The following is a 131,686-nucleotide window of genomic DNA, read 5'->3' as shown; positions in this document are numbered from 1 at the left end:
ACTAATCTGAGCATAGGCAATTTATCTTGCAATCATATTATTCATTGTTAATCTGGTATTGTGTCGGATTATATATATTGCTGACCGGAAGTGACCAACACAAACCGGAAGTAATCCCAGCAAACCGAAAGTAGACCTTGCTAATGTAAACAAGTGAATGTCAAAACTCAATAGCGAGTAAAGCCTATGATTGCTCATGATTACTTTCCCTTTTTATGTAGATAACTTTTATGTTGCAGTAGACTTAGTCAGCGAACATGTTTTATATTCTGTTTTAATTACCAGTTTCAGTTCAAACTTTTAGAGAGCTTTACAGCTGGTACATTTGTATGACGAACTATATTCCCAGGTTGTGTTTACTTCTCACTGCTAACCATTAGGTATTATTTGCTAATTTCCCCCCTATTTTCACAACTGTAACTATGTCATAAGAATTAAACACAATACATTTTCCCTTAACATAAGCTTTAATAATGTAGTTCAATTTTATATGATTGTAACTCTGTATTGATAGGATGGCTATTGTATCTGTATATCAATATTAATTATAATGTGTTTTGTTATTGAGATGTATTGTGTAGTATAAAAATTTCACTATGTACTTGGACACCAACAAATAAAGTACACGATTATCTTAACAGCTGTCTTTGATCCATATTTCCAGATTTCACAATTACAAGAAAAGAAAAAGAAATTCACGAAAACTTCGTGAAATATCACCCTATACTGAAGAAAGTAATTTGTAAATCTGTGGCTCTAAAATTCTCAATAATTTTTCGTTTTATCAATGCAATTTTCATTTTAGTTTATTGAAATCATTTTTGTTCCGTAAATGAGATTCCCTTTTCGACATATTGGCTCTGGTCAGGCCGGACAGTAGAAGAACAGCATATATTTTGTAGTGAACGGGCACAGGTAAATAGCAAATGGAAAGTTTCATGGTTCAATAAACAAACACAAAAGCCAACGCCTTAACAGTAAATTTATCATGGCATTTCTGATAGGAGGGATGGGAAAGAGGATAAAAAATGGCTTGCCGCCAAGGTGTGAAAGTTCACTGCCCTGGGGCTTAAAGCGTGTCCAGGACACAGGTATCAGATTCTTTACTACTGTAATCCATGAGGATTATCAGTCTACATATACAAACAACAATAAGACGCATCAATAAATAGAAACACAAACACACCTCCTAACATACCCTAATACATACAAAACCTACCATATAACACGCATGCGCACACACTCAAATACCGGCCGGTTGAAGCATATACAAGCATGACAAGCAAAAATATATAGTTCTATGTTACAGTCGTGTCACTAATTAACAACATATTGAATAATACCAACGATATCATAGCATATATGATATTTTTTGTACAAATTGACTTGCATTTACTGATAGTTTTTTATCAAAATTATAAACATACCTTTCATTTTACTATTATTTGGTCTCGTGTAAAAATACGATGAAATAAATTAGTCTTAATTTTATTACCTGAACACTATTACGGATAATTAAATAATGACATTCATTTCCACCACAGTACACAAAGGGCTCGTCTGTCTTGCCGTTGGATCTCGACCTATCTTCCTGTTTCCACTGGAAATTTGATATTTACAGTTTTAAATTTACATATTATCTTCCTTTGAAATGTGAGTTGTGCACAGATGATGGCAATATTATGAGAAAATAATTTCTCTGCGTCCTTGGGACAGGATATATATAGACATTGTACATGATGAATTGTCAGTTTGGAGTATCTTATTGGAGATACTCAGTATCTCCCTTCATGTTTGTATATACGCACAACTGTGTGTGAACTTGACTGTATGTTCATAAACGTGGGATATGAAATAAATGTCGAATGAGAAGATATTCTTTGTAACCTTGCACAGTACAACAATTGTCATGACGGCCATTACCTAAGGACCATTTCGTCCACTAGTTATTGACACGGAACTGGTTATACAAATTAGTTATAGAAACATGGATATTGACCGAGAAACAACTGAAAAACAAACAGACAACAAAGCATTAGCCGCGACTTGTACGTTATCACTTCTGTAAACTTTTTTCTTTCCAAGAATCTAATTGAATAGCTCTTATATCTAATATCGTGTTATATGGACGTCTCGTCCTACCTCTTTTCCCGAAAGTCAAGAATGGATGTCTTTATTATAATCATGTCAGCATCGTACACTCCCGTTAAAATGCTTGTACATGTAAGTATCAACGTCAACATAGTATATACATTGAACATTTCTTCAACAATGCTCACATGATTCGTCTTTATTGTTTTCTTTACTGTAAGTGAATCGGTCCGTATATATTCACACCAATGGTAACACATGTCAGTCTTATACTGTACATATGCCTTTGAAATTGCATTGTATATGTACGAACGGAATGTATAAAGTGATAAACTTATAGATCAATAAATGAAGAAAAAAATTAAAAACATAATCGAGACATTAAATAAACTCCAGTGATTGTTGATATTCACATTCTGTGAACTATGTTTCGGTTATAGCTTTGTCCCTTTGTGGAAATGTCGTTTATATCTTATTATTAATTTCGTCCATTACATAGAAAATCCTTTATTTTGATGGAATAAATTAGCTTTGATTAAAAAAACCAGTATAATAATTTACCATCTATTTACAGCAGTCCGTCTATACTTGATAGTCAGAGGCAAACGTTTGCAGATTTATACATAATATTGCTTTAATTCCGCATTGAAGTTGTGAAAATAATCGTTTTGTTAAAAATTTGGTAAGACTGAAGGAGATTCGTGTGTAAGTTTCAGTTAGAAAATATACACAGATTTTCATCTAAAGATTAAAGAAATATGTTTGTAACGAAAAAATTTTCAAATTACTTATCAGAGACATACATTGTGAAATTTTATCTATAAAATATATATATTAATATTTTTCCTGAAATGCCTATAGTAAAAAATCGTTCATCTGGAGCGAGAAATCCACGTATTCCCGACGCGGTATATACTCAATAGCTACATATGTTTGTCTTCAAAATAGGAACTCATTTCATCTGATTAAAATTGTAAAAAAGAAAAAACTGCATGTTGCACTTTAGATATAACATACACAAGTATGTGTCGACAGCTTATATCACAGATTTGGTGTATCGAACGGCCGATACACCACGGTCTGTACATTTTTATGGGGCTGTTGTGGCAGAGTTAAACTTGTTTAGTCACAGATGTGGGCTACCCTTACCGAGGCATTTCAGACAAATAACAATATATATGAAACGAATTAATTGTGGTGTTCGCATTTTATTGAACAATATGAAGTTTTTTTCTGATAGTGGATTGATATAGCCAAACGTTCAGTGTACACTCTGGGATATTTACAAATTAGTTGTCACTACAGTTTCCAGTTTTACTCGATAGTATTTAGTTTCTCAGCTTCATTAATATTAGTGAAATCTTTTTGGTAAGTGAAAGATATTGTATTTTATACATAATGTAATGGAATAACAAGAACTTCATCTTCTGTCTTAACCTGCAGAAATTACCTCATACCTATCTGTTTCTAGTTGGTCACGAAAATCACGACGATCGCTGACCATGACTTAAGAACAGCTTGCACAAACTGTGTTTGTTGAAATGCCAAGAACGTAATATAAAGTTCAAGATCTTCCACTTTTTTTGCAAGAACGGTTATCAGTGAAAAGTATCAGTGTGGCATCACCGTCGGAAATAGCGGTCATTGTGTCTTGAGTTCACAGTGTTTGCAAGCCGTGCCATTTCCGTACTACAAGTGGAAACTAATTAGCTTATCACGCCAGGATTAGTTCACGTTTATATGGCAGTTGCTTACGTACCTCGATGTATAATAAGCAGCATGAATGGTGTTGAAGATTTAGCTTGACATGTTGCCTTTCGTTTCCACTCTAGACAAATAATTTAACCAGCATGAAATATCAGACCTACGTTTCTAAAACTAGCATAATCAAACGACCACCGCTACGGATTGCTCCACCCCCACTGAGGGGGATGCAGATTGCCCCCTCACGTTGCCAGAGCACTGACTTTGGTTGGTGAGACGATACCCGGCCACGGGAGGAGTCGTGGAGACGGAAAACCTGTCAGTCAATCAACCAACCAAATCAGGCTTACGTAATAGACACGCATAGATATCGTCATTGAGCCGTTTGCTATAGCCTTAGTCGAGGGTTTATTGTGCTAGGCTTTTCATTAGATAAGCTACTGGACAGGATACATTTCAGGTGAGCACCTTACAATGATTCTGTAATTAATTTCGTTTTACCAGGAGCGTATTATACCTTGTTCTTTCCTGGTCTTAAAAAGTATGTTTGAAATTTGCATTATATGTGCTGGTGTACCATGCTTTCGTGAGATATGTGCGTGCACTATTGATTTACTTCATAGGTCAGGGAAATGCTTTAACATTTATAATCGTTATCAAAGTGCATGATGTTGCGCATCAACAAAATTGAAATTACAAGCATTATACACTACGTTGCAGACGTCTTTCACAAAGAAATAACGTTTGGCAAAAAATATTTTAAAACTTTTTGACGGTGAAAATAACAAGTTCATATATGTATTTAGTTTGTTTGTGACCTATCATATCACAGCATTTGCACTGAAAATATCGATTATCCGGAAAGCAATATAGATTCCAGGAACGACAACTCTGGTATAGATAGTCTTATATAGTGACAAGAACTCCCTCTGTACTGTACTGTAGCTATCCTACTGAATTTGTATTTAATCAATAGTATTCCATGTGCTTTATTCACTTCATGTTCGATCATTTGAAGATTTGTGTTTTAGTTGTGAAACTAAATCATCCGGTTGTTCAATGTTAGTTCGAACACACGTATACGGCTGGTATATTTATATTGGCATAAACGAAAGGCGTGAACTCTTGGTGAATAACACGCAATATTTCATCGAGTTGGACATAAACTTGAGGTATTTTTTCAAAAGAGTGCATCAGGACTTGAAAAAATATCATTTTCTATCCAACTCGATGATAAATAGCCTAATATTCATCCGGAAGCTAGGAGTATTATCTATATCCCATTCAAAAGCTGTTTATAATGCTGTGTAACAACGCTGTCTAATCAATTAAGACAGGATGTTCTACCTGGATGTTACAATAACAACAACAACCATTGGAGTATAATAACCAAGTTTAAATCTTATCACGGAAACTTACATAATGGCGTCTCTCGTTTGTATTCCATTAGCCATTATACAAATGATATAAATATGCTAAAGATTTTACAAGATAGGCCACCCAAGAATTTGTGAAAACATAAGTTTAGTTATCGTCTTATATCTCTCATAGAGTGGTTGATTTTAAGTGATGAAGGTTATAAAGACAACACACGTTGAAAAGTTGGATTGCTAAACTTGTGATGAAAAGTCAAAACCTTTTGAGATTGTTGCCCTCTGTGTATTACATATTTCATATAAAAGAAGAGCCAATATATGGACAAAATCTAATATCAAATTTCCGAGATTAGACACAATTATGAAATGAACAGCAATCCTGATTATGTGTTTGTTGATGTTCAAAGCAGGGTCTTTGGTTTCTGCCTTAGTGACGTATGTTTTAGTACAGATGGAATGTCTTGTCGATTCTTTACTATCTCGTACACTGTATATCTCGATGCAATACGTTTCATTTTCTCGTGAAAATGACAAGTTTTTGCTATTTTCGCGGTACCATCTGATAGAATGAACGAAGTATGGCCGGAAGATCCGAGTGTCGACATGAAGATAACTGGGTGATTCAGTTTATGAGCATTGTTACGTGGCTATACTGAGCCTAAGTGCAAATATGCTCCAGTGTTATAGCCTAAAGGCTGATCCGATGATAAAGCTAGCTAACAGCTTTCTCCTATAAAGTTTAACACACGTTTTGTGATATAGATCACTCAAACGGTTATTATTCTGTAAGACCATACGATTAGGCCCGACACTCGCATTAACTTTTACCAAGTAGTTTCAAATTCAGTCCGGGGCTTAAGGTGTGCTTTCTAATGAAGTCTGACATAATAACATGTAAACCGATCAGTCGTTCAAAGGACATATATTTAGTGGTGATGAGAAGGCATAATCATCTCTTACAGATTTGATAATGTTGATATATATATATGAATCATTCGTGTCTCGTAAGTCAAAAACTGGCTGGAAATTTTAAATGTGATAAGCCAACCGGTATTAAGTATCTATATAATTACAGTATTTAAAATGTCACCGTATACATTCCCGCTTATTGAAGATTAAAAAAATTCAGTGGTTAGATTTACATGTAGCTTGTACAGATGGTCTCTAATACTTTTTTTTAAAATTTCAATCCATAACGTCTATAATGTGCTATCAAACCCGCTTGAAATCTGCTTTTTAATTAAAAAAACCCCGCCAGCAGGGATCTTTAACTTGCCACACACAGGTGTTCTGTATATCATTGATATTTACTGTAGATCTACGCACAAGTCACACAAACACAGGTTTTCTCTGTATCAGTTGGTAACTAAATTAAGATAAATTGGCAGGAATGCATGATTTTTGTGGTTGGACAAGGTCGAGTCTAACCTATAACAAGAGGCCAAACGGCTTAAACGATCTTCTGTGTGAATTCTCAAATGGAAACTATCGGAATAATGATTACAGAAGTTTTACCTTAAGACTCATCCATTCATGAAGAGTAATTGATTCTTCCATATTTGGGTATTGAGAAGGTGTTTGAAATTTCAGTCAATTCGACATTTTTTGGCCTCGCCCCTCGAACCCATTGGGTTGTGGAACCATGGGAGGTTTCTGCCAATTTCCATTGAAACCGATTAATTCAAAATGTAAAACGTTTACGAACACATGACGGACGCCGGACGACGCCGGACAAAATGGTATAGCAGAAGATCACCACAAGACTTTGTCTCAGGTGATATAAAAATCTGGTCATAGATCGAAATTTTCTTGTTTAAAATTCTGATTTTTTGTAAATGCTTCTGATTCTGGTGAAACACGGAGCAGAGGGATTGTAATGGATTTTCAATATCGTATATTTTGGCAAGTAAACCTTATACATTGTCTCTGTGTTGTCAGACCACCTACTTTACTCAAGATGTACTCATACCTGTTGTTATATAGTTGCTATGGTCATTAGCATTAAAATGACCTATTATTATATAAATACTTATTTAATTTTAAAAAATATATATAGAGACATCATTTTAGTTTATTAGAATTGATTAGGATTTCAAATGGACGCAATCTTACAGCCTCTATGACCATACCAAAACGTTTCAAATATTAGAATTACGATGTACATCACTTCAGGTGCAAAATTTTAAGCAATTAATTGTTCATTAATACTATTATAATTTTTTACAATGTTCATCTAACAAGATTTCAAATTGTTTTAGAGTATAATATTAACATCGAAATGAGGTAAACCGTTTCAGTTATCTACTGCTCGGAAACAAAGTGTTTTCTCCCATCTCCATCTAGACGGCAACACTCTTTATAACCTTTCAATGGACATCGCCGTGTCCTCTCATTGCTATTCATATCGAAAATACTTCTGATGACCCTTTTATCGTATATCGTTTTTATAATTTAAGATTTTTATTTTAAATAGTTTTCAGCAATTGGTTCTTGATAACGACGTGACAGATAGAATAACCGTTTAATTTGTATCACGGATTTATTTTTCACAGTTCATTGAGAATTCTTCAAAATCATCTTTTAAGTAGAGGCTACACTGTCAATTTATCAAAAGAGGTTTCATGATGATGAATGTCCTCACAAGGACAATTCGGCTCCTTAAATCAGTCTCATTCTAATTTCGACCCATTCCTATTTTTAACTTTATCATTATGAACTATTTTGTTTTACGTAAATTCAAACTTTTAATTCAAAACTTCCTAAAGAAACATGAAGAGAACTGTTTCGTTTTCTGTGCACAAAACTCTATCGGAGGTGAATGCCACGACTATATTATTGTTAAAACGAATCTGTCTTTAATTTACGACAAACATTTGTATGAAGTTATTGTTAGCCCTAACTACATCAAAACGAGAGGAATATTTACAATACATAATGCTGTTTTATTAAGTTTATTCTCGGATCTATTATGATATTCAATAGAAGAATCTATTTTCTATCAGAACTTTTCAAATACTACACAAATTGATGTAGTATTTTGTATCTTTTCCGCTTTTTGTCACACACTTATACATGTGGCGTAAGGACTGATCTCTCGTTACACAACTATACGTGTGGTATCGGTGAAAATATTTGACCAATAATTCTCTCCTGCACCTATACGCTCGTCGTTTCACAATTTTCTTAATTATTCGAAAGAGTTCAGATCTATTTCTCGTTGTCACATATCAGACATGTTAATTATGAATACTTATTGTTTTTTACCTCTGACCTTACGACCTATTTTTTAAAACAATAATGTTATATATTATACCGAGAATACAACTCTGTTAATTCACATTTTACACTTTCCCCAACTTAATTTGCCTTATCATAATGGTTACCCGAAGAACGTGACGCCTTTACTCTTTCTACTATGTACAATATGATCATTTAAAAACAGGTGAATTTAGTAACATAGATTATAAACAGCTGCCTTATCGGTGGTAGTATACTATAACACCCATGTGATGATTTACCCATACATATCCAAAACCAAATAAAGATAATTAAATTTGAATTAACCCCGTAACATTAAATATAATGTATTTTTACTTCGTCAAAAATATTACGTACGATTTAAGATATATAGAATTTCCAGTTATGAATTTAGATTATTATATTACTATCCTAAATTTCCTGCAATATGAACTAATTTTTCTTGTTATTTCATTCATACGATTGGACGTAGTTTTCATTTAACATCAAAAATGTACATGTAGTGTTTCAATTCTAATTGACTTTGATAATCCATGTATTTCGTCCCTATAGCATACACCGCTGCCAACATACGTGTCAAGAAGATGAAGTATTGTGCTAATTTTCAAACTCATACAGTTACATGTAGATATAAATATGTCATGTTTTCTAGTTTGGTTCAAGAGCACATGGTGTACCAATAAACAAGAAACCACAACTTAGATCTTTACATGTCCATATCTCATTACGGCACTCGGTTCCTCCCTTTTGGAAAGCAACAAGTTTATGTTACATTAAGTTTCCATTTTCGGAAATCTTTCTAAAATATTCATTAGATCTTGTAATCCCTGAACAGTTTCTGAAAATGATAAAATATCTCTTTTTTTTTGTAAAATAAACTTTTGTCAATAAATTAATTCTGCGTATAATGTGAACATAAAAATTCTTAATTGTTAACATAAAAATTAATTTCACTCTGATAGAGACGGATGATATGGAAAAGTGACCCAAATTGTAACCTTTGCTTATTAACAATTGAATTTATTGAGTTTTTTCTTGGATTCCTAATTTAGAATTAGGATGTAAGGTAGTCATTACATCAGTTGTATTTATTCCGGGAGGAAATCCGACCTGGGCTTGAGAGATCAACTCAGATATTATGTCATACGGTTCACTCAAACAGATATATCAAGATTCAAGTTACTTATTTTCGCTCAGACACACTTAAATGTGAAACAAGAGGTTATAATATGTTCAGTATACAATAAACATAGTGGTTTACAATAATATATACCTACATGTATGTACATATTTATAAACATCAACATTGTGTACATTGTATACGTGCGGATTTTAAACAGATTCTTAATCTTATTTATTTATTTGTCTATCTATTTATTCCTAATTTATCTAATTTTTTTTTCAAAACTGCTAAAATGAAATATAGCAGTGACATTGCATACAGAAACCATTCTTTTCACCTTAGTTGTATTTGTACAATAATACTTTATATTCGTAGTTTTTGGTTCGTGTTTACACATAAACAGTGATATTCATCACCAATGCCTTCTGATCATTAAGTACAAATTATATCTTAATGAAGAATACCACTCAATGGTCTAGTCTCAAATGGCTAACGTAAATTGCTTACAAATATTTTCGCAGTAATTTTTATCTTTTCTATAAATAGGTTTTGAAAGATAATGTTCCATTTGAAACTTTATTTCAAAACGTAAATACGTTTGTCACCATTTTTGCATAAAATAGTCGCCGTGTAATTTTTCATACTTAATTTTGATTTCTTTGTACTAATCATACAGATTTGCTAAAAATTTCATGAATAACATAAACCAGTGTTAGTTAAACATAATTTCATATATTCAGTTCACATGTAATATAATATTCTTATGAGTTTAATTACATAATATGATAATTATACATCATCTACAGAATGGGTATATATGGTATTTAGTTGACGATTATAATATATGATATGAGAGAGGCATTCGGCCTTCATTATCAACAGCTGCATTATAGGTGGTAGTATACTATTACACTCATGTGATGATTTACCCATACATATCCAAAACTAAGTAAAAATAATTCAATTTGAATAAGATTAGTCCCGTAACATTAGATATAGTATATTACTACTTCGTCAAAAAATTAAATACTATTTAAGATATATAGAATATATAGTTATGAATTAAAATTGATATTTTACTATCCTAAATTTTCTGTGATATGAACCTCTGTTTGTAATTTCATATGGAAAACGACATAGTTCAAAACATGTGTACGGTTGGACGTAGTTTTTATTTAACATGTACATGTAGCGTTTCAATTCTAATTGACTTTGATAATCCCTGTATCTCGTACCTATAGCATACACCACATCAAGAAGATGAAGTATTGTGTTAATTTTCAAACTCATACAGTTACATGTAGATATAAATGTGTCATGTTTTCTAGTTTGTTTCAAGAGCACATGGTGTACCAATAAACACGAAACCACAACTTAGATATTTACATGTCCATTTCTCATTACGGCACTCGGTTCCTCCCCTTTTGAAAGCAACAACTTCATGTTACATTAAGTTTCCATTTTCGGAAACCTTTCTTAAATATTCATTAGATCTTGTAATCCCTGAACAGTTTCTGAAAATGATAAAATATCTGTTTACTTTTTATAAAATAAACTTCTGTCAATAAATTAAATCTGCGAATAATGTGAACATAAAAATTCTTAATTGTTAACATAAAAATGAATTTCACTCTGATAGAGACGGATATTATGGAAAAGTGACCCAAATTTTTACCTTTGGTTAGAAACAGTTTTTTCTTTGATTTCTAATTTAAAATTAGGATGTAAGGCAGTCATTACATCAGTTGTATTCATTCCGGGAGGAAATCCAAACAGGGCTTGACAGATCAACTCGGATATTAGGTCATACGGTTCACTCAAACAGATATATCAAGATTTAAGTTTCTTATTTTCGCTCAGACATACTTAAATGTGAAACAAGAGCTCATAATATGTTCAGTATACAATAAACATAGTGGCTTACAATAATATATACCTATATACATATTTATAAACATCAACATTGTGTGTTCATGTACATTATATACGTGTGGATTTTAAACAGATTCTTAATTTTATTTATTTTTTTGTCTGTTTACTCCTATTTTATCTATTTTTTTAAACTGCTAAAATGAAACATAACAGTGACATTGCATACAGAATCCATTCTTTTCACCTTAGTTGTATTTGTACAGTAATACTGTATATTCGTAGTTGTTGATTCCTGTTAACACATAAACAGTGATATTCATCACCAATGCCTTCTGATCATTAAGTACAAATTATATCTTAATGAAGAATACCACTCAATGGTCTAGTCTCAGATGGCTATCGTTAGTTACTTGCAAGTATTTTCGCAATAAATTTGAATCTTTTCTATAGGTTTTCAAAAGATAGTGTTCCATTTGAAACTTTATTTCAAAACGTCAATACGTTTGTCACCATTTTTGTGTAAACTAATCGACGTGTAAATTTTTATACTAATTTTTCATTTCTCTATACTTATACAAATTTGCTAAAATTCCATCAATAACATAGACCAGTATTAGTTAAACATAATTTTATATATTCAGTCCACACGTAATATGATATTCTTATGAGTTTAATTACATAATATGATAATTATACATCACCTACAGAATGGGTATATATGGCATTTAGTTGACGCTTCTAATATATGATATAAAAGAGGCATTCGGCCTTCATTATCAACAGCTGCATTATAGGTGGTAGTATACTATTACACTCATGTGATGATTTACTCATACATATCAAAAAACCAAGTAAAAATAATTCAATTTGAATAAGATTAGCCCCGTTACGTTAAAGATATTGAATTTCTACTTCGTCAAAAATAGTACGTACGATTTAAGATATATAGAATTACCAGTTATGAATTTAAATTAATATCATACTGTCCTAAATTTCCTGTAATATGAACTAAGTTTTAATAATTTTATATAGAAAACGGCATAGTTCAAAACGGCACTCGGTTCCTCCCTTTCGGAAAGCAACAAGTTCATGTTACATTAAGTTTTCATTTTCGGAAATCTTTCCAAAATATTAATAAGATCTTGTAATCTCTTGACAGTTTCTGAAAATAGTAAGATATCTGCTTACATTTTATGAAGTAAGCTTCTGCGAATAATGTGAACATAAAAATTCTAAATCGTTAACATAAAAATGAATTTAACTCTGATAGAGACGGATGATATGGAAAAGTGACCCAAATTTTTACCTTTGCTTAGAAACAATTGAATATGTAAGTTTCTTTTCTTTCTTGGATTCCTTATTTAGAATTAGGATGTAAGGCAGTCATTACATCAGTTGTATTTATTCCGGGATGGAATCCGAACTGAGTATACATTTTTCTTATACCATCTAATTTTTGGATGTACAAATAAATTTATTTGTCTGTTTGCAAATAACTGTAATGTGCCTTAGAACGCATTCATATGCTGTCGAGTATTGATCAGCCAAGCGGAACTGCATCTCTCTTAGTACACCTAAAGTTTACTAGCTGATACGCTTTTGAATAAATTCAGAATTTTATTATCATTTCTATTTCTATCGTGCTATATAATTCCACTCATAATTGAAACATACCCGGTGAGAAACGCCATATAAAAACAGTTAAACATGGATATCGTTTTCAAGTTAAATATTTATTGTATGTGAGAATTAAAATTCAACGCACACGTGAAGGACTTTACTTTCCGTTATCAAGATATACTTGTCTTCTTTGTATTTTCTCAGATTGACTAACAGAACTAAGTGTTGCACGTATTGCCATATCTTTTTCTGTTCAGCTTTTCAGTAATATAATTACCATACTGGATAACGATATTTTTCTGATTAGAAATGGAACAAATTTTGTAAAAGCAAATATACGCATAATATAAACACAATCTACGTAATCAGAAGTTGTTTTATCTACAACAATAAAAGCTAGAGGATGCAAAAAGCCTTTGTACCGGATGCGAAACGTCGTGGATCGAACGGTGCTGGTAGTAAAAAGGAGTTGGTGCGAACTGGGTCGGGTAGGAAACGTCAGGGTGTCCTCGGCCCCTCATCGGCTACCAAGCTTATCGCTATACCTCTTACTGATAGAGTGAGACGAAGGACAATAACTCTGGGAGATCAGAATGTGTATCGTGCACGCGCCTGCCTACACATATCGAGGGTGGTTGGGTGGCGCAGTGGTAACGCACTCGCCTTTCACCTCGCCGTCCGGTGTTTGACTCCTAGAACGGATGTGAAAAGACAAAGGTCACCTGCCAGACCACGTGGGTTTTCCCCGATTACTCTGGTTTCCTCTCACAATAAGACCCCTCGCGCGCTTACATCCGGGTCAACAAGAGTGATTAGTATAAGTTGAAAAAAAACTTGTTTCTTAATTGTTGTGAAATAAATAAAGTTTGATTTTTTTTTAAATGAGGCCCCAACTCTCTATTGTAGGAAATCGATACGAGGAGCAAGGAATTTAGTCATGTGTCTAATGTCTAAGAGTAATGGTGTTTCATTACACATTTTGACAAGATAATAGCGCCAAGACTTTCCCTATTTATTATGACGTGTAAATTATCCTAAGACTCATAGATATGCTTCGTAAACACCAATGCAATCAATTTTAATAAATGATAAATCTATAGTCACAAGTCTCACACTCCGTAAACTTATTACGCCATCTTCTGCCAATACACAAGCATACATGTGCTCATGGCTTCTCTGTTGCGTTATCCAACGTGAATAGGAATAAAATGAAAACCTGACATTTCTTAACAACTATGTTATAAATGGTAACCTTAAGTTATCGACATGATATTCCACACAAGCCACTGTCTTAGCTGATCGGTATTTTCCTGTCTCTCTGATTTTGAATGATGTCGATGTGGATAGTTAGCATTAATAATTAATATATATATATACAGTTATAATTCTATATTTCATAAATAAATCGTCGAATACTTCCCTCTGTCAGTTGTGCCTACCAAATGATTCCGACAACCAATTAATTCCTCAAAAAGGGTCGAAATGGACGCACTCCCCACTTAGCACCTTTCAGTTTTGAAGAAAAAAAAACCTTATTTTTTCCGGATTTTTACGGTAACAAAATAAACCGTCGATAATATGTTTTAATGTCACAAAGTTGACAATGAAATACTTCTTCTAATCAAACAATATATATACAAGATGCGATGCCTTCACAACTCTCTGAACATTAATAGTCTTATTATCACAATAAAATACCATTATAATTCACAAAAATACACTGCTAATAGTCAAGGTGAAATTGCCATGGAAAATTTCAAAAAGAAATGGAAAAAATGGGAGAAAGTGTGTAATTTGTGATTTCAAGAAAAATATATTGACCCACTAATGAAGTGAATTTTTTTTTTTTTTTTGTATTTTAATTATTATGCCATCCCCCCCATCTCTCTCTCTCTCTCTCTCTCTTTCTCGCTTTCTCTCTCTCTATCTTTTTCTCTCTGTGGGTGTTTGTTTGTTGGTGAGTGTGTGTGTGTGTGTGTGTGTGTGTGTGTAAGAGAGTGGGTGTGTGTGTGTAAGGGGGCGTGGGTTGGTGTGTATGTTTATATATATACTGCGGATGAATTTTTATTCCGATGCACGAATTATATAATGGTCATGGCAATTATGAATAGTGGTGAGAGGAAGTGTGTGTCATGTTTTCTTGTGTATGTTTGTATTTATGTGAAAATTTCCAAAAATAAACAAATACAAAAAAATATGTTTTAATGTTGTTCTGGGTTCAATATCCTGAGCCAATGTCAGTGGAAATCTCTTTTGAATTTTAAAAAGAGATTAAAACTTGTTTCCGTGAATTGTACATCTTGCAAAAAATTGATAGAAAATGTATTCACAATTTCAAATGTGGCCTATTTAGTTATCGTCTTTGAAAAAGACCTTTGAGTTTTTGTATTAACCTCCAGTTTCCGTATTTTACAATGCATTTAAAACGTGTTTACTAAATTGTAAACCATTAGCTCATTCAGGCATTAAGATATTATCATCATACAGATTGATAAACATTTTAAGGATATTCCAATAGTATCATCTAAGTTAGGTACTGTTTCGAGGCATCCAATATTATTAACTGTAAAGAACTGTAAGACATAAAGATCAGTGACCAATAGAAATGGCGATAGACTTTCCCCTTGTTTTACCCCCATACAGTCGAACGGATTCGATCTTAACACAGATTTTATTGTTTCGGCATATTTTATAATCGCGTCTGTTTTTTTTTCTTCTGTTTTTTTAATCATATTTTAATTGGATCAAATAAATAAAATGGTTACCGGGCACAAGTTTTCCAACCTATATCAAGCCCTCGCCAAAAAAGATACACAACCCCTAAATGTATACACAAGATAACACGAATCTATACATAAGATAAATTATTTTTTCCTGGAAAAATAGGTATGGTAGGGATGGGGTGCAAAGAAATAAGGAAATGTATGTGGAGCGGGAAGTGAAGGTCCCTTCATATTAATTTTTTGAAGAGTAGTACCGAAACTTTCTGCAGTACCGATTGAGACGATTGTCTAATGATCGCCTATTTAGCACATACTTCAATTTTCGTAAAACACTTACCTGTTTCGACACATTTTTAAAAATATTTTCAGCATGGCGACTCCATTTGCAGCTTTCATTTGATATGACTTCCAGGTGCTTATGATTTTCTACAAATGTAACATCGACATTATTAAACTTAATCTCAACTACATGATCATTCTCAAAATTGGAAACAAGTAACGCCTCTGTCTTAATACGATAAAACGTAACGAACCACTTATCTGCCGAAAGTCTAACTTTATCTAGATCATTATTGATCGATGTTTCAATGGTTTCAGGAGAGATATCTGAGCGAAGTAAGGAGGTGTCATCTGCACATAATTAACATAAACTTACAAGGTTATCAGCAATATAATGGGTATAAATAAAAGAGGAACTAATACCGAGCCTTGAGGGACACCGCCATTAGTAGATTTAACTGTCTATTACAAATGTAATTATCTAACCAATCAAAGAAGTTATCCGAAATACTATAGTTTGCCAGTTTTCAGTCCCTTGTGTCACACACGATCGAACGCATTTGATATATACCGTGAACATTTTGCTGTAAAAGGTCAAGAAAGTGCAAACATTGTAGTTTATTTCGTTTCCTAAATGTTGTAATTGATCTACTTTAATGTCTTACTTCCACTACTATGGCCTGTCAGCCTTTCAGCGGACGGTTTATCTGAAAGGTACACCTTTGTCTCAGCAGCGATCGCCTCGATATGAGTAGCCCAAATCTGTGACATCACATCAGTCCAACGCTGTCAAAACAGCCTTACGGCAATATATTGAACTAACCACCATGTGTGCGTCTTTTTAACTACTTACGTGATATTTTCCGTTCGTAACCTACGAGTGTAAACATGTAAACATTGAACTACTTTATATTATCCAACTGGTCTCTAGAAAAAGTGATCGGCCCATTGTTTATACAACACCAACCGATCAAAATTAAGTCAAAGTCACAAAATTAACAACAAATACGACAGTACCACAATATGCTTGTGTCGAGCAGCAACGCAAGTATTTTAAACTCCGGTTTCTAAATTTAGAAACAATGATAATTGGTTTGTACATGGACGTATAATACGGAGGGATCAAAATACTGCCTATATCTCTGTGGCGAAGAAATTTGAGCTAACCAGCCCTGCTGTTTTCATGTACATTTTTTTCACCAAAAGTACATAACTAATCTTTTTTGCAAATAAGCAGTGGTAAAGTTGATTGTACTAAACTTTTGTGACAAATGATTTGTGTGAACTTTTGATATTTGTGTAAAAATAAAACACCATGTTTAAGCTATATTTACAACTGAAATGCCATACCTTTAATTGATACCACTTTTTGTCCACGCTTAGTATTTTTTCCGATTGACCTATTTCACTTTTGTAATGCATTACGATTATTCATTGGCGTAACTTTTGTTACGAAAAGGAAACTTCCTTTTAATTGTCCTACAAAAATGGTTCTGGTTATGCTGGCCAGTGCTAAGTCTACTCGGACTACGACATCGAGACACAGGTAGATAAGCTTTTCATAACATCTGCATGACTCAGTGAAGAAACACAAAAGCTTACGTCAGAGATTGAGCCTAGTCTCTCATTCCCTTGTGGTGGTGATGTGTTATTTATCACACTGTTTTGGACATCATGAAAGCAGCCATGTTTTGACAGTGGATATAGCCAGTTCCTGAGTTACCTGTGTTGTTCTCCCACCTTGTTTACCTGTATTCTCACGTATTAACTGGACCATACTCTCAAATAGAGTGTATTCACATCAACTGTAAATTTAGCACATTTCTTTGATTTTAAACTGGGTTTTCACATATTACATACCGTTTTCATCAGCTAGATCTATAGTAAATAGCAAGGTGAAATTGACAACGATGTTAGAAAATACTGTAGAAAGTGATGTTTAGTGATTACTTTTGGAGAAAAATCCCTTAAATTTCCCTTTGTTAATACCGCTACTTTGTTATACAATATGTTCATATACATATTTATTGATTTTAATACGTATATATCTAAAAAGTGTTATACATATTCTCTCTCATTATTGAGTAAAGCCTATTGCGTCATAACTTAAAAATGTTATTTTATGCATTATATGCTTATCACAGTATAATTCATTAATTTGGTATCCTATAAAATAATTACAGGTTTTAAATTAAGTGATTTTGATGTATTCTAATTAAATAGTAGTTGGAATCTGGTAAACATTTTTATATCAAAATGCCCAAATAAGGAAGAATGGCTATTAAAATGTACTATAATTTACAGAGTATGTAATGGTTAATGGTTAAATGCAATAACGACAACTCTTTTGTCTCCCAGTGTTTGGTACACATACAAACGTACGTGGTCATAAACTTTTCATTTTATCGATTTATCGCTTTATCATAACCTAAATGGTATGAGCAACAGTAGATTTCCCTTTGGTCAGGTTGACCGACAGACATCAGTTACACGGTGACCGTTACACGGTGACCGTGTGTATTATGTGTGGTGGTGTGTGTGTATGTATGTGTGTATAAGCGTTAGGCACGAGCCCAACAACTACAGTAAAGATGCATACTGCTGCAGCACAGACTACTCGACTCAGAGTGCATAATATTGAGGATGTGTAATGTTTACAATCCGTCTCAACTCAGGCCTTTGCTTCAGCCATGATATGATCGGCTGACCATCATGAAGTCGGTTGTTACTGACCACGAAGGTAGGTTCACGTTGATAGATTAGCATGCTCATTTCGGATGATGGAGTGAGGGTGTGTCTTACTTTCCTGCTAAAAGCAAGGGGGAGGGGAAGGAGGAGGGGAATGTAGTAAATGTGACATTGGAAGTCACGACAGCTTTAAAATGGCGTTGTACAGATGGGGTTGACGGGCGTGGTGTTAGGTGGTCACGTTCAGGACATCACTACAGCTTTGAAGGGGAGGGATAAGACGGTCGATATATTACAACAACTATCAATAAGGCTTGGCGGTCTTTGAGTGGATAAGAAAATGTCATTTCCCTTTCGGTCACACGAGAATGTGCCTGTCCTTGAGCTGTGCTGTTGTTTATATACACGGATTAGGAATCAACCGAATAAAGAATGTACCATGTTCTGTTATACCAGGGACATATATAACACATATATATGTCTCTGGTTATACAAAACTGAAGGTTACGTTGTAATGATGATATTGCAAAGGACCGATCTACAAATTTTAATATGTTTGGCAAATATTTTGCATATGAGATTCCAATTAGTGACAGTACATTGCACATGCACAAATGAAGTCTTCCGTTTCGTACTCGGAACGAGGCCGTAACTATGAATACGATCGCCATACGTAATCTAGGATGATTTTAATAAAAAAAATTTTGTGGTTTACTAAATATTTTTATACAAAGAAATTTCCATACTTGCATGCATTCTGTCTCTTCTTCACTTTGGCTGGAGGCTAAGTTTGCACTGGGTAGGGTTCAGAGGTCAAATGACGTGATATGCAGCTATGGAGGGGTTTCTCGCTGTTGGTGAACGATTTTTTTTACTGTATATAACGGTATTTCAGAAAAATATTAATATATCGTTCTGTAGATAAAAATTCCATGTTATATGTCTCTGATAATGAAATTTAACATTTCTCCGTTACAAATATTTATATATATATATATTTAATTTTCAACAAAACGTTTATTTTGACAACTTCAAAGGGAAATAAAAGCAATATTATGTATAAATCTTTAAATGTATGCCTCTGACTACCAAGTATAGTAACTTTCCAACACATTTATATAACTTTTATAAACTTGAATTAGAAATTAGTTGTGTCATTTCTTAGGAGAAAATGGCACATAACTTTTCACGAAAATATTTATTATGATTATAACAAAGACATCCATTCTTGACTTTCGGGAATTTTAAGGAGGTTGGACGAGAAAATATTTTTAGAACCGATTAAATACAAGTCACAGATAATTGCTTTGTTGTTTGTTTGCTTTGTTTTTCAATTGTTTCTCAGTCAATATCAATGTTTCTATAACTAATTTGTACAGTCAGTACCGTGTCAATAACTAGTGGACGAAATGATCCTTTGGTAATGGCCGTCATGACAGCTGTTGTACTGTGCAAGGTTATACAGAACATCTTCTCATTCGAAATTTGTACCATATCCCACTTTAATGAAGATATAGTGAAGTGTACACATACATATGTGCAGAGATACTGAGTGACTGAAGTCAAGATATTCTAAATTGACAATTCATTATATACCATAGCTATTTACATCCCCTACCATGAACATATAATATAGCCATCATCTGTGCACAGTCCATATTTCAGACGTTTGTCTACGCCAACGCAAGATGGCCCATCATCAGTAAGTTTTTCCCCCGTGTCCTAGATATAGGAACTAATTGCTATACGCCCCAGGCAGTTCACTTTCACACCTCGGCGATTGGGCCTTTTGCTTATCTTCGCTCCCCATTTGCCTATCAGAAATGACATGATGATGAATGTTCAATCGTAAATTTACTAGCAAGGGGTATTACATATGGTTATTTCCAAATTTCATTATTGCTACATTGTTTCAATTGCTTAAATAAACCACGAATTCATTGAAAATGAATTCAAGATTTGCTCTGTACTATGTATTTATTTGTATTGAATAGAAGCATTGCCAAAGTAGAGACATTTTTACTGCTGTAGTTAATTAATGTCTAATTATTGTTCTCATCTTCCTTGGTGTAATGGGTTACTTTAAGATATAGTTAGCGGTAGATGTTGTTGATCCCTTTCAATCCGAATTTTTAATCAAGTGTTTTCAGTTGTTATTCTTCAAATTGTAATTGCTTCAGTAATAACTAATTGTTCTGTTCAAATGTATTTTTTAAATTCTAGATCTTCCCGTAGTTTTATTTGTTTTAACCAAATCCAGGAGTGTCTTTTTATCTATGACACTGACCAAATCAGATGATTTCTTCGTATATTGACTGTAGTAATGTGTGAAATCACATAGGACATCGAGTCAGACGATGAGACATTTGCCCAGAAAAAGATGGCTATAGTTCACACCTGTCGAAGGTAAACTATAGGGGCTCTCAGTTGGGGTTTTACTGGCATGTCCTGCTAAATAACTGACCATATGCACTCATATAATAAAGTGTTTGTTTTCATTTAACAGATATTATTGAAGTGAATTGTAAAACTCTTATTTTTATACTCATGTATATATATATCATTGAAGGTGGCTATTTTTTGTTTGTGACTTTTAACATGGATATTTATGCTATTACGAGTTCAAACTCGAAATAAGTCTGACGTGTTAAGTACCGTACAATTACGGACTAGTAGATCTGTAATCTCCATTTATGCTACACAACAAACCTATATAACAATGGCTGTACGAGTCTCCGATTAAAACGATACCTACTAAGTTGGATAAAATCACTCATCCATGACTTAGTGACGAATCGGTAGGCGCGTACGTAACCAATGATATCACGTAGAAATAGCTGTACATGAATTCGAGTTGGAATAGTCAGGTGTGCGTTGTCAACTCTGTGTATATATTGGTAAAGCATATGAGAGATGTATAATATATACATATATTATACGTGCCTGAGCATAGTCAGCCTAGGGTCCTGGATATAAGCAGTTGCTTATCCATCTATATCTAAGCCGAATAAAAAATCCAGATTCTTAGTATTACAAAATGATGCTTTTGATTCACGAAATGTAAGTCAGGTGTTAGGATGTAATGCCATCCAGTAGGGTATTCTTGTACGTGAAAGTGTTAAAATTATCAAAGAAAAAGCTGTGAACATTAACGTGTATTTTGCAAGGAAAACCGATGGAAATCGCATTAGTAGCACAAAGCTTGAATAACTTTGAAGGTTGCCGGCTGATGAGAAAAGAACAATGAATGAATACGAGAATAGGGATTGGTTTAAAGCCGACGTGCAGACTTATTCTATGTTCTACGTCATATGTTGGTATAAGTTCACGAGGTGTGGAAATTTTAGCTAATTTTTAGCATTTTGTAGCTAAAACAAGAAAATACTATTATGTCATAATGCAAACCCAAATTAAAAAGAAAGTAGGGCAAAATATGAACAAAAGAGATATTTAGTCGGAGATTTATAAAAAAAGTACAAGGATAATAAGACCAAGTGTTCCGGTAGAGTAAACGTCTTCTACTTCACAGACAATACCCACCCTTTAAATCTTGGCCAATCCAAGTAAGTAATGTCACGTTCTCAAATGAGAACAAGACATTCAATAATGGAACTAAGAGACAAACTAAAGACAAATAAAACAAGTCCAGCTTCATATCGCACAAAGAAATAGGATACATCTTAATGAAACCAATATGACGACCGTTACATTTCCCCATTATTTTCATCAACCTGAATCATTTGAAACCCCGTGTTACCAGTTTGTCCATCAGTTGACAACTTCTTGCACGAAAATTGTGATAACGGGATTGGGTCCTTGAATATCAAATCAAACATGTAAACACCATGAGTTGATGATGCACGGTTGTAGCTATCCATAAAACGGAAAATTCACGGAAAGGGAATTTGAATAATCAGGCTTATCATATCGCTTGATGGAAAACTGGTGTATCTTTGATTTCCAATTCTGGTGGGTGTACACGATGGACCTGGTCAATAAATTTCTCGTTATTTAAAGACGAGGCGATCAGTATATATGAAAGTGAAAATTAAGCGACTTTGCAAGGTCTTGTGATATGCGTTCTTTGACAAATTCAGTCTCGTATGAAAACAAAAGCAAGTTAGCCAACAGAGGGGCATAATTAGTTCCCACAGTATGCCAATAGCCTGTAGGGAGATCTAACCACCAAACTCGACGAAAATGTCAACCAGAAACTCGAGCATTTTTATGAATTCGTCCTCCGAACAACATATTCAACATATATATGATCAATATATTTGGACGTATTTTTCAAGAAATACGATTCAGTATAGGTCACAGCCATATATTTGTACCGCCGTTCACCTTTCTTGAGAAAGAAAGCCCTCGCAACTAGAGAACTAAGGTGTTCTTTCAGTTTAGAATGGGTTATGTTGGTGTATAGAGTGAAAAAGTCTAATGTTCTTATCGAAGAAATGTTTTCAGAAAAGGGCGTTGACGATTAGCCAAAAGCTCTTTGCAGTTCTGTGAAATCTATGCAGGATAATATCAATATACATGTATATGAAAAAAAAAAAAATCATGAAAACAATTATGAAATGAAAATAGGCATGAACGAATTCGAGCATCCCATAATCTGTAGTTGTCTTCAATTAACTTTATCTGGCATACATACCGGTCAAATAAGACTCGTAATATAGATAAAGTGCCATCTGAATAATTCTATAAGATAAAGAAAGGACTGTGTATTAATATACCAGCGAAGGGATGCCTTCGCATTCCCTGTCTATTCTAGAGAGATAAAACGACGGAAGCGATTTATCAAAAAAAAAAAAAAAACGAATCTGAAGCTGAACAGAAAATGTGTAATAATTTTGTCGAGTATTTGATCTACTCTATGATTTTCTGTCTGTTATTATGATGACATATGTACGAAAATTCTCATTGCAATTAATACATATGACATTGTACAGGCAAATATCATTTCTTTTGATGTGAAGATGAAACGTCTATATTTAACATAACAGGAACATTTATGAATTACGTCCTGTCCTATTTTGTCAATAAATTATTTCATTTCTAGATATTTGAATTAAATTTTTTTTTTCAACTAATAGCTTCAATTCGTTTATTTATTATCATTCGGCCCTGAGAGATCAAAACGATGCAATACTAAAGGTAAAAAGCTCAGTTACACCGAAACAGCTGCGGCAAAACACCATTAAGCTGAAGCCAATATAGCAATCATTGTTGTGACGCAGTAGTCTGTGAATGCCGAACTTGGTTATTCGTTAAATTAAAGGCATTAATGTAGAAATGAAAAAGAATTCAAATGAACTGAACATGCCGATCAATATATGGTTTGAAACACATGCTATCAAAAGTGTTGAAAAATAAAATAATGTTCCTCCAATTAGGATAGATACACGTATGGGAAATGTTTGTAATCTATCTGTCTGTTTTGCGGTTTAAAGTCATCAAAACTTTAGACATTTGGAATGAAATTTGTTAAGATATCACCTTTTCAAATATTGTGGTTAAACTCCATAATTGCTCCAATACCTATTGCTTTCAAGAACCTAAAAAGCGTCGTCAAACGTTCCAGAACGTCACTGTTATAGCGTTCTCGGTCCCCATCAGCTGTCAAGCTTATCGCTCTACCGTATGACAAAGTGAAACGAAGGGCAGTAACTCTGGGAGATTAGAATGCGTGTATAGGAGACATTTACGATCTGTTTGTATGAATGAATTATACGTTTGGTGGGTTCTTGTAAACTTTATTTTATTTCATTTTTTCTCTTTACAATGTACATAGTTGCATCAAATAACAATTGAAATTGGATTTGGAAACAAGTTTGACAACTTATATTAATCCATCTCCAGTTAGAAGAGACGCATGCGGAATTGAGGACGTAGGCTGTTATTATAAGATACTATGTGAGAAAGAATAAATCAATATGCTATCTTATAGATAAAGAACAAAAAGAAAATAAAAAGGGGGGGGGGGGGGGGGTTGCTCAGTTATACCTCAAGTACAGAATTTACTATGAAAACACAGTAAAGACCGACCCAGACATGAATGTATTGGAGAAAAGAGACATCATTCAAATCTTTTGGAGTTAAGGATATAATCCTGAGTACATGAAAAAATTAATGCATTTTCGTCATATGACAGCTCGTCATCACCGAATAGTAACAGTTTAGTAGTTATTGGACGATTTATTGTAGAAAAGGAACGTAAACGAAATCGAGAGAAAAGACGGCAATGTAACAGATAATGATCATTAGTCTCCTCGTTTTCCATACATGAACATAAAGGACTATCAATAAGATTTCTACGGTATAAGTAAAATTTTAAAGAGCTACATTCCATTCTTAATCTAGAATGGTGAATCTGACCCATCCTGCTTCCGATATAGTAGAACAGTGGAACTTTATGTGAATAATCAAAGAGGTGATTTTTCTGTTTGAAAATCGATGGGTCATTTTTTATTTGGTCTGGCAAAGAGTTCCAGAGTACAATAACAGAAGGAAGAAATGATTTACTATATAAATTAGTACGACAGGAAATTGGGCGAAAGTTCCTGCCAACTCGGGAATTATGGTCGTGAATATGATTGTTTCGTTGTGGAAGAATATTCTGTAAGTATTGCGGAGCGAGACGGTGCACCATTTTATGAAAACAAATAATTTTGTGATATTTACGTCTTTGTTCGAATGAAAGAGAAACACATAGTTTGAAGACTTTTGCGATCTAAAGTAAACTTAAATTTCCGCAAGATGTTAGTTTTGGAAGATAACTTGGATTTTATGTAATTAAAGTGTTCGTTCCAACCTCCATTCCCTGACAGATACAGACCAAGATGTGGGTTATCGTTCCGTGAACTGACAGGGTCATTTTTCAGGTTGAATGTCTTACTGGTGACTTTTTCATTAAACAACATACGGGAGTCCCCTCACATGCTACCCACAGCAATACGTGTAAAGTGTTTTAGTGTATTCGATTAATCAGCTTCCTGAGAAACACCAACTGCCATGTGTTGGATGTGTCGGTCCACTCACCTGAAATCTTCACCTGGGGCTAAGTAGGCTAGCGTTCTACCGGACTGACCTAAAATGTCTGGCTGGTCGGCATATATAGATATCGCTCCTCTGTAAGTAGGAACAGACTGGACAGCATCAATGTAGAAGAACACGCGCAGCAAACAAAATCAGACCTGCACTTGACATAGGCAATACAAAATTACACTTAAACTACACGTACTCTTCATTTTGGATTATCTGTAATATCGGTCCACTGCATGTTAATGGTATGAAATTCGTTTTCTTCTTATAGCATCACTCCTTGCAATATATATTACTTAAGGAAGAGGTCAGAAAAGAAGAAGGAAAATGTTGCCATTGGTAACCTGTCGCACGCACCTGTTTCCGTGTGACGGAATTCAAACGATTCTCTATCCAGTGAGGCGATCGCCACAGAAAGTCTAAATGTAATCATGATTGCATGACTTTTCTGACCTCAGCATTGAAATGGCGGGAAAACAAGTTTATCATAGCTAAAAAGAATTCTTTGGTACGACGAACTCTTTTTGCAAACGTTGTCATTTAAACTCTTCGAATTTTTGTATTTTATCATACCCAAATATTGCTTTTCCATCACCAGATATGGTAATATTCAGTTTTTGTTGAATGTAAGTATATATCACTCATACTCATCTACACGTACTTTTCATCGATGCGTTCTCACAAAGGCTTGAAAAAGATCAAATCTAGTTTGTCGGACGTAACTTTAAAGCATCTGCAATATAGCGCATTTGTTCACAGTGTTGTTTTTGGAGCCACCGGTCATAATACCGTCTGATAGCAGGGAGTCTTTTTATATGGCTGCTTAATATTATGGTTTTGTACTCATTGTATTTGTAATATCTGTTTTAGTTTTCGTTTATCGCTCTTAATTAAAAAAAAAAAAAAATATGTATGAAGTTCTTCATCATTGTTTTTGTATGTGTCACCAACATAATTGTCGATGCGTTCCCTTCCCAGTATCTCAAAATTGAGCATATTGTTGAACCAACCAGTACTGAGCAGACTTGTTCGTGTCTATTCTTAATTGTTTACATTTATACAGCGACTGTGGATGTCGCAATCGATCGGGGTTGGTATGTAATGAGGGATAAAGTGTATTGTAATTATCTTGTCCCGTCTCATTTAACAAAGCCTGTGTTTCTGCACGAACATAGATATCAGTCCGTGATTTCTACGTCAGATATTTCCTTCAAATATTTTCCTACATTGAAATCAAGCATATTAAAGGCCAAATTGTCGTCTGTCACCTCTTCGACCAATTCTTGTATCGCTGCTGTAACAATAGTTCATCACTAAATGTACGTTAGCTAATGGTTTGAAGGTGTCGAGAATTTTCCCGTTTACTGTTTTTTCCAACAGTAACATAATCGCCTTTTATGAAATGTCTGGTTGTCGCCATCGCAGCTAAGCTGTTCGTTTAGGTTTGTCGTGTGTATATGTGTAGAAAGCAATGATTCAATCGCTTCGGTGTATTTAATCACTTAAATGTAGTTGGTGCTTCTGACGTAATATCGTGTGCGAGTTGCTTTTTCCTACCAAAAATAAAAAAACCGGAAAGTGTTTGTGTCACACCTATATGACATGTCACGCATGACAGCGTCATGGCTTACTGCCTACTGCCAATTCTTCGCTTTAGTTTGAATATTCACAATACCATGACAGACATGCGCAGTGTCATGTTTTGTCACGCACGTGTAACAGTTTTGGCGATAAAAAATGAAACAAACAAAGTCAAGTTAATTTGTTTTTGCCGCCTGTTTACTAACCTGAATACCAGTGAGAAAGAGGGTTGTAATAATTCTAATGATACCTATTAACACAAAAGTTATTTTCAGTCAAGTGGATGTGATCATTTGTGACTGATGAAAAACAATCGATTCCAATACGTACAAAACATTATAGAAACGCTTCTCTTGGACGTTCACAGGAAAGGCAACATACAGGAGTTTTTCCAATCGTCATACAGGTTTGTCGGAACTTAAACTCATTAGATTTATCAAAATATTTCGCTCATCTTAACGCTTAATTCTTCGTTATTTGTTATTCTGTGCAGATCCTTTTCATAATTTAACATATTTGTGTAATACGTCGCACTATCTTGTAAATGACCTATTAGTACTGTACTAGAGCAAACAGCAGATATAAATAGGCATTTAAGAATTCAGTCTATAATGATAATGTACATTATGATGCAATTATAAGCGGACATGTATGTTTTTTATGTTTGAATTTTCACAGTAATTGAATCATCACTTATATATTTACCACAAATATCAATAAGAAAACTAGTCGCACAGTAGCGATAACAGAATAACAATACAGGCTTTCATATCTTACTGGCTGGGGTTTAAGTTGGAGTAGATAGTTAAAACGATAATTCAGAATAGAAATGGTGTTTAATTGGATTTTATTGTAAAGGAGACAATGTCACAGTTTAATTAAAGTATAGTATTGTTTAAAAGATATTTATAAAAAAAATCACATAACTAAATATACAGATAGTTGAATACTGAAGATCCGTTCACATGGCGAGATTTTAACATTTACAACATTTTTGCATACATGCAATTTCTCCAGTCACGACTGATTTTGCTATCATTTTTTTTTTGTGAAAGCAAACAATTATACAAAGGCTGCAATAATCCAACAAAAATATTATTTGACAGCTGAAGTAAAAAGTATATATATTCACTGAAGATCTGTCTCTTGATAACTCAGACGGGAATATTTGACAACTTACAATGTCGTCCCGAATCTTTCACATATTCCATTTACCCTTTGTCATGTCGTCTACATGAAAGCCATCGTCCTCTTCAACAACGCCCCTTTCCCCTCTCCCCCACTTATCCCTATAACTTTTCTTACGGATCTCAGAACAACTGAGTTGGCAATAACTGAACATGCGAATACTTTTACACTTTTAAGACCCGCACTCGGATAATAAGAAATTGATATCACATCTGCATAGATTTTAGAATTTATTTCAGATTTACTACGGATGCTCATATAATATTTAGCAATTATATTTTTGCATACGTGAGTAAATATTACATATATGCAAATATTCTCATGTGCATGTTTGGTAATATAAACGGGACCTAATTATATCAGAATATTACATTGCATCAGGGGCGCAAAAATGTCTAATTTGAGTGTAAATATTCCTTCTTAGGGTGTGAACAGATATAAAATGATCATTCCTTCAGGCATTTGGAATATCTATTGTTGTATGCTGCTAAATGAGTTAAACAAGTGGGAGTGTGAAACATCATTTTACTATCAATGTCACAGTGTGTTAGTTAATATGACTAGTTGATTGGTATGAACAAATGAATGAAATAATACGTGTTGCTTGTAGATGGATTGCCTTCAAGACGTCGTATTATTCACGGTACATTTCACCCATATCATGCTTACATCTTTTAAATGTAGTACATATAATTAAAACGAACTTTCTGTCAAGTCCCTATTTTGCATTCATTGTTATTGTCTAAGTAATAGTCTTACAGATTACCAGAGTCATCGCCGAGCAGATACTTAAATATATACCAATTTATATTCATGAATGACACGCGGGTGCTTTTTTTGGAGTCGGAAATGGATAAAAAAGTATTTACCTGTTTGAAAACACATATCTATATAAATCCTACAGTAAGCTTTGTTGCTGTGTCAAATTATGAACAGACATTAAAAATAAAAAAAAATTCAAAAAATCAATCTTTTTGGATGACACTATTCAATGGATTCAGTGGATTGTTTTTTATCCACAAATAAGATAAGGAAAACGGAATATTGCTCACTGTATCGACTTTTAGGTTTAATATCTCCTGCCTGTGTAACATTGTATATGAGAAATACGATAAGATATTGCACCTGCTAAACTACATTTAGATGTCGTATATATCGTCATTTATCGCATTTTAAGTACAGAATATTAGATTACATACTTAGTTTTCTCGCAGTATGTGCAGCGCTAATTCATGTACTGTCGTAAATTTTAAAAGAAATATGCGTTAAGTATGTGTACATTAAGGTAGGGCATAACGTAAACAGGTAGACAATGACACCACGTTTAACGTACTAAAAAGTCACTTGGGAGTATTTCACATGAAATAACAAATCAGTGCAGTTAGGGCATAAACACAGTATGGGTGGTATTTAAATTTGAAAGCATTGATAAACAGTGTGTTCCAGATTTGAACCATCCAACCGCACTGATTCGTGTCAAGTCTGAAAAACCACCCTTTACAGTTTTCCGTGTATGTAGTATAAACAAATTTCTGTCCATTAAAACGAATGTTCAAGGTTTGCTTCAGGTTGGTTTAGCGCTGTTTTCAATTCGAGATTTCTTTCCTTTTCTCCTTTTCTTCTGGTACGATATGTAATAAATTTCTTGTGAATGATAAGAAATTAGAATGAACAATGGCAGGTGTTTTTGTTTACTGTTAAAATATGTAGAATTGTTTAATTTACTGCTATTATAACAATTAGATGACCGTCAAGCCCATGGGGCCTTTTGTTATTATTTAGAAAGAATTGCCCAGTACTCCATGGCATTTTGTTTATTTTAATCACCATTAAAAATTTACAAACGTGTGTAAAATTTTACAATGCATATTTAAATTTCCAAATAACCCAACCATATATATTGCCTTGGGAGGGTTATCATTTCAGTTCTGAATTTTGAAGTATGTGGAATACTATTATAAAATATTACTAAACAAATACTCTTGCCACTTTGTAAAATGTTAATCACAGTGCCGTTGAAGTCATATTTTACAACTTTTTATTTTTACTACATTTTATTTTGTCAGCTTCAGCCAGATTACTTTTATTTTAATTTTTCGCAAGAAACATGTACGTAGAAATCACGTCTGATCTGAATACAACTCGACGAATTAGATAGATTGATCACATGGGGACATTGTACAAGAAATTTGCCGAAAAATATGTCATTTAAATTCCAAACCATCCCGACTGAATATTCCAGTCTCCATATTTATGTTTGCTATCATTACTGGGATCAGAGAATATTCTTTTCAGGTGTATTTTTAAAAACATGTTTACATATCAAACACTTTCTTTTTAATGCAGGAACAGTTTTGGAAAAATAACGTCCTAGTTCCGACATTGTTAAAATGTCGTCTTCTAGACACGTGCAAACTATAACCTAATTACCTGACAGCTGCTGCTACGTCTGACATTCTAGTGAGAAAGATTAAATGCTATATTTCATAATTCAATGATTTTATATATATATATATGTGGTGTAATAAAATATTGACGCTCCATTAAAACAGAATAGGTAAATAAAACACACTGTAGACACATAAAAATTAACAAATACATTGAAAATATTTATAGTCAGAGAAATCGAATATATTATGTAGATGAAAAAAGGTAGAAAATATTCGAAACTATTTCACAGATGCAATTGTAGATAAAACAAATGAAATGAAATATTTGGTAAGTAAACACACTGGTTTTCTGTCAGTTGTGTTTATCGACCGGTAATCTTAGAAGACCAAGAACACACTTCGGTGTAACAAAGTCATAAAGAAAGGAGTCCGCCACATTTCAGGAAGTTGAGTGAGAAGGGTTCAGAGATCAGCTTTTTCATTTTTAAATTCTTTTTACTGTTTTCCCGGAGTTCAACATTTATTTTTATAGATATCAAATCCACATTTGTAGATTGATAAAGTAAAGTAGCTATATCGCAACCATGGTGCAGACAGATAAAATATAGTAGATATACCATAAATATTTTGTAGACAGATAAAATATAGTAGATATACCATACATATTTTGTAGACAGATAAAATATAGTAGATAAACTATAACTATTTTGTAGACAGATAAAGTAGAGTAGATATACCATAACTATTTTGTAGACAGATAAAATATAGTAGATAAACCATAACTATTTTGTAGACAGATAAAATATAGTAGATAAACCATAAATATTTTGTAGACAGATAAAATAGAGTAGATATACCATAACTATTTTGTAGACAGATGAAATATAGTGGATATACAAAAAATATTTTGTATACAGATAAAATATAGTAGATAAACCATAAATATTTTGTAGACAGATAAAATATAGTAGATAAACCATAACTATTTTGTAGACAGATAAAATATAGTAGATAAACCATAACTATTTTGTAGACAGATAAAATATAGTAGATAAACCATAACTATTTTGTACCGCAGATAAATTAGAAATATTTGGTGGATGCATTGGAAATAATAGATACATCAAACGTATTTTGTACAAGATCAGGAAAACATTTTTCATTTATTTTTTTAAGTAAACCATGTTTTCTTGTCACTTATATGGCGACCAGTAGTCTCAGTATAATAAGAACATGTATCGGTGTATAAAAAATCATAAAGATTAGGAACCTGCCTTAGGTATTCAGTATGAGTACAATGCAGTCGTTTTCTTTACCATGATTTCTCGAGCGATACCCGAGGTCGGGCAACCTCGATAGTGTTTTGCTGAAAAAAAGCTATAACCTGTACTTTACTGAAGTATAAAATTCTCAGTAATTTATTTCAACATAAAACTTCCATTACTTTTTTGCTTCTTTCTCGTTATCTACACTTAAATGTGTTGATATGTGAACGGAAATTTTTTTTTTTTACAAAATGTTATTCATAAGAAACATAATATTGCAGCTCACGTACTTTAGGTATGATTTTTCGATGCTATCGCATTAGTTTGTACATACTGTCAATATGACATTTCAATGAGTGCACGTTTTAGCCCGCAAATCGAAACATGAAATCCCCGCGAGTTTACACTAACATTACATTTCGTCATCTTTGTTCATCATTGTCATGATAATTCCCTTTCAAAATCAGCCAATATTATTACCACCAGCTTTTGTATTTTTTCAATGTTTTTCATCTCCACACGGTTTTACATTGAAACTGATATAAAATCGCAGTAATCAAGTTAAGATGGCGATTGGAATTAACTCGAAGACTGTTTACAACCCCTTAGTTTCTTCATCACTCCGGTTATTTCTATAAATTTGTATTGTTATGGGTTTTGTTGTATTTTCATCTAATATACTTGTAACATAATCATCATATGTATAAATGCTGTAGTTTCGATACAAACGCTGTAAGACAGCGACTTCGTTAAGTTCAGGTTCCCTAGAACTCTCTTTAATTTAAACGTGTGTACATTAAATTTGCTCTTAGTAAGGTACCTGTCTCTATTTTTGTAAGAGAAATAACATTTTGTTGATAGATAGATAGATAGATAGATGGATGAAGAAATAGTCATACAAAATATGACAGATAGATTAAAATAGCAGATAAATAGAAAACATGTGAAAAAAATAAATAAATGGATAATATTTTGTAAATAGAAAAAAAAATAACAGATAAATCGATCATATTTAATAAATTTATACATAATAGCAGATAAATCGAAAATATTTAGTACATAGATACATTATAACAGATAAATAAAAAATATTCAGCAAACAGATACATAATAGCTTAAAATCGAAAATATCTAGTAAATATATACATAACAGCATAAAAATAGAAAACGTATTTAGTAAATATATACATTATAGCAGAAAAATCGAAAATATTAAGTAAATGGATACATAACAGCAGGAAAATAGAAAAATATTTAGTAAATATATACATTATAGCAGAAAAATCGAATATATTTAGTAAATATATACATTATAGCAGAAAAATCGAATATATTTAGTAAATATATACATTATAGCAGATAAATCGATTATATTTAGTAAATAGATACATAATAGGAGATACTGAATATAAAACAGTATTTTGTAAAAAGATATACCGTGTTTCATGTCACTTTTGTTTGGCGATCGGTAATCACTTGACTGAGAACATACTACGGTGTATAATAGTCATTTAGAAAGGAACATTTGATGTATTCAGGGCGAGAAGTGTTAAGTCAGCCCGATTAACACGAATACTCGTGCGATACCCGAGGTCGCACAATTTCAATAGTGTTATGGATCTCAAAAACCATGAAAAAAGTTATAACCTGCACTTTACTGAAATATAAAATTCTCAGTAATTTATATCAACATAAAACTCCCATTACTTTTTTGCTTCTTTCTTGTTATCTACATTTAAATTTGTTGATATGTGAACGGAAAAATTTTCTACAAAATGTTATTCATAAGAAACATAATATTGCAGCTCACGTACGTCAGGTATGTGTTTGCGATGCTATCACATTAATTTGTATACTTTCCATTTGACATTTCCCTGAGTGCATATTTTTGATTGTCGTGGTCTTTAAGTTCCGAACTCGCTCAGTTATGCTTGAGGTTTTGCGATAATGTCAAAAAGTCTTCCTAAAGGTTACGAAATTCATTTAAAATTGCATACTTTACCCAATAATACACCTCAGTGCGCTTGAGCATTTATAGAAATGGAACGGAAATTCGATGATTTTTCAGTTTTCAAAGTTACAACCTACAAAATCGATTTGACAAATTATTGCAACCCACAAATTTCGTCTGTTAGGGCGTCCGTCTGTAAACAATCCTTGTTAACGATGTATTCTTTGGACGTTTTAAATGGATCTTCTCAAATTTCATTTTGGATAGCACTTGGTCACTAGTTGTGCCCTTTTATTTTTGGGATAAGAAAAAAATGGCCGACAGGCGGCTATTTTTAATTTTTACAAAGAGAGTTATTAACGTCTCTTGAGAAATGCTTGATGAAACTTTTTTTTAAAATGTTGTTCCCCTAGCTACCTATTGGTGCCCTTTTTATTTCGAGACTAATCAGAAAGACAAAATGTCCTTCAGACTTACATCTTTGATTAGGCAATTATTATCACTATTTCTTATATAATTAAAAGCAAGAACAGAGGAAAACATAGAAAAGAAGTGAAAATATCTATATATTTAAGAAAACTAAAAAATCAATAATGAGCACTAAAAACCCTTTGGTAGTGTATTAGTTCGAAACCAGTCTTCATATCAACTAAACCACCAATTAGCTGTGTTGTGCGACTTTGATTTGAGGAAGGTTGATTAAAGCCCAACCTTCTGCGCTTCGTTTCGCATGATGTGATAATGTTTTGTCAACAACTTGATTGATATCAAAAATACATATTGCACACATGAGTCCATGCACATAGTACGTATTAACCGATGGATTATGTTATAAAATAAAACTGTAAGATCATGCAACTGTTCCGGAAGGGAGAACGTCTTCTGCTTCATTGACGGCAATCGTCATGTAAATCTTGATTATTTTGTTAGCAATTATTCGTTAATATATTTCAGGTGTGGACAGTGAAGTCATTACGGACCGGTTCATGACTGTGCTAGACGACAGAGAAACCATCCTGCTTTGTGACCCAATTGTCATAGTATATCACGTGATTTTGTGAATTATCATCAATTTTACTTAAACCCTGAATATTTCCAACGAACGTGTATCACATTACGGTAATCGATAGGACGACAATGGCACCCACAGTCCTGCTATTTCATCTATCACTTGTGTTGACTGTTTGTGAAGTCACTGTGTCGGCAGCACCATCAGATGATGATGACCCTGGCTTCGAGGATATATTTCAAACGAATAACAAAACTTATGAGAATTTCCCGATACAATTCCAGCACCCTTTACCAACATGGCTTCGTGGAATATTGGTAAGTTTACATTTATGTATCAATACATTTCCCAATCGCGACAAATAAAACAAACTATCTGTTGATTTTCAAGAACAAAATTACTGCACCGAAGAAAGCATGTTTGAATAGAAGGACTGTATGTTACGGTGCAGTGACATCGCTAATGAAACAACGGTAGATCAATTTGATATTCTACAAAACACAACAAGAAAATACCAACAAGTCCAAATCAAAATAAATTTAATAAAACCAGGGCAAGGTATGAGTATGAGAAAGTTTCACACTTAGACTTTTGAAAAAAGTACTAGGAGAATAAGACCAGGTGACAGGTGTTCCAGAAAACTGTCTTCTGCTTCATCACACCCGCCATGTAAAGTTTGGTCAATCCAAGTATGTAATGATACATTCTCAAATGAGAAAAAGTATACAGCTACAAACGGAACTAACAGGCAAACTATCGAGCTTCAAACACATACAGCTTCATATCGCACAAAGAAATAACATATTTTTCAATGTGATCGCTACGGTAAAGATTCCCGTAATTCCCATAAATAACGAGTTTTCCCGTCAGTTTAGTGGATAATGGAACATCGAATCATTTGCGATATGTAAACACCATAGGTTGGGGATGTAGATATATTGCTATCCAGAAATGGAAAATTCACAATAGGGAAATTGAAATCATCACGCTTACCAAACTAATACCATCATTTTCTAAGCTTTTCCCTTTTCATTGAATTTTATCGAATCGGTCACTTCTGATGAATTATTGGTACAATGTTATACAATACATATACATCCATATGGATGGATGAATGTACCGGTGTGTTTGGTTACATAAAATTGATACTGGTTGCTGTATATGGTATTTCTTTCACGCCGGTTAGCTACTTTTCAATAGCTTTCCAGCCATTAATTTATTGATAACGTCTGAAACATAACTGATGAGAAATATAATGTAAACCAACAAGGGGTTTGGATGACTGTTTAAACTACTACTCTGTCGTTAATTATTTACATTAATTGTGCATTTTATTTTCGGCGAGTACGTGAAGTGCCATCCCGGTCAAATTTCATAGTGTCAGTCAGTCAAAATGCCTTGACGGTTTATTACACACGTGGTATAAATGCTTCTTTATACAACAGTTGTTGTTGAAACAGTTGCCCCAACAGGTTGATGGTTCCCCCTGTTGTGGCAGATATTTCCTTTCTTAACTCTATCATATCCTGGTACTCTATCCGTGTGAAGTGATGCTATGAGTTGATTCGATGCATATTGTTTAAGACTGCGGTGTATATTCTGTTGTGATTTCACGCTTTTCCATTACGTATATGTGAAAGGAAGACATTAAAACACAGAGTGAAACGTTTGAGCTTTGAACATGTGTGCAGTGAAAATCTTATTTTTTTTAGCTTATCACGTCAAAAATGGTCAATATTTTACTTTCAGGTCAGGAATGGTCCAGGGCAATTAGAAATGGGTAGACGAAAATACCAGAGCTATTTTGACGGATACGCAAAACTTCACAGTTGGACTTTTCCTGGAAACGGATCTGCATTTTTTTCTGCAAAAATGATTAAGTCGAAATCCTACCTGACGTCCATCGAGAAGTGTGACATTGAACCATATATGACGTTAGGGGTGGTCAGTCCTTCTTACACATTTATGGAAAAAATGCAATGCATAAGGAATAATGTTGATGATATGAACGTTAACGTTTTTAACTACATTAACAGAACGGTGGCCATTAGTGACTTATGGTTTGCTTATGAATTTGATCTTCACACCTTAGATACCATAAGACCTTTGATTCCACCAATGCCTTCCTCGAAAAACTTTTATTCTGTAAAAGGGGCTACAATGTCCTCTGCTCATCCAGTTCCGGAGTACGGAACGTCATCAAGGATTGAGTTCATGACAATTCCTAGTTTTTACCCAGGTACCAAACACCGTATGGCCGTGGTTCGAATCACAACCTTAGACAGCACAGAAATGGTGGCTGAGTGGGAGACGGACCAGCTTCACTATATGCATTCGTTCTCTGTCACTCCTAACTACGTTATCCTGTTCGCGGCTCCGTACACTATCAGTATTATGAAAATGATGCAGACTTGCTCAGTAGAGGGTGGAATGGTTTGGGATGGAAACGCCAACACTACTATATATGTTGTAGAGATAAAGACAGGAAGGGTACATACATTACAGACAGAGACAGTCTTCGTTATTCATCACATCAACGCTTTCGAAACGCCAGATGGTAAAATTGTAATGGATCTTCCAACTCAAATAAATCCATTTGCTTTTGACTATTTTGACTTTTCATATCTTTTCAATAAAACAGCTCGAATGGATATTCTGTCGACACCAGTCCTCAAGCGATACACAATTGACCTTCGCACAAAGACTGTGTCAAAAACAGTCTTTGAAAATGGACCAAAAGCTCCATGCGCCGGCGCACTGGAAATGCCAGTTATCAACGAAAACTATCGTCATATAAAGTATTGTTACATCTACGGTCAAGTGATCAACTACAACGGGAAGGGTTTCAGTCACTTCGCTCTTGTCAAGAAGGATGTCTGCAACAATAAAGGAGACTTGATGTATGCCGTGCCCCACCACTACTTTACAGAACCCTGGTTCATCCCCACACCCGGGGGCAACTCGGAAGACGACGGTGTGCTGATGACATCAGCTTATGACGGCGATGCGAAGCAGAGCTATCTTGCCATAATTGACCCGAAAACGATGACATTGAGAAGTCGCGCCAATTTACCTACAACTGTTCCGTTCAATTTTCACGGACGTTTCTTCGACATCAATTGACAGTTCTCTCGTAATGAAACATATGAATAGAAATCTGTCCCCTTCTTGTCTTAGTGACATGTGTGGTTGATTGTAGGTTTTTGTAAACATATTGTTTCAGAGCAGAATTTGTACAAGTAAGTCGCAAAAAATTGTTTACTTTTTATGTACGCCGTTATAAAACTGTTAATATGTTATTTATACGGCAGCCTCTTTGATCTCTGCTTATGATGTGATAATCACGAATTCATTTCTTTGTTGCCATTTTGACCATACGTGGACTTTTTAACGGATGGAAATCACTTATTTTATTCCACTACCGATTGCCATATTGCTATGATTGCTTCTTCTGATGTCATTTTATACATAGATATATTTACATATATTGCTTTTACATTTTGTATGCGTCTGAATTGTCTAAAATCGTTTCAGCAATTGGTATTATATCTTGCCTTTGTACGGTGGCGTCCATGTAGATAAGATATATGGGATGGTGTTGATGGTAGTAGTTTTTTTTTCTGATTTGTAGATTTGTAGTGTTTTTATTGAGGAAGTATTTGGTAGAAGTGAAGAATCTTTTTGTTTTGACAATTCTTGTTTCTAAATATTGTCCGATATTTCGCAAATCAAAATATTGAGAACAATTCGTGGAGAAAGCAGCAGTCGTGATAGAATTTATTTGTCGATATAAATGGCTAGTTATTTAGTTAGTAAGTTATTAGTTAGTTAGCTAGTTAGTTATTAGTTTGTTTTGTTTTGGTATACTTTTGATAATTCTTAAGCTTTTATTGTGTGGTTATATAATGTAACAGTGCGTTTTTGTTAAATGTGAACGGAGATTTGCAAATAAAAGTATATAAATTTTCCTAGAGAGCTCCTTTTTATTATAGCAAGACGTAAATTTGCGTATTTTATTAATTCCGCCTGATAAAGAATCTGTTTTATCTGTGAGTAGAGACCAAGGGAAGAGTCTGTCGTGTCCTGATGTAGAAGAGTCAGTCGTGTCCTTGGGTAAAGACATGAGTAAAAGGCTGATGTAGAAGAGTCACTCCTGTCCTTGGGTAAAGACCGGGGTAACAGGCTGATGTAGAAGAGTCAGTCGTGTCCTTGGGTAAGGACCGAGGTAACAGGCTGATGTAGAAGAGTCTGACGTGTCCTTGGGTAAAGTCCGGAGTAACAGGCTGATGTAGAAGAGTCTGACGTGTCCTTGGGTAAAGACCGCAGTAACAGACTGATGTAGAAGAGTCTGACGTATCCTTGGGTTAAGACCGTAGTAACAGACTGATGTAGAAGGGTCTGACATATCCTTAGATAAGGACCGGAGTAACAGGCTGATGTAGAAGAGTCTGACGTGTCCTTGGGTAAAGGCCGAGGTAACCGATTGATGTAGAAGAGTCTGACGTGTCCTTGGGTAAAGTCCGGAGTAAAAGACTGATGTAGAAGGGTCTGACATATCCTTAGACTGATGATGTAGAAGAGTCTGACGTGTCCTTGGGTAAAGGCCGAGGTAACCGACTGATGTAGAAGGGTCTGACGTGTCCTTGGGTAAAGTCCGGAGTAAAAGACTGATGTAGAAGGGTCTGACATATCCTTAGATAAGGACCGGAGTAAAAGACTGATGTAGAAGAGTCTGACGTGTCCTTGGGTAAAGGCCGAGGTAACCGACTGATGTAGAAGGGTCTGACGTGTCCTTGGGTAAAGTCCGGAGTAACAGACTGATGTAGAAGGGTCTGACGTGTCCTTGGGTAAGGACCGGAGTAACAGACTGATGTAGAAGAGTCTGACGTGTCCTTGGGTAAAGACCGAGGTAACAGACTGATGTAGAAGAGTCTGACGTGTCCTTGGGTAAGGACCGGAGTAACAGACTGATGTAGAAGAGTCTGACGTGTCCTTGGGTAAGGACCTTTTTTTTTTTTTGCTATTCGATTGAATTTTTTTAAATTCCAAAGTCATAACCTAAAAAAGATTATTAATAAACAGGCTTGCTATATTGATTGATTGAAAGCATCCAATAAAACTCTATCAGTAATTGTAAACATGCTCAGAGAAAGGATGAAGTGCTTGAGAGCAGCATTGAGGAAGTAGAGCAGTACGGGAGATGTCGTTTCCTTGGATTCATTATCGTGATTATGACTGGTAATGAAACCATCAACACCAAATATTCGCCATATTTATATCTATATCGGTGGACATTTGGGAAGATAATATTTTATTGTCCCACGTCATGCATCCTATATATATATATGGAAAGCCTTTGATCGTGTTTGCACAAGGGATTAGCGGTGAAACCTAGCAAGTTATGGTAGAAGTGGGAAACTCTTAAATTGACTGGTCAATTATATAAGTGAAACAGCAAAATTTGATGTGGGATAATAAATCTGTTGAAACTGTTAATGCCGGTGTTCCTACAGGTCACTGTATTATGCCCTTTATTACCTATCCTATATATCCGTTAATCTCCGGAGCCTCTCAAAACTATTTATAGATTAAATGTCTGTGTCCTATTCTGATCCTTCTCCTTTCTTATTCAAACTCATTAATAATGATTTAGAAAGATTCAAGACAGGACGAGAAGATGATTAGTAAAATTCAGTCACTACTTATTCATAACTCTGAAAAAGACTATTTCATAAATATCGAGACAAAAATTGTAAATGGGCAAAATCTTATTGGAAATATTTGTAAAAAGGTTAAAAATCAATGTCATGCGCAAGCAGAAATACTTGTTAAATCGACAGACATTATATAGAACATATAAATCTTATTCTATTGTCCATTGAAACTGGACAAAGCATATCATATTCAGCCTTGCAAATTTCCGTTTGAAACGTAAGATATATATATGTTCCTTTCTACAATCTAATTTGTGACAGAAAACATCTTGCACGACAAGCTAAAAAACGGGTGTAGAACTCTAAATCAAGATTTCATTCATGATAATAAGTTTAATTACGAAATTGGCCTGTGTGGCACCCCGTTGGAGATGCTTGTTTTTTTTTTTTTTTTTTTTTGTCTGTAACAATTATGCTGGTCAGCGTATCACTTGTGTCGGGAGCTTTATGATTTCGTCCCGTTGGACCTGCACCTTCTGCTATTTGGAAATCATGAATTGTTTAAACAAGATAATGAAGTTATTTGCCAATCCACCTAAAAGTACATTTTGTATATTAAAGACACAGATTTTGATTCTTCTCTACTATATCACATATCATCCCTCCTGAGTTCCACATATTTTCCTTTCTTCTATCATAAGACAGATTGATGGAATGAATTTTAAGTAATGCATACATTACATTGATTATAGTCTTTCCTGGACCAGCAAGGACATGGAGAAAAACAACACTGACATGTGATATGATTTGATGAGTTAGAATGTTAAGCACTGTGATTAGTGTTCACATTTAACAATGGTGTCTGCCGCCTGAGTCGGATTAAACTATATGTAATTCATATGTGCTTTGCTTTCTTCTCCCCTCCCCTATGTTTACTTACCAGTCACGGTATATATTTGTGTATTTGTACTATATATATATATGCCGTAATATATATATAAGTCTCTGTCAATATTGATTTATATTGTTACATATTTGTAGCGACGCGTGGGTCACTTCGTGTCGTTTTTCGGAATTTAGTACAACCCTGTCCGAGGAAGCGAGGAACTCTGGGAGAAAAAGTGACGTCACAGCCTCTTCCTTTGGAGGCCAAGATACGATAGGTCGGTATTGAAATTCAGGCAGGGTAATCTGTTAGATTTTTGTGTTGTCAGCGCCCATCTCTTCCCTAAAATGTTATAAAATGGTTTACTAAACATCAGTTGCCACCTACAACCCGATAGGTTTGATTTCCGACCGTGTAATTTGGTATATTTTTCGATTTATGCAGACTTAAGTTTTGGCGGGAACCTCGTGTCGTGATTGAGGGGAACGTTCGCTAGCTGTTGAAATTTTGTTAAATAGTGGATAATTCGAGAATTGGTATTCTCGGGGAGTAGTTTTCTCTCGTTCGGTGAGGCTAATTTTGTGTGCCCCCCTCGCCAAGACGAACGTAGGAGAAGGCGGTAGTGTTGAGTTGGACTTTGTAAATTTGGAGTCGGTCACGTGGCGGAGATTTGTCCGTTCGGCGAGGTTTGAGACTCGCTCCGAGGAACGGTGTCAGATTCCGTGGGCCGAGAGTTAATTTAGCTAGAGAATTTCGACAACCACGACATTGGTTCCTGCCTGGTAGTTAGTTTAGGTAAAAGTTTGTTTATTTCAGGTGGCTTCTGTACATTGTTATGGTTAATTTAAAACACTCACTGAGCCGGTTAAATGTCTTTCATGCTAAACTTTACTCTTGTAAAATATATAATAAATTGTTGAATCTGTTTAATTCTTCTCGTCATTATTGCCAGTACTTGGTCGAAATTTGTTAGTGAAATCTGCAAGCGAAAGCGGCAGTCGAACCCATTGGGCACTTTTATTATTGTAACTACAGAGGTGACGTCCGCGGGGCGGCCACTAGCGGGTCGCGAGACGTCGTTCGTTACATATTATTGGGAAAGGGCTTACTAAAAGTTTGGTAACTTTTGCCTAAGCCCATTGAATACATTTGATGTAAGTAAAATATTTTTTAATCATATTGAATCAATATTTGATATAGTTTAATAAAACTTTCACTGGAAACATCAGTTTGATATGAGAAGAACGACAACTCGCAATCCAAGCAAAACCGTTGCAGAGAAACGATGTGATGGAAAGCAAAGTCTTGAAGCTCGGGTCATGTTTACAACTCATTTTTTGCAGTAAATTGGGTAGACTTTGTTTTTCATGTGAGGGAAGTAGGTATTGAATTGGATTTTACCTAACAATTAGGTTCTCAGCTAGGGGAGACGAACTTTTATCTGCCAGGTATTAGGGTAGATGATTGTAAAAAAAGACACGCAAGAAATTCAAACTTTTTTTCAGTACTTGTAGAATAAGATACAGCATCATACAGTTGTTTTGTTCTTCTTCATTGTATGACACGTCAGTGATTTCAGTGATCTAAATTGTTGAAACTTGTGATATGAATGCGAAAGATTCAAATTGATTCAAATAAATGTCAGAAACCAGATGAATAGTAACACTAATACTAAAATCAAAGTACTGAAAGTACTGAAAGGCTAAACGTAATGAAAAATGTTCACAAATAACCGCAAAGCTATATTACTTTCCCCATACTCCTACACTTTGGAATGCAAAAATTACTAAAATAAGAGAACCAGAGGCTATTTTTCTTAATCTTAAGCGATTTTATATCTTCTTTAATTCTTATTTCAAATTTGACGACAATAATGTGAACAAATCAAAATAGGTTAAAAAAAAATAAAATAACAAAATACACACAACCATATATTTAGCGTCAACAAGCCAAATGATAAATAGCTCTATGATGAAGTTGACGAAATAAAACCTTTGAAATACCCAAGATGTTGCAATTACTATCCTATCAATATGAGGATTTAGACAAATCGAAAGGACTTTGTACCTACTTCTTTATTTTGAATGTATTGCAAAGTAATAGTCCTTACTTATTATAATTATATTTGTAGTTGAGGAAAGTAAATAAGGTGTACACAGCATTTCAGATAGATAAAAGTGTAAGTAATTACATTAAATGTATTTACATGCCTATCTTCCTTGAAGTATCATGGTTAGACTTTTCTTCCAGTAATTATGTCTATAATAATTATGTCGGGTGTGCGCGTGGGACGAACAGTCCAATTCGGTGACGTCTACTGAGGTAAAGTGATGTTATATATAAAGACGATCTTGCCACAGCGACAAGGATTAAAACAAAATTGATGTTCTGTTTGTAAGTTTTGTTTGTTTATAAGTGCTGTTAGTTGACAATTCAAACCAAGCCCCCAGACTAGCTTCTTATCAGTTCGCACGTACAGTGTTCTGTATGCTTACGTCATGTCGAGAATTCTGTAAAATATATTGTTCAAAATTTATCAATAGTTTAACCACACTGTGCTTCTTTTTTTTAAAATATATAGTAATTGTATTGTTATTAAAAAAATAAACTAATTTTGGATGCTTTTAAAATAGCGATTTGAAAGATCGCGGCATTATTATTGCCGCTAGAGGGCTGTAACTCTTTTCGATATTTCAGCCGATGAGAAGGCCAGGATCGGTAAATTTTGTCTGAAAGACCGTCGCAATAGTCTATACTTGAGTGAGTACATCCTTACGTCCTTAAACAATTCTTGTTATTGCTACTTCTAGAGAAGCAGTGGAAATGTATAATTTCCTCTTTCATATGCAGGTTCCCCCTCAGTCCGTTGTGCCTAGTCAGTTTTGTTTGTTATCAGTTATCAGTCTTTCTGTGGAAGTACAAAATGGATCATTTTAAAATTTCATATGTAGGTTTCTGTTAGTGCTTAATTATGCTCGTTTGATTTTGTTACTGACCAGAAAAAAAGTGGCCTATCGGTAGCGGTCGTGGATTTTCGCAATTAAAGTTTAGTTCTCGATAAAGTATTAAATTGATCTTTGTCTAATTTCATATGTAGATTTCCTTGCTCTATAGTTGTGCCCTTTTGATTTTGGAATTGATCAGTAAAACCGAAACGGCCGACAAGCGGCCATCTTGGATTTAAGAGTTAAAGTTTATTGTCGCTATTTCATGAGAAATATGTTCAAATTCTTTATAACTAAAGTAAATACAGATGAGGGAAAACGAAAATATCCATTTTTAAAGGTAAAGTCAAGATTAAACAATGGTGGGCGCCAAGATAGCTCTGGGATCAGTATATTTTAGTATTCAATCATAGTGTACACAACAAAACAACGCGTATTAAAGGTGAAAAGAACGTCGATGACATGTTCATTTGTAGAATGACACCATTGTGACCTTGTAATAAGATGACTAGTTTACACTGGGATGATATGTAACGATATATTCTTATCAGGTACATTGATGGTCCTGTACACAGGTTACATATGTTAACTATACGAGACACTGAGATACCGTCGAAACAACACGTCTGGTGAGTGCTTCTATCATTGTCACTTCCTGCTGAACACGTTCCTGTTATAAACCAGCTGATTGTTCATAATACATTATAAGCAGACATGTGACGTACAGTTTTTGTACATTTCCTGTTAGTAGAGGTTGTATTATTTAAGTCCTGATCACGTTATAACCATAAGCTTGTTATTGCGGATATAGAGAAGATATATATCGCATACATATTTTTGCACTACATATTAAATCATACACATAGAATTTCAATTATTTAGCAATTTATGCAATTGTGTCATTGTTGTCACTTATGTCACTATAAATATAACAACATCGTGAGAGACAGCAAATACAATAACGAAATGTACAACCGTAATGAAAATACACCTGAACTTCATTTTAAACAGATAGTTGATAAAGAACGACAGCATGACGTCGGAGTCGTTGGAACTGCCGAACATAGACGTGTCAAATATACGCACAGACCGAGTAGCATTGTCTAAAAGCTTGGTTGATGCACTCGAGAACGTAGGATTTCTGACGGTAGATAACGTTAAAGGACTCGATTTCGACATTCTTCTCAAGGCTTGTAAGTGGTTTTTCAGTCGGCCATATGAAAAGAAGAAACTGTTACTGCGTAAGCAATGGGCTCCAGAAAATAGCAACATGTTCCGTGGCTATTTCCCTGTGATCGAAGGAGAACCAAGCAGAAAAGAAGGATTTGAATTTGGACCTGTGTACCCGGAATTTGACAGGAAAACGACACCTGCGCCATGGATTTACGAGGAGAACGTTTGGCCTGAAGAAGATGGCACTTTGGAGTTCAAAGCCGAGCTGACGAAAGCATTTGACATTATGCACAATACCGCCATGGAGATCTTGCGATTGACTGCACTTGGAATAGGAATTGACGAGAACGCATTTATTGGTCTATTTGATGACAAACCTTTAACTACGTTCCGCATGATTCACTACCCCACTTGGGAAAAAACACCCCCGGAAGTGTGTCTGCTGGACAACGGCAAAGTGATCACAACACCGGAACACACAGACACGGGATTCATGACCTTGCTTGCGACCTTTGGTTATAGCGGTTTGGAAGTTATGACAACAGATGGACATTGGGTAGCAGTTGCTCCGCGCACCAATAGCCTTGTCATGAACATTGGTGACGTATTTTCACGCATGCTTGGAGGTCGATTCCGCGCAACGCGTCACAGAGTAGTAGACATTGGTGAGGACAGATTTTCCTTTCCATTCTTTCTTGAGCCATCCTTTAATGCCGATATCGGTTTGAATTTCTTGACAAAATATACCGGAAGTGGCCCCGAACACGTACCAGAATTGTATGGACCGTGGGTATTTCACCAGTACAAATATGTTAAGAAGCATTTCGAGTACAGGGTATTACCGGATGTTTAATACTGACTAAGTGGTACAACATACCACAACATACCACAATAGGACTCAATATAAATATATATAAACGTTTAATTGTACATTTCTCAGTTTCATTTGTTCATAATTTTCTAGATTGTGAGGTTAACGTCGTATCAGTCTTAACATTTAACGGTGGTAACAAGGCGGACGACTGGACGGCGCGAGTAACGGAACGGACGTCCCGGCAATGTGGGTAAAAGGACGGACGCCTGGTTGTGTAAATTTGACGTAATGGAGTGTCGTTGATAGAATTTTATGCGTCAAACCGTCAAAAGGCGTGTACAACAAAAACGCCATATACCTTAGTAAAATGTTTGTGTCACAGATGTTTGAACTGTGATTAATGTAAATACTGAATTGGTTTTAAATATTGTACAACTTACAGAGTTCAAACAACAGTTAAAACAGAAAAATGTAACAGTTACACGGATAAAATAGCATTAATTGAAATAATGTTTATGTAGCTGAATATTTGTAATATGCATCAAATATTCATTTTATCACAAAAAAATTATATTGTTAATACAACGACGCTTTGGACTATTGAACTGTCGCATTGTGATAAGATGACGTTGGCGGTAAAATGATTAAACCAATCATTATGATAACAACAAACCGAGTGGAACTTTTATGAAATATGTTGTCCACAATCTATGAACGACTATGTGGAAAATATGTACCTGTATCAAGTTTTCCAATAACATGAAGAAAATACAAAGGGCCTATTTTCGAAGGTCATATAATGGAAAAGCCACCATGACATAACAACTTTTAGGTTAACTGAACCTTTTGCCCGTCATTGTCTTTCGTTGATTTATCGCATTTTTATCTTCTTCTCAAGAACCGCTGTGTAGATTGAAACCAAACGTGGTCACCACCACCAATACCGTAAGGGACAAAAGTTCTCCGTCCTTTTGGGTTTACGGCGTGGGTCAGATGCAGTGAAAACATGTTATTTTATATATCTTCTCTCTTGGGAGACACATCATTTGTATAGTGGTACTTCATAATGTCGAAGAGTACCTCGAGCAAAAAAGCCAAATTGATGGTCTCCCGGTGCACCATTTAGCCTCAAGGGATGGAGGATTCTTTTCAACGTTTTGTATGGCCATTATTATTTATTGAAAATTTTATCCAATCCTTTTGATGTTTGATGGCTATAAACTACGCCTCATTGAACTAAACATTTTTATTACTTCTACAGTATTTAGTAGAAATTCTACCAATAGATAAGTATCTCTTGTAGTCTGGGTACGGGTCATCATGGGTCAAGGCTGAGGCTGGGAGTGGCTATTGCAATGAAGAATACACAGCGCCCTATTGGTTCAATGTGGGATTTTTTATGAATGAAAGTAGTAGTTCCAAAATTTGTCGCTAGATGCCGTCATGGTTCAAATGATACTCACATGGTAAAGGTAATAGTACTGAACACAATCTCTAAAGATAGGGTTTTTTGAGTACATGTACATCTTTGCCATAGAAGATTACACAAAATCCTCGAGAACTCCATACCTTTGACTACGTACTCATTGATTTTAGATTAGATTACAGATAAACATACATTAAATGTATATATACATAAAGTCGATTTAGAAATAATGGCGAGGGTGTTCAACTGGCCTAAACAAGAAATAATGACGAGGGTGTTCAACTGGGCTAAACAAGAAATAATGACGAGGGTGTTCAACTGGGCTAAACAAGAAATAATGACGAGGGTGTTCAACTGGCCTAAACAAGAAATAATTACGAGGGTGTTCAACTGGCTTAAACAAGAAATAATGACAAGGGTGTTCAACTGGCCTAAACATACTTGACAATCCTTTAATTCATTTATATTTTGCATGTTTTGCTAGCTTTTCTGTTGGATCTATGTGAAGGTGTTTAAGTGTTATTAGCTTGTTTATTTTTTAATTGTATCGATTTCCGTGTTTAGTGTTCCTTTTTCTTTATCTTACTATATAATCGCGCCACGCAAAATAAAATCTCTCGAACGTCCTTAAATGATAATTCTTCAAAGGTCAACACGACCCAAAGTCATCCTTAACTTAACGTTACGACTGTATAGACCGATGGATCATAAATGAGCTACACAGCAATATTTATCGCGAAACTTGTCAGGGTTTTTTCTCTACTTTCTGGCTGTAATGAGATTCACTTTATTGGTGAGATTAAAATGAAAAATCTTGACGAGTTTCATAAATACTCATTTTATGACAAATAATTTCTGTTATTAAAACGAAACGCATGTCCCCGTTCCTGTCGTCCATTTTTGATAATATCTAAAGATAGTTAACAGAAATAATTTGCAACAAAAAACTTGCATTCATGAAATTCGTTTATGTTTTGTTATTGAAGACAAAAAATGTATCAAAACACAGGAAGACTACCGTTATATGCAAATAACGTTACAAATAAATGTCTCCTTTCCTTACCGTTACTATTATAGATGAAGATCACTAACACATCCACTGGCATCACCCCAATATCAATTACTCCGTGCTATTAGGTCATTGTTGACGTCACGAGACAATTTGCTGACCCGACGTTTTTAAATTTAAAGTCAGAATCAGAACCATGAAGTGGTAGTGTCAGGTTTCAAGCCTTCCGAAGTTGCAGCATCAGAAGTTTCACACCATTGGCGCTTGTTCTAAGTAGTTGACTACTTCACTTTCATCGCATCAATATCAAAACGTGCAACAAGGAAATAAATAGCAAAGCTAATGATAGACCTGTTACATGTCAAATGTGTGTTTACCTACGTGTGGACATAATGCAATTATAGGCAATTAACAACATTCAGGAATTTTGTTAAAAGACACTTATGCCCCGAAGATATACACATAATATATTAGACAGTGCTATCGTTCATCAAGTCCTCTGCGTCCATTAGATTAAACTTAACTAAAATAATACCTGGCGTACGTACACATACGTGTATATATATATACATATATATATATCTGTAAGTGGAAATACTATGATAGATGGTGTGATGTTATGCACACAGGAACGCCTCGTTGTTCTTATGTATACATGTATGTAAAAACAAAATATCTTTACTATCGCGGAAACTTATATTGATGAAACAATGCATGATTCCGTTTCTACAGTAACATGACGTCATTTAACGATGAATCTTACTGATGTCGACATTTTAGGTTCATTGACACCACCTTTGTGATAACAAGTTCCTTGTATGTGGTCTCTGGGAGTAAAGTTCGGAGATCGCGGGATTAAAAATAACTACATGTGATAACTGATTGAGTAGTTTATCAACTGATACCGCGGAAATTACATCAGACCTACATACAAGTGTACGAGTTAGTGACACTTTTGTTGTTGTTGCTGCTGTGGTCTCTGATCTGACCCCTGAACTACGAGAACAACGTGGCTGTATAACGGAGTATATGACTTTTTACAACCACGTCAATCGTAACATTCGGGAGATCGTAAGGATCTGTGATCAGTTGGTACAGAGAGGAAGTTGTTGGCGGTGTCCCGGGGGGTGTGTGAGGCAGTGGCGGTGGCGGTGGCGGTGCCGGGGAGGGGTGAAGCGGTGTCCCGTGGAGGGGCGTGACGGTGTCCAGTAGAGGGGCGTCGCGGTGTACTGTTGCCTAGTGGAGGGGTGTTGTGGGGATATGTCGGACGTACACACTATTTGTATACAGGATGACTAAGCAGGTACGCCTTATTCAATCGGTTTCTTTTCTCTAACTTAATGACCTTTTGTCAACTTTGCTGTTGGCATCAGGAATAATGATGTGATGTGATTAGCATAACAAGATATAGCTCGTAGATAATTTAATAACAATACATGTATTTACTACGACATTGATCATCACAACAGGTGAAGCAGGACCTACCACACTCAAAATATACTTAATTAAGGACATGAACACAACACACACGTGAAGCAGTACATCAAACTCAAAATATACTTAATTAAGGACATCAACACAACACACACGTGAAGCAGTACATCAAACTCAAAACATACTTAATTAAGGACATCAACACAACACACACGTGAAGCAGTACATCAAACTCAAAACATACTTAATTAAGGAAGCAAACACAATACACACGTGAAGCAGTACATCAAACTCAAAACATACTTAATTAAGGAAGCAAACACAATACACACGTGAAGCAGGACATCAAACTCAAAATATATTTAATTAAGGACATCAACACAACACACACGTGAAGCAGGACATCAAACTCAAAATATACTTAATTAAGGACATCAACACACACGTGAAGCAGGACATCAAACACAAATTATACTTAATCAAGGACATCAACACAACATACACGTGAAGCAGAACATCAAACTCAAAACATACTTAATTAAGGACATCAACACAACACACACGTGAAGCAGGACATCAAACTCAAAATATACTTAATTAAGGACATCAACACACACGTGAAGCAGGACATCAAACTCAAAATATACTTAATTAAGGACATCAACACAACACACACGTGAAGCAGGACATCAAACTCAAAATATACTTAATTAAGGACATCAACACAACACACACGCGAAGCAGGACATCAAACACAAATTATACTTAATTAAGGACATCAACACAACTCACACGTGAAACAGGACATCAAACACAAATTATACTTAATCAAGGACATCAACACAACACACACGTGAAGCAGTACATCAAACTCAAAATATACTTAATTAAGGACATCAACACACACGTGAAACAGGACATCAAACTCAAAATATCCTTAAATAAGGACGTCAACACAACACACACGTGAAGCAGGACATCAAACTCAAAACATACTTAATTAAGGACATCAACACACACACGTGAAACAGGACATCAAACTCAAAATATACTTAATTAAGGACATCAACACAACACACACGTGAAGCAGGACATCAAACTCAAAATATACTTAATTAAGGACATCAACACAACACACACGTGAAGCAGGACATCAAACTCAAAATATACTTAATTAAGGACATCAACACAACACACACGAAGCAGGACATCAACACAACACATACTTAATTAAGGACATCAACACACACGTGAAACAGGACATCAAACTCAAAATATCCTTAAATAAGGACGTCAACACAACACACGCGTGAAGCAGGACATCAAACTCAAAACATACTTAATTAAGGACATCAACACACACACGTGAAACAGGACATCAAACTCAAAATATACTTAATTAAGGACAACAACACAACACACACGTGAAGCAGGACATCAAGCTCAAAATATACTTAATTAAGGACATCAACACAACACACACGTGAAGCAGGACATCAAACTCAAAATATACTTAATTAAGGACATCAACACACACGTGAAGCAGGACATCAAACACAAATTATACATGGTCAAAATATCAAAATATTCATGATACATGATCAACATAACACACACGTGAAGAAGAGCATTGATACAACACACGTAAGATCCAGGACATCAAAATATGAACAGGTGAAACACAGGGCATCAACGCAACACGCGCAACAATCACAAGAACTCTCACTATAATTTGTACTTACGACCAATAGCTTTACGAAATTTATCGTGTTACTTTTTTTTATTTGCACGATGAGTGGGACACGGTACCAACAGAAAATTGATATCTGGAAAATGGAGGTGTTCAGAAATGTCAGCCTTAGCGGGGAATTGTCTCCCGAGCTCTACGAAATCATGCAGCAAAATACGTGCACGAATGTTTCTGTGACGTCAGCAGATATTTCTGGATTCACCGAGGTGAAATGTAAAAGCACATGTGACTATTTATTTATTGTGGACGTATTATGGTCAGACGGAAGAACAATGTGTGTGAAAAGAACTTACAAAAGCTTTTTAAATTTTCGTAGAGTTTTGGTGGATTACTTTCAGAAAGAAGACAACAGTCAGGGACCTGTATTTATACCAAAGTTACAAGGTAGGGAACAGTCAGGGACCTGTATTTATACCAAAGTTACAAGGTAGGGAACAGTCAGGGACCTGTATTTATACCAAAGTTACAAGGTAGGGAACAGTCAGGGACCTGTATTTATACCAAAGTTACAAGGTAGGGAACAGTCAGGGACCTGTATTTATACCAAAGTTGCAAGGTAGGGAACAGTCAGGGACCTGTATTTATACCAAAGTTACGTAGGGAACAGTCAGGGACCTGTATTTATAACAAAGTTACAAGGTAGGGAACAGTCAGGGACCTGTATTTATACCAAAGTTACAAGGTAGAGAACAGTCAGGGACCTGTATTTATACCAAAGTTACAAGGTAGGGAACAGTCAGGGACCTGTATTTATACCAAAGTTACAAGGTAGGGAACCGCCAAGTTTACTGCTTGAAGGATTTTATCTGAATTAATCAGTAAAAACAGTGCCAGTGGTTTAAGAGAATAAACCATTGATGAAAACTGGTTTTAAAGTCGCTAAAAGGGTCACTGAATGTTTTATAACTGGTATGGCCAGCTGACGAGTTTGTGGTCAATGGGTCTTCCCCAAAGACGTGAGCTCAATGGTTAGAACACCACCCATATCAAAGTCGAGAACCTAGTGGTAACTAATTAGTCAGTCATATCAAAGGCGAGAGTTCGTTGTAAATGCAACACTGGTATACATAATTCGCAAGCTGACAAGGATGCAATGACCTTGATCGCGGACTTTAGCAAGACTTAGGTGCCGGGTTCGTTGTGAACTATCACTCGAGGCAATGGTGGACATTGTCCCCATCACGACTATCCTACAAACCCACACTCATGTCAGTATCACAATGTAAATACTAGAAGCTTCTTGTAATGATATGTACTTTTGTATACATGTATAATGCCCTGTCTTTATCACCATAGAGCACAGAAAAAATATCAACTTGAGGCCATATAGGTGATGTCTAATTAAGTGTAGTGAATTTAACATATGATTACCTAACTAGAAAAAGTTACGTTAACATGTCTGACATACTCTTATACCTTCCTGGCTCGATTACTTGACGTCTGATTACATAACTTACACACAGGATAATTCTACCTCTCTTCTTCATATGTTTATTACATATCCGTCGTATTTGTTTAGATGCATTACATTTTCCCTGATGTTATTCAATATCTCTCTGATGGAACTCAATACTTTCAGGGTTAAAAATATTTCGGCGATATACACGAGACCTCGCAGAAGAAAGAGAAGTGGAGCTCCAGAAATTTGTCAAAAACTTGCTCAGTGGAAATCCTCTGGTAATATAAACTTATTGGTACTCAACGGAAACCCTCTGATTTTATAGACTTCCTAATGTTATGTCGTTGTATATACCTCGCATGGTGAGGACTTAAAGTGGTATCATAAAACTAGCATTTTTTTTGGAAGGGACTTTAAAGGTTACTATGTATACCTCGCCTGGAGGGGATGTTATGGGTTATCATATACCTCGCCTGGAGGGGACTTTAAGGGTTACCGTAAACCTCATCTGGAGGGGATGTTATGGGTTACCTTAAACCTCTCCTGGTTGGGACTTTAAAGGTTACCATATACCTCTCCTGGTGGAGACTTTAAGGGTTACCATATAACTCGCCTGGAGGGGACTTTACGGGTTACCATATACCTCTCCTGGTGGGGACTTTACGGATTACCATATACCTCGCCTGTTGGGGATTATAAGGGTTACCATAAACTTTGCCTGGTGGGGACTATGAGGATTGATTTAGATCTTGCCTGGTGGGGACATTAAGGGTTGTTTCGAACGTCACCAATTTAAACTTCGGGGCTTGTTTCATACATCGTCTAACGGGAACTTTACGGGTTACTACACAAATAGCTCTCCTGTTGGGAACTTTTACAGGGGGTTGCTTTATACCTTGTCCGTTGAGGACTTTTTTAAAGATTGCTTTTTCATTTAGGAATTTACAGTGTGGTAACCTTCTATCTTTTTTCTGTATTAAAGGTATCCTCTACTATCCCTGTGCTAGACTTTTTTGAACCTACCGCATCAGACCCCATCCCCTACAGAGGTAGTCCAGATGGTGATAATAGTGACGAGGATCCATTCTCTGAAGATGTATTCAGTCAAAAGTGGATGACAAAGAAAAACTAATCAAATAAAAATACATGAACTGCTTATTGTTTACAACACACTAATAATAATGTGGTGTGCTTTAGATTCCAGAAGAACCAGACATCACAGAACTTGATAATTATAATTACATTTTGATTGTGGCAAATCAGACATTCTAGAAACACTTGTCACACATACATGAAGCCACATAACATTGTTTCCATACACTTACTCTAAATGCCTCACATACTTGATTTTAATCAACATTTCAGTTTCTTTGTTAGATACAAGAAAACTCTGTAATGAGTTGGAAGATAAGGAAGATATACAGCCACCATTTGTTTCCGATTCAAATGGGGGTGGGGGTGGAGTGGGGTGGGGTGGGGTGGGGTGGGGTTGGGGGTTGGGGGTGGGGGAGAGAGAGTAAGTTTTCAGATATGATAAGGAGAAAGTGGGTTAGTTATGTGAAGCTAGAGAGTGAAACACACCAGTCAACAAAGCCATGCTTCGGGTTTGAATCAAACCAACAAGTCGATACATCTCATACATGTATATGTAGGTCATTGATTTTACAATGGAAATAAAGTTGACTCCAAATGGAGGTCAGTGAAAAGGTTCTTGTTTAAAATATTATTAAAACTGTCCATTGATGTATATATAACTATTTGGATACATCTCTTCTCTCCAGAGATGTCCTTGCACAGAAATGAAAATAGATTCAATTCTGTGCTGCTACTGATTAAGTTAGATATGTGCAGACATTCATGTTGTCAGTCAGATTTCTAAACAGAATCGTGTAAAAACATGTACTTTTTCTATGTTATTATATTTCTAAGAAATATAACTGGTAGGACAGATTGATCCATTTAGCGGCATTGTTTCATCTAAAAGACCAGGCTCACATCCGGAAAAGTGGCTAATACAAATGGAGACTAGCTGTTTCATGATCCATACAGACTGAAGTCTGTTTTTAAAAAAATGGTGGAAATCAATTCCATGTAATGTACACCAATATGACATCCATACAAAATCCAAGATGGCAGCTAGGCTGGTGCTTTGATTTCCAGATCAAGGATTAAACTGCAGCATTTAGTATCACTTAGCATCATCAGGTACATCAAAGTCTGAAAGAAAATGTCTTTTTTAAACCACTCACATTTATGTCCGTGGAAGGCTGAAATATGCCCCTTAAACTGATCATAATCACAGGTTCCACATTGTTTTCCTGTGATTTTGCAATCTCCTGTTTATGGCATGTGTGAACCCACTAGAATGAAATAAAAACACTTCCCAAAAACGTGGTATGTGCATATTTATTCACAGTTTCATTTTTTTTATTCCATCTTTAAACAATCTACACTTCAGCAGCAATAGCATATAAAAAATTGAAAACAACAATAAAATAATGTTAATAATCAGCATACCATAACAATCTTAGCACTTAATAGAACAGCTGCAAAATGAGGGCAAATAAGCTCTAATCAAAATACCAGGATATCAAGACTGTGTTAATCTCCTAAACAAGGATTTATAGTAATCTACTTCATGTAACTGGCACTCCAATGTTCTGTTATTTGGCTTTCCAACAGTCTTTCATATGATGAAGACTACACAGGTATTTAACAAAGTCTGTGACACATGACCTCCCTTAGTTATTGGGACTAAATTACATGAGATGTCAGGTTTTCATTCAATACTGCCACAGTCATCACAAAAAATTGAGGTGTTACAGTTCCATGGAATTTCCAAGTCACTAGGATAGAAAAGGACATCAATTTTAAAGAAAAATGTATTCTTGATGCAGTTAATATTACCCTGGAAAAAGGATGTTGATGACAGTTAATTAAACATTGGAAAAAAATTGTACAGTTGTTGATGCAGTTAATTTTACACGGGAAAAATGTTGTACAGTTGTATATGACAATCAATTTTACCTTGAAAAAGGCTGTCGATGACAGTCAATTTTACCCTGGAAAAAGGTTGTCGATGACAGTCAATTTTACCCTGGAAAATGGTTGTCGATGACAGTCAATTTTACCCTGGAAAAAGGTTGTCGATGACAGTCAATTTTACCCTGGAATAATGTTGTACAGTTGTATATGATAGTTAATTTTATCATGGAAAAATGTTGCTGATGACATATAAACTTTATTCTGGAAAATGTTAACAGTAGTTAACCACTCAAAAATAACCACATTCAACTACCTGGTATAGTAACCATACAAAGGAGTACACAGGAGGAGTATATATGATGACAGAATTAAAAGTAATAGAGAAAGAAGAAGTAATGAATTAAAAACTTCAGAAAAGTCATATATAGACCTAGTGGATTTTGCAATGAGCATTAGAAACCGGGTCAGCACAAGGTACATTTTCAGTAGGTATAACAATGAGGCTATCAGAAAACAATTTACAAAAAGACATTGGATTGAAACATCAAATGAAATCAGTGTGTGAGAACTCTCATAAAAATTTCCATGACTTTAAATTAATCTACCTGTGAATTCTGCGATAACGTAAAGAGAAGATCTTATTGACCGGAGTTATTCTGGTAACCGTCATGGTCATCCCCAGGTAAATACATAATCTTTACAATACATTACATATTGTATTAAAAGTTGTTGAAGATATTTTTTAAAAAACATTTGACCCCTTCAACATTGAAAATAGGCCAAGGACATTATTTAAACATTAAAAAGCCTTCAATCTTGGCATACTGCTCGCTAAATATAATTTTGGTTTTGAGAATTTGTAATTTATGCCAAAAAAGTTTGATGCGATATGGATAGACAGACTGCAGACACTGTGCCAGGAAATAAGCTCACATGCCTTTCAGGCAGGCCAGTTAAAAAGGAACCAGTAAGAATATTCTACATAAATGTCACCCTTGCCACCTAAGGATGGAATGTCTAAAAGTACAAGATGTACTAAGCACTTGAATGAGTCTAACCATTTCAAATGAAACGGACACTTTAATTTGATGAAAGTGAAACATCATTACAGATAGAATTGGTAAAGTGTGGCTAAAAATCTAAAATCCTTACAGGAATACTAACTACATCTATGACTGGTGAAATTCAGTATAACATCTCTCCAATGAAATTCAAAATACTTAAACAATTAACAATAAGAAGTTCTGAACACTTAAACCATCAACAAGAGCGTGTTGACTGGTGACTAGTAAAACTTACTCAGGTACAAATCCCTTTCTCTCTTCTTATAGGTATTTTTCCACAAGTTGACATTTCAATTCACCTTCTATTCATCAATAATTCACATTTTATCTGTTATCCACATTCTTTACAAATAAATGTTCTTTTTACCTCCCTTTCATCATCAATTCACATTTTATACATATGACTGTTCTCTTTACCTCCCCTTTCAGCAATGATTCATCTTTTGCCTCCCTTTCATCAATTATTCACATTCTATACAAATAACTGTTCTCTTTACCTCCCCTTTCAGCAAAAATTCACATTCTATACAAATTACTGTTCTCTTTACCTCCCCTTTCAGCAATAATTCACATAGTATTCAATTATAGTTCACTTTCTTCCATTTCATTAAACATAAACATTCACATGTCATACAACTGACCATTCTTTTCACTTCCCTCTAACCAATGGTTCATATTCAATGAAGTTGATTGTTGTCTCCCTTTAATTTAACACCTGGTCTTCATCAATGGTCCACCAATGATTACACTACAAGTGACTATTCTGTTAACCTCCCTCCAATCTATGGATAACATTTCAACAAACCATTGATTGTTCTTTTTGCCTCCCTCCTTCAACATGATTATTTATATCATTGGTGGTGAGAGAATTGCTGCCTTCCCCAGATTTTCCACCATCTAGCGCCGTAAACGACATGTTGGAAGTGGGCTCATCGCCGTTATCATCACTGGTGATGCTGGCATTGTCACTATTTACATCAACATCTAGGAAACTCTGCATGTCTGCCAGCTGGCTGGAATCCTGGAGAAAGAAAGGCAGTATTTTTCGTACTGAATACATGGTTTAATACATCTCCCATTCAACACTAAACTCTGGACAATAGATTTCTCTGACATTCCCTCACAAAGTAACAACTCCAAACTGAATGCCGGTCAAAGATTGCAAATGTTTTTGCATATGTATAAATTGACCTATGATACACTGTCTATAGGTAAACAATGATGACCTATGATACACTGTTTATAGGTAAACAAGATGACCTAGGATACACTGTTTATAAGTAAACAGTGATGACCTAGGATACACTGTTTATAGGTAAACAATGATGACCTAGGATACACTGTCTATAGGTAAACAAGATGACCTAGGATACACTGTTTATAAGTAAACAATGATGACCTAGAATACACTGTTTATAGGTAAACAGTGATGACCTAGGATACACTGTTTATAGGTAAACAATGATGACCTAGGATACACTGTTTATAGGTAAACAATGATGACCTAGGATACACTGTCTATAGGTAAACAATAATGACCTAGGATACACTGTCTATAAGTAAACAATGATGACCTATGATACACTGTCTATAGGTAAACAATGATGACCTAGGATACACTGTTTATAAGTAACAAGATGACCTAGGATACACTGTCTATAGGTAAACAAGATGACCTAGGATACACTGTCTATAGGTAAACAATGATGACCTAGGATACACTGTCTATAAGTAAACAATGATGACCTACGATACACTGTTTATAAGTAAACAAGATGACCTATGATACACTGTTTATAAGTAAACAATGATGACCTAGGATACACTGTCTATAGGTAAACAAGATGACCTAGGATACACTGTTTATAGGTAAACAATGATGACCTAGGATACACTGTCTATAAGTAAACAATGATGACCTAGGATACACTGTTTATAGGTAAACAATGATGACCTAGGATACACTGTCTATAGGTAAACAAGATGACCTAGGATACACTGTTTATAAGTAAACAATGATGACCTAGGATACACTGTCTATAGGTAAACAAGATGACCTAGGATACACTGTTTATAAGTAAACAGTGATGACCTAGGATACACTGTTTATAGGTAAACAATGATGACCTAGGATACACTGTCTATAGGTAAACAATGATGACCTATGATACACTGTCTATAGGTAAACAAGATGACCTAGGATACACTGTTTATAAGTAAACAGTGATGACCTAGGATACACTGTTTATAGGTAAACAATGATGACCTAGGATACACTGTCTATAGGTAAACAATGATGACCTATGATACACTGTTTATAAGTAAACAATGATGACCTAGGATACACTGTCTATAGGTAAACAATGATGACCTAGGATACACTGTCTATAGGTAAACAAGATGACCTAGGATACACTGTTTATAAGTAAACAATGATGACCTAGGATACACTGTCTATAAGTAAACAATGATGACCTAGGATACACTGTCTATAGGTAAACAATGATGACCTAGGATACACTGTTTATAGGTAAACAATGATGACCTAGGATACACTGTTTATAGGTAAACAATGATGACCTAGGATACACTGTTTATAGGTAAACAATGATGACCTAGGATACACTGTTTATAATTAAACAATGATGACCTAGAATACACTGTTTATAAGTAAACAATGATGACCTAGGATACACTGTTTATAGGTAAACAATGATGACCTAGGATACACTGTTTATAAGTAAACAATGATGACCTAGGATACACTGTTTATAAGTAAACAATGATGACCTAGGATACACTGTTTATAAGTAAACAATGATGACCTAGGATACACTGTTTATAAGTAAACAATGATGACCTAGCATACACTGTTTATAAGTAAACAATGATGACCTAGGATACACTGTCTATAAGTAAACAATGATGACCTAGGATACACTGTTTATAGGTAAACAATGATGAACTAGGACACACTGTTTATAAGTAAACAATGATGACCTAGGACACACTGTTTATAAGTAAACATTTATGACCTAGGACACACTATGTATATCTACACAGAAATATTTACCTGTGCAAAATGAACCCTCATGTGTTCTTTTATTTGGCACTTCCTGACAAATGACTTGCCACACACAGGACAGAGGAATGGTTTTCCCCCAGGGTAGGGACGGATGTGGCTCTGACGGTTCTCCTTCCCTGTAACATATAACACCAATGATACAAAAATATTTCACATGGGAGATAACTCTTACAAAAACAATCCAAATTAACTTGCATCTCAAATGAACATTTTTACACTATTGTGGCTTTATGATATTTGTAAACAAACCATACACTAAGATCATAAATGCAAAGCAATGAAACTTCCTAATTAGATTTTCTCACAAGCACATAATCAGAACCCACCACAGTAATCAAATTACTGGCTTGAAAATGCACTTTATTTGTACCAGAAATCTATGGATTTACTGCCCTGTTTTGACGTTTCACGAGTAGCTGAGACCTGTAAGTGTACTTCCCTGTTCCAAAAGTACCTGAGATTTATGAATGTACTTCCTTTTTCTGATGTTTCACCAGTACTAAATATCTATGAATGTACTGCACTGTTCTGATGTCTCACTAGTGAGGGAGTTTCTATCAGTCTATTGGTGTGTTCTGACTTACCTAGTCTATGTATCCGGAGATGACTCTGTAAGCTACTTAATGAAGGCAACTCTTTGTCACACTCTGGGCACCGGTAGGTTTGTTTGTCAAGTTCCGAGTGACAGAAGTGGCTCTGTAATGCCCCCATACTGTGGAATACCTCAGCACATACATTACATTTAAAGTTGTTTTCATTGTGTTCATGGATCTTCCTATGGTTGATCAAACTTACACTGCTAGTAAATGTTTTGTTACAGTCAGTGCAAGTCAGATCAGAAGAGACTGGTGTCAAGGATATAGAATTTTCCCCAACTGTGTGCATGAATGCGTGATTCTCCAGCTCTGCACTAAAGAAGAACTTCTGACTGCATTGGCTACATCCATAGCGTCGGGCACCTGGTCCATGCTCTATGGCATGGTTTTGAATCTCCATTGAGCTAGCAAATATCTTACAACACACACTGCACCTGAATTCTGAGTTCCTGTAGGTGTGGTCTATTAGGTGGCACTGTAACTTGGCTGGTGACTCGAATGTTCGTGAGCAGAGTTTACAATCATGGACATTTCCCTCAGTCATCATGTGTGTAGCTACATGTAGCTGAATTTCATACTCACTACTGAATGATTCCTGACATTTTATACACTGGTAACTTTTTTTATGTGTGCCAATATGTGTGTCAAGCTCCCCATTGGAGGGAAAACTTGCTCCACATTCAGAACACACATACTCTGAATGTTCTCCATGGTAACAAGGTTTACATACATAGTATGTGCGACCACTGCTGTTCATCTTTGACACTAAATTTTCTTTGGAGTTGAATGTTTTGAGACAGACACAACATGTGTAAAAGCTGGACTTGACCTGGAAATGATGTTTACCATGCATTTGCAGCTCCACCATGGACGCAAGTGTCTGCCGGCATATGAGACACTGCATGAAGGTACCTTGGAAGCCATGCTCCTGTGTGTGCACATAAAACTGGTCCTCGTTTTTCAGGGGGATCTTACAAAGTACACAACTGTTGCCCTGGACAATCTTGCAATGGGTGAGTTTGTGTTCAGCTAGGATACTGGATGTAGGGAACACCTGGTCACAGATGTTACATTTCTGGCTGCCATTGTTCTGGTGAATCTTCATGTGTTTGTCCAGATCACCTCTACTCTTGAATGTCTGACTGCAGTACATACAGGCTAGACTAAGCTTTTCACTGATGACAACAACAGGCAAAGACATGGATTTGGAGGTGACAGGGGAATGACTAACAGCAGGAGGCATTGACGTGTCTGCCTGGAGTCGTTCCTGTAAAGTCATGGCAGCAGAAGTGATGGATGCCAGCGAAGCCATGGAAGACGTAGGAGCCAAAGATGCTGAAGAGACAACAGAAGTCACAGGCTTTCTGACTGGGTGATGATCTGACTCGGGTTTCATGATTGTAACTTGGTCTGGACTGACGGAGGCGCTAGATGTACTAGACTTTTTAGCGGAGAGGCCGTGATCTACAGCTTTGTGTGCTTGTAATAATGCCTGCTGCTCAAACTTCATATCACAGATGTTACAAGTGTGCAGCAGCTCCGAGCTCTTCCAGATCCCTGGTCCATTAAGGTTCTTTGGGGAGTACCTAGGGCTTGGGTGGGGAGGTGTTCGGTCGTTGTAGCTTGGTGTATCAACATCTCGCTCTACCTTGATTTTTACAGGGGACATTTGTGGAGGTGGAGGAATTGCTTTGTCTGTGGGGTTTCCATGCATACACTGCATGTGTTTGTCGAGGAGGTACTCAACATGGAAGGACTCATCACACATAGGACACCTGAAGGGTTTGTTGTGGGTGGTCAGATGACACTGGAGATCCATTTCAGATGAGAAACTCTCTTTACAGAACAGACACCTGAAACAGTAAGCCAATTGAGGTAATTGAGACACAATACCAACATTTCTGCCAAATAAAATACAACCTGTAAAATCATGATGATCAGAATGAGAGCATTATTATTTCTAAACTTTGTATAGGTATAAATAAAACTTATAAGAAAATGAATGAGCTTTTGTTGAATAAGTTTATAAGTTATAAAATTGGATTCTGGGTAACTCACCTGTATGGTTTAGCAACATGCAGATGGTTCACCCTGACATGAACCTGCCACTCCATCTCAGACCTGAACACTGAATCACATTTCGTGCATTTGTATAACTTACACTCGTTACTATGCTTGATGGCAAAGTGCACCTGTACATTCACTTTGGAGTCGAAGATTTCCTTACACAGTGAGCATCTACAAAAGATCAATATCATGTTCTATTAAAACCATGTACTCAGACATATAAATATCTACAAAAGATCTATACTGTGTTCTATTAAAACCATGTACTCAGACATATAAATATCTACAAAAGATCTATACTGTGTTCTATTAAAACCATGTACTCAGACATATAAATATCTACAAAAGATCTATACTGTGTTCTATTAAAACCATGTACTTAGACATATAAATATCTACAAAAGATCTATACTGTGTTCTATTAAAACCATGTACTTAGACATATAAATATCTACAAAAGATCTATACTGTGTTCTATTAAAACCATGTACTCAGACATATAAATATCTACAAAAGATCTATACTGTGTTCTATCAAAACCATGTACTCAGACATATAAATATCTACAAAAGATCTATACTATGTACACAAATGTAACACTCAAGACTTAATTCCATGTAAGAGTTATCTTTCTTGAATTGTACTTGACAAATGTAAGCTGAGCTCAGAATGCAGAAATTATTGGTTAATTTTGGCCATGATTTTGGGGTTTGTTAAATTCTGTTACATATACAAACAGTACTACCACTGATATGGCACTGCTCAAATATGTCCTGATACCTGTTTTTAATCAGATGAATTTACTTGTTACATATGAGTGAGAAATTTAATGAGGTGACCATGTGGTACTTGTGATGTCAAAGTGTGGCTTTGTCTGACTGTCTTATATGTAAACAGTAGTGTAGAAGGCAGACACTTTTCATCTGTTCCCTCTTTTTAAAGACACCATTGATTGACAATGAAATATTTTACTTCAATTAAACACAAAGCAAACCTGAGCATATAAAACAGTGGGAATGAAATGAAACTGCAAAAAACTTACATCTAAAGATTGTAAATTTGCCATATCACAGACTTAAAACTAGATGCAGATGATACGTGTACTCAGTTCCATACATAGGTATGTAAACAAGAGAATTATATGGATATCCATGATTTATTGATAAAAAATATGAATCCCTGTGAAAATTCGGCCGTAAAAGCATATAAACGTAATGATTGGCAGGATTTTGAGAGTTGAATTTCCTGTGCTTTTGATACCAATGTTTATTACATGCTTTGACTGGTGGTACGAAAATGTTATGATACCTAATATTAACATACACAAGTCCATATTCTGAAATCTACCGATACATGGAATTTTCAGAGTATAAAGAAAGGATAGTTAATACACGAAATGATCTGCAAGGCATTGTAAAAAAAACTGTATTATAGGTATATACTCCTTAATATATTTGTGGTAGATGTATGTTTGGAATGTGGAATTTAAACATCAATATATACAAGATATCCCAGAGGAATCTTGGCGCCCACCATTTGAGGATCTGTTTTCAGTTCTTGAAGATTTTTTTTTGTTTGTTACAGGTGTTGTAAATGTTCATGAACTGGTCTTCATTGAATGATGGCACAAGATATTTTTATCAAGCACCTATTAGCAAATATCATTTGAAAAAGATCCCAAAGTATTATTAGATAGCAGTCAGTTACAGGTGGATAATGGACAATATGCTTGTGCTGTATTACTGTCGACATCCAAGATGGCTGCCTGTGGGCCACCTTGATTTCAAATCAGTCCAAAAAAGGTACAATGCACAACTAGGGACCAAGGGAAACCAATATCTATGAAATATCAGAAGGATCCATCCTGGACTTCCTCAGATATAGCAGTAACATCTTGATTTCGGATCAGTCCAAAAAGGTATAATGCACAACTTGGAACCAAAGGGAACCTGCATATGAAATTTGAGAAAGATCCATCCAGTACTTTCCAAGAAATAGCGGTAACAAACTTTTACATCCAAAATCCAAGATGGCCACCTCTCCACTACTTTCCAAGAAATAGCGGTAAAAAACTTTTACATTCAAAATCCAAGATGGCCACCTGTCTGCCATCTTGAATTGGAATCAAAAAAGGTACAATGCACAACTAGGGACTAAGGGGAAACTGCATATGAAATTTGAGAAAGATCCATCCAGTACTTTCCAAGAAATAGCAGTAACAAACTTTTACTTCCAAAATCCAAGATGGTTGCCTGTCGGCCATCTTGAATTCGAATCAGTCCAAAAAAGGTACAATGCACAATTAGGGACCAAGGGGAAACTGCATATGAAATTTGAGGAAGATCCATCTAGTACTTTCTCAGAAATAGCGGTAACAAACTTTTACTTCCAAAATCCAAGATGGCCACCTGTCGGCCATCTTGAATTCGAATCAGTCCAAAAAAGGTACAATGCACAACTAGGGACCAAGGGGAAACTGCATATGAAATTTGAGAAAGATCCATCAAGTACTTTTCCAGAAATAGCGGTAACAGACTTTTACTTCCAAAATCCAAGATGGCTGCCTGTCGGCCATCTTGAATTCGAATCAGTTCAAAAAAAGTACAATGCACAACTAGGGACCAAGGGGAACCTGCATATGAAATTTGAGAAAGATCTATCCAGTACTTTTCCAGAAATAGTGGTAACAAGAATTGTTTATGGACGGACGGATGGGCGGACGACGGACCACAGACGCAGGGAGATTTGAATAACCCACCATCTATTTGAATAGATGGTGGGCTAAAAATCCTTGAATGTAAACTCAGATAGGTTACAACATTTACTTATTAAACGCATACTGAATCAGTGATCCATCAATAAGTGTTAATAGATTTACTAAGGAATTAAAAACATGAAACTGCTGGAACTCTTCTTTAAAAAAATATGAGGTAATGCTTTAGAACAAATACAGGATAATAATACATTGAACATCAAACTCCTAAGTCTAAAGTCTTAACCATAGTTACAAAATAAATTAAGAATTCTAAGTACACAGTATTTAGTTGCTTTACATGTATTGCTTACATCAAAGAAAAAATGAAATCAGACTGAAACATCACCACTGGTGTGAAGAGAAAATTTTAAATCTAAAGCATGGAAACATGCACTATTGAATATTTTTTTTAGAATCTGGCTGTTTTCCTGCCAACTTGTCAGTAATTATTGTATCTAGGTGTTATTACAGACCTAAACAATTACACCTAATAAGTTGGAAATTGTTTACTCAATAAACAGCTTTCAGATGTCTGTACTAAACAAGATATTCTTCCTGATGCACTGTTTGGTTTCAGTCCTGGTTTAAGCAAGCTAGATATTATTTTCTGAAAACTTTGTAAAAATAAGCATATACTGTTGTTTCGTCGATTTTCCTGAAGCCTTGAATTTGTCCTTACTTTAGTTAATGTTCAGATGCAAGAAGTTTTTTTGTTCAAGTCGCAGTGCGTCCATCTGCCATGGTCTGACAGACAGATGGATGGAATAAAGATGATAGACCATGGAAGACAGATGCACTGCAACTTCAACAAAAACACTTCTTGCCTACATACGTCATTATGTAATCAATACACTTTTTATGATGGTAAAACTTAAAAACGATTTTGAACATGTGTAAATGAATGTAGATGTGGTATGTGTAGGTATGTCTTATTAGGTAAACAGTATCTCTCTGTTACCGTCATATATAACCTGATCTCATTTTACTCTCAAAGTATTCTTATTCACTAGATTAAGCTAAAGGATCAGGACATGCTTGACACTAGGGCCCGTATTCATGAAAGCGTTCTCATGCTCAAGCATAGATTTTGTACTCAAGATAACTTTTTCATAATTCACCTAAATCATACCAGGGTATCAGATTACATACAGTAATACATCATTTAAGATTGAAGTATGGAATTATGAAAAAATCATAGCCAAAACATATTAATCTTGAAGTTTCAAGGTATTTGCCTTTTTTCATGTTATTGTACACAGTTTTGATGTGGGAGTAAGAGTTAAGTCCTACATTTCCTAAGAGTTTTGATGAGTATATATCAAAACAATTGACTCTATTACCTCACAAACAATAAGCTTACTTAATTAGTAGTGCACATAAACAAAAAGCCTGATAGGTGAGTTACGGACACAAACAATAAGCCTGCTGTATTACCTCATAAGCAAACATTGTATGAAGTTTCAATCAAATCCATCAAACCATTCTGAAATTATCATTTGGAATCCAAAATTTGACAGAAAACATCCATTTTTAGCAACAGTGACCTTTGTAGTTGACCCTTCGGTTCCCAACTCAATCCCACTCTTTTACCCGATAACCTAATATTAAATGAAGTTTCATTCAAATCCATCTAACTTCTCTAAAGTTATTGTCTGGAAACCAACATTTGGACAGACATACAGACAGATGGACGGACAGGCAGATGGAGATAAACACTTTAGTCCCCTTTGGTTTCACCCATAGGAAACTAATAAGCCTGCTTAATAAGTGGTTTGACACAAACAAAAAGCCTGGTTGAGTAGTGGTGGGTGAAATAATAAGAAACAATAATTAGTGATGTACCTGTACAGGTGATGAGCGTGTATGTCCATCAGGTGTTTCTGGAGCTCATCCGGTTTGGAGAAGAACTTGACACAGCTGGTACAGCCATACTCTGTGGTCATACTGAGGTAGTGTGTGGAGCTATGCTTCTCCAGTTGGTCCTCAGTAGAGAACTGCTGCTTACATAGTTTACAGCAGTATGGTCCACCTGCACTACTTTCCAGGTGGAGCTTGATGTGAGCCTGGAAATTCTTCCTGTCATGGAATGTGGCATTACAATGGTCACAAGTTACCTGATCCTGGTAAGGCGATGATGTGGGCATCTGGTCTTTATGTGGCTCAGGAGCTGAGGTGAAGTTCAGATGCATGTTGATACCTCGTCTATTGAATGACTTGTCGTTGTCCCGTTTGTGGTGGTATCCTCCTTCAGAACCAGGAGTCACCAGTGAGGAACGGCGCTTGTTGCTGGTGTTAGAGTGAGACTTGGTGTCGGAATACTTAGGTTCTGACTTTGGTGAAGAGTGATGCATCATGGCCATGTGATCCTGAAGGGCACCTGCTGACTGGAATGCCATGGAACACATGATGCAATAAAGGGGATCGCGAGACTCACTTCTCTCCCTACGCTCGTAGTAGTGGATAAGCTTCTTGTGCTGTTGGAGGTTCTCTATGCTGGAAAACTGACGAGAGCAGTGAGTGCAGGGGTACTTGATGTCCATGCAGGGCTGGTTCTGGTGTACTGCTCGCATGTGTTCATGTAGGCTGTACAGGTTCTGGTAGGGAGCATTACAATAGTTGCATGTGTAAACTTCTGTGGGCTTTACAGAGTGTACACTTTGCATGTGTATCTCAAGGATCTCTAGGGAATCGTAATCACTACTAAAACAATATGGACATACCAGCATCTCACTAACCAAGGGCTGCCCTCCTAAGGAGTGGGTGAGGCTGGCTGTGGCCCCTGTGGTGGAGCCTGAGAGGTTGTGTTCATCAGTAGGGATACGATCAACTGTCAGTAAGTCATGGGTGGCCATGTGATGGACTAGGTCATCAGTGTTTAAGCATGACTTCTGACATATAGGACAGTTGGTGAGCTGGTCAGCAATGTGCATCTGTTCCACATGAAGCTTGAGGGCATCCTGACTGGGACACACGTCCCCACAGTAGGGACAGTGGACGGAGGACTTGCCTGGGGCAATCTCCTCACGGTGTATCAGCATGTGATTGTGAAGCTCGGCAAGGGAAGGAAAAACATCCTTACATTGTTGACACTGCAAGTCAGAGCTTGACTCAGCATTCTTCTTATGGATCATTACATGAGAGGTCAAGCCTGCTGCTGTTTGATATCCACGGTTACAGATCGTACATTGAAATGGTTTCCCATTTTCGTGGGTTTTCAGATGGCTCTTCAAATGATCACTCCTAAAATGCAACAAAAAATTTATAACAAAGAAATATATATACGCCTCTACCAAAGAATTCAGGATCTATTGTATTCAAAATAATACTAACCAAAATAATATGAATGAAGTAATGATAAATAAATTAAAGTTTCATTGAGATGGCTGGGAAGTTGAAAGAAATCTATAGACTAGACTTTAATTTTGCAAAGAACAAAGAACAATAACTTTTGAAATATCGTTGAATCAGAATGCTGTCCGTAAGAAAGCAATCTCATGCTGTGCTATTGAAGACTACCAAATTTCAAAGAAATTGGTTTAAATGTAAAGGAAAGGAGATATCTGGACAAGATAAAAGTTTTTAAAAAAAAACCCAAAACAAAAACAAACCCAAAAAACAAAAACAAAAGGCAGTAGTAACTTATGGGTCATTGCATGAAAACTGACTTTTTATTATTGCATATATATTAAGTGTATCACCTCATGAACAATGACAGTTGGATTTGGCTGAAATATGCACATAAATAGATTGACTAACAATTAGAAAAAAGGAAATTCTTTTCTGTTAATCAGCAGTCTGGATATATAAATTTTTGCATCATATATGATAAAATATGCAAACAAAACACAGTTACTTGTAAACCAAAACGGTTTCTTACCTGAATTGGTTGGTTATTATGTTATTCATTTAATGATTATGAATTGACTTAGAGTTATGAAATACAATTTGCTACGCCCCAAAACAAAGTCTTGTGCTGAAAAAAACAGAATTTCACTGACTATGTCATTATTGTTGTTGTCATTTCCGCCACCATCAAGTGTTTGTCTTACAAAATAAACTGCTTCATTTTCAATTCTATCCTGTGATGTTATATTTGAGAGGGGTTTCGGAACTAAAGAAGTGGTCAGGCTTGACATTGGACATCGACTGTGAATATCTGGATAGCATAGAAACATAACTGGAAGTGTATAAAACACACAATAAAAAAAGATTAAAAGTTTTTACCATATGTCCCTTTAAAATTCTTGTTTGAATAAAAATGTTTAAAATGTCATAATTATTATGCTTACCAGATTTTAAAGAAATCTGCTGAAAACTGGAAATTTCGAAAAAATATTACCTTTATGAAAACAATAAAGTGCAATACCTCTTCGAAATAGTCAAATTAAACTGCTGTTCATGAAAACACAACTTCATGTCATGATATCATGCCTACCAAGTTTGAAAAAGATTGGTTAAAAACTGTGCGAAGAGATATTCCACACAAATAAGAGTTATTGGCAGATGCATAGAAATACAACTTAAATAAAACAATTTCAAGAAATAAAATCACTGACTATTATATCATGTACTACTACTAAAAAAGACAACAAGGGTTACTGTTAAATGATTGCCTTCCGTTTGTAGGACTTGACTGTGAATACATGTATCTGTTACACAATGACATTCCGATTTATATCTGATATTCATGCTCTGATTACTAAGCCTATTTGAGCAAAAATTACCTCGCAAATGCTGAGTCACACTGAGAGCACTTATATTTCTTGTCTCCTGTGTGTAGCTTCACGTGACGATCGCGGCTCCGTTTGTGTCGGAATAAACGGCTGCAGAATGCACACTTAAATGGCAGCTGGTCACTGTGTACCTGCAAATTAGAACCATATTCTAAAGATGGTCCTCAGACAGACACTGGCTCAAAACGGACATAATACAGACACAGACAAGAGATATTACGTCTGGCGGACACAGACAAGAGAAGGACATCATACAGACTTGAGACAGACAGACATACAGACAGACAAGAGATGGACTGTATAGACACAGGCTCCAGATGGACATCATACAGACATGAATAACAGATGGACATCATACAGATGCAGATTAGAGACAGACATCATAAGGAGAGGATGAACATCATACAGACACAGACAAGAGACGAACATCATATACAGACTAGAGATGGACATCATACAGACACAGACTTGAGACAGGCAGACATACAGACAGACAAGAGATGGACATCATAAGACCACAGACTGGAGACGGACATCATAAGAACACAGACTGGAGACGGACATCATACACAGACTAGAGATGGACATCATAAGACCACAGACTAGAAGACGGACATCATAAGAACACAGACTGGAGACGGACATCATAAGAACACAGACTGGAGACGGACATCATAAGAACACAGACTGGAGACGGACATCATAAGAACACAGACTGGAGACGGACATCATATGGACACTGACTAGAGATGAACATCATACAGACTCAGACTTGAGACAGGCAGACATACAGACAGACAAGAGATGGACATCATACACAGACTAGAGACGGACATCATAAGACCACAGACTGGAGACGGACATCATAAGAACACAGACTGGAGACGGACATCATACACAGACTAGAGATGGACATCATAAGACCACAGACTAGAGACGGACATCATAAGAACACAGACTGGAGACGGACATCATAAGAACACAGACTGGAGACGGACATCATAAGAACACAGACTGGAGACGGACATCATAAGAACACAGACTGGAGACGGACATCATATGGACACTGACTAGAGATGGACATCATAAGAACACAGACTGGAGACAGGCAGACATACAGACAGACAAGAGATGGACATCATAAGACCACAGACTAGAGACGGACATCATAAGAACACAGACTGGAGACGGACATCATAAGAACACAGACTGGAGACGGACATCATATGGACACTGACTAGAGATGGACATCATACAGACACAGACTTGAGACAGGCAGACATACAGACAGACAAGAGATGGACATCATAAGACCACAGACTAGAGAGGGACATCATAAGAACACAGACTGGAGACGGACATCATATGGACACTGACTAGAGATGGACATCATAAGGCACTGTCCCTCCAATCCCAGGTGGCCAAGACCCACTGTTTATACAAAACTGATTATTATTCCAACAGAAGGAGTAGAATTTTTTTTGCTTTATTTCCCCTATTGGGCCCCGTCCCTCCCACCACAGGGGGCAGAGACGTAATGTTTATACAAAATTGATTCTTTCCCCAACAATGCTTTAGACTAAATTATGATTTTAAAGAAATTGCTCAATTTCCTAATTGGGCCTGAGCCCTCCTGCCCCTTGTGACCGAGACCCATTGTTTATATAAAAAAAATGATTATCATTCCTACAGGAGGAATATGATTTTTTGAAAAAGTACTAAATTTCCCTATTGGGCCCCGTCCGGATTAGGGACAAGACCTACCATTTAGACAAAATATATTCCGCTTCCCCTAAGGATGCTTCTGACAAAATTTGGTCAAAATCTGCTCAGTTATTTATGACTAGTAGCGATTTGTAGAAAAAGTTGATTGATGGGAGGATGGCTGGAAGGATGATATATGCCACAGTATTCCAATAGCTCACTTGGCCCCTCAGGGTCAGGTAAAACATTGATAATCTTTGTGTAAGTTGCCAAAGTACATTTCAAAATGTGATGTTCATGACATAACAAATTATGATCACTCTTGATGCTGTTTTTAAGAAAAAATGTGTTCGATGTTTAGTAAATCGGACCTAGTGAAATTGTAGATCATTTATCTGAGGAAAGTCTGTAACACTACATCCTAAATAACTGCTGGCAAATGATATGATTCTGAATCTTCTGAAACTTAAGATGATTCTAAAACATTTTTAACATATTTAACTGCAGTGGCATTATAAATGAGAAAGCTTTATAGCTCTCTATCCCGAGTCCTCTTGGTATATCTGGATTTGAGAAGAAGATTCCTAAATTAATTAAACATATTTGATCCATGACCTTGAAAATAAGCCATTCTAAAAGGAATCTTCCTATATTGCATTCCATGCCAGGTACCTACTGGCCAAATATCAGTGTCCTGAATCTTTTGACATTTGACATCAAGATTCCCAAATGTTGCTGTGAAAATTTTGACCCCTGTGACATTGAAAATAGGTCAAGGACATTTTTCAAGAGGGAACTTAATAGCACTCCATCCAAGGTATCTATTGGTGAAGCATCTGAATCTTGAGAAGGAGATTATTAAAGTTTTTTACCTGTATGATTCCTATAACCTTGAAGATCTTTCTCATAAGAAAAATTAACTGAACTCCATCCCAAGTACCTCCTGGCCAAATATAAGCCCTCTACTGATCATAGTTTTCTAAAAGCTAAAAGTTGATGGACAAATGACTGATCCGCCATAATACCATAAGTAAGCTCACTAGCACTTCCAACCATATGAGCTAAAAACTGTAAAGATAGTGTTTTTAATTTCAGGCAGTTTCAAATTTTCTGAAGCTTTAAGTTTCCTATGAAGTCAATATATCTCTGAAAGTTAGTGTCTGCTCTTTGGGGACAACAAGCTAGGTAGTTCCTGTTATTAGAGATTAAGTTCAGACAGGTGCAAGTACAAAAAGCCACACAGTGAATGCTTTGTGCATAGAACTATGGTTGGCAGACATATAAAGTTGTAGGTTCTAGGAGCTTGGCAGACATCTAAAGTTGTAGATTCTAGGAGCTTAAGTACCAGTGACATTGCTACCCCGATCTGTAGTGGTGCTTCGTCAGTAATAACATTGATGGTTACAGCCTTATTTGTAGTTCCTTCATATTGAACTGGGGAGTACTTAGGGGCTTGGGACAAAAGCTGAGGAGGTGTGTCGCACATTACAGCTCCCAGTATCATAATAACTACTGTATAATGCCATTACTATATGGCACCTGTGATCTTACCATGTAAAACACAGCCAATCACAAAGTAGAATATCACAAAGGTCAAAGTAAAGGTCATGTCTAAAACCTATTGATTTATGGCAGTAAAGGATTACAGTTGTAATATATTCTGTAGAACACAGATCTTATAGATTTTAAAATTCTCTATCTAATATCTGTATTACAAAATCTTTACCACATAATTTCTGTATAAGACATCAAGTTTGTATATTTGTTTATTGGGTTAATCGTCCCATGAACAGCCAAGCTCATTTTGAGTTTGGATCTCCTAGAAGCAGCTGGTGGCTACCTCACTGAACAACATGCAGAAGGCCAATCTCATGACATTCAGACCAATTAGTGTTAAGTGTTTTGCACAACAACCACAACAACACAGATTGGTGTTTCTCAACTTCCTTAAAAACACAAAATGCCATCGGTAGTCTTCTAAGGTTAAGTATGCCAACCCTTTAACTGACTAAGCTATCACAGTCCCACCAAAATATAACCTACCCCAGGTGTCAATCAAACCAAAAACCTTTAGAATGCTCTGTTTAGTGCAATTAAGAAACGTGTATCTTTATTAACAAATTATTATGAAATTTGAAAAAAATGACATATGAAATAGAACAAAAGAGAAAGTAGCAGAAAGAATTCCACATTCAAGCTTGTTTAAAACAATAACTTTTATATATTCAAGTTTCATTTGTTTTAAACTACTTTCTATATTGTTCTATTTATAGTGTCAAAGTTACATCTATTTCTTAACTTCTTAACCACCTAAACTGCAATTTAACTAACTACTTCAATGTAAATGACAGCTCTGATAAAGCAACACCAAACATGCGAAATTGGTCAACCGCCTTTATGTAGCGAATAAATACAAGAATTGGCTGTAGTGTGTTGAGGTTGTATTTCACCATATCTTATTCACTGCATAAAATGCTCCTGCATACCTACGGTATCCTCACTGACAGCTAGGGATCTCAAAGGAAATGTTGGTTCCATAATTCACATTTTATAAACAAATTGGTATGAAATCATAAATTGATGATAAAAGCATTCCCACTATCATCTGAAATGATGATAACATGTTTAAAATTATTAACTTGCTATTTAAATTTGTAGCCTTTACCTGTTCATGTATTTTCAGATAACTGAGCTTTGGGAAGGCTTTCTCACAGAACTGACAGCCATAAGGATTAACATCAGACACGCCAACCCCTGAGGGGACTTGCTCAGGGGTCATGTTCTCTGAGGCTGGTGACAGAGGGCAATCGAGGGCAGAGAGTGGACTGTCCCCTAATGACTCGGAGGACAGAGGGGACTCTGGTGGGCCCATGTTGACAGCCAGATTGTCGATTGTCCATGGATGATTCTCTCCCTCGTACTCTGAAACAACAAATTAAGAGACTTTTGATCACATGAATCAGAATAAGATACTTTCCCACAGGTTTTAATGTTATTTTGTGGTGCCATTTTCAATTCATTACATAACATCATTGTCTATATTATGACATTAGAATCAATTTCTGATTGGCACACTCTATGAAAAATACTCCAACATATATTTCATTGATAATATATATATATCCAAAAGTACCATAAGGGCAATTTCACAGGAAAATAGGCACACAATATGATATATCATTTCACTAACTTATCACTAAATTACTTTATTTAGAGTCCGCTACATTTTTTATCCTTTTCAAATTTTTTCATAGTTAAACATAAAATATCTTCACCAGGTCGTGATGAAGCTTCATCATCACAGGCAGACCTAGTCAACCAATAAATGAAGGAACCAATTTACCAATTATGTGTTAGTATGTTGTTACTGAATTTGTTACATTGTATTTATAATAAATGTGTAGATCAAATTTACAGCATTACAGAAAAAATAGTATCACTGTAACAAGTGTTACTGATGACAGATAACATGTGCTAACATAAATCGGATTATTGTGACCTTATCTATATAAACAAGAGGGCCAAATCATTTTACTCTTGATGTTTTTCTAAACAATGACTGTGCAAACATTTGCATTCTGGTGGGTGTTACCTTGTGAACAGGAAAGATCTGCATTCAAATGTGAGTTTTACCTATTGATCATATTTGGATTTATCTTATATTCTTTTCATTATTCATCCTTGGATAATTACATCACAGGGATAGAGACAAGGTAATTACTATACTCATTAGTTCAAGAAAAAAAACCCAATGTACTCAGAGACATTTCAAGTTTTAGAAATTTGTCAGTTTTTTAAACCATTAGTTGATAATGAATCTCTGCACATCAGGTGTTACGACCCACTTAACCTTCTAAGGAAACATTTTGATTTGATCTGCTACCACAGAGTGCTGTCATCAAACAAATTTGGGATGTACATGATAAACAGTCAGAAAATAAAACAAACCTGACACAACTTTAAGGGTAATTAACTATCCCATCAAACCAACACAAGTAATGTTTGTCATTTGAATCAGAAAATAAAATGTTATTGCTTCTTCATACTATAAAACACACAATTATGTAATGATTGATGTCTAATTTCTTACATTATCATAACACAATTACACTATTTTTTGCATCATCAACACCACTATTAAAACACTTTCATGGTTTAAAATCAAAAACTTTTATCATTTTTACCATAAAATATCAGTCAGACAAGCAAAACAAGAGGCCCAAGGGCAGAAACAGTCGCCTTGGTGAACTCACAAACCGAAACAATAGGAATAAATGTGTAGTAGAGAAAAAAGAATATGAGAAATGCTATTTGTACAGGGACTATAGATCTCACTTTTACCAAGGTCATGAAATTTATGATTTTGGTAAACCCCTAGAGACCCTTCCATCCATAAACAGCATTTGATTCTACCAAATCTGGGTAGTGAGGAGAAGAATTTTGAAATTTCAGTCAATTCAATCCTTTTTGGCCATGCCTATCAACCCCTGAGGATTAATTACTAAATAAATGTAAATTTTACCCCCTCCCCAGGGGAAAATGTGAGACCCTGGGGTCATTGAAATTATAATTTTGGTAAAGCACCTTAAAACCTTTCCATCAATGAACAGTATTTGATTCTACCAGACATGAATATTGAGAAGCTTTTTGAAATTTCAGACAATTTCAGACCTTTTTTGGCCATGCCCTTCAGGCACCCTGGGAGATGGGGACAAAATTCTTTACAATTTTGGTTTACTTTATTAAAAGCAGTTCAGGGGTGTTCCAGAAGTTGAAAATGTACAAAATGTTTATGGAGGAATGATGCCAAACAAAAGGGGATCACAATAAGTTACCATGAGACTACGTCCACTAGACATAATATTACTTACTGGATATAAATTCCAAACACTAAACATAATATTACTTACTGGATATTAATTCCAAACACTAAACATAATATTACTTACTGGATATTAATTCCAAACACTAATAATATTACATAATATTTTCAAACACTTAATATTACTGGATATTAATTCCAAACACTAGTCATAATATTACTTACTGGATATTAATTTTCAAACACTAAACATAATATTACTTACTGGATATTAATTTTCAAACACTGAACATAATATTACTTAATGAATATAAATTCCAAACACTGAACATAACATTATTTATTTGATATTAATTTCAAACACTAAACATAATATTACTAACTTGATATTCATTTATGAACACAAACATAATACTAATTGCTGAATGAATACGGATTACAAACATCATATACAACGCACCCTAAGAATGAAACAAGATGAAAACAGTTTACATCAGTGAAAAAGATTGACTTTTTTCAAACATTCTTTATCAGAGAATAAGAACCTACAAATAAAATGTCTTTCAAGAGGTTGAGCACAATTAAACACAACTATTAATCTTATAAACAAATGGTGCCTGTAACGTCCTTGATGATTTCACCTTCTAAAATTCTCCAACCTGCCATTTTATAGTCACCTCCAACCATAAAGTAAAATTATGGCATGCAGAATTTCAAGCCCTTTTCGACATTTAAAACCCAAGGTGTTTCTATGAACGAAAGTGCCCCATAAGGTTTTACATAGAAGTCAGTTAAGACCTCTTCAACGTTGGTAATGACATAATCGAATAGTTACGATTGCCTAGGGTCTGCTCAGTGTCATATTCAAACTAGCTGTTCTTGGGTTGAGGAGTACTGTATATCTTTTCTGAAAGACTAAAACTTCCTTTTTCAATGTAGCTAGAGAAGAAATAAAGTTCAGGGAATGACACCTTTCAAGGATAGGAAACAGCAGACTAGAATCAGTCTTCCAATTGGCTGACTACATCATCTCCATTTATAATGAGTAATGATGCAAATGGAGAGGGTATCCTTATTGTCTATTGTTGCTGGTAACAGACTTCATTAACAGTATCCAAATCAAATAATGCTTTATTGTCATCTAGAAAATTTACAACGAAACAGAGCATTAAAAGTACTGATTTTGGCACAAAATCTGGCGTAGTGGATGCTTAGTCATTAATTTGGTGATTAGAACAAAAAGTGTTCTCAAATACAGGTGTTGGGTTAGGAATCGGGTCAAGTTCAGGTGTTAAGAGTAAGCTAAAAGCTTGAGGTCAGAATCCCAAGGTAAGATAGGTTGGTTCAGAGGCCAGATTAAAGGATTCTGAGCATTTTGAGGTACAAGTGAAAGGGTTCACAGGTCAGGGTTCAGAAAGCAGATTTATGGCTTCAGGTCAATTTGGTAAGATTGAAGAGTTCAAAGGTCAAGTTAACAGATTCCGAGCTAAGACCAGTTAGGTTTAAGCATTCTTAGGTCAGATGGATTTTTTTAAGCAGGTAGGTCAAAGAATTCCGAAATATTTTAAAGGATTCCAATTTCAAATAATTCTGAGGTTATCTCTAAAATGTTTCGAGGTCAAGTCTAAGAATTCAGAGACCAGGTTAGAATTCAAAGATGAGATGAAAGGATTAAGCCAGGTTTGGAAGCTTAAACAAACCATTGCTATCTATTCCTATGTCAAAGCCAACAATACTTTTTGGTTTATTTTGAGGACAAAATCTACACAATTTTATTCTTTATTCTGCTGTCAAAGCCAACGGAAGTTGCTTGTTTGCTCTGACACCACAGGTTACAAAATTGTTTATTATACTGTCAGGTTTATCATTTCTTCTGAGGTAAAAAACTATCAAAGATTTATTTCTTATTCTGATGTCAAAGCCAGCCCATTTAAATTTGGTTTAGAAGCTAAAACAAATCATTGTTTTCTCTGATGTCACAGTCAACACAAGTATACCGTTTATTCTGACATCAAATTCAATTTGGGATTATTGTTTATTTTGAGGTCAATGTTATTTCAGGTTCGTTGTTTTTTCCAATACCAAACCTTGTTTGCTGGGTTTCTTGCCCCCTTGATATGGGATCTCATTGCAGTAAATACTGGCTCCTTCAGGAAATAACATATGAGTGGCTCATCACATGCCATCCAGAGCAATAAGGACAAAGTGGTTTGCCCAAGGACACATCCATTACAGTGTAGATCAGCTAGTTTCTCAGCTGCCTAAGAAACACAAACTGTCATCCTTTATGAGTTGGAAGCTTGAGACTATGCACCTTGGATCTTCTATAGAACTTACAAAGGCCAATGCTCTACCAACTGAGCTAACATGGACCCTAATGTCACTCTACTGACATAGGTAACATGGACCCTAATGTCCCCCTGCCGCCTGAGCTATCATGGACCCTAATGTCACCCTGCTGACTGAGGTAACAAGGACCCTAATGTCACTCTACTGACTGAGCTACCATGGACCCTAATGTCACCCTGCCGACTGAGGTAACATGGACCCTAATGTCACTATACTGACATAGGTAACATGGACCCTAATGTCCCCCTACACTTTGTACCCGCAGGTAACTTCATATATTGATACCATACCAGTGTATATATCAAAATATAATTTAAAAGAATATTAAATCTATATATCAGTTAATTAAGTGTTTTTGAGTGCCCTTAAATACGGATATGGTCATAAAACAGGCAATATTGTTGACACATTGATACATTTAATGACACTTTACCATTTTATAAACACATATTTTTTAAAATGTACAGACAATGATACATTTGAAAACCATAAGAAAAAATCTCAGAAATATGTCTATTACATATCGGTGTGATTTTGTATTTCAGTACGACGACATTCTGTATCTGATAAATGATGGTAGTGGTGATTAAATAGAAAACAAATTAATTAAAAACAGAGAATCTCCGACTTCATCAAGAAATTGTGTATCATGTCAGCCGGGCAGAGACACGGGAGTCTACTTGAGGCTGTGCCTTACCTAACAACATCTTGTAAAGAACATTGTGTCCCTGAGGTCATGAGCTTGCTGGAAACTTTGAGCTTCAACAAACATTATGGATTCATGTCGCAACCAGCACACATAAATTTAAAAGCAAGATACGGCCTCATAAAATTTGAAAATTTAATATTATATAAGCAAGCATGGCAAGCGATGCAGGCTCCTGGCAAGTCGTGCAGGAGAATCAGTGCCATGGTGACTGTGTACTGCACCCCAGGACTATATCAATAATAAAAGAGAATTGTGCATCATCACGGTCCTCTGGGGCCAAATGCAATACCAAGACAGAGCTCTGATCAAGTAGTACTGTCTCTGAGAGAATATCATTCTTTGATTGATTTCGCTGCCAAGTAAAGCCCAGTGCCCATAATTATTTCCCCTTGTCCCTTGAGAAATATGAAATAGCTAGCTGAAATTATGGTATCCTGAAAGCCTATCTCCCCATGGACAGCCAGGATGTATTTTGTTCCAGCCTGCTATAGATTGTCAGTGTGTGCGTGTAGTTTTGTAATGAGGGGTACTGGTTGGGGAGTTAGGTATATACAAGTTATATATGTCCTCCACCAAGCAAGACTAGTTAATATAATTGTGTTCATAATATCAACTGTGTGAAAACTCCAGGTACCTCGCTCCATGTAACCAAGACTCATATTGTTAATCACAAAATTCATTGAAACAGAACAAAAAATATCACACACAAACATAGGAATAAAGATATTTTGTGTGATTTTCCAAGTCATTCATTACCATGTCTCTCAATCATAGCCCCTATGTCTTAAACTCCCTGAGTCAAGAGAACCACAGAGGTAGGCAGTCTAAAATATACTGGTAACCTTGGAAGAAAAACAACAAGATTCATGTGTTGTTTTTTTTTTTAATCTTGTCTAAGATTTAATGTATTATTTGTGAAAGGAAAGAAGCAAACTGGTAGCATTCCCCAAGGACAGAACTCATCTTTAATTCACTACCATCTTTTTAAATTACACCTCAAACAAATAGAGTTATTTCCCTTACAATGTTTCTGAGCTGTGAATAGGAAGCACCTGTTTAACAGCGTGAAACAATGATGATATTACAAAAACACAACCTTGATGATGAAACACCAAGCTGTAAGTTCTTGCTCAGCTAGTAAGACCCATTTCCAAGATTAATTTTGTTATCAAATTAAATGTTTCTACTTTTTAAATTGACATCTAAATTCAAAACTAGTACAAAATTGTAAGATTGGAAAATAAGCAGAAGCCATTTTAACCAGAACAAAATTTGTTTATACTAAGTCATTCGTATACTTTAAAAAAAAATGAAGCAGCTTAAATCTGTCTAGTTAAAAGCACTGGTAAACATTTTGATACAGTGATGTGTATTGATTAGTGCAGGGGCCCCCTGGGACGAGCACAATACCACCACGAGATATCAACCCATGGTACTCCCTGACAGAGCCAGCCTAGCTACCAGGAATATCACACTATGATTGATTTCTCAGGGAAATATAAAGCTCTGTGCCCACATCATTTGCAAGCATCCTCAGGGAAATATGAAATAGTTGGCAGAAATTATAGCATCCTGCAAGCCATTGTCCCCAGGGATTCCTAGCTTGTATTTTTATGATGCTTTAATTATGTTGTATGTTTTACTTCATTCCAGTGATTATACATGGTACAGATATCACATATATATATATATAGTTCTACACAGTTCAAGTTCCTCCAAATACACAAGCTACATATATATTAACCATACATACAGGAGACATATGCTATACACATTTATATAAAATATCATACTTACACAATACACACATCATATATATGTATTATACATAAAATCTACACATATATATATATATATATTTGCAGTTGAAACTCGTTGTCTCGAAAGAAAAATTCTGTTTGACTTGAAATAATTTCCAAGTCCCCATTTTTCCTTTCTTTATCATTATAATTTAGTTCGGATCACTCAAATTTCATTGAGTTGAAGTTTTCTTAGAGTTGAAGTGATTTTCAGTCCCTTCAATTGTAAAGCAAGGAAAAAGTCATTTATCATCTCGAAATTAATTTTTGTTTAATCATCAGCACATCTTCTGGAGATATAGGTAAATACATACACAGAGTGCAGAACACTTGGCTAATCATGGTATATCAGTGTTCCATTGTACACACAACACTGGTAACTGACAATTAATTACCAGTTTAATTATCCATTTAAAAGTTGGTTTCTTCACTATCACTAAATGTCACTATCCTGTAGTAGTGACTTACCTGTACAAGTGGTGCATTTACATAAGACATGAAAACAGCTAGCTTGGTTGCATGCATCTTCAGGGACGAAAAAAATAAAACCGTCAAACCAGTACAAACTTTTTGACGAAATCTGATCTCCACAACTCCAACAGAGAAACTATTTTTTGTACTTATTAACTAAAGGATGGGGTACTTTGATAGATTTAGTGCTTGGACAACGCAGTTGCTAAAAGTATTTTTTCATAGATATAATCTGTATCTGTGTGTGATTTATTAAGTCTGGACTAGTGCTTATATAATGTTTTCTATTACAGGTTAAAAACTTTCCAGTGTTGCCTTTTTCATGTTTATTCATTTGTAATAGAGTCATGTTTATATCATCTGTAGCTTCATACATCCCTTCTTGTAGCTTATCAAAAGCAAATTTTAGTTTTATTTAACTGTTTTGTAAAATATATGATCTATTTGTGCTTTGTCAGTAAGGGGAGTGTACAAAGAATGAAGAAAGTACAAATGTAGTTGATTGGTATTGTTATTACATGTTTTGTTCTTTGGATGAATAAACAATGAAAGGAAAAAGTAGAAATATATTTTTTTCTGTTTATTTACTGCCACTTCAAATAACAGATTAAATTATGTTGTCTGTACCACGATGTACCGTGCTATTGCAGCCCTACTTCATTCAACCATAATCAACATCAGCAAAATGATATTGTCAACCTTATTTGGACACTTTGTTTGAGTAAAAAATTTCCACTGTCCCTTGACTTTAGAGATAACGAGTTTTGCCTGACACTTAACTCTTGTGCTTGCAATCAATTTTTTAGAAAATTTAAATCCAGACAGTGTATATCAAAGAGCACACAATAAAAATGTTGAATTTCTTACAAGAAGGATTACATGTATGTATTCATAATACTTAACTCATTCAATCATTTATTTAACATATTCAGTCATTTCTACTTTGTGGTGACAGACTTTGTATGGATCCTTAAAATTCCAGGCCTTGTTGACCTTTCTTACTGAAACAAGATGCCTAATGGGTCTGAATCCCTCACCTGTTCTGCAGCTTAACACAGAGGAGATTTTCTGTTTGTTATATCAATTTCTACAAACTTAAGAAAAGAAAACATCGTAAGTACATAAAACATTTGACCTCTGTGACTTTGAGAGTGGGTCAAGGTTGTTCATTTAAACAAACTTGGTAACACTTCATGCCAGCATGCTACAAGCTCTATATCAGCACCCTCTAACCCTTGTGGTTATTGAGAAGTTGTTTTTAAAGATGATAACTTTGACCAATGTGACCTTAAAAGTGGGTCAAAGCAATTTATGTTATGAAACCTGGTAACCTTTCATCCAAGCATGCTACAGAACCAATATCAGTACCATGTGCATTTTGGTAAATGAGTAGAAGTGGTAAGAGATCTACACATTTAACCCCTGTGTTTGTAAAAGTTGGTCAAGTTCAATCCTTTGATGAAATATGGTAGCATTTCATCCTAGTATGTTATAACAACAACATCAACACCCTTGTTTGGTTTTTGAGAAAAAATGTTGGAATATTTAAACACATTTAGCCCCTGTGACCTTGAGAATCCGTGTTCAGGTGATGCTGACTACTTAAGAAGTTGATTACACAATGAACCTACATTGTTTATACACCTGCACAACTTCATGAGATGAATACGGTAAAAAAGCAAAACATCAATTTGACTAAAATGAAAAAAAAATCTGTTTTAAAAATCTTCAGGATTATAATCACATTGTTGTGACTACTGCAATGGAAAGGATGGTTTAAATGCCAGAGATAAAATTTAGTGTTATTTTGTAGAGAATGATATCGGTCTCCACTGTTTGATCCCCCAGTATGGCTAGTAGCCTGTGAGGAGCAGGGCCATGGCAGTAGACTAGTCCTTTGTGGAAGGTTCGTGTGCAATCACAGTACAATTGAGGTAGCCCGGCTGGAGTTCAATGGTGACACACAGCTTGGCCCATTAATGCCCTCGCTCTTGACTGCCTCCCCTCTGCCAGCCATTTCCACACAGCGGGACAGACTTCCTGCCCCTAGTAATTAAAATCCTGACTTCACTAGTGAGACTAGAACACAATATATTGAACCTCTTGTTGTGTGTCATGGGAATAGTGTGATATTTCATATATAACCTGTCTTTTCCCCTCTGTTATCTTCCTTCACACTACGGGTGTTATTTCTTCTGTGATACAACATCAATAGACTCAATACAACAGTATACATCTTAAAACAAGATCTTCAAATAAAATTTGTTGTTATATTCAAAAGGACAATATAAAACACAAATAAATATGCTGTAAGTTTAAGTGTAACCATTACACATTAGAATTAACCCACTTAGTCACATAAATCCATCAATGTGTAAGGAGTATCATCCAAGTTTGTGGTGTTACAAGTGTGTTGTGTATGATCCACATGTGTGGTAAATCATCATTATGTGTGTGGTATAACATACAGGTGTGCGGTGTATCATCCAGAAATGTGGTATATCATACAGGTGTGTGGTATATCATACAGGTATGTGGTGTATCATACAGGTGTAATATATCATCCAGGTGTGTGGTATATCATACAGGTGTGTAATATATCATACAGGTGTGTGGTATATCATACAGTTGTGTAATATATCATCCAGGTGTGTGGTATATCATACAGGGTGTGTGGTATATCATACAGGTGTGTGGTATATCATACAGGTGTGTAATATATCATCCAGGTGTGTGGTATATCATCCAGGTGTGTAATATATCATACAGGTGTGTGGTATATCATACAGGTGTGTAATATATCATACAGGTGTGTGGTATATCATACAGGTGTGTAATATATCATCCAGGTGTGTGGTATATCATACAGGTGTGTAATATATCATCCAGGTGTGTGGTATATCATACAGGTGTGTGGTGTATGATAATATACATTGAGGTGTGTGGTATATCTCTCTGATGAGGACAGGTGTGTGGTATATCATACATCTCTCTATGAGGACAGGTGTGTAATATATCATACAGGTGTGTGTAATATATCATCCAGGTGTGTGGTGTATCATACAGGTGTGTAATATATCATCCAGGTGTGTGGTATATCATACAGGTGTGTGGTGATCATACAGGTGTGTAATATATCATCCAGGTGTGTGGTATAACAAACAGGTGTGTAATATATCATCCAGGTAGGGTATATCATACAGGTGTGTAATATATCATGAGGTGTGTGGTATATCATACAGGTGTGTCATATATCATCAAGGGATGTGGAGTATCATACAGGTGTGTAATATATCATACAGGTGTGTGGTATATCATGACAGGTGTGTGGTATATCATACAGGTGTGTAATATATCATGGTATGTCTCTCATACAGGTGTGTAATATATCATCCAGGTGTGTGGTATATCATACAGGTGTGTAATATATCATCCAGGTGTGTGGTATATCATACAGGTGTGTGGTGTATCATCCAGGAATGTGGTTATCATACAGGTGTGTGGTATATCATACAGGTGTTTAGTATATCACTCAGGTGTGTGGTATATCATACAGGTGTATGGTGTATCTGCAGGTGTGTGTAAAATCCTACAGGTTTGTGGTATATCATACAGATGTGGCATATATCATACAGGTGTGTGGTATAGGTGTGTGGTATACCACCCAGGTGTGTGGTATATCACCAAGGTGTGTGTAGTAACATACTGGTGTGTGGTATATCATACAGGTGTGTGGTGTGTCATCCAGGTGTGTGGTATATCATACAGATGTGTGGTGTATCATACGTGTGTGGTGTATCATCCAGGTGTATGGTGTGTGGTATATCATACAGGTGTGTTGTATACCATACAGATGTGTGGTATATCATACAGGTATGTGGTGTATCATACAGGTGTGTAATATATCATCCAGGTGTGTGGTATATCATACAGGTGTGTGGTATACCATACAGGTGTGTAATAATATCATCCAGGTATGTGGTATATCATACAGGTGTAATATATCATCATCCAGGTGTGTGGTATATCATACAGGTGTGTAATAAATCATACAGGTGTGTGGTATATCATACAGTTGTGTAATATATCATCCAGGTGTGTGGTATATCATACAGATGTGTGGTATATCATACAGGATTGTGGTGTATCATACAGGTGTGTAATATATCATCCAGGTGTGCGGTGTATCATCCAGGAATGTGGTATATCATACGGGTGTGTGTGGTATATCATACAGGTGTGTAATATATCATCCAGTTGTGTGGCATATCATACAGGTGTGTGGTATATCATACAGGTGTGTAATATATCATCCAGATGTGTGGTATATCATACAGGTATGTGGTGTATCATACAGGTGTGTAATATATCATCCAGGTGTGTGGTATATCATACAGGTGTGTGGTATATCATATAGGTGTGTAATATATCATCCAGGTGTGTGGTGTATCATACAGGTGTGTAATATATCATCCAGATGTGTGGTATATCATACAGGTATGTGGTGTATCATACAGGTGTGTAATATATCATCCAGGTGTGTGGTATATCATACAGGTGTGTGGTATATCATACAGGTGTGTAATATATCATCCAGGTGTGTGGTGTATCATACAGGTGTGTAATATATCATCCAGGTACGTGGTATATCATACAGGTGTGTAATATATCATACAGGTGTGTGGTATATCATACAGGTGTGTAATATATCATCCAGGTGTGTGGTATATCATACAGGTGTGTGGTATATCATACAGGTGTGTAATATATCATCCAGGTGTGTGGTATATCATACAGGTGTGTGGTATATCATACAGGTATGTGGTATATCATACAGGTGTGTGATATATCATACAGGTGTGTAATATATCATAAAGGTATGTGGTGTATCATACAGGTGTGTAATATATCATACAGGTGTGTGGTATATCATACAGGTGTGTAATATATCATCCAGGTGTGTGGTATATCATACAGGTGTGTGGTGTATCATCCAGGAATGTGGTTATCATACAGGTGTGTGGTATATCATACAGGTGTTTAGTATATCACTCAGGTGTGTGGTATATCATACAGGTGTATGGTGTATCTGCAGGTGTGTGTAAAATCCTACAGGTTTGTGGTATATCATACAGATGTGGCATATATCATACAGGTGTGTGGTATAGGTGTGTGGTATACCACCCAGGTGTGTGGTATATCACCAAGGTGTGTGTAGTAACATACAGGTGTGTGGTATATCATACAGGTGTGTGGTGTGTCATCCAGGTGTGTGGTATATCATACAGGTGTGTGGTATATCATACAGATGTGTGGTGTATCATACGTGTGTGGTGTATCATCCAGGTGTATGGTATATCATACAGGTGTGTTGTATACCATACAGGTGTGTGGTATATCATACAGGTGTGTGGTATATCATACAGATGTGTGGTGTATCATACGTGTGTGGTGTATCAGACAGGTGTGTGGTATATCATACAGGTGTGTAATTGTGTAATATATCATCCAGGTATGTGGTATATCATACAGGTGTGTGGTATATCATACAGGTATGTGGTGTATCATACAGGTTTGTAATATATCATTCAGGTATGTGGTATATCATACAGGTGTGTGGTATATCATCCAGGTGTGTGGTATATCATACAGGTGTGTAATATATCATACAGGTGTGTAATATATCATCCAGGTGTGTGGTATATCATACAGGTGTGTGGTGTATCATCCAGGAATGTGGTTATCATACAGGTGTGTGGTATATCATACAGGTGTTTAGTATATCACTCAGATGTGTGGTATATCATACAGGTGTGTGGTGTATCTGCAGGTGTGTGTAAAATCATACAGGTTTGTGGTATATCATACAGATGTGGCATATATCATACAGGTGTGTGGTATAGGTGTGTGGTATATCACCAAGGTGTGTGTAGTAACATACAGGTGTGTGGTATATCATACAGGTGTGTGGTGTGTCATCCAGGTGTGTGGTATATCATACAGGTGTGTGGTATATCATCCAGGTGTGTGGTATATCATACAGATGTGTGGTGTATCATACATGTGTGTGGTGTATCATACAGGTGTATGGTGTGTCATCCAGATGTGTTGTATACCATACAGGTGTGTGGTATATCATACAGGTGTGTTGTATACCATACAGATGTGTGGTATATCATACAGGTGTGTGGTGTATCATCCGGGTGTGATGTATGATTCTACAAGGCAAAGTGGTGAAAAATAATCATATAAGTATTTCTATCAATTTGACTGATGTGACCTTAATATGGGTCAAGGTAATTTATTTTGCAATCTTAGTTGGGTTTCTTCCCTGAAACCTATCAGATCAAGATTCTAACAATTTTGGTTAATAAGAAGAAATCATTCAAGTGTTTTGCCAATATAATCCCTGTAACCTTGTATATTGATAAAGGCAATTTCTTTTCATAAACTTTGTCAGACTTAATTCCTGAAAAATATCAATTAGATATGGCTTTAGGCCATTCAATTAATCAGAAGTAGTATAGTGTTTTTTTCAGTGAATTCTTGAGACCTTAAGAAGGACAAAAGTAATTTTATTCACTTTATTAACCTGACTGGGCTTTATTCCAGAGAATAACATATCATGATCCTACACCATAAGATTTAGAAGAAGTCTTTCAATAAAAGTTAAATCAAAGGACAGATGGAAGGAGTGAGAAGGAAAGACAGACAGGAAATGGATATCATGCTATGACAGATAGGCTCACTTGGTCACTTGACCCAGATGAGCAAAAGATGACAATTTATGCATTATTAAAGACAAGGAGGAGCCAGGTACTTAGGTGATGATTCACTGTTAATTGGAGGTTATAGATGAGCTGAAACTTATATCTGACTGCATATATGTGTTATTTACCAGAAAGGAGAAGGGTAAGCAAATATCAAATGAAATTCTTTTCTAGATTCCTTTGTACTTATGCACTAAATCAATTTTGAACTTTGCAGTCTAACTTTCTATTTGATCGAACGTAAATAATTTTACAACCCTTTCATAAATGTTCAACTTTATTCAACACTGACTCTGCTGCCTTTCTCTACCTCTATTAAAACTGTCATTGCTACAACTAAACAATTTCATAATGGATAATGCAAGCTGTAGGCTTTTTCCCAGTATCACCATCAGCAGCAGCCAGTCTCCCCTTTCCTGTTAATGGCTCCCAGTGGGACCTTAAGCTGCCTGCATACAGGCAGAGTCCCATGGGGGTCCTGACAAGGCCCAGTATTGATCCAGTCACTTCAGTATCCCTTTGGGAGGGGGCACTTAAATTACAGAGAACCTCTAGGGGCGGAGAAGCACTCACTCTAGCAGTGGGTGTAAGATTGGGACCAGGTTACCATCTCTAATGCACTGGTACTAATGTTACACAGAACAAATACAGCCAGAAGTGGTGAAGGCTCAAAAAGCCCAGTCTAGACTGACATACCAGGGAGCTTTGAGCATCAATACACTTCAGTACCTTCTAATGGGATAGTCTAACCTCATTTGTAATAATTATTGAAATCTAAAGCTGTGTAACTCATTTTCTTTACCTATTTTTACATTTATTTCCATATATCTATCAATCAATAATCTTAGTCAATACATCTTGATTTATTCAAACAATTTGAAATTAAAACAATGAGCAGTTATTCTTTCTTCTTTTCTTGACAGTTGCCATGGTGATAACATTGTTTATGTGGGGAAGTAGGACTCCAGTAAAGAGCACAATGTTGTCCTAAAGAACATGTTTGAGAGTGTTGTCTTTACAAAGACATTTTCACCTGAGTGTTTCAGTCTCTCATATGGGTTATACCACAGTGTGAAGTTGTTTCATCATTTATAGTATATTGTACACACAATATACATTATTCACATGCCAAGTCATTGGGGTAGGTAGAGACCTTGGTTCTAAAGGCCTTGTGGAAATGTCAAATTTTCTATTTAAAAAATCATCATTATTGATGCATTGTGGAACTATTACATGATCAATAAGTCACTAAAGTGTTACAAAACTTAACTAGAGTTATTTAAATCATTCTTACTATAGATCAATAAACATGAATTCATTAGACACATCCTCTATTATCATCTCAAACCTAAAGTTACTTTGTCCCAATGTTCTCACTCCATTGGCCCTACTACATTTCCTAATCCTCCAATTCAGCATTTATGACCGATCCCCACCCCCCACCCTAACACACACATAAAACTTCTGCTCTTTCCCTCCCTTACCAAACTTCTCATTCCAGAATCTTTCCATGTCTGATGTCAACACCAGTTCTACTGCAGTTCTCTGCTGAAGTTCCCACCGGGCTGTTACCAGGGTAACATATGGACTGGTCACAGGTATATTACTACTTGTTTTAATGTTTTATGTCCCTATGTAATGATTTTATTGAGGTATCAGTTTGTCGAAAAATCAAAATAAAATCAAGTCATTCTTAACTTTTGAATCAATTAAATTAATAAAAAAAAGAAAATGCTGCATATATAAAAGGTATGAAGGAAGTTGGCAGAATGGTTTACCAGAAGCAGATTCTGGCATGTTCCACAATAATTGGCTGCTACCTGCTGTTTCTGTAATGATCAGACAGGGAGGAGGTTTAATTTCAGTTTTGCCAATAATGTTCAGGAAAACCTAGTCCTCCACTGAGATTTCTCCTACTCGAGTTTTTACACTGTAGGGATATGGGGCCAGTATTCAGCTCCCAAGTCTAATCCATCAGTATAATACATTCTAATTTGAAAAATTCTATCTCCAGCTATTTGGTATCCCTGATGGGGTTTATACAGCATTCACTCATGATGAGACGAGCTAACCCCAGGGGAGCTTTATTATACTGATGCCATCTTCTATTGTAAAATTAATCTTGCTAGAAATTATACAGGGACCTCAACTCTGGCTTATGTAGGAAGCCAGCAGGCCCATGGTGAATTGTGAAAGTGAAATTTGACAGGTTCTATTTCCACTAAGGCAGACTATGTCTAGATTTAATCTATAGAGATTTCCTCTACTTACAGAAATGTGTTGGAGCTGCAATTGTTGACTACAAAATCATACAACTGCATACTAGAACCGCTTTAATCCCAACTTGTAGGTTTTATCTAAATGTGAGCAAAAATATTGTTAATAAATCAATTCACAAATGTTTAATGCAAAATGATTTTCAGCAAGATTGGAAAAGCATGTCAGATAAAATGTATTTATAACATATGTAGTTGTGTAACTGGTGTTAAAAAAAACCTGGTCAAGACATTAGAAAGAACAAGAGATCCCAGAGGGATCTTGGTGCCCATCAGTGTTTGATCTTTGCACTTTTTTCCCTTCTTTCCTGTTTTTACTCTTACAATTATATAAATTTCTCTTAGGAAATAGTGATAATAATCTTAACTGCCAAATCCAAGATGGTTGCCTGTCAGCCATTTTTACCTTTTTTATCAGTTTTAAAATCAAATGGGCGCAACTAGGGACCAAAGAGAACCAGCATATGAAATTTAATAAAGATTTATCCAGTATTTCTAAAAAAACATAGTGATAACAAACTTTCATTGTCAAAATCCCAGATGGCCTTGTGTCATCCATTTTGCTTTTTTTTTTATCAATCTTAAAATGAAAGAGGCACAAACAGGCACCAAGGTGAACTTACTTATGAAATCTGAGAAAGATACATCAAGTGTGTCTCAAGAAATGCCAACAATAAACTCTCAAAGTAAAAATCCAAGATGGTTGCCTGTCAGCCATTTTGTTTTAATATTCAGTCACAAAATGAAATGGGCACAACTGGGGACAAAGGGAACCAATACATAAAATTCAAGAAAAATCCTTCCATAACTTCTCAAGATATTGGGATAACAAGAATTGCTTATGGATGGAAAGACAAACTACATAACTGTCCCCCTTAAAAAATTCTTGCAGAATTGCCATCTCCATCAATGGTTCATGCAAAATTGTCACTCAATCACAGATTCATGCACAACTGTCACTCTATCAAAGGTCCATACAGAACTTTCATCTCTATCATTGGTTCATACACCAGTGTCACCTCTACCAAAGATACATACAGAATTGTCACATCTATCAACGATTCATACAGAATTGTGCCTCTACCAAAGATACATACAGAATTGTCACCTCTATCAAAGATACATACAGAATTGTCACCTCTATCAGATTCATACAGAATTGTCACCTCTATCAAAGATACATACAGAATTGTGCCTCTATCAAAGATACATACAGAATTGTCATCTCTATCAAAGATACATACAGAATTGTCACCTCTATCAAAGATACATACAGAATTGTCACCTCTATCAAAGATACATACAGAATTGTCACCTCTATCAAAGATACATACAGAATTGTCACCTCTATCAAAGATACATACAGAATTGTCACCTCTAGCAAAGATACATACAGATATGTCACCTCTATCAAAGATACATACAGAATTGTCACCTCTATCAAAGATACATACAGAATTGTCACCTCTATCAAAGATACATACAGAATTGTCACCTCTATCAAAGATTCATACAGAAATGTCACCTCTATCAAAGATACATACAGATATGTCACCTCTATCAAAGATACATACAGAATTGTCACCTCTATCAAAGATACATACAGAATTGTCACCTCTATCAAAGATACATACAGAATTGTCACCTCTATCAAAGATACATACAGAATTGTCACCTCTATCAAAGATACATACAGAATTGTCACCTCTATCAAAGATACATACAGAATTGTCACCTCTATCAAAGATACATACAGATATGTCACCTCTACCAAAGATACATACAGAATTGTCACCTCTATCAAAGATACATACAGAATTGTGCCTCTATCAAAGATACATACAGAATTGTCACCTCTATCAAAGATACATACAGAATTGTCACCTCTACCAAAGATACATACAGAATTGTCACCTCTATCAAAGATACATACAGAATTGTCACCTCTACCAAAGATACATACAGAAATGTCACCTCTATCAAAGATACATACAGAATTGTCACCTCTATCAAAGATACATACAGAATTGTCACCTCTATCAACGATTCATACAGAATTGTCACCTCTATCAAAGATACATACAGAATTGTCACCTCTACCAAAGATACATACAGAATTGTCACCTCTACCAAAGATACATACAGAATTGTGCCTCTATCAAAGATACATACAGAATTGTCACCTCTACCAAAGATACATACAGAATTGTGCCTCTATCAAAGATACATACAGAATTGTGCCTCTATCAAAGATACATACAGAATTGTCACCTCTATCAAAGATACATATAGAATTGTCACCTCTACCAAAGATACATACAGAAATGTCACCTCTATCAACGATTCATACAGAATTGTCACCTCTATCAAAGATACATACAGAATTGTCCCTCTATCAAAGATACATACAGAATTGTCACCTCTATCATAGATACATACAGAATTGTCACCTCTATCAAAGATACATACAGAATTGTCACCTCTATCAAAGATACAAACAGAATTGTCACCTCTATCAAAGATACATACAGATATGTCACCTCTACCAAAGATACATACAGAATTGTCACCTCTATCAAAGATACATACAGAATTGTGCCTCTATCAAAGATACATACAGAATTGTCACCTCTATCAAAGATACATACAGAATTGTCACCTCTATCAAAGATACATACAGAATTGTCACCTCTATCAAAGATACATACAGAATTGTCACCTCTATCAAAGATACATACAGATATGTCACCTCTACCAAAGATACATACAGAATTGTCACCTCTATCAAAGATACATACAGAATTGTGCCTCTATCAAAGATACATACAGAATTGTCACCTCTATCAAAGATACATACAGAATTGTCACCTCTACCAAAGATACATACAGAATTGTCACCTCTATCAAAGATACATACAGAATTGTCACCTCTACCAAAGATACATACAGAAATGTCACCTCTATCAAAGATACATACAGAATTGTCACCTCTATCAAAGATACATACAGAATTGTCACCTCTATCAACGATTCATACAGAATTGTCACCTCTATCAAAGATACATACAGAATTGTCACCTCTACCAAAGATACATACAGAATTGTCACCTCTACCAAAGATACATACAGAATTGTGCCTCTATCAAAGATACATACAGAATTGTCACCTCTACCAAAGATACATACAGAATTGTGCCTCTATCAAAGATACATACAGAATTGTGCCTCTATCAAAGATACATACAGAATTGTCACCTCTATCAAAGATACATATAGAATTGTCACCTCTACCAAAGATACATACAGAAATGTCACCTCTATCAACGATTCATACAGAATTGTCACCTCTATCAAAGATACATACAGAATTGTCCCTCTATCAAAGATACATACAGAATTGTCACCTCTATCATAGATACATACAGAATTGTCACCTCTATCAAAGATACATACAGAATTGTCACCTCTATCAAAGATACAAACAGAATTGTCACCTCTATCAAAGATACATACAGAATTGTGCCTCTATCAAAGATACATACAGAATTGTCACCTCTATCAAAGATACATACAGAATTGTCACCTCTATCAAAGATACATACAGATATGTCACCTCTATCAAAGATACATACAGAATTGTCACCTCTATCAAAGATACATACAGAATTGTCACCTCTATCAAAGATACATACAGATATGTCACCTCTAGCAAAGATACATACAGAATTGTCACCTCTAGCAAAGATACATACAGAAATGTCACCTCTATCAAAGATACATACAGAATTGTCACCTCTATCAAAGGTTCAGATAATTTATTTTAATTAAACAATACACAGCCAAGTTGATATTTCCAGTACTTATTAACTTAAGAGCCAAGAAGATTAAGACAAGAAGAAAATGTATCAGAAAAAAACCCAAATTGAGGTTTACTATTGCTTCTGTTTGATAATATAAATAGATTTCATCAACATATTGACAACAGACATTTGAATAAGATTTAAATCACTTAACATTCTTGAAACCTAACAATATCTTTATTAACAAAGATCTTGCCCAATTATCAGATTTCTTGCTGATGACATTTCAAAAATAAACTAGCAACTCTAAGGCTGTCTGGCCGCCTAGATCTGGTATGGTGGTGTGGTTGTAGAGCTGTGTAGCTGCTGTGGTGTGGCCCCCTGCCAGTATTTACCCCACCTTTACCTATTGTTAGGCGATGGCCTCCTAGCAACTGGGGACTGCCACAGAGCCACTCAAAGCCACCTCTAAACTTCAGCAATAGCAGGGACCCCTGACTGGCGGCTCCTCTGGCAGTCAGTAATTATTAACTTGTCTTGGCTCAGTAGGGCCTCCCTGGCTGTCTATCACCAAAGCATGATATGAAATGGATCCCCTGGGGAGGGCTTCAAAACACAAGTGTTCAGAAAGAGAAGACTGTCTGTACACACAAACCTCAATCTATACTACCTGGTCATTCCCGCGCTAGCTCAATCACTCGTATTCACTAAAGTAGACACTTTTAAAATTTTAATCAAAGGGAAAAATAAAGTGATATTCAGCATTATCCAACCATGAGATGTAATAGATATATCTTGTATCCTGTAAGCATTGTATGTTATATTCCTTATGTAGGTAATCTTTTTCTCTCATTAAGAATCAATACTTCTATATATAAACTACATCTAGTGTATACTTCTGTCGTTCCAGCAAAATTTTAAACTCCTATCATTTTATATCACACAACCTGTTATGTACAGTAACATACACAATTATCATTATGTAAGCTGTTAATATCTTAATCATCATCTTCAATGTGTACGTTTAATACATGCCATCATATACAACAGACCCAGACCATTTCGATTTGGTGTAGTTATCTATGTTGTGAAACGCGCAGAGATTGTATAATTGTCAAGTAGAAATGTCAGTACAACAACGCCACTATATACCCAGTCTACATCATTGTTGTGTAGTAACACCATCATACACCCAGTCTACATCATTGTTGTGTGGTAACACCACCAAACACCCAGACTACATCATTGTTGCGTAGTAACACCATCAAACACCCAGTCTACATCATTGTTGTGTAGTAACACCATCAAACACCCAGTCTACATCATTGTTGTGTGGTAACACCACCAAACACCCAGAATACATCATTGTTGCGTAGTAACACCATCAAACACCCAGTCTACATCATAGTTGTGTAGTAAAACCACCATACACCCAGGCTACATCATTGTTGTGTAGTAACACCACCATTACACAGTCTACATCATTGTTGTGTAGTAACACCACCATACATCCAGACTACATCAATGTTGCGTAGTAACACCACCATACACCCCGACTACTTCATTGTTGTGTAGTAACACCATCATACACCCAGTCTACATCATTGTTGTGTAGCAACACCATCATACACCCAGACTACATCATTGTTGTGTATTAACACCATCATACACCCAGTCTACATCATTGTTGTGTAGTAACACTGCCATACACCCAGAATACATCAATGTTGTGTAGAAACACCACCATACACCCAGTCTACATAATTGTTGTGTAGTACCAGCATCAAACACCCAGACTACATCATTGTTGTGTAGTAACACCACCATACACCCAGTCTACATTATTGTTGTGTAGTAACACCACCATACACCCAGACTATATCATTCTTGTGTAGTAACACCACCATACACCCAGGCTACATCATTGTTGTGTAGCAACACCATCATACACCGAGACTACATCACTGTTGTGTAGTAACACCATCATACACCCAGACTACATCATTGTTGTGTAGTAACACCATCATACACACAGACTACATCATTGTTGCGTAGTAACACCATTAACACCCAGACTACATCATTGTTGTGTAGTAACAGCATCAAACACCCCAGTCTACATCATTGTTGTGTGGTAACACCACCATACACCCAGTCTACATCATTGTTGTGTATTAACACCATCATACACCCAGACTACATCATTGTTGTGTAGTAACACCATCATACACCCAGACTACATCATTGTTGTGTGGTAACACCACCATTGCACAGTCTACATCATTGTTGTGTGGTAACACCATCATACACCCAGACTACATCATTGTTGTGTAGCAGCACCATCATACACCGAGACTACATCACTGTTGTGTAGTAACACCATCATACACCCAGACTACATCATTGTTGTGTGGTAACACCACCATTGCACAGTCTACATCATTGTTGTGTAGTTACACCACCATACACCAAGACTACATCATTGTTGTGTAGTAATACCATTAACACCCAGACTACATCATTGTTGTGTGGTAACACCACCATACACCAAGACTACATCATTGTTGTGTAGTAACACCATCATACACCCAGACTACATCATTGTTGTGTAGTAACACCATCATACACACAGACTACATCATTGTTGCGTAGTAACACCATTAACACCCAGACTACATCATTGTTGTGTAGTAACAGCATCAAACACCCAGGCTACATCATTGTTGTGTAGTAACACCATTAACACCCAGACTACATCATTGTTGTGTGGTAACACCACCATACACCCAGTCTACATCATTGTTGTGTAGTAATACCATCATATACCCAGTCTACATCATTGTTGTGTAGTTACACCATCATACAGCAAGGCTACATAAGTGTAGTGTAGTAACACCACCAAACACCCAGACTACATCATTGTTGCGTAGTAACACCATCAAACACCCAGTCTACATCATTGTTGTGTAGTAACACCACCATACATCCAGTCTACATCATTGTTGCGCAGTAACACCATCATACACCCAGACTACATCACTGTTGTGTAGTAACACCATCATACACCCAGACTACATCATTGTTGTGTAGTAACACCATCATACACCCAGACTACATCATTGTTGTGTGGTAACACCACCATACACCCAGTCTAAATCACTGTTGTGTGGTAACACCACCATACACCCAGTCTACATCATTGTTGTGTAGCAACAACATCATACACCGAGACTACATCACTGTTGTGTAGTAACACCATCATACACCCAGTCTACATAATTGTTGTGTAGTTACACCACCATACACCAAGACTACATCATTGTTGTGTAGTAATACCATTAACACCCAGACTACATCATTGTTGTGTGGTAACACCACCATACACCAAGACTACATAACAGCATCAAACACCCAGGCTACATCATTGTTGTGTAGTAACACCATCATACACACAGACTACATCATTGTTGCGTAGTAACACCATTAACACCCAGACTACATCATTGTTGTGTAGTAACAGCATCGAACACCCAGACTACATCATTGTTGTGTGGTAACACCACCATACACCCAGTCTACATCATTGTTGTGTGGTAACACCACCATACACCCAGTCTACATCATTGTTGTGTATTAACACCATCATACACCCAGACTACATCATTGTTGTGTAGTAACACCATCATACACCCAGACTACATCATTGTTGTGTGGTAACACCACCATTGCACAGTCTACATCATTGTTGTGTGGTAACACCATCATACACCCAGACTACATCATTGTTGTGTAGCAGCACCATCATACACCGAGACTACATCACTGTTGTGTAGTAACACCATCATACACCCAGACTACATCACATCACAGTCTACATCATTGTTGTGTAGTTACACCACCATACACCAAGACTACATCATTGTTGTGTAGTAATACCATTAACACCCAGACTACATCATTGTTGTGTGGTAACACCACCATACACCAAGACTACATCATTGTTGTGTAGTAACACCATCATACACCCAGACTACATCATTGTTGTGTAGTAACACCATCATACACACAGACTACATCATTGTTGCGTAGTAACACCATTAACACCCAGACTACATCATTGTTGTGTAGTAACAGCATCAAACACCCAGGCTACATCATTGTTGTGTAGTAACACCATTAACACCCAGACTACATCATTGTTGTGTGGTAACACCACCATACACCCAGTCTACATCATTGTTGTGTAGTAATACCATCATATACCCAGTCTACATCATTGTTGTGTAGTTACACCATCATACAGCAAGGCTACATAAGTGTAGTGTAGTAACACCACCAAACACCCAGACTACATCATTGTTGCGTAGTAACACCATCAAACACCCAGTCTACATCATTGTTGTGTGGTAACACCACCATACATCCAGTCTACATCATTGTTGCGCAGTAACACCATCATACACCCAGACTACATCACTGTTGTGTAGTAACACCATCATACACCCAGACTACATCATTGTTGTGTAGTAACACCATCATACACCCAGACTACATCATTGTTGTGTGGTAACACCACCATACACCCAGTCTAAATCACTGTTGTGTGGTAACACCACCATACACCCAGTCTACATCATTGTTGTGTAGCAACAACATCATACACCGAGACTACATCACTGTTGTGTAGTAACACCATCATACACCCAGTCTACATAATTGTTGTGTAGTTACACCACCATACACCAAGACTACATCATTGTTGTGTAGTAATACCATTAACACCCAGACTACATCATTGTTGTGTGGTAACACCACCATACACCAAGACTACATAACAGCATCAAACACCCAGGCTACATCATTGTTGTGTAGTAACACCATTAACACCCAGACTACATCATTGTTGTGTGGTAACACCACCATACACCCAGTCTACATCATTGTTGTGTAGTAATACCATCATACACCCAGTCTACATCATTGTTGTGTAGTTACACCATCATACAGCAAGGCTACATAAGTGTAGTGTAGTAACACCACCAAACACCCAGACTACATCATTGTTGCGTAGTAACACCATCAAACACCCAGTCTACATCATTGTTGTGTAGTAACACCATCATACACCCAGTCTACATCATTGTTGTGTAGTAACACCACCATACACCCAGTCTACATCATTGTTGTGCAGTAACACCATCATACACCCAGACTACATCACTGTTGTGTAGTAACACCATCATACACCCAGACTACATCATTGTTGTGTAGTAACACCATCATACACACAGACTACATCATTGTTGCGTAATAACACCATTAACACCCCAGACTACATCATTGTTGTGTAGTAACACCATTAACACCCCAGACTACATCATTGTTGTGTAGTAACAGCATCAAACACCCAGGCTACATCATTGTTGTGTAGTAACACCATTAACACCCAGACTACATCATTGTTGTGTGGTAACACCACCATACACCCAGTCTACATCATTGTTGTGTAGTTACACCATCATACAGCAAGGCTACATAAGTGTAGTGTAGTAACACCACCAAACACCCAGACTACATCATTTTTGCGTAGTAACACCATCAAACACCCAGACTACATCATTGTTGTGTAGTAACACCATCATACACCCAGTCTACATCATTGTTGTGTAGTAACACCATCATACACCCAGTCTACATCATTGTTGTGCAGTAACACCATCACACACATATACAATCTTTTAAACGACAATGTAGGTATTTACAGGTAATTGTCTATATAGAGGTTTAGGTATAGAAGTAGTCTTCTATGAAAGCATGATGTAGGTATCACAGGTTGTGGTATATTTCTAGGTTTAACTATGAAGTAATTAGTGGACACCATCAATTAATTGATGAATTATTATTAATTCACCCCGTATGTTTAATGTATTTATAACTTTTTTTCTTCATTTTTTAAAATATTTCCATGAAAGCTTGTCAAGATGAGGTAAAATATCAACTGATTCATTGATTAGTTACAATACATTGTGTTGTCCTTTCCAATAATTTGTGAAAAAACCAATCATTGTAACATCACTTTTTCAAATTTACTGAAGCCTCAAATTGGAGCATGTACAATATGAAGGATTCATGCCTTCCTTGTTTCACTGTGTGCCATTAAGCAGATTTTCATGAATCTGACTTACAGACAGCAAATCACAAAGGAAAAGCTGTTTGAAGCATTAACCTTCAGGTGACAGTGATCGAAAAATCTTGCTTATTTCTTTTGAGACACAAGATATAGATCTAGTTGTATACTACATATGTACCAGGACCATCAAACTGAGCTCTGTGCCCTTTTGAGCCAATTCAAAAGATGCCAATTTCCCAAAATAGCCATCAAACAATATAACCAATCAGATCCATAATGTCAATCTGTATCGCCCAGTGTGTACTAGGATTTCAAATCCAGCCCAAATAGAGCTTTAATTCAATAGCATTGACCCACTGTCACAGCCCAGACTGGAAACATTCCATAATCCATCTGATAATTCCCCTTCTCCATTTCCATTTTAACAGCAAATTGCACAAAGATCAAATTTTGGAAACAAAATGCATATTAAACTTTACTTGTCATTACCAACTCAAAAATCTGTCGCCTCTCACTTCAGATTTTATTTCCTTCTGCCTCCATTTTATAGCAGAACAGGGTGTCCCAAGGTAGAACACAGCTTGCAAATTTTTACTGAAGGTTGTCAAACTCCACATAAACCCTTTCCAAATGGTGGCGGTGTCAAGTCCTCTGGGGGGCTGTTTCCCGAAACACACAAACCTCAAATGAAGATTTCCCCATGAGACAGGGTTCAGGAGTGCTGGCAAAGAGATACTTCAAACTATCTCCGCATTTAAACATGATTTTCTACTGCTTTGCTCTGACAATTTTCTCACTTGTGAGGTAAATTAGCACTGATGAGTTTGACTTGGAGTGTCAGTAGACACAAGCCCACATCCATGTAGCTAGAGGTGTTCTCACATACACCAGAGGTATCCACTACAATACACTATAGCTCAACTTCACCAAATTAGTTTGTTGACTAAAAACATCAAATGCATATTGTTCAACATCTCGTGTAAAACAACCTTTTGCGACATGATCATTATTTGAACCTTAATTTGTGAACTCAAAACACTAAACAATGTATCTACTTACTTTTATTGTCAACACTCCAAGTACTTGTAATTTCAAAAATGTTACATTTAAAACAGAAATGTTACAAAACTAAGGAATTACATCAAAGACTTTATCTGGTTTAAACTTATGATTGTCAAGGTTACTGGCTGGCCAGTTATTTTGTAATTAAATTGGAGAACAAAGCTGGTAAATCTGGTAAATCAATGCACAAAGGATAATGTGTTGACAGAAACTGTCCAGCATTTGACAGCTAATAAAAGCATGTGCACCTTTTTCTTTTACAAATCATTACATCTTAAATTGCACATGTTCTTAATGTTCAAATGTACAGCTGATTTTAAACAGTACAAGTCACTAGATGAAAATGTACAAATAATTTTGTACAAGTCACAAGGTCCAACTTTAAAGGTTATTTTTGTACAGTAAAAGTCACAAGGTTAAAATATACAAGTTATATCGTACAATTAAAGTCACAAGGTACAGGGGAAATTTTACCATACAAGTCACAAGGTACAGGAGAAATTATACCATACAAGTCACAAGTTTGAGGAGAAAATATACCATAAGTCACAAGGTACAGGAGAAATTATACCATAAGTCACAAGGTACAGGAGAAATTATACCATACAAGTCACAAGGTACAGGAGAAATTATACCATACAAGTCATAAGGTACTGGAGAAATTATACCATACAAGTCACAAGGTACGGGAGAAATTATACCATACAAGTCACAAGGTACAGGAGAAATTATACCATACAAGTCACAAGGTACAGGAGAAATTACACCATACAAGTCACAAGGTACAGGAGAAAATATACCATAAGTCACAAGGTACGGGAGAAATTATACCATACAAGTCACAAGGTACAGGAGAAATTATACCATACAAGTCACAAGGTAGTGGAGAAATTATACCATACAAGTCACAAGGTACAGGAGAAAATATACCATAAGTCACAAGGTACAGGAGAAATTATACCATACAAGTCACAAGGTACGGGAGAAATTATACCATACAAGTCACAAGGTACAGGAGAAATTATACCATACAAGTCACAAGGTACAGGAGAAATTATACCATACAAGTCACAAGGTACAGGAGAAAATATACCATAAGTCACAAGGTACGGGAGAAATTATACCATACAAGTCACAAGGTACAGGAGAAATTATACCATACAAGTCATAAGGTACTGGAGAAATTATACCATACAAGTCACAAGGTACAGGAGAAATTACACCATACAAGTCACAAGGTACAGGAGAAAATATACCATAAGTCACAAGGTACGGGAGAAATTATACCATACAAGTCACAAGGTACAGGAGAAATTACACCATACAAGTCACAAGGTACAGGAGAAATTATACCATACAAGTCACAAGGTACAGGAGAAAATATACCATACAAGTCACAAGGTACAGGAGAAATTATACCATACAAGTCACAAGTTTGAGGAGAAAATATACCATACAAGTCACAAGGTACAGGAGAAATTATACCATACAAGTCATAAGGTACTGGAGAAATTATACCATACAAGTCACAAGGTACAGGAGAAATTACACCATACAAGTCACAAGGTACAGGAGAAAATATACCATAAGTCACAAGGTACGGGAGAAATTATACCATAAGTCACAAGGTACAGGAGAGATTACACCATACAAGTCACAAGGTACAGGAGATATTATACAATACAAGTCACAAGGTACAGGAGAAATTATACCATACAAGTCACAAGGTACAGGAGTAATTTATACCATACAAGTCACAAGGTACAGGAGAAATTATACCATACAAGTCATAAGGTACAGGAGAAATTATACCATACAAGTCACAAGGTACAGGAGAAATTATACCATAAGTCACAAGGTACGGGAGAAATTATACCATACAAGTCACAAGGTACAGGAGAAAATATACCATAAGTCACAAGGTACAGGAGAAATTACACCATACAAGTCATAAGGTACTGGAGAAATTATACCATACAAGTCATAAGGTACTGGAGAAATTATACCATACAAGTCACAAGGTACAGGAGAGATTACACCATACAAGTCATAAGGTACAGGAGAGATTACACCATACAAGTCATAAGGTACTGGAGAAATTACACCATACAAGTCATAAGGTACAGGAGAAATTATACCATAAGTCACAAGGTACAGGAGAAATTATACCATACAAATCACAAGGTACAGGAGTAATTTATACCATACAAGTCACAAGGTACAGGAGAAATTATACCATACAAGTCACAAGGTACAGGAGAAATTATACTATAAGTCACAAGGTACAGGAGAAATTATACCATACAAGTCTCAAGGTACAGGAGAGATTATACCATACAAGTCATAAGGTACTCGAGAAATTATACCATACAAGTCACAAGGTACAGGAGAAATTACACCATACAAGTCACAAGGTACAGGAGAAAATATACCATACAAGTCACAAGGTACGGGAGAAATTATACCATAAGTCACAAGGTACTGGAGAAATTATACCATACAAGTCATAAGGTACTTGAGAAATTATACCATCCAAGTCACAAGGTACAGGAGAAAATATACCATACAAGTCTCAAGGTACAGGAGAGATTATACCATACAAGTCATAAGGTACTTGAGAAATTATACCATCCAAGTCACAAGGTACAGGAGAAATTATACCATCCAAGTCACAAGGTAGAGATGTACAGATGATTTTGTACAAAACAAGTAACAAGACTCAAATATACAAGGCAACAAGTTTGATTGTACAGGTGATATTTCACAAGTCACACAGTTTGGAAGTACAGACTTTTTTTTCAATACAAGTCACAAGGTTTAAATGGACAGATGATATTGTAAAAGACAAGTCACAAGATTCAGATCTACATGTGATTTTGTACAGTGCCATATTTCCCAGCATATAAACCGCACCCAGGCATAAGCCGCAGGACTGGTTTTTAGTCATATAGCCGCACCCTTTCCTACGATGTGGTAACCGTTATGTTGACAATGCAAGCCAATTTATCAAGATCGTCAGTGAAACATTTAATACAAGTTTACAAATTAATTATACACAGATAATCCTTTATGTCACTGACATGTTCCAAAAACATAAAATAGCAATTAACAAACTCATTTGGCTTGGGTGCCTTCATAGATTGTCTATGTATGGAAATAGGGCCTAACAATATCTCCATCAGTGTCTGTATTGTTAAATACTAACGAAGACCCTTGCATGCTAAAAAAATTCTTACAGTCCCATATTATTTCTTGTAAGTTACACAAAGTCATTCTTACATGGCAGTTGTTCTAGAGTTTGACCCGATGACCTATCGATCCGAGGATGCAACAGGCCATTGTTAACTTCCTCCGCTATGGCTTCAAAAGTAACCACAAAAATCCAGAGGATATTATTGTGATTTATATTAAAAGGTATGATAAATTAAATCCACAAGAATGTTATCTTTCTTTCAATCTAAAAATCATATATGGTTGCAAATGATGGTTCTAGACGATCTGTTTCAGTCACAAACATGTGATGGACAGGTACTCATACACACATCTCATACTGGTGTCCTGGTATCCTGGGTTTAAATCACTATTCTTTTCCCCTTCCTTAGATTTTTTTTATTCGTCCACATATAAAACATGCCCGACCACAGAAGTAAAAAGCTGTGACTCATAACCCAGAAAATATGGTACATGTTACAGACTTCAAATATACCGTACAAGTCAACATTTCAATTATAAATTATAAGTCAATTGTGTAAATTAAAATATGCAACAGATATAATAGAGTAAAAGTTCAGGTGATTTTGTACAGAACATAGGTCTAAATATACAATGGAAGTCACAATATTCAAATTCACAGGTGATTTTGTACAGTACACTAGGTTCAAATACAAAGTGGAGGTCACAATATTCAAATTCACAGGTGATTTTGTACAGTACACTAGGTTCAAATATAATGTGGAGGTCACAATATTCAAATGTACAGGTGATTTTGTACAGTACAAAGGTCTAAATACAAAGTTAAGGTCACAATATTCAAATTCACAGGTGATTTTGTACAGTACACTAGGTTCAAATATAAAGTGGAGGTCACAATATTCAAATTCACAAGTGATTTTATACAGTACACTAGGTTCAAATATAAAGTGGAGGTCACAATATTCAAATTCACAGGTGATTTTGTACAGTACACTAGGTTCAACTACAAAGTGGAGGTCACAATATTCAAATGTACAGGTGATTTTGTACAGTACACTAGGTTCAAATATAAAGTGGGGGTCACAATATTCAAATTCACAGGTGATTTTGTACAGTACACTAGGTTCAAATGCAAAGTGGAGGTCACAATATTCAAATGTACAGGTGATTTTGTACAGTACAAAGGTCTAAATACAAAGTTGAGGTCACAATATTCAAATTCACAGGTGATTTTGTACAGTACACTAGGTTCAAATATAAAGTGGAGGTCACAATATTCAAATTCACAGGTGATTTTGTACAGTACACTAGGTTCAACTACAAAGTGGAGGTCACAATATTCAAATGTACAGGTGATTTTGTACAGTACACTAGGTTCAAATATAAAGTGGAGGTCACAATATTCAAATTCACAAGTGATTTTGTACAGTACACTAGGTTCAAATATAAAGTGGAGGTCACAATATTCAAATGTACAGGTGATTTTGTACAGTACAAAGGTCTAAATACAAAGTTGAGGTCACAATATTCAAATTCACAGGTGATTTTGTACAGTACACAAGGTTCAAATACAAAGTGGAGGTCACAATATTCAAATTCACAGGTGATTTTGTACAGTACACTAGGTTCAAATACAAAGTGGAGGTCACAATATTCAAATTCACAGGTGATTTTGTACAGTACACTAGGTTCAAATATAATGTGGAGGTCACAATATTCAAATGTACAGATGATTTTGTACAGTACACAAGGTTCAAATACAAAGTGGAGGTCACAATATTCAAATTCACAGATGATTTTGTACAGTACACTAGGTTCAAATATAAAGTGGAGGTCACAATATTCAAATTCACAGGTGATTTTGTACAGTACACTAGGTTCAAATACAAAGTGGAGGTCACAATATTCAAATTCACAGGTGATTTTGTACAGTACACTAGGTTCAAATACAAAGTGGGGGTCACAATATTCAAATTCACAGGTGATTTTGTACAGTACACTAGGTTCAAATACAAAGTGGAGGTCACAATATTCAAATTCACAGGTGATTTTGTGCAGTACACTAGGTTCAAATACAAAGTGGAGGTCACAATATTCAAATGTACAGGTGATTTTGTACAGTACAAAGGTCTAAATACAAAGTTGAGGTCACAATATTCAAATTCACAGGTGATTTTGTACAGTACACTAGGTTCAAATACAAAGTGGAGGTCACAATATTCAAATGTACAGATGATTTTGTACAGTACACTAGGTTCAAATACAAAGTGGAGGTCACAATATTCAAATTCACAGGTGATTTTGTACAGTACACTAGGTTCAAATACAAAGTGGAGGTCACAATATTCAAATTCACAGGTGATTTTGTACAGTACACTAGGTTCAAATATAATGTGGAGGTCACAATATTCAAATGTACAGGTGATTTTGTACAGTACAAAGGTCTAAATACAAAGTTAAGGTCACAATATTCAAATTCACAGGTGATTTTGTACAGTACACTAGGTTCAAATACAAAGTGGAGGTCACAATATTCAAATTCACAGGTGATTTTGTACAGTACACTAGGTTCAAATACAAAGTGGAGGTCACAATATTCAAATTCACAGGTGATTTTGTGCAGTACACTAGGTTCAAATACAAAGTGGGGGTCACAATATTCAAATTCACAGGTGATTTTGTACAGTACACTAGGTTCAAATACAAAGTGGAGGTCACAATATTCAAATTCACAGGTGATTTTGTGCAGTACACTAGGTTCAAATACAAAGTGGAGGTCACAATATTCAAATTCACAGGTGATTTTGTGCAGTACACTAGGTTCAAATACAAAGTGGAGGTCACAATATTCAAATTCACAGGTGATTTTGTACAGTACACTAGGTTCAAATACAAAGTGGGGGTCACAATATTCAAATTCACAGGTGATTTTGTACAGTACACTAGGTTCAAATACAAAGTGGAGGTCACAATATTCAAATTCACAGGTGATTTTGTGCAGTACACTAGGTTCAAATACAAAGTGGAGGTCACAATATTCAAATTCACAGGTGATTTTGTACAGTACAAAGGTCTAAATACAAAGTGGAGGTCACAATATTCAAATTCACAGGTGATTTTGTACAGTACACTAGGTTCAAATACAAAGTGGGGGTCACAATATTCAAATTCACAGGTGATTTTGTGCAGTACACTAGGTTCAAATATACAGTGGAAGTCACATTATTCAAAAGTTCTGGTGATTTTGTACATGCTTAAGTCACAATGTACAAAAGATTTTGAACAGTATGAGTTAAAAGGTTAAAAAAACAGATAAATACATTGAACAAGTGATTTCTAAACAGTTAACTACATTGTACAAGTGATTTCTCATCAGTTACTACATAGTACAAGCAATTTCTAAACAGTTCACTATATTGTACAAGTGATTTCTAAACAAACAGTTAACTACATTGTACATGTGATTTCTCAACAGTTAACTACATTGTACAAGTGATTTCTCAACAGACAGTTCATTACATTGTACAAGTGATTTCTAAACAAACAGTTAACTACATTGTACAAGTGATTTCTAAACAGTTAACTACATTGTACATGTGATTTCTCAACAGTTAACTACATTGTACAAGTGATTTTTCAACAGTTAACTACATTGTACATGTGATTTCTCAACAGTTAACTACATTGTACAAGTGATTTCTCAACAAACAGTTAACTACATTGTACAAGTGATTTCTAAACAAACAGTTAACTACATTGTACAAGTGATTTCTCAACAGACAGTTAACTACATTGTATAAGTGATTTCTCAACAAACAGTTAACTACATTGTACAAATGATTTCTAAACAGTTAACTACATTGTATAAGTGATTTCTCAACAGACAGTTAACTACATTGTACAAGTGAATTCTAAACAGTTCACTACATTGTATAAGTGATTTCTCAACAGACAGTTAACTACATTGTATAAGTGATTTCTCAACAGACAGTTAACTACATTGTATAAGTGATTTCTCAACAGACAGTTAACTACATTGTACAAGTGAATTCTAAACAGTTCACTACATTGTATAAGTGATTTCTCAACAGACAGTTAACTACATTGTACAAGTGAATTCTAAACAGTTCACTACATTGTACAAGTGATTTCTCAACAGACAGTTAACTACATTGTACAAGTGATTTCTCAACAGACAGTTAACTACATTGTATAAGTGATTTCTCAACAGACAGTTAACTACATTGTACAAGTGAGTTCTAAACACTTCACTACATTGTACAACTGATTTCTCAACAGACAGTTAACTACATTGTACAAGTGATTTTTAAACAAACAGTTAACTACATGTACATTGTACAGGTGATTTCTTAAAAGTCAGTGAACTAAACTGTACAAATAATTTTGTAATAGACAAAACTTAATGGTACAAGTGATTTTGTACAAAGCAATAAATGCCGACATACTGATGACTTACATGTAATTGGGTACAAGCCATTCACTTCAAATGTTTAGGTGATTGTTTGCAGGCCACTTGGTTAAACAGGTGATAACAGTCATTTTGTTCCAATTACTGCATCAAATGTAATATTTTGTAAAATTTGTAATGTTATTATGCACTGGTGATTTTGTACAAGTGGTTAAGTTTGAATGTAAAATGACTTTATATCAAATGTCATTTCAAGGACCAGCATTAGAAATACAAAGTTCAAATAAGCATGTACATATTTTTGTCATTATTTTTCTTCTTTACAGTTCCTATAATTTTCTCTCTTCCTAGAGGTGGAGGTGGCCTAAATAGAACTGGTCAATAAAAATGTCACAATGTCCACATCAAGACTACTTTAAGTGAAAAGGAAGTCTCAATTTTGTTCGGAGCTGGTGTCAATCTTAAGATGTTAGGGCCAGCAAGTGCCCTGAGCTGGTAGGTAAAACTACCCCACAGAGAAACATTCACAACTGTATCCTTGATTTACTACATACTTGCCTGGAAAAAAATTAATTGAAATTTTTTTTGATGTTGTGACATTTTGTGTGCCATTTGGGGAACATTACCTAAATGAAAAATTTTATTTTCAGTCACTTTGGACTTACCTGGAACACATTCAAAGTTCCTATGGTCCATAAACTGCTCAAGGTTTCCAAACAGACTCCCGCACGTGTCACAATGGAACTCTCCTGTGTCTCCCGAATCTGATCGGTTACCATTGACAACACCCTCTCCATCAGCATTGTTGCTCATTTTGATACCATTGTCACCTTGTTCAATACTGTCTGACACACACAATCTCTTGGCCACTACAAGTGAATATTGGCAAGTTGTTTTAAAGAAACACTAAAACATGACAAGCAATGTTCTGTAAATTCATTCTTTTACAAACTTCTGCCATATTGCTTCAAGTTATTTGGCATGCAAGTAATATTGGGTGATGGTTAAAGAGGCTGTTATGTTCCTAACAGCAATGGGAACCACTGTCCAGGTGTAAAATACCTTGTTGTGCATTATACACCCCATAAACAACTACGGCAAAGCATTACAGCATCTCAAGGTATTATCAGCATTTGATAGAATTTTCTAAAAAACAATTTTGATTGTTAATCCACATTTAGATTGTGACTTTAAATACCTTCCAAAGTAATTTCACAACAAAGAAAAATAAATGATGTAGCTTCAAACTTTGAAATGAAACATGACTTTTGTATGAAAAACAACTTAACATATTTGTCACACCTGAAGGTTGGATACAGAGGAAATAATATCCATATTTACAGCACATAGTGGATAACTCAGTCACCACACTATAACTTATCCACCAACTTAGTACCCACAAAATAATATAACCCTCTCAGTTAATTCAGTAACCCTTTAACTCAACAATGCAATGCATGCTGGTAGAAATGTGAGACACCATGCTGACATGAAATTTGATTCTTTACCCTATATTAAAAATGAAAACAAAAAAACACTAAGAAATTTCTTCAATCCAGTGCAATATTTTGTACTTTTTTCCGTTACAAAACACCTTACTTTGCAGAAATACCAAGCAAATGTCTTGGTTAAGCTTTTATGTTGAGATTTGTTCAATAAGGAATAAGGATTCTGTTCCCTTACGAACACAAAGTCCATAAAATTGCCATCTTTTTCTCACTTCTTGATCTTCAATTTTAAATGGCTGTTGAACTTTTGTTAGTATTATGTGACCATGTGGTGTCATACTACTGTGTCCAGTCAAAAAGATATATCAGAGTGATGACATCTTAAAAAAGTGATCCCCATCAGCAATTATACCTTCTAATGACTTTATAGTTCTTCTAAGTATGTACAACCCAAAATAACTCCACCTTCAGGTGTTGCTGTACTAGTTCAATATTTGCCTGGCTCACATCAATTGATGCTAATGTTACTTACATGGTTCCTCCTCCACATTTTCATCCTCATGGACTGGTTCCATCTCTCCTTCCACGTCATCCTCCTCTTCCCCCGATCCTGTCAACAATACAATCATTACATGAAGATAGACAATTCTCTGGTCCTCTCAAATTGTATGTAAAGAACTGGCTAACATGCAACTGTCAAGCACCTGATCTCACTTACATTAAAATTACTAAGTTGTCATTCTGAGATATGCTCTGACAAAATCATACCATCTGTGATATTTGGAACTCAAATTATTTGAGTCCTTGACTAATGCTTTTCCTGTGGGACTCAATCAAATTTTGAGAACCCATTATATTCCTTTGTAACTGGTCTCATCAAAATTTTAGAAATGGTGCTCTGGACGTAACAGAAAAAATCCTGGAAAATTGACTGATCATACATGAACACAATACAAACCACTTTAACTACGAAAATTAAAGAAATGCATTTTAAGATCTAGACATACTTGCATAGATGTTTTTATTGATTTATTTTTTATTAAATAATCCCAATTTTTTCTCTTGATTTGGTCTGTGTACCTAAGATCTAATGCATGATACAGAACTGATACTTTCTAAAAAAAAATTATCTAAACACCACTACTTCACACAGATGTGTAGATACAAATGCTGATGACAAAGTTATACCTTAATAGACTCAGTTCCACACCTTTATCATGACAAGGCAAAGATTTCTAACATTATCTGTTCTATACCTTGTAAACTGGTGTGGTGAATAGATTTGATCAGAGACCCAACTGTGAGTTTTAGTTTGTGAGTCCCATGTTTAGTCAATAACCACACAACACAGGTGATATTAGCATCTTCATAAAACTATATTGGTAATCTTACGAAATGAAAATCTGTCAAAGTTATTATCAAACTTCTCCACTTATAAGAAAGTATAATCAAACCCTACACAATAACATCAATGTTACTGTGCCCTTGAACATGCATTAATGTTACAATTCATTCTTTTGGGGAAAAAACTTTTACCACACAAACTTTCATTTTCAAGAAATTGTTTTCACAATTCTAACAAAGCCACTATGGAAATCATAATGTATTTGTGTATGACACAAAACTGTACACCAGCTACCAGTAGCTTGTACAAAGCTAATGTCTCCATAGAATTGTCATTTGATAAGTGCTGCAATATGCCTTCCCTGGCAGATTGAAATATTCTGGAAATTGGGTTGGTGAGATAAGGGCTTTTCGTTTCAATAAAAATTAGGCAGCACCCAAGGGGATCTTCCACACACCTCAAGTGCCAAATGTATCTTTGATATGAGATGATTTTTAGTGAAGATCTGCTACAAAAAGCTCAGGGCATTAAGTGAATATTGTGTTATTGAAAACATGATAATTACTGGCAACAGAGAAAGTTGTTTTAACTTTTAACTATATATGAGCCACATCCTTCCACACATTTATCTTTTAACCAGACCATCTATTCATCACGTTTAAATTTCAACCAGTGAAGCCCCATCTATTCAGTCTTCAAAGATGCAGTGGTAACTATCTGACATTTGAGCATGTCTTGTAACCATGACAATCATTATGTTATTATGACAAACATGAGGCCCATACAGAAACGGTCACCTAAGTTGAATTTTTGCTTTTAACAAATGACAAGCACAAACTTAACAAAACTGTCTTTGCCAATTTGCCAATAAACAGCATACAGATTAAAAACTGCAGAGAATTGTGTGTTGCAAGTGTGGATTTAGAGGATATTGCAGAAATTTGAACAAATCCAACTCTTAGGGCCCTGCAATGAAATTTTCAAAACATTGAACCTCCTTGTTAGCCCTTCATTCCAGCATACTACAGGCCAAATAACAGATCTCTGGATCTTTCGATTATCAAGTAGAAATCAATTAAGATTTTAACACATTTGACCCCTGTGACATTGAAAGTCAGTAAATTAAGGGTATAACTTTGAACAAACTTGGTACCCATTCATCCAAGCATACTACAGTCCCAATATCAGAACTCAGAGCCTTTCAGTTATTAAGAAGAACTCAAGAATGAAATTGTTTATGCTGAACAACACACTATGATGGACAAAAGGTGATTGCAATAGGTCGCTTGGCGTATAGGTCTCAGGTGACCTGATAAAAAGTAGTAGATTTAGGTAAGTCTGTATATTACAAAGACAAACAGCTGTTTCTATGACAAAATTGGTGTTATCACTACACAAATTCATTGTAAAGAGCTGGCCTGTATCTGCATCTTTCCGAAATTTCAAAATTACGCAAATGCATGCAAATGGCGCTAGCAAACATTGTGTAGTGAAATTCACTGACTTTTTAAAGCATAACTTATCCTTCTTGGCACAGTTTCAATTTTAGTGTTAGCTGATTACAACATTTATTTTCACCAGAAAGGTACAAACAGAATTACTGTCATCTTAGTTAGGTTGTCATTATTTGGGATTCAAAATCCAAATCAGAAGTGAAAAGGTAAGGAATCCCTTGCACCCAGCCATGGCCAAAGGTAAACCGAAAGAGTAAACTGTAAGGTCTCCAACCCCTAGGGGCCTAAGAGGCGGGGCCTAAGAGACAGGGCCAAGAGGGGTCCAATTGACTGAAACTTCAAATTTCTCCATCTGAATACGCAAATATGATAGAATCTGCAATTATTCTTGATAGATGGAAGGGTCTTAAGGTGCTTTTCCAAAATTTCCCCCTGGAAGGGGGATAAAATTTACTATAGGTAATATAAAACAAGAGGCCCATGGGCCTTAACGGTCATCTGACAAAAAGCAAGCCAAACCTAGAAAGTGGGTTGAGGTCATTCATTTGAACAAACTTGGTAGCCTCTCCTCCAAGCATCTTATAGGCCCAATATCAGCACTCATGGACTTTTGCTTGTTGAGAAGAAGTCGTTTGTATATTTTAACATATTTGACCCCTGTGACCTTGAAAGTGGGTTGAGGTCATTCATTTGAATAAACTTGGTAGCCTTTCCTCCCAGCATGCTACAGACCCAATATCGGCACTCATAGACTTTTGCTTATTGAGATGAAGTCCTTTGTATATTTTAACATATTTGACCCCTGTGACCTTGAAAGTGGGCCAAGGTCATTCATTTGAACAAACTTTGTAGGGCTCCATGCCATACTATGGGCCAAGTATTAGCCCTCTAGGCCTTCTAGTATTTGAGAAGAAGTTATTTAAAGATTTTGACATATTTGACCCCTGTGACCTTGAAAGTTGTTCAAGGTCATTCATTTAAACAAACTTGATAGCCCTTCATCCCAGCATGCCACAGGCACAATATCAGCAATCTGAGCCTTTTGGTTATTGAGAAGAAGTTGTTTAAAGATTTTAACATATTTGACCCCTGTGACCTTTAAAGTGGGTCAAGGTCATTCATTTGAACAAACTTGGTAGTCCTTCATCCCAGCATGTCACAGGCCCAACATCTACACTCTGAGCCTTTTGGTTAATGAGAAGAAGTTATTTAAAGATTTTAACATATTTGACCCCTGTGACCTTTAAAGTGGGTCAAGGTCATTCATTTGAACAAACTTGGTAGAGCTCCATGCCAGTATCCTCTGTGCCAAGTATTAGCCCCCTAGACCTTCTAGTATTTGAGAAGAAGTCGTTTGAATGAAAAGTTTACGGACGGCGCACGGCGCACGGCGGACGACGACGGACGAAGCATGATGACTATAGGTCATCGGACCCTTCGGGTCAGATGACCTAAAAATGTACACTTTTGAGTATTATTTGTTGATTTTCTACTGGAAAAAGGTCAAACTGGGTTATAGTTATTACTATATAATGACAGTTTGATGATATGCATATATTGACCTTAGTTGACCTCCAGGGGCTGATGGGCAGTTCCAAAAAGGGTCAAATTGACTGAAATTTCAAAAATCTTCTCAATACTCAATAATGGTAATATACATTACTCTTCTTGGATGGGAAATTCTTACGGTGCTTTACCCAACATGCAAATTTCATCACTCCAGGATCTCATATTTCCCCCTGGGGAGGATATAAAACTACCTATTGTTTAAATGTGAAAAAGACATTTTCGAACATAATTTGTTTATTTTCTATTCGAATAGGTCAAACATGGTTTTAGCTATTAGAATGGGATGACAGTTTGATAATATGCACATATTGACCGAGGCTGAAACCTGGGGTTGATTGGTATAGCCAAAAGGGATCAAATTGCTTGAAATATCATAATTCTTCACAATACCTGTACCCAAATATGGTAGAATCATTTACAATAGATTACATAGGAAAATTACATTTCTGAGCATAACTTGTTTTTAGTTTTAATTGGAAATAATCCAAACTTGGTTGGCATATAATGATGGTTTGATGGTAAACAGTTATTGCTCCTGGCTGATCACTAGAGGCTGATGGTGGGCAGGGCCCATGGGGTCAAATTTCAAAGATCATCTCTCCATATATATCCATATATAAAATCTATTTAACATTTTCTTCATGGTTTAAAGTTTAAATTGAAAAATTTAATTTTTAATTGAATTTTTTGAAAATCCAAACATGGTAAAAAGCCTTAGCATGGGATGGTAGTTAAAGTCATGTACAGTTTAAACTTGCATGATATGTAGAATGTAGTTCAACTTATCTTATTTTGTCAACAAGGTTATTTCAATGTTACAAGAACAATGACAGCATTGTATCTCAGATGGCTGTTAAGGTCCTGAGGCCTCTTGATATAAAGTTAATATAACTTGTATCACAACTGTTGAAACATAAAAGAAAAAATGCATCACCAACAATAAAAATCCTGCTAGGTTCCGCCTTGACTTAAATGCAAGTAAAAATATTGCGACTTGTCTAAAGTTTGACCAACATCTCCCAAAGCATAAAACCATTGAAGTGCTGACAAAAACTTACTTAGAAAATCATAACAATGACTTTGACTTGTATACTACAATTCTGAAACTTCACCTTGTGTGGGAGTCTTTTAGAACTGACTGAAGTTTGATCAAATACCCTTCAAGAAATGATGCTGCAAAAGCAGTGACAAGGATTTTCTGAAAACAGAGGTAAAGTAGTACCAGTGACCTTGACCCTAAATCTGAATTTGTTTGAGATATAATGATCCTTTGTAAGTGCATGGGATTAGTTTGAATACGATTCAATAAAGCTGACAGTGCTAGTTACAAAAATGTCCATGTTGTAATAAAAAAAAGTTTTTCAGAATGCTTACGAGACCTCCCCCTTAAGCCAATGATATCTTTCAGTCATTGTATCTAAGGAAATGGCAGACATTTTAGTCTAAACCTTGCTTGGAAATGTGTATGGGCATCCAAAGGTATAAAAGGCCTGCGACCTGTCTAATCGGTTACCATTATTACAATGAAGGCACAATGTGTCTAATAGGTACATAGCATAAGAATGTTTACTTTCTTTCATTTTTTTCTTCAGAGTGAATGGAGAACTTGGTAATGGACGTTGAATATGTATCTGTGACAATCATATATTATAACAACAGAAATACACATTAATTTACATTACAATTTACACGTCTTGCGCTGTGCATTTTGATGGAAAAAACACCCAATAAATCAGCAGATTAAACAAATCAGGAGTACAGACATAAATTCCTGTGTAATAAGCTTTGCTACTTCCAGTTACTTCCTTCAGATAAAGAGTTCACTACCCAAATTTTACACAATCTAAAACAGGTTACCACTTTGAATGGGTTTTACTAGTCAAGCATTTACACAACCAAGATTGAGAAAACAGTAAATAACAGTCATATCATATAAAGCATTTTCAAGCTCTTCAGTGACATAGTAAAATTGGATGTGTATAGAGTTCAGCGCACATGAAAATCTCAGGTAAGTGTGTTCTTTTTGGGTCAGTTTGGCAAGGCTTGGACTAAAATGTTGACCACTTCCTTAAATATGCTGTGCAGAAGATATCGCAATCATATGGGGCATCTCTGAAGCATTTGGGAAAACAGAAACTTTGGTGTTTATTTTCATCTAAAAATTATTTCTTTTTAACCTGCAATGTCAGCTTTAAAAAATGAATCCCAGAGGAAGCTAACAAGAAAATTTTCTAAAAATAGTTACAGTGACCCTTGAATTCTAACTTTTGCAATACGTAAAGCTGCCTTGTTAGTGTGTGAAGTGTGATCAAAATCTCTCTAGGAGTGAAGATGTTTAAAAGCTGACAATGATAAATAATACATACATAAAGACACATCCCTATATCCCCTGTGACATTCGTACTTTATACAGAATTTTTCTACTTGACTTTTAAATGATTATTATTAGTAGCATCTGAGATAACAATTTGCTATAGAGCTTTCTCTATTTTCATCAATAAATCTGCAATATGAGCAGTGATGAACTCTCGCGGTTCTAAATTTTCTTTTAAACACCATTAATCATTTTATGATGTTAAATTTCCTTTGAATTTGATATTTGGAAAACGGAACAGTCACTGTACACAGACTTCCTCATACTGTTGATGAACCCTGATGCTACTTCAGTCATATGTTTGATCAATTTATAGGAATCATAAGTTCATCACTATACCTAACAAAAGAAGAAAACACTGTCTTTATTATGTGCTCTTTCTGGTACTTAAGTTATACACAATAGGGTAGTTAATGTTTAAAATCACCAATATCTGGCCACAATCCTGTACATATTTTACTTTATCAACATTATTTATGATTGATCCCTGTCATTTTATAGGTATTTTCATGCAATCTTATAGAAATTAAGTGGGTACACATATCTTTTAGCACATTTCTGTGATACCAATTTGCCAAATATCAGAATGTTCTGATCCAGGAGTTTACAGTCTTTAAGAAGAAGCTGTTAAGTTCCAGACAGTTAACGGTCTGTCCAATTATCAAAATTACAAACTTCTATAACACTTTGTATAACTTTTAATCTAACCATATCTAGGTAATACAATACAAAGTTAACAGCGAACAATATTATAACATTGTATATCATAAAATCTAATCCTCTATTCATACTGTTCCTGTTTATCAAAAGATTGCTATTGGTTGAAAAAACTTTATACAGTGTAGCAGAATTGCTGATTATCTAGGAGTATAATCACATTAATTGTTGAGATGCTGATTTCCATTTACACACTTATATTTAATGATCTGTGATGTGAGTTACCTTTTGTTTTTTGTTCTAAGAAATCAATATTGAATTATAACAATATATTTCTCTAAGATCCAATAATTCAGTACATTATTCATCTAAATGAGACCTGTAGTCCCTGTGAGGTGGAGCTAATTTTCTGAATTATGTAATAGATTCTCTAGTTTATCTCGTCCTTTCTACTTAAATCCAAAACCCCCTAGCTGTCTTGAAATATTTCAATTTTGTTTCCATGCACCTGTTTTTACTAAACTTAGATATTTGAAAGGACAGCACATAACCCTTCTACGGGTATCAATTTGCATTGCAAATGACTAGAAAACTAACAAAAACATCAATATGAAAGCTCAATGTCCCAAAATGGAAAAAAAGGAAGAAAAGAAAAAATGTAAAGAGTAATTCTAGTATCTGACTGTAATCAAAAGATACACAGGCAATACCATAGGGAACCGATACTGCAAACTATAATTTCTAATCTACCAATACAGCCAGAGAGAATGATTCCCGTGGGCACGAAACATGCACAAGTAGACAACAAGTAAATATCATTGCTATCTAGGGACTACACACAATCTTTCTGAGGTGATCTCAGCAAGATGAAGACTTCTCAATATGGAAATTGTGCTGTCTGCAAATGTACTTGTCTCCCTGGAGTACTATACCATTTTCAGAACTAAGGGAGCATTTTCAAGCTAAATTTTCAAATGAAAAACTTGCAAGCCTAATTTATCGGAGAAATGGCCCACATAAAGTTGCCTGATGACACATACATTTATGTCACAGATGAGCAGAACACAAGGCAAATTGATATTGTGATCACCTCCATCTTCCTCAGAGAAAAGTTAAGGGTGTTCCTTTCTCAATCTCAATCACCCAAGCATCCACATACAAACACTAAGGAAGCTCGTCACAACCATTAAATTCCTCCAAAATTAAAATTTATTGTAACATATTTTCAAAAAACGTTTTTAAAACTGAACTTAAAAGTTCACTGCACTATTATTCAGAAATATTATTGTTCATAAAATATCAATTTTATTTCGAATGTTTCATGAAATATCCCCATGGTTTATGAAATATGTGTATTTGTTGCAACCACCATTTAATGTTAAAGTTCAACCTTTTCCTATAACATTCAGTTCATCAAAACTTTGATTTTCAATTATTACAGGTGATACCATCAATAAAACTAAAACTTTGACATTGTGGACATCCTGTTATTAATTAACATCTACATGTATCAATTAAATTCCCTTAAAGGTACCTGGCAGACAATTCTAGACATCAGAAGTTTTAGAAATATGCCACATACAAATGTTTCTTGTATAACTTTTTAACATTAAGAGTGGTCAAGCATGACATTTCAACCTCTTGACCTTGACAAACAATTACAATAACAAGATTTTTCAAGTGTACTAAGTATGAATTAAATAATGAATAAATTTGATGACTGTTTCACCAAGTCCAGATACAATACACACAAGACTTCATTCTAAAAAGGTAAATCAACATTTCATATTCTTGAGGTTTGATGTGTTATGGGGTATTAACAGCCAGGTCCATTTGAAAAGCTGTCCATTAATGATGGGGCCACTGATGAACATTGTTATAGTGCCATCACACCGAAATATCATAATCAAGACATAGCAGCAAGAACCACACAAGGCCACATTATACTATCAATAATCAAATCAGTTCTTGTGCACCCCATGGGATGCCAAGTACCCTGCCAGCATGAAGTATCATACATGTATTAATGACTGGTATAGGTCATAGCTTGGGGCAGAACAATAATGTCCCTTAAATACTATTTAACTAAGTTATGAGAGGGATATAAAAAAAAACCCAAAAAAACAAAGAGAAAAAAAATACCCCAAGTTTAGTTGCCTCCCTTGATCATGCAATTGGGACAGCAGGTACCCTTCTGAAGCTAGCTACCTGCAGGGCATTAAATACAACTGCTATAACGAAGGGTAATTATTATGTATTGTGTTGACCTCTTGCTTCAGACTTGGAGACAATTTGAAAAGGAAGTAAATTTAGGTATCAAGACTTATTAGGTCAAATATGTGTTTCTGCTAATTATTACCACTTGCTCATACATAATTAGACCTAGTTCACTATAAAACAATTGCATGACAATTAGGGTATCAGAGTGATTCAGATAATAATGCAGGGAATCAGTTTAATTTCATTACCAATAACTGCATGCATGGAAATGATTAAATATTGATTATAATAAATTTCAGATGTTTACTCCAAAATTAATTTGAGGTGTGAACATGTGTTTCTCTTATTGAAAATATGGTTTATTTTAAAAGATTGTTAAAAGCAGTTGTATTAATCTTTAAAACTAGAAATTGAATTTATTACATAAATGTTACCATTTTTACAGCTTTAAATGATTAACAAGAGGATGAAGGGACCTGCATTGCTCATATAACAAAGAATTTCAAGTATATTTGATAAATAATTTCCTTGCCAGGTTCAGGCTGTATAGTGGTCAAGCATGCACAGAAGTCGCCATTCTTTACAATGCTACAGACTAAACTTGGACAATATCCTTGTACAGAAGAAGGATGTCTGATGTCAGACTCCTGGTTCATACAAAATTAGGTTCCTTCCAACTAGGTGTGCTTCAGACCAAATCAGGACAGAATCAAGGCATTCCTTCGATAGAAGGACTTTAGAAAATTTCCTTTGTTTCATCTACTTCCACTGTTCAGCTCCACTCCTCCAATCCCAGAGGGATGAGACCCATCATTTATATGACACAGATTCCTCTTTTCCTACGTATGTGTCAGATCAAATTAACAAAAAATCTTGATATTTCTACAGAAGAAGAAGGATTTTAAAGAATTTTTTCTATTTCACCCTTTAGGCCTCGCCCCTCCCACCCCAGGGAGCCAAGACCCACTGTCTATACAAATTGATTTCCCTTTACCAAACAATGCTTCAGACCAAATTTTCACAAAATCCAATAATTCCTATATCAGGAGTAGGATTTAAAAAATTTGCTCTATTTCCCTTCCTGGTCCCTGCCCGGTCACTGCCCCTCTAACCCCAGAGTACCGAGACCCACCATTCTCCAAAACAGATTCCCCTCTACCCAAGAATGGTTCCAACCAAATCTGGACCAAACACAATTATTTCTCCAGGAGAAATAGGTATTTGAAGAGCTTGCTAAATTTCCCTTTGTGTACCCCCATACCTCAGGCTCCTGGGGGCCAAAAGCTAATTTATAATTTGGTTCCCAATCCCCTAAGGAAGCTTCTGAACAAATCTGGTCAAAATCTGTTCAGTCGTTCATGACTAGTAGCAATTTTTAGTACATTGGACCAGGTGAACTAAAAATTACCTCTACATCAATCCATCTGGTCATAGTATAATTTATATAGACTGAACACAACTAACCACAGTGAGATCTATATAGACTTGACACACTGACCACAGTGACATCTATATGGAATAGATATTCAAAGACCACAGAGAGACCTTAATACAGACTAGAGACATACTGACCACAATAAGATCTATATAAAGACTGGATATACTGACCACAGTGAGGTGAGACCTTAATACAGACTAGAGACATAATGACTACAATAAGATCTATATAAAAACTGGACATACTGACCACAGTGAGATGTGACCTTAATACAGACTAGAGACATACTGACCACAATGAAATTTATACAAACTTGACACACAGACCATGGTGAGATAAATAAAGACTGGACATTGACTATAATAATCAAGATGTTCATTGATTGGAAACACAAAGACCAACACCAGTTTATTATTTTCTGGACACTTACTGACCACAACAATTGTCTATAGACTCATACTGACCTCAATGTGATCTATATAACCTCAATGTGATCTCTGTTACTGGACACAAACTGACACACACTGGACACACAGAGACCAAAGTGAAATGTTTATAGAATGGATACTCACTGACCACAATATGATCTATTTTAGACAGGACAAACACATACAATCACCACAGTGATGTGTTAATAGACTGGACACTGATGGCCACAGGGAGATCTATATAGATCAGACACATACTGACCACTCTCAATTGTTTATAGACTGGACACACACTGACAACAGCGAGATATTTAGTCAGATGTTTATCAATGGATACTCATCACAACAAAATCTTAATAAACTGGACACATTCACCACAATGAGATCTATAAAGATTGGGCACACTCACCACCTTGAGATCTATATAGACTTGACACACTCATCTCAATGAAATCTATATAGACAAACACACTCATCTCAAGGAGATCTATGTAGACAAACACACTCACCTCAAGGAGATCTATATAGACTTGACACACTCACCAAGGAGACCTACATAGACTTGACACACTCACCACAATTAGATCTATATAGACAAACACACTCACCACAATTAGGTCTATATAGACAAACACACCCACCCCAAGGAGATCTATATATACTTGACACACTCACATCAATGAAATCTATATAGACTTGACACACTCACCACAAGGAGATCTAAATAGACAAACACACTCACCAAGGAGACCTATATAGACTTGACACACTCACCAAGGAGATATATATAGACTTGACAAACTCACCTCAAGGAGATCTATATATACTTGACACACTCATGTCAATGAAATCTATATAGACTTGACACACTCACCACAATTAGATCTATATAGACTTGACACACTCACCTCAAGGAGATCTATATATACTTGACACACTCATGTCAATGAAATCTATGTAGACTTGATACACTCACCATAATTAGATCTATGTAGACAAACACACTCACCTCAAGGAGATCTATTATAGACAAACACACTCACCTCAAGGAGATCTATATAGACTTGACACACTCACCACAATTAGATCTATATCGACAAACACACTCACCATAATGAGATATATCATAGACAAACACATTCACCTCAATGAGATCTAAATAGACAAACACACTTACCTCATTGAGATATATATAGATTTGACACACTCACCTCAATGAAATCTATATAGACAAACACACTCACCTCAATGAGATGTATCATAGACAAACCCACCCACCACAATGAGTTATGTTATAGACTGGACACATCACAATGAGTTCTATATAGATTGGACACATAGTGACCACAGTCAGTTGTTTATAGATGGACACACCACACAATGGCTTTAGTGAACTTTTTGTATTTTATCATTACATAGTGTTGAAATCTCACAGTAAACTCTACCACAAACTTAATGTTGGTTTCTAATTAAAGATATTTCACCTATTTTTTTTTTCTTCATTGAAAAAACATTTAGTAACCGACAACATGTAAATCCAAAATTGAACTAATTTTCTCCTCACAGGGTGAAATTGCAAAGTGAACAATATGCCAGATGTTTTTATCCTAATGATGTTTCTAGTTACATAATTATATAAGAACATGTGATATAATATCAGACATGTATGCACACATATATGGATAAATCACAATTAGATAAATGATATATTGACTTAGTATTCTACACTATGTTATAACTTTAATCTAAATCAACAAACTCATAACATCATTAAATTATAAACTATCAACTGTTGTCGTTAGTAATGTTGATATCAATATTATGACATTTACTTTTCAATTCACAATTTGGGAATGGCTGTTGACTTGCGTACAAACAAACATATTAAGTTATATCTACATGCTTCCTACTCACGTTTACAAGATCGAGGTCTGGCCTGCTTTCTCCTAGACATGAGGCTGGTCAATGGTTTAACTCCAGTGTGTCACAGATGTGTCAGCCTTGGGTTGTCGCACCTGTCCAGAGTTTGTCCTGTTACCTGGTCCCGCCACTCCGGGGGGTCGTGCTGTGTGCTGCTAATCAGTCTGTGGCAACAAATCCATACCATGGATAGCTAACATAAATGAGAATGTCAGAGTTCACAGTCAAAACTCATTCATTAAAGATAATTACCACCAGGGACATGGAATGGGAAGTTTGAAGCTGATGGTAGTTCGGATTAATTGTTCACCTGTGTGAGCTCAGGAGACATCGTCTGTTTTAAAACTACGCCTCTCGCTGTACAAGTTGTGACACTTGCTGGATAATCTACATTTTATATGTGAACCTAGGCCCGGTATCCTCAAGCCGAACTGGCGGGTTGGCGGGCACACAGCGGCGTGTTGAGTAAACCTACTTCCCTGGGCCTCCCTCGACTCTCGGCACTACAGTGAACCAGTCGTGATAATATTTCTCTGAAAGCTGAAGGCACAGCATGTGGGATTTGGGCTACGTCATGGAGATGAATATTGAATTGCTTTGTAACAAATCTATCCCCAGGGGACCCCTCCCTTGGGACCCAGCCTTAAAAAATGTCTTGGCAAAATCTTGGAATGAAGTGTGCCTTTGGGACTGTGACAGTCTCCGCTATCGCGAGACAAAGCAATATCTGCAGGTATTTTTAGCTGCGAAATCAGGGTGTGTTTCCCGATAACACATCTGTATAAATCGACTTCCTGTGGGAGTTGTTCCATGCTGATCGTCGATGAACAGATCCCAGTGGGGTTCCTATTCAATCATTCGCCGGCATGCAGCACCTTTCATTTGTAAACAGTCAGTCGGACATGCGCAGAGAACCGAAACAAGGGACGCCACTCTAACAACGGGTGCGTACCGTACTAACTCCAATAATCTAAGACGAAACTATTAAAGCGGCATGATCATTCAATTTTGTCACTTACGGATATGTGAAATGAAATGACAAACGTGACATTAGACAAACTATAAGGATACTAGATGATGATGATTTCTACATTCAGAAACATGCAGTCCTTTGCTACAATATAGGAGGTTTTATTTAAGCGACAGTAAATGGTCAATAGTTAACGTTGTACTGTATAAAACTTTTAACATGATTCGAGGAAAAATATGACCATCGGCATTGTTTCTCCGAATAAAAGAAAGTTGTTGAATTATCTGTCACCAAGTGACAACGTCTGTATGAATAATTTACACAGTAGTTAAGGAAAGTGCATTTAAAACCGCGAGCGCAAACATTTCAAAATACCGATCGACTGCCATTATTTATCATATGGAAGGAAGGTCCCTGTAACAGATATACTGTTACCAAGGCCATTTTATTTCAATTATTACACATACATAAAACATTAAACTCGTCGTAAAGCAATTTTCCAGCATGTTTTTATATATATCGTCTAGCCATACACCGTGAACTTATTATTAAAGTAAGGGATGTATCAGGACTTTAAACGTGCACGAGTTATGATAAGTTTTTTATTAAATGCATTTTAGGTCACCAGAGACTTTAAAAAAATCTCTAGCTTCTCCATACCCAGATAATGTAGAACCAAATACTCTTCATGGTTCGAAGTGTCTTACAGTGTTTTATAATGATAAACTTTATTTATTTTGGCAATAATTGCGAAACAAGTTTTTCCAACTTATATACTCGTGTTGGCTCTGATGGAATCGCGAGTGGGGCCAGTGCTTTACCATATAGTTAGTTTCATCATGACCTTAGGGTCTCACATTTCCCCTTGGGGAAGGGTAAATTTTACTATAGTTTATACAGGAAAATAACATTATTGAGCATTATTTATTTGTTTTTTTTTTATTTTGTTTTCTTTTTTTTTTTTTTTTTAGAAATAGTTCAAACTTGGTTAGAATCTTGTAAGATGACAGTTTGATGAGATGCACATATTGACCTCGGCTGACCCCCAGGGGCTGATGGGCGGGGTCAAAAATGGGTCAAATTGACTGAAATATTAAAGATGTCCTACTTATCATGGATGGAAGATTTTATATGGGAAAATTGAGTGTAATTTTTTTTAATTCAAATTTGATAAGAAGCGTAAGCATGGGACAGCAGTTAATGTATACACAATTTAATATTTGCATTATGTATACAATGTAGTTAAAGTTTTCTTACCTTTTAAAACAAAATCATTTCTATGACATGTTACAAGAAGTATTGTAACTCAGGTGACCGTTAAGGCCCTTGTACCTCTTGTTATTTTTGATTTTTTATTAAAAAAAAGTAAAAATATAGTAGCGTTTTTCTAAATGTTACGACTGACATTTGCTATAAAAATGGTAAAAGGCAGATTTGAAACACTAGTTTATGTGAGTAAAACAATAAAATAAAGGCATATCTCATAACAAAACTAAAATAGTAGAAAAAGAAAAAGCAAAACCCAAACAAACAAAAGTTACTTCAAACATGCACAAAATGCTAAGCATTTCCAGAAGATGCATTCCAAATGAAAATTTTAAGAATTGAGATTAATACCGGAAGAACAATAAAAAAAAAAACACTTTCCAACAACAGCTTTGAGTCACGAATCATTTTATAGAGGACCTTCCGTGATTTTCTATTTCACAGAAGATTTATGGAACAAGGCTCAGGATCGTTCGTAAAATAGAAATTCTTAAGGAGTTTCCTAAATCTCATATAAAACGGAAATTATTGTACCCGTGCGAACATTAGTGAAAGCAGTATGTTTTAATCGGATATCGAATATATATCGACGATGCTTTCACTCCTCATCACTTTTTGTGGTGACTTCCAGCATGAAGATTTCGATTAAGATTTTATTGTCATGCTCATCTGCAACAGGATTGGACACAAGTTATTAGAACATCATTTAAGCCTTTCCCAATACAAATTACAATTGAAGCATTTGGCAGACAAAGTACCATTGATCTGCAAACTGAAAATTATTTTTAGACTTATCATAATTTAAAATCTGTTACTAGATTAAATGAAATTGAGTTTAATTTCCATACAGGAGTAAGCCTAAATTAAAAAGGAAAACGGGGCTCCATATTAAAGATTAAGGAAATGCAGTTGTATCTGTCGTTATAATTGGGACAATTAAAGAGAAAAAAAAAATGAAAGCATTTTCACAAGGGTTCCCACATGAGAATTTTGCTTCATCAGCTAATGTTTACACAAAATGAACTATATTTCAAAGAACTACATCGATGACGTAACTTTGTATGAATTATATCTAAACTCTCTTTCACCAAATCCGTAGTAGACCGGGGGTTTTGGTTGGTTGAAGTTACAGAAGATTTGAAAGTTTACAAAGATGATGAAAATCTAGATGTTATATCAAGTGAATTCCAAGGTAGAAATGTAGAAGGAAAAGGAAGAATTAGTAGGAAATACATTTTTTGTAGTCTGTAGTTTGGAATTACAAAAATCCTTTCTGTTTCTTATAGGATATGTAATAGTTTGACCAACTGTTGGCGATAAATAGCGTCACAATGGAAACCATGGAAACCTTCAGCCAATGACAGGCCTCCCTTTGTCATTACTATACACGAGCTATAACAAACTGTTATTGATAAGGTAACATTATAACACTAATAACAGAAAATGTATATGATCAATAAATTAATAAGCGATTGCTTAGAGCTGGACCATCGAATACTGTTAATAAAGAGAAGTCTAATTTTCTTTGTTTTTTGTTTGTTTGTGTGTGTGTTTCCCCCACAGTGTTCAATAATGATATTGATGATGGAAATAGAAGTTGATTTCTCATTCTTTTTTTTAAGCATGTCTATGAAATAACAGGGAAAAATATTAACGTTTATGAGAGCCTGATTTGATTGGAACCGGGACATAATCTAATTTAAAAGAGATTCAAAGGTAATATCCGGTACTTCTGTAATGTATACTTTGGTTACTAAACGGTTAGAGCACGTCAATATGGACATATAGCATGTTCACACTACTCTTTTATCACCGCAGTACCAGTCTATACTAATTTTAATGAATAAAGGCCATCAGTTAGATAAACTTAATTGTGGCAACGAATGTCTGTTATTCACGAAAATAGCAATAATGAATAAAAACCGATTTTTACACAGATTCCGAAGCTTGTAGTTTGTTGTTGTAGAGGAAAAAAATGCACAAACATTATTTTTGTTGCGCTTTAAACTTACTTTCTAAAATCTAACTTTTCAAGTAGATCATCATCAGAATAAAACTTGTTTTTTAGAGAAATTCTCCATCCTGAAGGATAAGGGTTAATTGAGAATACTGTATATGACATGTTGTGACATAGGGATTGACATGAATAAGACATTCTATAAATGTAAAATTAAAACGTTGTTGCAATGTTTCTACTGATCTCAACATGAAACACTTACATCATTATGTATTATAACGTACTTCCTCGCACCCAACTAATGATTTCAGAGTTATCTGCGGGGACGCATATGAAAAAAATTAAATAAAAGAATTTATTTTTAACGTTATTAAGTTTGATGAGATTATGTCACCGTCGTGATTATAGAATAACCACCAAACTTGGCGTCAAGTCTCTGATTTGTGATAATATAATCTTATACAAGGTTTTACAATACCTGTTAAATTGTACGCTGAGAATGATGTCATATAGCGCTGACTGCTACTTGTGTATGGTGATTGTCATTGTTAGTACGCTCTTATTATCGATGTGCATTAAACCTAGTCAAACGTACATACACGAAATAATCGATTTCTGAGGCGAGACTCACATTGGCGGGACCAATTCTTCTTTCATGCGATGTCTTACATATAACTCACTAAATTTCTTTCCATTACAAATGCAACACGTAAGAATTTCTACAAATTTGGTTTTGAAATACTAACCCCTATCAATAAAACGGATCTCACGAGGAGTATATGGTTGACATCTTTATCGCACAACAGTAAACTTTGGTTCGGTTTTTTTTATTACTGTGACATATATGTAAATAGGGAGGAACATCGAATTCGTAGAGATTCGTAGAGTTACAGGACAAAACATTTATGGTTATTGTACATCTGGTGGTTTATGACGAGATCAAAAAAAAAAGATCAAAATCAAAATCATAGCCAAAATGATACATGGGTGAGTTTCTACGAAGATGTTGTACAGTCGGATGCCAGGTTGTCTTTTTAAAGATAAATGTGACAGAAATTCTTTATTCTCAGTTTTCACACCTGGCTACAATCACTCGTGTATTACCTCAAGATTTTCAATCGGAAGCAATTTAGATAATGCCCAGCTTTCCCAGCTTTCTAAATCCGTTGTTATTTTGTTTCGTTTATAATTAACACTGTTAACATAGAACAACCTCCCTTCGCTTGTGATTTACTGGCGTCAATTTTGCGATCTGAAAAATCGCCGAGAATCAAGACAAATCTGGTCCAAGAGCGTTAGAAGGCGCCTTCAGCTTTATCGACACCACCCGAAATGTAATCTAGATTAGTCCGAATAATGCCACGTCTTCAAAATAAATACAATGTTAGTGTAACTAAACTAGTGCGCATATGCACCTGACTTCATACTTTCGAGCCTCGAACACATTTAACTTCATAACATACAGCAAAACTAACAGGCATACTTTCTACAAATCACACAATAAAACACTAGGCATACTTACAAACCTCGAACGTGCCGATCTTCAAACCGCGTAACAAAATCACCACCAGGCCTACATGCGAGCCTCGAACGCATCTAACTTAAAACTACACAACACTTATGAGCCTCGAACATTCTTAACTTCATAATTACGAGCCTCGAATGCGCCTTCACATCACACAGAGAAACTATCAAACATACTATTACAAGCATAGAAATTCCCTGAAATAGGTATGTACTAGAAATCTGTCAAAAAATGTACAAAAGACACAAGACAACAGCAACTTTTAATACAAATTTAGAGTTTGATATACTAGAGCCAAACAATGAATTGAAATGCATTATACATCTGTTTCGTACTTCTAGGACTCGTTAATGAACCGAGACAGGAAGGCCCACTAATCCCATAATAAAATTAATTTCGTAATTTCGCATATCAGATGATTTGAGAACAGCGTCAAGTATATATGTATATTCTAAAGCGTGCCACTATTCGAATGAAAAGTTAAATCGTGGCGTGCAGGTAGGTTACAGCAAACTTTGGGGACTTAAAGTCCACCAGCGGTGTCTACCATGTGTTATCTCCAAGACTGTACAGAAGACATACAACTGATTAGCACCTGTAAAATAGATACAGTAGCGCCAAACAATCCAATCTTACATCCCCTAACACTTCCAATACAGAAACAC

General features: G+C 35.6%; 4 protein-coding genes across 5 annotated transcripts in view; 3 read left to right on the top strand and 1 right to left on the bottom strand.

The window, feature by feature from the left end:
• LOC132546468 (beta,beta-carotene 15,15'-dioxygenase-like) overlaps nucleotides 1-39,129 on the top strand; it is a 70,663-nt gene extending 31,534 nt beyond the window's left edge. The window contains exons 1-3 of one of the 2 annotated variants that reach the window (XM_060210184.1): nucleotides 18,637-18,786; nucleotides 35,108-35,479; nucleotides 36,912-39,129. In XM_060210184.1, coding sequence (XP_060066167.1) covers nucleotides 35,291-35,479; nucleotides 36,912-38,285 — 1,563 coding nt within the window. In that variant the 5' untranslated portion in view covers nucleotides 18,637-18,786; nucleotides 35,108-35,290 and the 3' untranslated portion in view covers nucleotides 38,286-39,129. Of the gene's footprint in view, nucleotides 1-18,636; nucleotides 18,787-35,107; nucleotides 35,480-36,911 lie in introns of those variants that run through there. The other variant, XM_060210185.1, reaches the window with a different exon arrangement.
• Nucleotides 39,130-45,680: 6,551 nt separating this feature from the next.
• LOC132546522 (uncharacterized) lies at nucleotides 45,681-46,673 on the top strand. The gene has a single exon (XM_060210240.1). The coding sequence runs from the start codon at nucleotides 45,681-45,683 to the stop codon at nucleotides 46,671-46,673; it is 993 nt and encodes a 330-aa protein (XP_060066223.1).
• Nucleotides 46,674-50,218: 3,545 nt separating this feature from the next.
• LOC132546504 (uncharacterized) lies at nucleotides 50,219-55,097 on the top strand. The gene is made up of 4 exons (XM_060210222.1): nucleotides 50,219-50,372; nucleotides 52,300-52,637; nucleotides 53,833-53,930; nucleotides 54,635-55,097. Exons 2-4 carry the CDS (start codon nucleotides 52,337-52,339, stop codon nucleotides 54,782-54,784), a joined length of 549 nt encoding a protein of 182 aa, XP_060066205.1. The 5' UTR covers nucleotides 50,219-50,372; nucleotides 52,300-52,336; the 3' UTR covers nucleotides 54,785-55,097.
• A 1,556-nt stretch (nucleotides 55,098-56,653) lies between these two features.
• On the bottom strand, nucleotides 56,654-125,359 carry LOC132546470 (zinc finger protein 423-like). The gene is made up of 10 exons (XM_060210188.1): nucleotides 125,298-125,359; nucleotides 112,431-112,508; nucleotides 111,116-111,319; nucleotides 75,307-75,563; nucleotides 70,929-71,068; nucleotides 68,047-69,444; nucleotides 63,441-63,620; nucleotides 61,371-63,235; nucleotides 60,775-60,902; nucleotides 56,654-58,722 (listed from the first exon to the last, which is right to left on the bottom strand). The coding sequence occupies exons 1-10, from the start codon at nucleotides 125,335-125,337 to the stop codon at nucleotides 58,498-58,500; spliced, it is 4,515 nt and encodes a 1,504-aa protein (XP_060066171.1). The 5' UTR covers nucleotides 125,338-125,359; the 3' UTR covers nucleotides 56,654-58,497.
• Between the last annotated feature and the right edge of the window lie 6,327 nt (nucleotides 125,360-131,686).

The sequence above is a fragment of the Ylistrum balloti genome, unplaced genomic scaffold (assembly GCF_031769215.1).
Source record: "Ylistrum balloti isolate Yb309-2 unplaced genomic scaffold, AGI_CSIRO_Ybal_v1 Utg369892, whole genome shotgun sequence".
NCBI lineage: Eukaryota > Metazoa > Mollusca > Bivalvia > Pectinida > Pectinidae > Ylistrum > Ylistrum balloti.
This window is presented reverse-complemented; position numbering and strand designations above follow the sequence as displayed.

Coding starts and splice junctions, on each gene's coding strand:
- LOC132546522 (XM_060210240.1), top strand. CDS start 45,681: ATGACGTCGGAGTCGTTGGAACTGCCGAACATAGACGTGTCAAATATA.
- LOC132546504 (XM_060210222.1), top strand. CDS start 52,337: ATGGAGGTGTTCAGAAATGTCAGCCTTAGCGGGGAATTGTCTCCCGAG. Junction 52,638..53,832: donor ATTTATACCAAAGTTACAAG/GTAGGGAACAGT, acceptor CAATACTTTCAG/GGTTAAAAATATTTCGGCGA. Junction 53,931..54,634: donor TGCTCAGTGGAAATCCTCTG/GTAATATAAACT, acceptor TCTGTATTAAAG/GTATCCTCTACTATCCCTGT.
- LOC132546470 (XM_060210188.1), bottom strand. CDS start 125,337: ATGTCTAGGAGAAAGCAGGCCAGACCTCGATCTTGTAAAC. Junction 112,509..125,297: donor CAGACCTCGATCTTGTAAAC/GTGAGTAGGAAG, acceptor TATTGTTGACAG/GATCGGGGGAAGAGGAGGAT. Junction 60,903..61,370: donor TCTCCGGATACATAGACTAG/GTAAGTCAGAAC, acceptor TATATGTTACAG/GGAAGGAGAACCGTCAGAGC.